Source organism: Marmota flaviventris, chromosome 2, assembly GCF_047511675.1.
Source record: "Marmota flaviventris isolate mMarFla1 chromosome 2, mMarFla1.hap1, whole genome shotgun sequence".
In the NCBI taxonomy this organism is placed as follows: Eukaryota; Metazoa; Chordata; class Mammalia; order Rodentia; family Sciuridae; genus Marmota; species Marmota flaviventris.
In genome coordinates this window covers 122,502,040-122,646,218 of record NC_092499.1, presented here as the reverse complement: position 1 = coordinate 122,646,218, position 144,179 = coordinate 122,502,040, and the positions used below count along the sequence as shown (strand labels likewise).

General features: G+C 38.9%; 3 protein-coding genes, 1 non-coding gene and 2 pseudogenes across 6 annotated transcripts; 5 read left to right on the top strand and 1 right to left on the bottom strand.

Moving 5' to 3' along the window:
• Window positions 1-42,691: 42,691 nt before the first annotated feature.
• On the top strand, window positions 42,692-43,437 carry LOC114081893 (proteasome subunit alpha type-7-like; annotated as a pseudogene).
• Window positions 43,438-46,115: 2,678 nt separating this feature from the next.
• On the top strand, window positions 46,116-97,180 carry Ireb2 (iron responsive element binding protein 2). Its single transcript, XM_027925914.2, has 22 exons — window positions 46,116-46,225; window positions 47,606-47,695; window positions 67,190-67,355; window positions 68,699-68,836; window positions 69,683-69,901; window positions 73,228-73,297; window positions 73,796-73,979; window positions 75,192-75,331; window positions 79,561-79,732; window positions 80,944-81,041; window positions 82,933-83,049; window positions 84,750-84,909; window positions 86,102-86,237; window positions 87,496-87,580; window positions 87,902-88,058; window positions 88,401-88,525; window positions 90,317-90,421; window positions 90,515-90,657; window positions 93,234-93,381; window positions 93,465-93,587; window positions 95,834-96,019; window positions 96,747-97,180. Exons 1-22 carry the CDS (start codon window positions 46,207-46,209, stop codon window positions 96,855-96,857), a joined length of 2,892 nt encoding a protein of 963 aa, XP_027781715.2. The 5' UTR covers window positions 46,116-46,206; the 3' UTR covers window positions 96,858-97,180.
• LOC114084848 (non-histone chromosomal protein HMG-17 pseudogene) lies at window positions 57,132-57,493 on the bottom strand (annotated as a pseudogene).
• Window positions 97,181-104,540: 7,360 nt separating the features above from the next.
• Window positions 104,541-129,678, top strand: Hykk (hydroxylysine kinase). 3 transcript variants are annotated; one of them, XM_027926256.2, is made up of 5 exons: window positions 104,541-104,690; window positions 109,058-109,408; window positions 110,765-110,904; window positions 119,305-119,488; window positions 127,710-129,678. In XM_027926256.2, the coding sequence occupies exons 2-5, from the start codon at window positions 109,063-109,065 to the stop codon at window positions 128,168-128,170; spliced, it is 1,131 nt and encodes a 376-aa protein (XP_027782057.2). In that variant the 5' UTR covers window positions 104,541-104,690; window positions 109,058-109,062; the 3' UTR covers window positions 128,171-129,678. The 3 variants fall into 3 exon arrangements, with proteins under 3 accessions (XP_027782057.2, XP_027782056.2, XP_027782055.2); XM_027926255.2 differs by having other exon boundaries at window positions 104,541-104,700; XM_027926254.2 differs by having other exon boundaries at window positions 104,541-104,715.
• A 2,798-nt stretch (window positions 129,679-132,476) lies between these two features.
• Window positions 132,477-140,860, top strand: Psma4 (proteasome 20S subunit alpha 4). The gene is made up of 9 exons (XM_027925964.2): window positions 132,477-132,578; window positions 134,087-134,112; window positions 134,353-134,395; window positions 135,064-135,226; window positions 136,848-136,925; window positions 137,358-137,446; window positions 137,896-138,026; window positions 138,920-139,043; window positions 140,378-140,860. Exons 2-9 carry the CDS (start codon window positions 134,110-134,112, stop codon window positions 140,530-140,532), a joined length of 786 nt encoding a protein of 261 aa, XP_027781765.1. The 5' UTR covers window positions 132,477-132,578; window positions 134,087-134,109; the 3' UTR covers window positions 140,533-140,860.
• Window positions 140,861-143,768: 2,908 nt separating this feature from the next.
• On the top strand, window positions 143,769-143,841 carry Trnav-cac (transfer RNA valine (anticodon CAC)). The gene has a single exon. It is a non-coding gene; the product is annotated as a tRNA-Val (tRNA).
• Window positions 143,842-144,179: the final 338 nt, after the last annotated feature.

Genomic DNA, 144,179 nt, shown 5'->3' with positions numbered 1-144,179 from the left:
GCAGCATAATTCACAAGAGCTAAACTGTGGAACCAGTTTAGGTGTCCATCAATGGATGAATGGATAAAGAAAATGTGGTATATATACACAATGGAGTTTTACCCAGACGTAACAGAAGAATGAAATTTGCAGGAAAACGGATGGAACTGGAGAACATCATGTGAAGTGAAATAAACCAGATTCAGAAAGTCAAGAGTCATATGTGTCCTCTCATAAGTGAGAGGGGGAAAAAAAGAAAATAGAAAATGGAAGGGATCAGGAGGAAGGAAGGAAGGTACTGGGAGACGAAATTGACCAAATTATGTTACATGCATGAGTGGCTATGTCACAATGAATCCTGCTATTAAGCACAATTATTATTCATCAACAATAAATAAATAAATAAATTCACTCCCAGCTTTGGATCGGCAGAGACAGGGGTAGGGAAGGCCTGCACCATGTTGTAATAGGGTGTCTGGAAAGGGAGGCCCTGTCTTCTCCAACTTCAAAGTGCTGCCTGCTCCCAACTGTCCCAAGGACCAGAAGCCAAGCAGCCTGGGTGGCCTACCCCCTCATGTAGGATACACTACTCTGCCAGCCACACCCCCTCAGGCTCTCCTTATGCGTAAGCAGGGCACGCATTCTAAGAATGGCAATCTTGGGGGCAGATGAACCAAGGTTCTAATCCTGCTTCTAGCATTTTCTTGCCATGTAACTCAGCAGCCTTGGGTCCCCAGTGCCTTGGCTGAAAAAATGAGGGTAATAACAGATCTTCTTCCTTGAGTCCGTGTTGGAGATTATGACAGTTGATGTTTGAAAATACCCACACTGAGCCTGGCCCATAGTCTCCTGAGGGCACACAGCCGGGCCAGAGAACAGAGTAGGTACACAGTGGAATGGAGATGCAGGGTCAGGCTGGGAGTGTGACTCAGTGGTAGAGCACTTGCCTACACGCCTGAAGTCCTGGGTTCAATCCCCAGCATTGTAAGAATTTTAAAAAAGAAAGAAAGAAAGAGAGAGAGATGGTGGAGAACCATACCAACAGTGGGATGGGTCAGGGGAGGCCTCATAGAACCAAGCTCCTACAGGATTGGAGGGGAAAGGACATGGCAAGCAGAAGTGCAGGCATTTCAACAGACACAAGGAAGGGGAGGGCAGCAGGCATGGCAGGATCTGTACAGTGGTAGAAAGAGAGGTGGGCGGAGAACTCTGAATTCCATGTTGTGGAATTTGGACTTTATCTTGAAGACTGTGCGAATCAGAGATATTTAAGTGTCAGGTGGCTGTATTTATACGGACAGTCATTCAGATTGAAGTGTGCAGGATGGTTTGGGATGCAACAGTGGCTGCCCCAGACAAAAAGAGTGTCTGTGGGGATGGGAGGAGGGCTAGAGCAAGGTGGAAGGTCAGGGCTTGGTGAAGTTTTGATGTGGGCTGAGGGAGTATGGAGTAAGAACGAGTGACCGGAGCTGGGCAGTTCATAATCCCAGCAGCTCAGGAGGCTGAGGTAGGAGGATTGCAAGTTCAAAGCAAAAGTGAGGTGCTAAGCTACTCAGTGAGACCCTGTCTCTAAAAAAAAAAAAATACAAAATAGGGCTGGGGATGAGGCTCAGTGGTTGAGTGTCCCTGAGTTCAATCCCAAGTACCAAAAACAAACAACCCCCCCCCAAAAAAAAGGAAAGGATGATTGGAGCACAGGCTGTAATCCCAGCTACTTTGGAGGTGAGACAAGAGGATGGTAATTCAAATAAATTAAAATAAAAAGGGCTGAGATGTAGCTCATCCCCAGTACTGGAGGGGAAAATTGGAGAAATATTGATGACAGTGCCAGTCACCCATTTGCTCAGACAATGGAGCTCCACCCTCATACAAGCATCCAATCTGTCAGACAGAACTGTCAGCTCCTTTTTGGGACATATCCTGAATCCAACCACTTCTTACGCCTTCACTGTTGCCCCCACCCAGCTTCATCATTGTCCACCTATAACATAACAGCTACTCTCTGTCTCCCAGCTCCCACCTGTCCTTCCCCCAACCATTGTCACAGTTATTTCTCCACGAGGCAGTCAGGGTGACCTTTGACAAGACTTCTCTGCTTGAGACACAAGACTTCCAATGGCTTCCCACTTTGCCCCTTCCTGTCATCCTGCATGTTAAGTACCCCTCTCACTCTACAGCCTCCTACTTGAATCCCCCAGAGACTTCAATCATAAGTGCTCTTGGCCCATGCTGGTCCTTAACCTTGGAATGTCCTTCCCCCAGTCCTTTAGGACTCAACTCAAATATGCCATCCTCCACCTGGCACAAGTGGCACACACCTGTAATCCCAGTGACTCCAGAGGGCGAGGCAGGAGGCTTGCAAGTTCTAGGACAGCCTCAGCAACTAAGGGAGGCCCTAAGCAGCTTAGCAAGACTCTGTCTCAGAATAAAAAATAAAAAGTGCTGGGGATATGGCTTCATGGTAAAGCACCCCTGGGTCTAATCCCAGTGCCAAAAAACAAAAAAATCCCTTTCTCTAAGCGCTCTCTGATCACTGGCAGCCTTCTCTATCTATTTTATCTTTTTTTAAATATATATATATATATATATATATATATATATATATATTTTTTTTTTTTTTAGTTGTAGTTGGACACAATACCTTTATTTCACTTATTTATTTTTATGTGGTGCTGAGGATCAAACCCAGAGTCCCGCACGTGCGAGGCGAGCACTCTACAGCTGAGCCACAACCCCAGCCCTCTATTTTATCTTCTTTACAACCCTTCTAGTTCCTGAAATTTACATGTATCTGTGTTCACACCCCGCTGGAACGCAAGCTTCATGAGGATGAGATCCCTACATTTTTACCCCCAGCATCTGAAACAGTGTCTGACACCTAATATGAGCTCAATCAATGTTTGCTGATTGATTCTTGAAATGAAAGAGCAAGCTTAGAAGATGAGGTCTGGGAGGTACCTGCCGTCTCTCTAGAGTTAACTAGACTTCTTAAATGCAGCCTCCCCGTCAAACCCACTGCACTACTCTGAGACTTTGTGGAGCTCGAAATGTGGTCCTGTGGAGTTTCTGCTCTCTGTCCTCAACCCCCCAAACCCAGGAGAATCGCCGTCCATTCAGCTACGTGGTACCACAGGCTAGTAAGTATAAAGCCTCCTCTCCCGGGCTCCATTCCTCACCTCTCTTTCCCCTGTATTTCCCCTGCAGCGTCAGGGGAGAAGAGCTGGCTTCACATCAGACCCAGGAGAAGTGGGAAGGGCTTGCTCACTAACTTATCTCCCTATAGGGAGACGTAAAATTTGCCCATAAATAAAACATTTTATTATTCAGCTTCAATGTTAAATTTCATCGGTATGCAGCATGGGTTTCATTACACCAGACTCTGACATGTATTTAAAAATTAAATTCTGGAATGCTGCCCGGCTTGCAGAATTCCAGCAAAGAGATTCTAGCGTGATCCTGGGAGAGAGAGATGCTCCAATGCTCCCCTATGGAAAAGGCGGTGGTAATCAGCATCTCCACTAGCAGAGCACTTTATGGGGGTGGAACAAGCTGCATTAGATGTGGCAGAGATGGTTCTAATTGTGCCTGTAGTGCTTTTCTCTATTGCTGCAGGCTCAAAAGAAAACATTGCAATCAAAGCTGCTGTTAGCATGGGGTCCAAGGTAAGGGTTCTTATGCCCTAAATGAGAGCTGAGGGTATTCCATGTGAAGGGTACAGAGACCTTGGGATGGCTCTTCCAGTCCACTAGCCTTTTTTTTTTTCCCTCCTTCCCTTTACCTCCAGCTCCTTTGTTCTTGGCTCCTTCTCAAATGTTAATGTGCACGTGAATCATCTGGGGATCTCATTAAAAGGAATCTGATTCAAAAGACCTGGATTGGAGCTTAGTTCTAATAAGCTCTCAGGTGATCCTGGTATTGCTGGTCACTGGACCACATTCCGAGTAGCACTGTTCTAGAACTGTGCTACTGCAATGTCCAATATGATAGCCGCTGACCACACCCACCCACTGAAATTCACTTAGCTAACTAAGTGAAATTTAAAAATGCAGTTCCTCAATTGCACTAGCCACATTTCAGGTGCTCAGTAGCCACAGGTGGCTGGTGACTATTGTCATCGACAGCTCAGAGGTGGAACATTACCACCATCATGGAAATGTCAACTGGAGAATGCTACTCCACAGAGCTGGAGTTCTTGGGAAGATAAACCCAAAGTGTACTGTGTTATGGCTCTCGGTCCCCTTAGTGCTCTCGGGAAAGACAAAAATCCACCCAGGAGCAAATGCATAAACACAACATGACATTAAGAGCACCTGAAAGACTGGGGCTGTGGCTCAGTGGTACAGCACTTGCCTAGCACACGTGAGGCACTGGGTTCAATCCTCAGCACACATAAAAATAAATAAATAAAATAGAATTACTGTCATCTACAAATTTATATATGGCACATGAAGTCCTCAGGTTAAAGTTGTACTTTTCACCAGGTGGAGTGGCACAGGTCTGTGATCTCAGTGACATGTGAGGCTGAGGCAGGAGGATTGCAAGTTTTAGATCAGCCTCAGCAATTTAGCAAGGCCCTCAGCAACTTAACAAAACCCTGTTGTCCCAAAATAAAAAATAAAAAGGCTGAGAATGTAACTCAGTGGTAAAGCACCCCTGGGCTCAATCGCCAGCACCAAACAATAATAATAAATGAAGTTGCATTTTTCCTTTTCCTCATGTCCATCTCTGTGGGAGCATCATGGTCAATAATGGCCATGGCTATTGTTCCTGAACTGATCAGGAGCATGGAACAGTCCCCCCCGCCCTTTTTTTTTTTTTTTGGCTGTCTCTTTGTGTATTTCCCAGTGACTCAATGCAGGGGGAAGCTTACACCCTAACCCGCAGTTCCCCCACCCCCACCCCACTCTGTATATATTAGAGGGTCTGGAATGTGGCAGGGAAGCTATGCAGAGGAAAATCCAGGGAAACTAAGGGCCTTTGTCTGGTGCTTCCACTTCTCTGAGCATCTTCATTCCACAAGGCAATGGGGAGAAGGGAAATTGCTAGAGAATTAAGTTGATTCCACACACATTGGAACAATAAAAAAATGAAACCCAGCTCCCTCCTCTCAAACTGATCTGAGGCCTGCAATTGCTGCAACAATTCACAGCAGAAAGTTCTCCAGCTGGGGAAGGAGGGAGGGTGGAGAGACATTTTCCAAGAATGCCTTTCATGTGGACCCAGAGCTGTCATTTTCCCGGCAATGCTGTGAACCAGGACCTGGGGCGATTTTCCAAAGTGCAGTTGGTGTGCATGTGGCAGGCTCTAGAAATCGCATAACCGAGAAGCATACAACCATAACCAGGAGGCCAGGGAGCCTGTGTCTCCACCCTCAGAGTTCATGGCCCAGCACGCTGGAAGGGCCCCAAGGACTAGAGCAGCTTGCTGTCTGAGTGGGGTCTGTTGTCCCAGTTAAGGCAATGAGGACTGGACTGGGAACCACCTTCAGGCCAGGGCTTTGCTAATTCAGAGTGCAACAACAGCCCTTAGGTCTGTAAACTTACTTGCAAGTCTGATGCCATCCACCCCAAAGAATCAGTTAATCCTGATAGATGTGCCACTGCGCCCAGCAAGAGTATAGCATTTTAAAGATAGCTTTCAAAAACTTTTTTCAATTCTGTTTATTTTTATGTATTGTTCAAAATTTTAATTGTGATTCAAACCACAAAATAAAACTTGCTTTCTCAAAACAAACAACAAAACTATATAACTATGTGCATTCACCTCCCAGGGGCACTGTAACCTCATGGAGGTCAAACAATGTAAAAACTTCTGTAACCTCAAGTAGCTTTTGATCTACTGAAACAGGAATAAAAGTTGAGTTTCCCTCCAGTGTCCTTTGGTGTATAAAGTCTACCATTGCATCTTGGATCATGACCTGTAAGAAATTAAGGTGGTGGTCAAACTTGTCCAAATTAGAATTTCTAAAACCGCTGACCTCTTAAATGCATGCACACAGCACATCTGCAGGGAACCAAGAGTCGAGCATACCCAGATTCCCAAGAAGGTCCAGAGTCAGTTATGGGAGAATGAATCCAATCTGGCCTGGAAGTTCCCTTTTCTATAAAATGTGGCACCCTCTCCACACCAACCACTGGTCTCTTAAAAGAAAAGCTGGAATGTTCATGTGAATCACATCCCGTTTGCCTTCTGACTATGCAAATGGTTTGCATTAGGGGACCATGGTCTTTGCTGTTCTGATTTCATTCTTTCCAGATGAGGGTAGAACTGCAGGCTTGATAGGATGAATGAATGGGGTGATCCGCATCTCCAGCCAATCCAAAGGAGCCTTCCAAGGGAGTCAGTCGAAAGTACCCAACTTCATCCACTTGGAATGGCTCAACCTGGGACCCAGGAGCCTTCTACCATAGAAGAGGAAGTCATAGTCCCAACTATGGGTGTATTTTTGTCGTTAGGCTATGTGTGGTGGCTCAGTATCCCAATGAGGCCCAGCATAGATGGCTTGATGGCAGTGACTGGGGGAGGGGCAGAGAATAATAACCCTGCGTTAGTATTGGGCAGTTATCTTAACAGGAAGAATGTGAGTCCATACACTGTGCATTAATCGAAAACTGAAAGAAATTTCCCTGGTGAGCCCTATTCTAGAGGGTGGTAGAAATTTAATCTCAGCCAATTTGGAATTTTTCCTCACTCTTTTATCTGGGATTGTACCTAAATTCTGGGGAGGTTTATGGAGAGCAAGCGTGGGGAACATTAAGAGTTGAGATTCTGCAAAGAGAACAGATTCTGGAGCCAGACTTCCTGGGTTCAAATCCCAGCCATGCTTCTTTATGGTCCTGGGACCTTGGGTAAATTATTTAATCTTATAACAGCTTCAGTTTCCCCGTCTATGAAATGGGGAGAATAAAAGACCTACCTTACCGGGTTGTGGTGAGAACTAAACAATTTAATTCAAGTGAAGTGCTTTATAATAAACATTTTACTTGGTAAATATTTATTCCTCTCAGCACCCAGTTTGACCTTGACCTCCCCTGTCCCCAGTGCACTGGGTTCACTGGGGACCTAGGATGCAGGGTTCAAGCCATTCTTGAGCTACAGAAACACAAGAGGGCGCCAACATCGAGCTTCACCCAGGAGCTTGGGGAGGCTTTCTGGGAGCACCCAGTTTTCATTTTCCTCTGCCTTCTCTCCTACCTCCCAATCATAATCTCCATTATTCTCTAGGGAGCTGAAAACACCACCGCCTCATCCTCATCCTCAGTCCCATAAATACCTCCAGGCCCCCACCCCACTCCCAGACATCTGCGACTAAAGAACCAAAATGACTCTTTTGTTCCTAGGACTTTGCCTTGTCTTTTCTTCCCTCAAATAGCAAGAGAGGAATCTTTTGACTAGTGTAATGGGGGAAGAAATTGCCTGCCATGCCAGGGACCAAAAGAAATGATGGAGATTGGAGAAAGGAGACCCGGTTAGGGTATCAGATGTTTTCTCCTGCTGGGTGCGGTAGCCCATGCCTGTAATCCCAGAGGCTCAGGAGGCTGAGACAGGAGGAACACAAGTTCAAAGCCAGCCTCATTTGTTAGGTTGATTCCCAAGTATTTTATTTTTTTTGAAGATATTTTGAATGGAGTGGTTGTCCTCATTTCCATTTCAGAGGATTTGTCGCTGATATACAGGAATGCCTTTGATTTATGCGTGTTGATTTTATATCCTGCCACTTTGCTGAATTCATTTATTAGCTCTAATAGTTTCTTTGTAGAGCCCTTTGGGTCTGCTAGGTATAGAATCATATCATCTGCAAATAGTGATAATTTAAGTTCTTCTTTTCCTATTTTTATGCCTTTAATTTCTTTCGTCTGTCTAATTGCTCTGGCCAGTGTTTCGAGAACTATGTTGAACAGAAGTGGAGAGAGAGGGCATCCCTGTCTTGTTCCAGATTTTAGAGGGAATGCCTTCAGTTTTTCTCCATTCAGAATGATGCTAGCCTGAGGCTTAGCATAGATTGCTTTTACAATATTGAGGTATGTTCCTGTTATCCCTAGTTTTTCTAGAATTTTGAACATAAAGGGATGCTGTACTTTGTCGAATGCTTTTTCCGCATCTATCGAGATGATCATATGGTTCTTATTTTTAAGTCTATTGATGTGGTGAATAACATTTATTGATTTCCGTATATTGAACCAGCCTTGCATCCCAGGGATGAATCCTACTTGATCATGGTGTACAATTTTTTTGATATGTTTTTGTATCCGATTCGCCAGAATTTTATTGAGGATTTTTGCATCTAGGTTCATTAGAGATATTGGTCTGTAGTTTTCTTTCTTTGAAGTGTCTTTGTCTGGTTTAGGTATCAGGGTGATGTTGGCCTCATAGAATGAATTTGGAAGTTCTCCCTCCTTTTCTATTTCCTGAAGTAGCTTGAAAAGTATTGGTATTAGTTCTTCTTTAAAGGTTTTGTAAAATTCTGCTGTATACCCATCCGGTCCTGGGCTTTTCTTAGTTGGTAGTCTTTTTATGGTTTCTTCTATTTCCTCAACCTAACAAAAGAGGTGAAAGACTTATACAATGAAAACTACAGAACCCTAAAGAGAGAAATAGAAGAAGATCTTAGAAGATGGAAAAATATACCCTGTTCATGGATAGGCAGAACTAACATCATCAAAATGGCGATATTACCAAAAGTTCTCTATAGGTTTAATGCAATGCCAATCAAAATCCCAACAGCATTTCTTATAGAAATAGAGAAAGCAATCATGAAATTCATATGGAAAAATAAAAGACCCAGAATAGCAAAAACAATGCTAAGCAGGAAGTGTGAATCAGGCGGTATAGCGATACCAGACTTCAAACTATACTACAGAGCAATAGTAACAAAAACAGCATGGTACTGGTACCAAAACAGGCGGGTCGACCAATGGTACAGAATAGAGGACACAGAAACCAATCCACAAAACTACAACTATCTTATATTTGATAAAGGGGCTAAAAGCACGCAATGGAGGAAGGATAGCATCTTCAACAAATGGTGCTGGGAAAACTGGAAATCCATATGCAACAAAATGAAACTGAATCCCTTTCTCTCGCCATGCACAAAAGTGAATTCAAAATGGATCAAGGAGCTTGATATCAAATCAGAGACACGCCGTCTGATAGAAGAAAAAGTTGGCTACAATCTACAGTCAGTGGGGTCGGGCTCCAAATTCCTCAATAGGACACCCATAGCACAAAAGTTAATAACTAGAATCAACAAATGGGACTTACTCAAACTAAAAAGTTTTTTCTCAGCAAAAGAAACAATAAGAGAGGTAAATAGGGAGCCTACACCCTGGGAACAAATCTTTACTCCTCACACTTCAGATAGAGCCCTAATATCCAGAGTATACAAAGAACTCAAAAAATTAGACAATAAGAGAACAAACAACCCAATCAACAAATGGGCCAAGGACCTGAACAGACACTTCTCAGAGGAGGACATACAGTCAATCAACAAGTACATGAAAAAATGCTCAACATCTCTAGCTGTCAGAGAAATGCAAATCAAAACCACCCTAAGATACCATCTCACTCCAGTAAGATTGGCAGCCATTATGAAGTCAAACAACAACAAGTGCTGGCGAGGATGTGGGGAAAAGGGTACACTTGTACATTGCTGGTGGGACTGCAGATTGGTGCAGCCAATTTGGAAAGCAGTATGGAGATTTCTTGGAAAGCTGGGAATGGAGCCACCATTTGACCCAGCTATTCCCCTTCTTGGTCTATTCCCTAAAGACCTAAAAAGAGCATGCTACAGGGACACTGCTACATCGATGTTCATAGCAGCACAGTTCACAATAGCAAGACTGTGGAACCAACCTAGATGCCCTTCAATAGACGAATGGATTAAAAAAAATGTGGCATTTATACACAATGGAGTATTACTCTGCATTAAAAAATGACAAAATCATAGAATTTACAGGGAAATGGATGGCATTAGAGCAGATTATGCTAAGTGAAGCTAGCCAATCCCTAAAAAACAAATGCCAAATGTCTTCTTTGATATAAGGAGAGTAACTGAGATCAGAGTAGGAACGAAGAGCAGGAGAAGATTAACATTTTAACAGGGATGAGAAGTGGGAGGGAAAGGGAGAGAGAAGGGAAATTGCATGGTAATGGAAGGAGACCCTCAGGGTTATACAGTGGAGGGGGGAGAGAGAGAGGAGGGGAGGGGAGGGGAGAGGTGGGGAGGGGGAGGGTGGAGGATGGGAAGGGCAGCGGAGCACAACGGACACTAGTATGGCAATATGTAAATCAATGGATGTGTAACTGATGTGATTCTGCAATCTGTGTATGGGGTGAAGGTGGGAGTTCATAACCCACTTGAATCAAAGTGTGGAATATGATATGTCAAGAAATTTGTAATGTTTTGAACAACCCACAATAAAAAATTAAAAAAAAAAGAAAATACATGCTGTGTGGCCATTAAAAGTTGCAATATAAATAACAATATATTTATGAGAAAAATAACAGTGTGATATTACTAAGTAAAAAATCATTAAATCATTTGAATGATCCTATTCTTTAATAAATCAATAAAATTCATGAATGCTTATATTAATAAAAAAAAATTAAAAAAAAAAAAAGCCAGCCTCAGCAAAAGCCAGGTGCTAAGCAACTCAGTGAGACCCTGTCTCTAAATAAAATACAAAATAGGGCTGGGGATGTGGCTCAGTGGTCGAGTGCCCCTGAGTTCAATCCCCTGTACAAAAAAAAAAAAAAGTTCCCTTCTCATATTGTGTTACCTCCTTACTGGGGACCCAACACAGAGTGAGTCTGGTGGCCGTTAGTGCTGGAGGCCTGAGCTGCAGTGCAGGGCCTGCTCCATGCTGTATCCTAATACACTCAATGAGAACTGCAAAGTCTTCTGAGTTGAGGGCAGGGGCTCCTGTGAGTCCCTCCAGTCAGTGTGTCAGGAAGGATGTTTTCTTCACAGCCAACTGGCCCAGGTGACCACTGCAACCTGGTTTCCCAGGCTCTCTGTCAGCTGCTGCTGCCAGCACTGAAAGTACTTCCCATTAACCAACCCAACCAAGCTATTTGATCATGCAGTGGAACTTAACCTGGTAGAAAGAGGTCCAGTTTTATATACTCCTCCCCAGTCTAGCCACACTGCCCTCCTTACTGGACTTTGGACACAGATAGCTTGCAACCCCCTCAGGTCTTTGCACTTGCCATCCTGCGTTGGGAAGACAGCTCTTCACCTAAATAATCACATTGCTGCCTTCTTCATCTCCTTCACAATTGACGGATGCTGTTTTAGCCATGAGGCCTTTCTTGGTCATCTGTTTTAAATTGTTATCCTACCCCTCCCTGTTTTCTACTTCTTTCCCTAGCTGATTTTTCTCAAAGGCATTTAGCACTATCTGTCCTACTCTTTACTCTCTTTCTCCCTACTCCACAAGGGCAAGGACATTGTCTTGTTCACTGCCAAAGGAAAGGAAGGAAGGAAGAAGGGGATTTCCCAGGAGGTTTCTGTCTTCTCCCCATTGTGTTCACAAAGCAATAAAGCCCAGAGAAGTTAAGTATCTTAAACAAGACCACATAGCTATTCAGTAGAAGGAGGAGACTCTCCTGGTTGATTTCTAATGATTGTTCCCTGAGCACATCCTGCATTTTCCAGTCTTTCCATGGATTTTCTCACACATGCCAGTACCTATGATTCCCTCCTTTCTATTTCCCACTGTAGATCCCCTCATTTTCCCAGGCACAACTCATGACCTCCAGGAAACCTTCAGGGGTGCTCAACTTGGGAGTATCCTTCCTTCTTATGACTCCCACTTTTCTGCCTTCTAAAAGCACTGACTGGAATCTGTTTCACATATATTGGTTGTTGTGGTTATTGTACCAGGCCCTGTGCAACCCCAAGGCAGGGGCCACATCTTTCCATCTCAATATCCCGTTTGCACCAGTCTCGGGAAGGAACCAAATCTCTTTGGTCTCAGTATTTCCTGTTCCCTCAAAAACATCCAGTTGTGCCTGAGAAACAAGGGTGAGGAGGAGCCAGTGACAGGTTGCTTATCCAACACATGAAAGAATGACTGGAAGCCAAGCCAGACATGGTGGCAGGTGGCTATAATCCCAGCTACTTGGGATGCTGAGACAGGTGGATTGCAAGTTGGCAATTCCCAGGCCAGCCTGGGAAAAGGATGGAGAGGTGCTTCTGTCAACAGTTTGCATACCTTAAGAGCAGGACTAATGTGTAATAATTTTTTGAAGCCCCTATAGCACCTTGTCCCTGGGTTTATAGGAGGTGTTCAAACCTTTATGGAAGGAATGGTAGAGGGATGTCTAGACCCATTTCAAGTTCAATTCTGATGTTGTGAACCAGCTGGAAAATAGTTCTTCCATGACGATCCCCACTTTTGGGGCCACAGCTCCTACCCCTAATGGGAGGGTTCAGCCCAAGCCAGATGCTACAACCCTGAGTCCAGGGAGGCTGGTGGGCCTGCAGCAAATGCTCCAGAGAGAGATCCCAGGCTCTCAGATAAGACTCCAGTAGGACCAGCATTAAGCAGGAAAGGAGGGGGTTGCTGAAAACAGACCTTCCTGAGCCCCCACCCTCCCATCTCCCCACAAGACAGTTGTAAACAATCCAAGCACCCGCTGACAGCCAAGATGGGAAAGGCAGACCAGGATGGGGCTTCCAGCTTGGATTTCATATAATGAGGCTTTGGAATCTGGGAAGTGATTACAAGCCCACTGGGGAGGGACCACCTACAGGCCCAGGAACTTTCACTGCTGGACCACATGTGGATCGATGTGTCAGGCTCATCAGGAAACTAACCTGGGATGTGAAAGGAAAAACAAGACTGGCAGCAGCACCGTTCATAAGGGAAGGGTCTAAGACTTCTGAGACCAGGTGGGAACGCTGAAGGGCAACCCTAGGGTACAAGAAATTGGGTCTTGGTTTTTAACATTCACCAAGAGGCAGGGATTAAGGAGGCTCCAGCAACTTCACAGGTTCATTTAAGTGCCACCTTCCATTCCCTGACTTGCGTATGGATCTTCTCTATCTTAAAATCATGGCTCTGGAGAGGATTAGAGTTTCACAATTGGACTGTCCCATTTATAGGCAGAAAGATAGAAGTTGAGTTGCCTGGGGTCACTCAGTCTGGAAAGGACTGAGCTGGACTTAGGCCTCAGGTTTCTTGCCCCTGGTGCTATGAGTTAGTCCACCCTGCCGTTCTCAAGTGGGAGCCAGGAAAGAACCAAGCCAGCTTAGAATCACCCCTGCATTGTTTCTTGTCTAAAGAGTTGAGCTGTTTGATACCCTGCCCCCTAGGAAGTGCTGGGTGGGTTGGATGAACAGCGAGACCCCGATATACTAGTCACTGTGCTGGATAATTTACCACATTCTCTCACTCCCTAAACTGTCCCTAAACATATTCCCCTTTGTGGGGAATATGTTTCTTAATTTACTGACAAGGCAACAGTGGCTGGGAGAGGTAAAGTCACTTGCCTAAGGTCACAACAGCTGGAAAGTGGTAGAGGCAGTCTGATACCAAACCTTTGCCCTCACAGTGTGCTGTGCTCAGGGAATATGGCTTGGAACAGTTGAGACAGGAGCTGCCTAAGATGTGAAGAACTTGGGGACCCATAACAAGGAAGAGAGATAAAATTACATCTTTGAGGCCAAAGATTCTTAGTCAGAGAGATATGGCCCCCCAGCCCCTCAGACCATCACTTAATGATGGCAGGCAAGGCTCAGAAAAGTCTCATCTTTCCTGCTCTATTGCAAACAAAAGATGTCCATGCCAGAGAGGCCAGTTTGTAAGAAAGAAAGTTTTTCAGAGGTGGAGCTGACAGGGAAAAGTCACTAGGTTCTTCAGGGGAAGCAGAGGAGTTTAGGGTAGTTGGAAATAACATACTAGCCCTGGGGACCTAAGGATCACTGGCTGTGGTGAGGCTCAAGGGAGCAGGCAGGGCTAGGGGTATGGAAGGCGGCCAGAGTCCTGCCTAGCCTTGGGCCATGCCCAGAAACCAGTCCAGTTAACAAAGCATTTCACAACCATCTTGTTAATTTCATCAATTCAGAAGATCAAACCAACTCATTCCAGCCCCTGAGAGGCTCTGGATGGAGGATATGGGATAGGGCCAACGCCTGAATTCCGGAGCCTCCTGTCCATGTTGGTTTAATTAGTACCATGATTTCTGCTTCCCTTGGGACAGCCTCATGTGCCAGGCCCCTGCAGCTGCCTCATGACCCTAGAAGATCCAGGAAAAGAGGAAGAGCCCCAGGACAAGGTGCAGACAGAAGTGGACCATTTGCACAGGGCAGCCAGAGGAGACAGTGTGGCGGTGGCAGAGTAGTGAGGCAAGACTAAGGCTGAATATGTCATGTTGGGCTCAGGCTGAAAGAACCAAAAGAGGCCAGAAGTGGGAAATTGAGGCTAGCAAGCCTCCGGAAAGAGAAGCATGGCAAGTGACCAGTTCAAAACAGAGGCCATAAAGAATGCAAGAGGGCTATCGACTAAGTCAGGGTGTTGCCAGCTATAGAAATGACAGACGAGAAGTGCTCAGCAGGACTAAATTGTGGTTACCCATTAAAACCAGAGGTCTCAAGGAATAGTAATAAAGGTGATTGAAAGGTTGGGAAACTGGGACACTGGTTCTCTAAGTGTGGTCCCAGGATCAGCAGCAACATTGGTATCACCAGAAAACTTAGAAATGAAAATTATCAAGCCCCACCCTAGACCTTCCAATCAGATACTCTGGGGAGCGGGGACCCAGTAATCAGTTAACAAAATTAACAAAACCTGCAGGTAATTCAATGTGTGTAGTTTGAGAACTACTTAGCTACTGAAAGTGTGGTCTGTGGACCAGCGCCATCCAATTACCTGAATGTTTGTTAAAAATGCAGAGTCTCAGGGCTATCCCCTACTAAATCTTTAGTTTAACAAGATCTCAGAGGGTTTCCATGTACCTTTCAGTTTGACAAGGGCCACACCTGGGCTTCAGTGCCCTGAGATTCTTTGGTCTGAATGTGGGTGAGTCATTATCTAACACCAGGGACAAATAGACACAGATGACAATGGGCACTGTGTGGGCCACACAGTTCCAGACACAAGCATGAATCCTCAGCTCTGCATGAATCCAGACTGCTCCCAGAAAATGTCACCAAGAAAAATAATGGCTTCATCAAGCCTGCAAACATGCCCAACCTAGACGTCGCGCAGAAGGCAGATTGCAAGGGCAACAAGACAAACAGCCCTACAGGCACTATTCATATTCCACAGGAGACAGCTGGAGCCCCAGAGAGGCAGGCAGGCTCCCAACACCCTGTGATGTGAAGATGATTTAAGGAGAAGCAGCCGAGTGTGGCTGCAAGCAAGTGAAAAACGCACAAAGGACACTCCTGGGAAGACAGAGCTGCCGGGGTGGGGGAGGCTGGACCTGTGGCCTGACTTCACATTTCCCAGCAAGACCTGGGATTCCCATTCTTTCCAGGGAAACCAGAAGGGAGGCATTGATGAATGTTAGGAGGGGAGCTTCCCTCGAACGGCTCTGAGGCCCAAATAAGAATGTCTTTACCTTCATGATATCAGAAGGAACTGGCTTCCTTCCCTACCTCCCTGCCGGCTTCCTGGTGCTTGGGTTTCTACTAGACCAGCCTTTCCATTCCCTTTGACAATAAGAACTAATTAACATTTAGTGAAGGTTTTCTATGTGCCAGACTCTGGACTAAGTACCCTGTATGAATTTTTTTCATTTGATCCTTTTAACAATTCCATTAGGTAGGTACCACTATTTTAGCTGTTTATTAATACTTGGATATTTACTAACTACTAACAAGCATTTACTATTCTGCCGATGGAGAAACTGACGCTAGAAGTTAAGTACCTTCCCCAAAGATGGCATTAAGCCAGGCATGGTGGTGCAGGCCTGTAATCCCAGTGGCTTGGGAGGCTGAGGCAGAAAGGAGGATGGCAAGTTCAAAGCCAGCCTCAGCAACTTAATGAGGCCCTAAGCAATTCAGTGAGACCCTATCTCTAAATAAAATATAAAAAGGGCTGGGGATGTGGCTCAATGGTTAAGCAGCCCTGGGTTCAATCCATGGTGCCCCCCCAGAAAAAAGTGGTATTGAAGGAGTCCAGAAATCCTGCCCATGTACTCCATCAAACCTAAATATCTTTGTTGCTCATAGTGCAGACCTTGAATATTATACAAACCAGCACCTCCAGGATCATTTGGGAACTTGCAATACAAGAATCTCAGGCTCCACTTACCAAATCAGATGCTGCTTTTTAAACAAGAATCCCCCAGGATTGCTATACGTTTGACAGCTGAAGAAACATGCCTGATTATAAGTGCATCTTTCCCTTGAAATGAAGCATATCCCCTGCACATGAGGGGATACTTCAAAGATACTTCAACAGAAATGAGTTTGGGATGATTTTTAGGAAGCAGGATATTAGAAAACCAGTGAGGGAGGAGGCACAAGTTTGTAGAAGGACACAAGAGAGTGACAGAAAGAAAAGTATGTGGCCTTGCAATAGTCATTGAAGAAGTTCATAAAATGCCCCCCAAAATACTGCTTTGGACTTCAAATTCAGGGAGGGCACTGAGAGAACAGAAAATGCTAGAAAGGGTGGTCGCTGAAGCTCCCTTATCTGCCTAAAGACAATCCTCCAAAAGGGACTCAAGTATCAGGAATCCCCTTCCTGGGAATCTGTCAACCAGGGAAGCTTAATTGACAGGAGAGGAGGCTGGAGGTCGACACCACGCCCAGAAGGACTTCATCACAGGTTGCTCCCTAGTCTTCTGAGATCCCATTTGTCTCTCCCCCAAATCACTGACTCTCCCCTAAATTGCCTAATCCCCCCTCTCCTGAGGATTGTAAGGATGGGGAAAAGGTTTGCGAACTTCACAGTGGGACCCAAATCTGGGGCTCAGGCCTTATTCCTAGGTGGGTCAGGGAATGGGTTCCCCCTCTGTCCTGCGCTAGAAGGACAGATCCAGGTCGCTGTGCTTCTGTACCTGTCTGACTGATCCCTTCCACTGCCACTCTCCACCCCTGCTCCTCACCCAACCCTGGAGGCACTGAAGGGCTTCTAATCCCAGTGCCAGAACAGGGTTCTGCCCAATTATGAATCAGCTTTTTCTAACTGGATATAACTTTTTCAAACTGGTCTCTCTCTCTCTCTCTCTCTCTCTCTTCCTCCTTTCCTTCCATCCTTCCTTCCTTCTTTCCTTTCTTTTTCTTTCTCTAATACTGAACCAAGGCCATTTTACCTTTGAGTTACATCCCCAGCCCCTTTTTTATTTTGAAACAGGGTCTCACTAAGTTGCTAAGGCTGGCCTTGAACTTGTGAACCTCCTGCCTCAGCCTCTGCTGGGATTACAGGCATGTGCCACTGCATCTGGTAATATGGTACTTTCTCTCTCTCTCTTTCTCTCTTTCTCTCTCTCTCTCATTATTTCTAGTTATATATGACAGTAGAATGTATTTTGACATAATATACATACATGGAGTCTAACTTCCCATTCTTATGGTTGTACATGATGTGGAGTTACACTGCTTCTGTATTCATATATGAACATAGTAAAGTTATGTTCAATTCATTCTACTGTCTTTCCTATTCTGATCCCCTCTCCCTTTGTCTAATCCAATGCACTTCTCTTCTCCCTGCCCCCTTATTGTGTGTTAGCATCCACATGTCAGAGAAAACATTCATCCTTTGGTTTTTTGTGATTGGCTTATTTAACTTAGCATGACAGTCTCCAGTTTCATCCATTTACATGCAAATGCCATAATTTCATTCTTCTTTAAAGCTGAGTAATATTCCATTGTGTATATGGAATATATATCCATTCATCTGTTTAAGGGCTCCTAAATTGGTTCCATAGCTTGACTATTGTGAATTGAGCTACTATAAACATTGATGTGGCCATGTCACTATAGTATGTTGACTTTAAGTATTTTGGGTATATGCCAAGGAGTGGGATAACTGGGTCAAATGGTGGTTCCATTCCAAGTTTTCTGAGCAATCTCCATACGGCTTTCTAGAGTGGTTGCACCCATTTGCAGTCCCACCAGCAATATTTGAATGTACCTTTTCCCCCTCATCCTTGGCAACATTTATTATTGCTTGTATTCTTGATAATTGCCAGTCATGGTATTTTCAAAAGGCCTTTGACGACCTTGCCTTTTGTCATTTATGGTCACTGTGTCTCGGATTAGATTCCAAAGAGACCTGAGAGGTCAACATAAACTGTTCAAGAATTCAGGTTCAAGCTGGGCCTGGTGACACATGACTGTAATCCCAGAAATTTGGGAACCTGAGGGAAGAGGATTGCAAGTTCAAGGCAAGTCTGGGAAATTTAGGGAGAACCTGTCTCAAAATAAAAAACAAAAAGAGTTCAACTATCAGGGCTTAAGTCCCAGCTTCACCATTTATCAGTGGTATTATCCTGGATGGGTTTCTTAACCTGTGTCTGTTTCCCCATTTACAAAGTAGAAATGATAATAGTCCATAATTTGCAGGATTACTGGCACAATGAATAAAATACTAAATTAGATAAATACGGATTTATTAAATTAAATACTTTGCACCAGCATTTAATTGTCACCCAACATGGTTAGCTACTCTTAAGCCATATTTTAGAGACTCTAAGATACATCAATTACAAGAAACATTCCTGATTTCAGAGATGTATCATTCATGCAACAGGAAAAAGAGTTCCAAGTCCAAAGATGTTTGGGAAACAAACACTAAATTTCTTTCCAGTAAAATGTCTCAGAACATTTATTGCTGCCTTTTGATGTGATATCCGGGTAATACTTTTCACATTCAGTGTTTCCAGACTAAATGCACAACAGGACCCCTTTTTCACAGAATGTCTTGAGACTTCTGTAGTGTACAGTTTTGGACGTGCCAATCTAGTCTAATGCTCTAATGTCAGAGCTGGGGAAACAGAGGCCCAGAGAGAAGCGGAGACTTCCTGAAATGACTCAGCTAGGTAAGTAATGGAGACAAAGCTATGGAACAGTCCAACTGCAGCCTCCTACACTCAGCCACACTACCTCCCACTTAACCTGTTACCGTGGCACTTGTTAGTGTTCAAAGACCTCCCAAGTCCTTGCATAGGCTGTTCCTCATTCTAACCTCCCTTATCTCCAAGGAAAGGGTCAACCCTGTTGTTCAGATGCAATCCCAACTGCCAAGACCCCAAGCAATAGGGTAAGAGTGCCGGCTTTTTCTTAACACCCTAGACTCTGGAGGTGGGGAGATGCATAACTGGGAGGGAATAGGTGATCCAGGATGGTCTGAAAGACCTAGGCCAGGAAGTATTCCCAGGGCAGAAGGGGGCTGAGACAGGCTGACTTCACCTCTAGAGGCAGTGTGGCCAGGCAAACCAAGGCCTTCCCCCCAATAGACTGAGAAGCAGACCCTCACCTGTCTGCCTTACCAGTTCTTGGTCAGGCACTGGGAGGTGGGAAGTACTGGAGCTTTGGCTCTCAGTCCACCCTGCCCACACGCAGAGCCTTATGGAATGGAGGGAAGACCTCCAGGCTTGATGTTAATGCGTCACCAAGGAACATGCACAGCGGCCTGCTTGGCAGACTTGAGACCACATTTATGAGGTCCGTGGGGAAGTCCTTTCATCACAGCAGTGAATTTGATGACTGCTTTGTTTTAAGAGCAGTTTGTTTCACTGGCTAAGGTGAATTACTCGGAGGAGTTGTTGAGCAATCCATCAACTTTTAAACCTCCGGATGATGTCTGTGGTCAAACATGACAGTTCTCACAGACTGGGTGACTTTCAGCCTTTTGCCCTCTGAGACACACATGATGGACGATGTTTATTCACATCCTTGACCCGCCCCAATGGAATAGATTCCCTTGATTGGCAAAAATTTTAAAGAAAGGCAATATTGGAAAGAGAATACAAAAGGCTAACTTTGTATATTACTAGTGAGAGTACACATGGATAAATTGATGTAGACCCAGTAGGGAATAATTTGGCAGTATCTGATGAAATGGAACATTTCATTTCAATTGCATTGCCTACAAGCTTGCAATTCCATCTTTCAGTATAACGTCAAGAGAAGTTCCACGTGTGCATATTCAGGGATCTCACAGCAGGATGTTAGTAATTATGCAAAACTGGAAACAACTCACACATCCACCAATAGGAAAATGGCTAGGTAAAATATGCTATAATGAGGCTGGCTGTGTAGCTCTGGGGTAGAGCATGTGCTCAACATGCATAAAGCCCTGGGTTCAATCCCCAGAACCAAAAAGGATTTTTAAAAATGCTAAAAGGACCAGTGAGCGGGAGAAGGGGAGGGTGGGGGAAGTGCAGGTGAGTGATATTGGCCGAATTATTGTCATATTGTATGCATGTAGAATGTATACCAACAAATTCCACCATTATGTACAATTATAATGCACCAACAAAATATCTGGGAAAAAGAGGTGTATGTATCATTATGAATGAATCTTAAAATGTACTATTAAGTGAACACAGAAAAATATTGTATGCTACAAAAATCAAATCCTAATTTAATTATTTCAATTAGAAAAATCAGTTCTATATATTTATCATAGATATCTACGTGTGAATAAGGGTAAAAGCTAAGAAACAGAATGAAAAGATGCATAATATATTCATGATAGTAATTGTCCCTGAAGAGGGACAAGAGGAGTGAGATGGGTTTGAGGGACAAAGGAAAGTCACTTTCTCTATAAGCCTATCATGTCAGACACATCTGATACATCTTCCAAAGGCTCTTGGCCTCACCTGTTTCCTGAACCCTGGATTACTTGAGCCCCTCAAACACTGATATAGCCACTAACTTCCTGCAGGCCACCTGACCAAAACTTAGGTTCTTCGCATCATTTCTGGATTTGAACTTCACACTCTGGAGCTGGACTTGGGATCTGGTTTCCCCCAGAGAGGACATAATGCAGTGGTTCTCAATTAACATGATTCGCCCACCCCCACCCCCAGAAAACATTCAGCAATGTCTAGAGATATTTTGGTTTTTAACCCAGGATAACAAGTAGAGGTCAGAGATGCTGCTGAACATTGTAAAAGGTATGGGACAACCCCTACAACAAAAATCCATCTGCCTCAAATGTCAGTAACGCCAAAGTTGAGACACCCTGGTGTAGTAGTTAAGAAAAAAGACTCTAGGGCTGGGACTGGGGCTCAGTAGTAGGGCGCTTGCCTATCATGTGTGAGGCACTGGGTTCAATCCTTAGCACCACATATAAATAAATAAATAATAAAGGCCCATCAACAACTAAAAATTATTAAAGAAAAAAGACTCTAGAAACAGACTAGCTGCATGACCTCGGGCAAGTTACTTTACCTCTCTGTACTTCAGCTTCCTCCTCTGTAAAATGAGGGTCATTATTATACCTACCTCATGTGAGTTTAGTGTGTTAATAATTCATGTTCAGGATTTTTGTCTATGAATGGCACCTGGAGAATGTTACACAAGTGTACTAGAAATAATAGTATGTGGCAGTAACTGCCATGAAGAATGAGGATAATGAAGACCCTAATTCTTTAAGTAGATTCTTCACAGACTTTAAAGTTTTAATCATTATTCATCAAAAAGCCTCAAATACACTTACACAGTGCACTTCATGTCTGATTGTAACACCATCATATCATATTTTAGCAATTCTAAAACGTACAATTTTATTTATTTACATTTTGATATCTTGGAACTCAATACATCTTACAATTATGGTTAGTATGTGGTCATCTGTCAAACTTAAGGGTATCAGTGGCTTGGGAGGAAAGCCTGAAGCCTGAAGACTGCAGGGAAGATCCTTTTTGAGAAGTGGGGAATCACTGCCAAGCGTGGTAGTGCATGCCTGTCATCCCAGGGCTCAAGAGGCTGAGGCAGGAGGATTATAAATTTAAAGCCAGTCTCAACAACTTATGGAGGCCCTAAGCAACTTAGTGAGACTCTGTCTCTATAAAAAAAGGCTGGGAGGGGCTAGGATTGTAGTGGAATGCTTGCCTAGCACATGTGAGACACAGGGTTTGATCCTCAGCTCCACATAAAATAAATAAATAAATAAAATAAAAGTATTGTGTCTCCATCTATAACTTAAAAAAAAAAAAAAGCACTGGGGATATGGCTCAGTGGTTAAGTACTACTGGGTTCATTCCCTTGTACCAAAAAAAAAGGTGAATCATGAATTCCATTGACAGTTGGAGAACAATGTTATGTGGAAAATAGGATTATTACTGATGCTAACTCAAAAAGTAATTCATGCACCATTCTGAAATGCATTCATTTTCTTTACATTTCCTTTTTATGTATGTATATTTTATGCACATGACATATTAATAAGCATTGATGTCTAAGTCTGCAAGAGCTCTTTCATGAACTCTCCTTATCCTACATGATAAGAAAGACTTATACCATAGTTTAATTAGTTTAATCACAATGTGTCTCTGTTTTATTAGTACATAAAATGATGGTGCCCTGCAACTGATGATGTCATATTTGATGAACCATCTTTAATAATCATATTCACTACCATTCACTGAATCCCTATAATGAACTAATCACTATGTGTTATCTCATTTAATCTTTCAACAGCCCTATATAATTGTTCATACTTTGTTAATGAACAGAGACTCAGAGAGGTGAATTTACCCAAAGGCAACAGCTAATAGGCAGAGCTGGGACTCAAATCCAATTTATTTGGGCTCCAAAGCCTTTTGCATCCTGGTTTAGCACTACAATCAAAGCCTATATCTTGCCAGGTACAGTGGTACATGTCTGTAATCCCAATGAGACTGAGACAGGAGGATTGGAAGTTCGAGGCCAACCTCAGTAATTTAATGAGACCTTGTCTCAAAATAAAAATCAGAAAGGGCTGGAGATGTAACTCAGTAATAAAGTGCCCCTAGGTTCAATCGCCAGTACAAAAAAAAAAAAAAAGACTATATTCTTTTCTCTGAGTTGGGTTGGAGTAACCCAGGACAGGGATACTAATGACAGAAGGTGGCTGAGATAACCATCTTCAGCAATGTGTAGGCTGGTCTTTCCTTATCACTGCCTTCCCCCATTTCTCAACACCACAGACTATCCCCAGCACAGTGTCAGAGCACAGCCAGAACTGCAATCAGCATGGAGAACCATGTCTGAGCTTTCCTAAGGAAATAAAGTTCATGTGCTGTGATAGCTGAGAAGGGCTTAAAAGAATGAAGATGTTCCATAAGGTTTGGATAAAAAAATGTGTTCCCAGGCTGAAACACACCTTTGGAATTTTCCATGTATTCCCTTTATAGATTTCCATCTCTGCAGATTCCATGAAATTGTGGAGCAAAAACAGAGTCGTTTTAGCCAAATATCCAAAGGTAATATATGCAACAGCATCATCAATGTGCAAATAATAAAAGCCCAATTAAATTAGGAAGCCCAGCAGATGAATCCTATTAGTGTCATCAAGACTTAACTCCAACTGACTGCCTCCTCTTCAGCAGCAGGGGCTTCCCCAATTTTCTGTCATGTGGGTTATGGGTAAGGCAGATTGGCCCACTGCAGAGGGTGCGGGAGATGCTGAGCCTTGTACCAGGAATTCCAGAGATCTGTGTTCACATTTTTTTTTTAACTTTTTAGTTTTTAGTTGTAGTTAGAAACAATACCTTTATTTTGTTTATTTTTATGTGGTGCTAAGGATTGAATCCAGGGCCTTGCTCGTGCTAGGCGAGTGCACTACCGCTGAGCTATAACCCCAGCTCCTGTGTTCAGATCTTAAAGCTTGTAAGACCTTGAGCAAGTCACTTGCCTCTCTATGCTTCATTTTCCCCTCCTGAAAAATGTGCACCCCCATTTCTATAACCAAGTGGGAACTCTAGTTTCCTTTCTCCCATAACCCTGTGAAATCTGGTTTTCATTCTCATCATCTTTCAAGGCCTCTGGGCAAGTTCCTGTGCCCGGTTCCTCCCAACAAGGATAACGACTTCCACCTGCCTTTGTAATTTGTTCCTGGGATAAGGGAAGCCTCTTGATGAGGCAGGCCTGCCCTGCATATGTTGGATAAATGCTTGAAATGGGAACTCTCTCTGCAACGCCCCCACCCCCAGCTCAGGACCGGGGAGTGCCTGGAGAAATACTGCCTGTGTTTCAGGGAGCAGGAATTTGCTTTTCTTCTGCTTCTCTGTTCACTCTGACCAGAAAAGAAGACTGGGGTCCAGAGAGTCTTAGATTACTTCCTGCCTTGTTCTCCACCCAGTTCATAGAAGTTGGCAATTCTGACCATTCATTGCAGAGACCTGGAAAGAGAAAGGGAGTTTCTCATGTCTCACGCAATTGATGGCAGAGCTGGGAGGCAAGTACTGGTGGTCTGACTCCAACAAGTCTGAGTGAGGGAGTCAGAAGATTATGGGGTGTGGACTTGAAACAACCTCAATTTAAACGCAGCATTCTCACTGGCTAGTGTGTCCTCTGCCTCCCTGTCCCTAGGATGGTGATATAGTCATCTCATAGAACTGTGTGGGCATCAGACAGATGGTGTACATGTAAAGCCATGAATAGAAAGTGTCTGAGGCTTAAAATCAGCAAAGATCCAAGTGGGGCTGAGATCTTAGTGGGGATAGAGAGGGCACATGACTGCCTTGCACAAAGAGGGAATTTGTACTAAGGTAAGAAACCAAGCAGGATAGAGTCAAAACTATCTTGGGTATCATATATAAACTATACCTCAACAAAACTGATTGTGTGTGTGTGTGTGTGTGTGTGTGTGTGTGTGTGTTGCTATGAATTGAATGCAGGGCCTCACAGGTGATAGGCTAGTACTTTAGCACTGAGCTCCATTCCTAGCTCCTCAATAAAGCTGATTAAAACAAAACAAACAAACAAACAAAAACTACCCCGAGATTGGTAAAGATCAGAATTCCTAACAATAAATGGTAGAAAAAGATATGGGCAGACACATCAATGTTTATAGCAGCTCATCTCACAATTGCTCAATTATGGAACCAACCTAGATATCCTTCAACAGATGAATGGATAAAAACATGTGATATATATACACAATGGGAAATTACTCAGCCTTCTAGAAGAATGAAATTATGGTATTTTCTGGTAAATGGATGGAGCTAGAGACTATCATGCTAAGCAAAATAAGCCAATCCCCCCAAAATGAAGGCTGAATGTTTTCTCTGATATGCAGATGTAATTCAAAATAAGGCCAGAATGTTGTGAACAGTCTGTGCCACTAGAGTTGGGGGGGGGGGAACTGGGGCACTGGAACACTGGTTTGGAGCCAACAGACCTGCTCATTCATACCAACTTTGCCACCTGTTAGTTGTATGGCCCAAGATGTTATTTTGCCTCTTTGAGCTTCCTTTCTCTGTCTATAAACTGAAGATGATGCCATCTGTCACTGAGTTATGTGAGGATTAAGTGAAATCCACATGTGACCATTGACTCAGTATCTGTTACACAGCCAGAAAGTGACAAAGGTTTTCTCTTCTCTCATTTACTCATTTCTTGCTCTTCCTATCTGCTGTGCCAATGTTTGTGCAGCTCCAGAATCTACACATTGAAACTTAATCACCATTGATGGGTCATGTGGGAGATGGGGCCTTTGGGAGGTGATCAGTTCACGAGGGAAGTGCCCTGAAGAATGAGGCCAGTAGGGCCAGGGATGTGGCTCGGTGGTACAGCATGTGTAAGGCCCTTGGCTCATTCCCCATCACTGAAAGAAAAAAAAAGGCTGAGATTAATGCCCTTACTAAAGAATCACCAGAGGGCTGCCTTGTCCTTTCTGCCATGTGAGCACACAGTTAGAAGGTGCCATCTATGAACTGGAATGCAGGCCCTCCCTGGAATCCACCTTGATCTTGGACTTCCCATCCTTCAGGACTGTGAGAATTGGATTCCTATTGTTTTGAAAGACCCCAGCCCAATAACTTTAGGCCCAGTAATAAATCACCAGGGCTTGCTTCCGCACCTGCACAGACGTCAGATGTATTTTTCAGAAAATCAGTTAAGTGTAACCGATTAAGAAAGGACAGGATGGTTGGGAAAGGAACCGGCACGGTTGGGCAAACGGGATCATACAATGAAAAACCATACAATGAATAACAAATGATTTTTATATGGTTTTTCCAGGAACCTATAGTGAAAAACAAGTTTACCCTTTAAGTGACCTATATGCTGGATTCAAAAGAGCCAATGAGATACCTGTTACTGTGCTAGGAGGGAAACTGACCACTGTACCCTATAAAAGATCTGTACCCCAACGCCCGGTGTGCCAGTTCACCGAAGCTCCGGCTGAGGTTTCGCTGGGCACCCGCAGGCGCCTGTGTATCAATAAATCACCTCTTGCGTTTGCAGCCAGTGCCTCGTGCGTCTTTCTTGGACAGGGAATCGGTGGGTCTTTCAGTTTAAGCCATGCAGTTTACTGTATTTTTGTTATAGCAGCCCAAAGGAACGGAGAGATGATCTTTGTGCCTTCACCTCTCCCCTGGCCCTCTTCAGCTGGGGTCAACACATGCCAGGGGGCCAACACGTGCCAGCCACTTTTAAGCCAAACTTCAGATAGCAGTAGACCCAGGAGGCAGCTTTCAAGCTCCATTCTGCCCTTCTTTCCTTCTTTTCTCCCTCCCTCCCTTCCCTTTTCCCTCCCTCCCTTCCCTTTTCCCTCCCTCCTCCCAGGTTCTGAATGCCTGGTACACTTAGCTAACTTGATCCTTGCCCTAGGCTCCTGGACTTCCCCCACTTCCTGACCTGCCCATTGTCCCCGCCCCCTCAAGCCCTCCAGGGTAGTTTTGGCTCAGCTTATGCCCCCACCCCCCACTTGGCCCTTTTCTTTCCCTGACTGTTGAACCCTCCCCAACCCCACACCTTATAGGAGGTGGGGATTCAGACACCAGTCTGCAGTGGCCAAGTCAAAAGCAGCACATTAAAAAACCAACAACTTTATTTTAAAATAATTATAGGCTCACAGAAAATTGCAAAACAGATACAGAAAATCTTGTGTGTCCTCTGCCCATCGCCCTTGAAAGATAGCATTTTATACAGTAGCAGTACACTTTTAAAATGTGTGTCTGTGCTGGGCACAGCAATGCGCACCTGTATTCCCAGCTACTCAGGAGGCTGAGGCAGAAGCATCACAAGTTCAAGGCCAGCTTCAGCAACTCAGCAAGGCCCTAAGCAATTTAGAGAGGCCCTGTCTCAAAATTAAAAATAAAAAGGGCTGAGGATGTAGCGCAGCGATAGAGCACCCCTGGATTCAATCCCTAGTACTGGGGAGAGGAAAAAAAAAGTATGCTTGCCACTTAAAACAAATTACATTAAGAAAATGCAAAAGCTCAGGCTTTGCTTGCACTGCCAATCTTCTGCTCTACCCAGCCCCCTGAAACACTTGGTCCTCCTTTCCTCCAGGATTCTTCACTCTTTGCTTTTGCCCAGAAAGTCTCTTTAACAACCTTAGACTCATACTAGTGTAAGCCAAAATAATATTTGTGGAAAGGTAGTGGGCTGCACCAGCATCTGCTGGAAGGCTTGGGACAGAGCAGGCACCAGACCCAGCTGGGCATCCAGCACTCCTTGGCCAGGTCCTCAGGATGCCCCATGAGAGGGAGTAGATGCCCAGTGCTTGCTTTATTTTGTTTTTCCTGTCCTTTGCCATTTCTTTGTGAAGCATTTCCATATTACTCAAGCCAGAAATGGTTTATCTTCCTCTGGGCCACACTGATGGTCCTTCCCAGCTAGGCTGTGGGTCTTGGGGTCAAGTTCTCAGTCTTTGTATATTCGGTAATATTTAGTCAAAGTAGGAAACCAGAAGTATTGTGAATAAATAAATCTTGCCTCAGAGGTAATTTTCTTTCTTCCTTTTAAACTAAATTCTTGACCTTCAAACATAACCAAAATGAGGACAAAACTACCCTTTTCCATTTATTTTTTACTCCTTAATGGGAGTGTCAAAACAGTGAATTAGGCTTTTGAAACCACTGACAAAGCTTTTAAGGAGCCCATGAACTTGCAAATAACAGCTACAGAAGGTTTTAATTAGAATGATGTGAAAAAAAGTCACTTGACCTCTAGGTGCCCTTCTTTAAAAAGTGGGATAATGAGACTGGCCACCTGCCTGGCACACTGAGGTCCTGTGTTCGTTAATGAGACAGGTGGTGGCAAGGTGCTGGGAGCCCTTCTGATGAAAGAAGGAGGAAAAATCTCTCCAAATATAAACTGTTCTAATGATGGTCTGGCCAAAGATCCTATTATATCTAGACTCCCTCTGGTGACCAATTTAGCACACTGTATATAATACATTTGGAATTAATTGGTTTCCACAGCTTCTCAGTGGCCTGGGAGTTACGAATTGGCTGTGGTTTTTGCCTTCACTAAGACACTCTGAATATATTCTTCTCTCAGTGGGTGACAGTGACAGCCCCTGCTGTCTCCTTATTCCTGGGCTCTCTCACTTTTATTTGGGTGCTTGGCTTCCTCAATGTCTTTCCTTGGAGCCAGGGCTTCCTACTCAGCACAGTTTTGGAAGCATCAGTTTCTAAAACACCATCCTCAGATCCTAAAGTGCAAATAAATAGAAATGTCAATGGATGAGGAGATCCCCCAGAAGGGAAAAGGGGACCCCAACTCAGCTCTGGCAGATTCCTGACTGACACCACATAAAGGAATTTCAGGATGTGTCAAAAGAGGACAAGCAGAGATTTATTCAGGAAAGCAAACAATATAGCAGGACATCCATTCAGAGAGAGAGGAAGTAGAGATATGTTTTAGGGGATCTCAGGCTTTTTCTTTTTTTAAAAAAAAAAACATTTAATTTTTAGATAGAGGTGGACACAACATCTTTATTTTATTTTTATGAGGTGCTGAGGATTGAACCTAGTGCCTCAAGTATGCTAGCCGGTCACTCTACCTCTGAGCCATAACCCCAGCCCCTTAGACTTTTATTTTAAAGGACACTTTGTAAATGTGATAATGAGAAGTGTAAGTGGGTGGCATAGGCCTAATGAGTTCAATTCTTTTTGTTTTTTTTTTCTTTTGGTACTAGAGATTGAATCCACGGGTGCTTATCCACTGAGCCACATCCCCAGCCCTTTTCATTTTTCATTTTGAGACAGGATTTTGCTAAGTTGCTGAGGCTGGCTTTGAACTCACAGTCTTCCTGCCTCAGCCTCCTGAGCCGCTGGGATTACAGGCGTGCACCACCGTGCCCAGCATCTAGGCTTCTTTTAATTACTTTAAAAATACATTCTGAAGCTAACAAGGTATTTCAGCACTAATTAACCAGATTTACAGTACTCCAAGTTTTATTGGACCTGAGGAGTGAAGGTGAGGGTACTTCTCGAGTTTTAGATTTAAAGCTACAGTCCCTCTTTCCTCCCAATTGTTTCCTTTCCACCTATCTTTATTTTTTCTATCATACCCGAGACACAAGATTCTGTTTGGTCCAAGAAAGTAAGGCTGGGACAGGTGGAAGCCAGATGATCATGGGTTTCAGCTCAGAGTGAAAGGAAACTTTTTTGTAGTAGTCACATGTTGGTAAAGGCATCTTCTAGATGTGGTGAACTCCCAGTGAGACTGAACCTGCACTGGCCAGGGTTCTTGGTTCATAAACATCTGAGTCTCCTCCAATTAATGGTAACAGAAATGAGTATATAATGGTGGATTGGTGCTTAGCATCAGTTTCACCTTCTCTGTTGTGTCCCTTCCTCCACTCAAGAAGCTGGAAAGCTAAAATTCTCCTCCCTTTCTTGGTACTGGGATTTGAACCTGGGGTGGTTAACTGCTTCTTCAGACCTTTTTTTTTTTTCGGAGGCAGGAGCTCACTAAATTGTTGAGGCTGGCTTTGAACTTGTGATGAAATTTGAACTGCTTCAGCCTCCTGAGTTGCTGGGATTATAGGCATGAACCATCATACCTGGCTCTCTCTCTTCCTTATGGCAGGATTCTCAGTGTGATTAGGTTTAGCTGATCAGAGGAGCTTTTATGGAAAGTGAAGGGGAGGAGGAAGCCACACTTCTTCCAGGTCTGCTAATTTTTAGTGGCTGTTGCAGAAATGCCAATGTCCAATTGCTAACTTTCTGACACCAAGAAGCAGAGCTAGAAGCATTAGCTAATAGAGCCTGTAGCAGGTACAGAGTGAGCCTGCAGCTAGAGCCTTGGTTGTGGTGTTGGATTATGGTGGCATCCTATTATGGTTTGAATCATCAATGTTCCCCAAAGGCCATGAGTTGAAGGCTTGGTCCTCAGTGGGTGGTATGGCTGAGGGGTAGTGAAGGTAGGTCCTAGTATAAGGAAGTTAGTCACTGGGGATGTGTCCTTGAAGGGGATATTGGGACCCTGGCCCCTTCCTCATTTTCTTTGCTTCCTGGCTGCTGGGAGGTGAGCTGTTTTCTCCTGCCTTGATGTACTCTCTTGCCATGGGCCCAAAGTCAAAAAAGCTAAGTGATCATAGACTGAAACCTCTGAGACAGTGATCCAAAATAAATCTTTCCTCCTTTTAATTTATCTCAGATATTTTTTCACAGTGTCAGGAAGCTGATTAATACACATTCTGATTATTGACAATTTGCTAATCATGGAGACTTGTGGTACTGTAATGCCAGATTCGTGGGACCCCAATAGACCTCCAGGAGCTGAATCCGATGCAATCACACAAGAGTCTTTATTGCAAGCTTGAGCCTGGACTCACAACCGTTCCGACGCAGCGGTTCCAGGGAATGAGTCCCAGTCCTTTGTTCAGTGAGATTTTATATGTTTTGGGGGATACTCTATGCGTCACAACATCACACAGCAAATCATTCCATACTCCGGGAAAATCAAACAACAACTCTTAACATTGATTAGCACATTCACTGGCGGGAACAAGTTGGGTAGGGATGATTGGTTAGTACAAGAGGGGGATTCCTTTGAACTGATTGGTTTAAGCCATGAGGGGAGTATATGCTGAACTACATGGTTTCCCAACATGTTATCGACCACCATAAACTACTGGGGGGTCATCTGGCATCCCAGGTATTTTCTCTGGCTCATGCTGATTGGTAGTTGCTAGGGGTTGCTATGGGTCCTCACCTAGCCTAACTGAGTCAGGGACACCTGGCACCACAGATCTCTCCTGTTATTTGCAAACAAACAATTCAGCAGGGTGGATATGTGCCTAGAAAGGCTCTGTGGGTTTTTCCAAGGACAAGGGTCATGCCCCCTTCCTTAGGACAGGCCTTGAGGTAGAAGCTGCTGTTATTTATTTATTATTGTCACATCAGTTTCTCAGTACAGAGGGTTGTGGCAGCAATGGTGTGGTTCTGGGGCCAGGGGCTTCCTGATGACCCATGAAGCAGCTCCCTTGGGGATTTGGGGGGTCAGTCATGCAACCTCAACCTCTAGTTGATTTTTTCAGCTCTTCTATCAAGGAAGGTCCCTCGCGCCCCTGTAGTGAAACATTTTCCTGCTTAAATTAACTAAAATGGGTTTTATCTTTTGAAATTGATCCATGGTTGATATGAAGAGCTCAAAGAAGCCTGTCCAGGTTGAGCTTATGAGAACAATTTACAAAATACACTGCAGAACTGGGCTACCAAGGGAACTATTATTTATGTGACAATCAGGAGACTGTCTTCACCTGACTGCTCCAGAATTATGCCACCTCTATCCTATTCTATGCCAGAAAAAGAGATGCCCATGCCCCCATGCAATTCATGTAATCTCACAATCAGATTCCTGCCTCAAAAATCACAGAGAAGCTGAATCTCACCTGCCCTCTTCTCCTTCATGCTGTCTGATGAGTCATTTTCTGTGATTCTCAGACCTGAGGCTCAGAAGACTGTTGCATCCTGGAGCCAGCCCCCAGCTCTGACACAGAGCTCAGATCTACAGCTTGAAGTCTTCAAGATGGACTCCCCCCTGCAGAGGAAGACATCCTGGGACTCAGGAGATCATTTGGGCAAAGGTCTCTACCTATGTAGATCATACTTTGTCCAAATGAAATCTGTACTTATCTCAGAAATAAACTAATGGAATTACACCATATATTGAGGAAGGTTCTAGAGTTAGCACTTAAAGTAGAAATTCTATTTAGTCAAAATGACTCTTGAAAATCCTTTAGGTTGCATACACACTGTATGATAATATCTTTCAGTAAGGATCAAGACATCATTTTTCTTCCAGTTGGGACAAGTAGCAGCTTCTTTAACTAAGCACTAGACACAGTAGTGGGCTTGTGCTTGGGTTTTGTGCTTTTGAAAAATACAAAATGTTCAATGCTACAGATATATCCAGTGTTGGGAGACAGATGTTCATACTGTGAAAGATTGAGCTCCATGAAGAGAAGAGGGGCTGGAAGGGCAATACCAACAACAGAACACAATCCTTGATATAGGGAGCAGGTGGGATATGAAAGGTGGGGCTTAGAAAGGCCAAAGGCCAAAAGGTTGGGGGAGGGGTTCCAGAGATGAGACTGGTGTGAAGCATTGGTGCTGAAGGGTCCTCTGTAGCCCTGCTGAGTCCTTCCAACCTAATCGCCCTCCTGCTCAGCCCTTCCTGAACTGAAGGAGCTCTTCCCTGGGTCTTCAAGAAGAGCTACAGGTAGGCTCAGATAATGATGTCATCTGTGTAGAGAGAGAAGCCATGCCACTGAGGTATGGAAGATTGGGAAGATTTCAGAAAAAACAAAATATGTGGCTTGCATAGCCAGAGAGAGTGGGGGTGGCATTCTATCATAGAGACAGCTGAAACCTAAGTGCCTGGGGAGAAGCTCAGGACCTATTAGATGACTAGGTCAGATGACCCAGAAGATACAGGAAGGTGAGACATTAACAAGAGTGGAAACAGGTGCCCTGGAGTCAGATGCCAGATGGCTCAAATATCAGGCTAGAGAGATTGGACTTTGGCCTTTTGTGCATGGCTGGAGGTGTTGGACAGGAAAGTGACTGTAATTAAAATTGGTGCCTCTGGAAACCCAGCAGGGCAGAGGGGTGCAGGTGGAGTGCCAGTCAGGAAGCCAAGGATAATCCTGACGCAGATAGGCCGTGGGAGGGAGCTCCATCAGAGGAGAAGGATGTGGTAGGCTCTGAGCTAAATGACCTAGGAGCTCAACTTCAATTCCTTCCATGAAACTCTTTGTCGACCTCCAGAGGTCTCTGCATGCCAGGACCAAGCCATCACATTTTCAGAAACAAGGCTTCTTGCTTTAACAATACACAAAGGTATTCCAAGTCCTAAAACTAAGAATGGAAGCACGAGGTTATGTGACAACTGCCCCAGGAATGAGACGTCTTCTCTAGAGCTGTGAGGCTCTTGGCTGCAGGAAGCCCAGTCGTCTGGCTTCTGCTTTTGCTGAACTTAAACAATTTTCCACCCTCACTTCTGCCAACAAAGTAGGCACACACTCAACAAAGAAGAACCTTTCCTCTTTGAACATTTAAGTGTCCTTGCATTTAAGTCAGAAAGGCCAGTGTCACCAAAATCAATAGAGATGTTTCTCCTCTAATATCCTCCACTTGAGCTTCAGAGAGACAAGACTTTCTTTGAACTTGTCTTTGGGCGACTTGATTTATGCATCTATTCAATAAATATTTATGGAGCACCTATAGTGTACCAATTCTAGGCACCGGGATACAATAGTGAACAAAACAACCAAGTTATTGCCCTCAAGGAGTCCAGATTCTAGTAGGAGATGGACGATAACGGAGTTAAATGCTCAGCATGTTAGATCATAGTAAGTGCTGCTGAGAGGAATAAAATAGAATAATGTGTATAAGGAGCATTGGGTTCACCATATATGTTTGGTGTCCGGAGAAAGCATGCTTGAGCAGGGCAAATTAGAGCAGACACCCAGAGAAAGGGAAGGAGCAAGCCCATGTTGGGGGCTGGGAGGAGCATTCCCAACAGAGTGCAAAGGCTTGGAGAATGGACTGCGCTTGGTGCTCAGGGAACTGCAAAGAGCCAAGAATGAGGCTAGTGCAGAGTGAGCAAGGGGTATGTCAGAGATGAGGTCACAGAGAAGGGGCAGCTCAGTTTGGAAGTCCTGGTGAGGGCTTGAGCTTTACATTGAGGGAGACAGGAGCCAGTGTGGAGCTCTGAGCCGAGGATGATGTGAGCTGGCTTCCACTGTAACAGAATTCTTTTGGTGGTTATGTTCAGACTAGTTTGGTTGCTGCAACCCAGGACAGAGGGGATGGTGACTAGGACCAGGCGCACACATATCCCCTCAAGATGAAGTCTTGCTATGTTACCCAGGCTGCTCTTGATCTCCTGGAATCAAGAGATCCTCCCACCTCAGCCTCCCGAGTGCACCACCATGCCTGATTTTAGGATGATATATCTTAGTGGGGGGAGAGTAGAATTTTTTAGGAGACAGGGGAAATTCAGATTTTAATATTATGGGCTTTAAATGAACAGTACTTCGAGCCTGATCCTTTTGGTTCATCCTCAGCTCTGAAGGCCCTTCTGACAAAAAAAAAAAAAAAAAAAAAAAAGAGTGACTGTAATGTTTTGAGTGTGGGCAACCTCTTCAGAATAGATATTTATCTAACCTAATAGGATGATTGCTCTGAAAGGACCATTTGAGTGTCTTAAGTGTAAAAAATAAAATAAAATTTAACAAATCCTGTTTTCATTACCATGTGAGATAGTTCAGTTGGGAACTTCATTTCTTTATCATTCCCTGAGTGCTTCACTACCACTGGAACAGAGGCTAGATATTGTTCTTATAGCCTCCATCTGTAGCTCTCTATGAGACACTGCCTCATGCTGCTGCCCCCAAGAGGCCACTGTGTCTAACAGCAGCCAACGCTGTAACTCCTGTATTTTCTGGGCACAAACTGCTGGTCTGCAGGAGAGGAGGGAATATCTCTCATAGAACTGAGAATGCAGAACTTCTCCCAGGGTTCACCTTGTTCAGAACCTGGGTAGCTGCCTGAAATCCCAGAGGGGGTGTGGGGCTGGGGCCCAGAATCTGGTCTCCCATTTCTGCTCTGCTACTATCTCACTCCATAACTCATAATGGGAGTTATATATAAAACATAACTCATATATAAAACATTAAGCTAGGTGGTTCACATATTCTTTCTTGTTCTGACACTTCAAAGTATTTATAAAATCTGTAAATTAAATGGATTATAGCTTCCACATCATCCCAAATTTCTTCCAGATTCTTGTACACTTTCTTTCCAAATATCTTTCTTGGCCCCCTGGCACAATCCTTTGGCCATTTGGGAATCCACAACACAAGGCCCCTTCTGAGCCTGCCTTCTCTATGGTGCCCCACGTTTTAGACCTATTGTTTTCTTTTGCTCTCATTAAAACTGAGTTCTAATTCCACCGACTAATGAGTGCTAACAAGGGACTATATTTTCCACATCTCTGAACCTCAGTTTTTGTATTTGTACAATAGGGCTAATAATCATATTTGTCTTCAAGATTATTATGAGGATTGCAAATAGGTTATGCAAACTGGACAGTGTCTGAGCTCTTCAACCAATGGCAGGCGTTATTTTAAAATGGACTCTGTTCAGACATTGTTTTCTCCAAGAAACCTTCTTCCATTCTCATCACGTGGGGTGAAGTAGTCTACATCTTATTTCAGAGGCAATGAAAATGATTAATAGAGCATGAAGTACAAGTCCATACTAGGATACACCCCGTGGGAGGCAAAATAACTCCTCCCACTTCTCCAAAGATGTCCCTGTCTTTGTCCCCACAACCTGTGAATATGTTAGGTTAAATGGCAAGGGGATTAAGTCTGCAGATGGAAGAAAAAGATTGTTAATCAGCTAACCCTGAGAGGCAGAGATTATCCTGGGCTATCTGAGTAGGCTCCATTGCGTCACAGGTTTCCTTATTAGTGAAAGAGGGAGACAAGGAGTCAGAGAAAGGGATGTGATGACAGAGGCAGAAATCTGAGTGATATCATTGATGGCTTTGAAGAAGGATGGGAAGTACAAGCCATGGAATGAGAGAAGCTTCCAGAAGCTGGAAAGGCCAGAAAATAGATTCTCCCCTAGAGCCTCAGAGGGGGACTGTGGCCTTGCTGATATCTTAGTTTTAGTCTAGTGAGACCTGTTTCAAATTTCTGATCTTCAGAACTATAAGATAATAAAATCATCCTGTTTTAAGCCACTAAATTTATGATAATTTGTTATACACACAATTGGGCACTACTATAACCCTTCACATGCATTGAATTAGCACAATAATTCAAGTAGGCAGCTGGTCATGGAGGCACACACTTGTAATCTCAGTGGTTTAGGAGGCTGAGATAGGAGGATCACAAACCAAGGCCAGCCTTAGCAATTTAGCAAAACTCTAAGCAACTTAGTGAAATCCTGTCTCAGAATAAAAAACATATATATATGAAGGGCTGGGGATGTAGCTCAGTGGTAAAGCACCTCTGGATTCAATCCCAGTGCCAAAAAAAAATTTTAAATAAAATTATTATTAATAATAATCCAAGTAGGCAGTGTTTATTGACTCCACTTTACAGTTGAAGGAAACTGCAGCTCAGAGAGTTAATTTGCCCCAAATTGCATAGCTAGTAGATAGCAATATCAGTTAGATTCTTTTGATTAAAAAAATTGCAAAAGCATAAGATGACTTAAACTATTGTCAAAACACAAAATTGCAACACATTTAAAGATCTAATTGGCCTTATTTGTGATTCTAAAATTGGGCAATAGCTCATTCTTTAAAATAGATTGAGTGGGGCAGGGGATGTGGCTCAAGAGGTAACGTGCTGGCCTGGCATGTGCGGGGCGCTGGGTTCGATCCTCATCCCCACATAAAAATAAAGATATTGTGTCCACCGAAAACTAAAAAAATAAATATTAAAAAATTCTCTCTCTCTCTCTCTCTCTCTCTCTCAAAAAAAAAAAAAAAATAGACTGAGTGTTTTGATGAGCTGAGCAGATGAACTAGGCTTTATAGGCACAAAAGGGCTGAAGAAAGCAAAAACAGAGAGCAAAGTGTGGATTGGTTGTTTCAGAACTGCTTTCTTTGTAAAATTAAAGCATCAGGGCTTCCTTATCATGATAACCAAAAATGGCAGTTTGGGGATTTGGCTATCATCTCTCTCTCTCTCTCTCCTGATTTCTTGGAAGGTCAGAAAGATTGGTTTTGGCTTGATGGTGTGGAAACATCAGCATGAGTTTCTCCATTTTGATTTGGTCTGTTTGGCCTGGCACAGAGCCCAAGCCAATGGCATCCTATAAATTTTATTTAACACTATAAGGGGGATTTATTGGCTCTCATAACAAGAACAAGTTCTAGTAGAGAACAGCCCGGCTTCATTCGGAAGCGAAAAGAATGACACCAAGAATCCAGCATTTCTCTACCTTGTCTCTGTTGTCGACAGTCTTGGCTTTATTCTCAGTTACCACAAAGTGGACTCCAGACTCACTGCTGTGGTGCAACATGGCTGCAGCAGTTCTAGATGTCAAAACCTCACTCCTATTATATGCAGAGGAGAAAGGAAAGCTTCCCTTTCTTAGAAGCTCCAGAAAGTTTTGTCATGATTTGTTGCTTCTAAGTAAATTATTACTCCAATTCCTGAACCAATTACTGGTCCAATGGTGGTCCAGTGAATGGGAATTAGAGAAGGGTTGAATTGCCCAAAGAAAATTGACAGTATTTGGGCAGAAGACACAGGAAATTTGATATCAAATATTCACAAAGATCCTGACCAGGGAATAATTAAAAGAAAAAGGAAAAAAAAAAGCCTGTTCATGTTGAGTACAGAAGCATTTTTTCCTCAAATATTTTCAATTCAACGAGGGCTGACTGTACCTTGGTTGGTAACATCAGTGGCATGTATTTAAGCCAGTTGGAGTTGCATTCATTTTTTTTTTTAATTTGGAGGTGAAAGCATCCTAACTGGTATAATACAGCTTTGAGGATTTAAGTGTTTTGCATAATATTATCTCATTTAACAAAAGTTCAGCAGGTGTTAGCTATTATTATTTTTATTACCACTTATACTAACATATTTTTATGAGTTCCTGAAGGACAGATCTCATTCTTCTCACTGTTCTGGTATGTAGGTTTGGTGGTTGAACCAAGCAAAGTGTCCAACCCAGCCACTTGACAGGGGTCAAGTTTTCATCAATTGAATTTTTAAATTCAAGACATGTTTTCAAGGATAACTTGCTATTTATAGAATTCCTGTAGAAAGTTATTTTTAACTTATTTTTACTTTTTTGCAGTTCTATAGGTTGAATTTAGTAGCACTCTACCACTGAGCTATATACTTGGCTCTTTTTATTTTAAAATTTGAGACAAGATTTCACTAAGTTACCTTGAACTTGTGATCCTCCTGCTTCAGCCTTCTGAGAAGCTGGGATTATAGACATATGCCACTGTATCCAGCTGTAGAAAATTATTTCTGAAAGATGAATTATTTCATAATTAAAATAGTTTATATCTAATTTGCCTATTATATAGATCTGGAAATTCTTGCATGCGGGATTACGTTTTTTTTGTTTGTTTGTTTTAATTCATTCACTCATCCATTCATTGATTTAACAAGACTTTCTGGAGTATGCCAACTGCCATATGCTAGGACTTGTGCTAGGAGATAGGGAGGTAAGTGAAAACTTAGTGCTTGTGTTCAGGGAGCTCTCAGTTTAGTGAATGAACAGAAAAATCAGGAATTACAGCACAATGCACTAAGTGTTCTAAGAGGAAAGCGGAAGCCTAGGTGGCTTTGAAGGGAAGAAAGAGGGAGCCCAGGGTTGGGTGTGGGGAAAGGAGGAGAGCAGCAAAATTATATCAAGAGGAGCTGCTGTTGACTGGGTGTAGTGGTACATGCCTGTAACCCCAGCCACGCGGAAGCCTGAGGCAGGAGGATCACAAGTTCAAAGCCAGCCTCAGCAATTTAGCAAGACCCTACCTCAAAATAAAAAAGGCAAAGGGTTAGGGATATAAAGTGCTCCTGGGTTCAATCCCCAATACCTAAATAAATAATTTTCTAAAAGGACTGGGGATGTGGCTCAGTGGTTAAGCACCCTTGGGTTCAATCCCTAGTAACAACAACAACAAAAAGAGCTGCTGTTTCCCAGTGACAGCCAGGAGTTAGCTAGTGAACGTGAAGCTTGAGGCAGTGCGAAGCTTATTCTGTTTGGGTCCAGTATTGGGTAGGAATGAGGTTTATTTCAAAAAAGAATGAAGGATAGGCAAAGTTCAGTCCCAAATAGGCCTCAGATGCTGAGCTGAGAAGTCTGATTTCTTTGAAGGCAATGTCGGGAGACTTTGAAGGATTTTAAGCAAACATGATCAGATTTGCCTTTGAGAAAGAATATCCTGGTGAGGTTGTAAAGGGTGATTAGAGCAATGGTGAGAGGTAGGCAAGCAGGAAGAGGGAGATCAATTAGGAAATGAATGTTACATTGAAGAACATACAATCACCATTTTTTAAATCACCAAATTTAATAGGGTTTAATTGAATATGGTGGTTCAGGTGGGAAATGACCAGAACTTAAATTAAGGCATCAGTAAAGGAGATGAAACCAAGAGACATTTGGGAATTCTAATTTGATAGGATGCCATAATCATCTCTGATGAGAGGGATGGACAAAAGGAATATGCTTGAAAAATAGAAATATGCAATCATAGACTATATAAAATCATTCCTGAACTTACAAGATTTACTTCCACTGAGTAATTTCACAGCAGAAGCCTGATCCATTCATGCATTTGGTCATGGCCACACGGCAAATTTGGGGCTGAGCTGTCATTGATCCAGGTATCCTGACTGCTCCCCCTTACTCTCTCTGCTCTACCTTACATGTTCCCAGAAGGTGTTTGTATTGGTAACCTGGAGCTGCCATAACAAAGTACTACAAACTGGGTAACATAAACAAAAATTTACAGTCTCACAGTTCTAGAGGCTGCAAGCCAGAAATTACGGTATTGGCAGGGTTGGTTCCTCCGAGGGCTGTGGGAAGGATTGTTCCAGGCCTCTCTCCTTGGCTTGTAGAGGCATTACCCCAATTTCTGCCTTCAGGATCATGGTGTTCTCTCTGTGTTTTGTTTCTTCACGTGGCTACCTCCCTCTGTGTCTATGTGCCTGTTTTCTCATAAGGAACCAGTCATCAGATTAGGACCAGACTACTCCAGTATGACCTCATCTTAACTAATCACCTTATTTCCAAATAAGGTCATATACACAGATCCTGAGAAGTTAGGACTTTAAAACATGAATGGGGAGGGGGGTACAATTCAATGCACAACAGTATTTGTGAAATTTATGTTCCTATATCATTTTACTGATGGTATTTCCATCCTTTCCCTTAGAAAGAGCAATAACGGCCAAGCGTGATAGCCTATGCCTTTAATCCCAGTGATTTGGGATTAAAGCACTTTAGCAAGACTCTCAGCAATTTAGTGAGACCTTGGCTCAAAATTGAAAATAGAAAGAATGGAGCTATAGCTCAGTGGTAAAGCACCCTGCATTCAATCCCCAGTGCAGTAATAATAATAATAATAATAATAATAATAATAAGAAGAAGAAGAAGAAGAAGAAGAAGAAAGGAATAAGGCTTTTTCTATTTATTTTCTATCTTAACACAGTTCTGAGGACAGTGTTCTGCACTATATGTCTACATAAACTTTTTTTTTTTTTTGAATCAGGGATTAAACCCAAGGACTCTTAACCACTGAGCCACATCCCCAGCCCTTTTTATTTTGAAACAGAGTCTTGCTAAGTTGCTTTTGGCCTCGCTATATTGCTGAGGCTGGCTTTGAACTTGCAATCCTCCTGCCTCAGCCTCCAGAGAGTAACTGGTATTAAAGGCATGTACCACCATGCCGAGATTACATCAACATTTGTAACTACCTCCTGGTAGTAGAGATTTAAGTGACTTTCTAATGTTTTGTCTACTCTTATTGGTGAAAAGACAAAAATTTCTATCTGTATTTCTCTTGACTAGATGTGCAGAACATACAGTTACCTGCTTTGGATGTATAATGGTTCCCTTTGATTTCACATGCTAAGGGCTGGTGGCCAATGCTCTCATGTTACCCCATGATCAGGCGCATCAGTGGCTTCAAAGGTAAGCCATAGAGTGGACAGGCATTCTTGTTTATCGTGGTTTTGATTTTTTAAGATGTGACATTAATTTTTGAACCATCAATAACTAAACAGGCTTTCTCAGTGAGAACTAAAACGTATCTTGGTAGAACATAGCAGGATTTAGGGATTAGCTACTGAGAGATCATACTAGGAGTCCAAAGGTAGTGGGAGCCTCCAACTACACACCTTGTAATACCTGAGACCACATCTAAATGTAGAGCTGTGGATAGGTAAAACATGACTCTAGAGTCCTGAAGACCTGAATTAAAATCCTGCTCTAGATTTAGGTTAAGAAATGACCCAGTTACTAAAAAGAGAAATAAGTAAAATCAGGTGCCTCCTGATATTGTGCAATAAAAAGAACAAAATATCACTTATGTAGCATTCCTGCCAAAAATGTGTAGTGTAAGTTTAAGCATGAAGAAATATTTAGGCATGCCCAAATTGAAGGACATTTTTGCAAAGGAAATGGCCATTATGCTTCAAAAATGTCAATACTGTGTATCAAATTAAAAGCAGGAAATGTTCCAGTTATAGCAGATTCAATAGATATGACATGTAAATGCAATGCTAGATTCTGGATTGGGTTCTAGGGTGGGAAAAAAGTTTCTAGGAAAAAGTGATATTGGGACAACTGGCAAAATTTGAACATAAACTTTTAAATCATATCAGTGTTTGAGTAGAGATTATTCAAATTCATAAGATCTGATGATTTGAATTAATGAAATATGAATATAAATTGTATTGTATCAATGTTAAGTTTCCTGAATTTGATTATTGTACTGTGATTATTTAAGAGACTGTCCCGATGTTAGGAGATATACCATGAAGTAGGGTTGAAAGGTCATAATCGTTAACATTTCCTTCAAAAAAATTTAGAAAAAGAACTAATGAGGACCTTGCTGTGCTATATATAATCTATAGGAAGAGATAAAGCAAATGTGATAAAATGCTAACAGTAAATAAATAAATCTGGGTATAGAAGAGAGATTGTTATAATTATCTTGTGATTTTTCTGTACCTTTGAAATTTTCCAAAATAAAAATGTTAATTAAAAAAGAAAAGATGAACCAGCCTGGGCATTGCCCAGGACACTGATCTAAAAATGGGATTAAAAAAAAATCTCACTGGGAATGTAAATTGAAAAAAATGTGTTATGAAAACATACCATATGATTCTGTTTGTGTATTAAAATGGAGAACAGATTAAGGTGGAGAGTAGGAGATAAGGAAGTGGCAGCCTAGGAGGAAAGTAGATTTTATTGGTTATAAAAAGGCAACATGAATGATCCTTGGAAATGTTCTGAGTCTTGCTGTGGTGGAGGTCAGTCTATGCAGATGAACTAAATGTGAGTGTGTGCTACAAAGGAATGCATATAAAACTGCTGAAGTCGGAATAGGTGGAAGGATTATATCAATGTCAGTTTCCTTATTTGGATGTTGTACTATGTTACACAAAGGAAAACTGGGTGGTGAATATATGGGGCCTTTATTATTTCATAAACTGCATGCAAGTATTACAAAATAAATAGGATTAAATCGGGTGAATTTTATGGTATAAGAATTAAGGTTTCTGGGTGTTAGCATATGGTATTATAAGCCATTCCCAGCCAGCTTCAGCTCCAGTAGAATCTTAGGCTCGCTGGAATATTAGTCCTATGGATGGTATCTCAGTACAACAAGGCAATCACTGTCTTCTCTCCAGATGGACAACTTTTCCAGATGGAATATGCCCAGGAAGCAGTGAAGAAATAATCCACTGTGGTTGGAATTCAAAGCACCAATATAGATGTGCTTGGAGTAGGAAAAAAAAATGTTGCCCAGCTTAAAAGAACTGGGAGGAAAATTTGTGCGCTTGATGATCACATCTGCATGGCTTTTGGAGGACTGACTGCTGATGGTAGAGCTGTAATAAACAGAGCCCGGGTTGAGTGCCAGAGCCATAAGCTTACAATTGAGGACCCTGTCACTGTAGAATAATATATAACTCGCTTCATAGCAACTTTAAAGCAGAAATATACTCAGACCAATAGAAAAAAGCCTTTTAATATCTCTGCCTTAATTGTAGGTTTTGATAATGATGGTATCCTAAGATTATATCAGACAGATCCCTCTGGTACTTACAATGCATAGAAAGTAAATGCAATAGGCCCAAGTGCTAAAACGGTCCCAGAATTTCTAGAAAAGAATCACACAGAAGATGCTATAGGAAATGACAATGAAGTTATCAAATTAGCAATAAGAGTTTTGCTAAAAGTTGTCTAGTCTGGTGGAAAAAACATTGAACTGGCTATAATAAGAAATCAATGTTTAGTGTTAAAGAAATTGAATTACAAGTAACTTAAACAGAAAAGGGAAAGGAAGAAACAGAGAAGAAAAAAAATCAAAGAAGAATGCCTAATTCTTAGGATGAGTACTGGGAACTTTTAATGTTTTGCTATACTGCTTGTATGCACATATACTATATATACATACATTTGCATTTTTAATAACTAATTGTGCATGCTATAATGTATGCATTCTGTAAGTCCACATTCATTCATTATAAGTATACATACTCCTTTATGTCATCTAACACAGACATACCTATGCATCTACATGATATATATTATTTTCTAATGAATTACTTTTCTTTTCTTCTCCTTTATATTGCATTTAAGGCATTGGTTATTTTATTGTTGTGTGTAGACTATATTACTTGTGAATTTCATGCCAGATAGTAAAAGAGACATTACAAAATATTTGTCATAAAGAAGAGGTGTTGGTTTAATAAGGTGGAGATATACCAGTCTAATTTCTGGTCAATGAGAAATCTGTTTAAGATCTTCAGGAAAAAAAAATGTTTTTCTGATAAAAAGAGGGCTTCTTATCACTTTTTTCCTGCTTTTGGAAGGATGACATTCTGCTATAGTCATCTTGCAACTATGAGATGAGGAACACAGCCTGAGGAACAAAAACCAACTGCATAGGGCCAACATAAGGCATGAACCTAGGTGTTTTTTTAAAATATTTTATTTTAGTTGTTGATGTACCTTTATTTTTTTATTTATTTACACGTGATGCTGAAGATTTGGCACATGCCAGGTTTATGGTGCTTCCTTCAAGGCTCAGTAAACTTCTCTATATATAGTTCCCCAAATATCTATCTCAGTACCAATTATGAAACTGCCTATTGTGGACTTCCTTATGTGAGATAATTACAGGTCTGTGTTATTTAAAACACTGTTAGTTGGGTACTCTCTTGTATGCAGCTAAAAGCACTTGAGACATGGGCAATAGAATAAATGGGCAATTACAATCAAGTACAATTAAGTGCTTTAATAAAGAATGCTAGGGAAGCATTTTGTCATGTTCCCAGCTCAGACTGGGTGGTAGTTAGTGAAGATTTCCTATAGGAATAAATGGACTGAGGGTGAACTTCTTAAGAATGAGTAGGGGTTAGTCCAATAGTGCACAGCAGAATGTTCCAAGAGGGAACAGCAAATAAGGTGTTCCAGAGGGATAGAGATCACTCTGCCTTAAGGTGTTCAGGGTTTGAGGTGTAAGGTGTTCAGGGTGTAAGGTATGAACAATAGGCATGACATACCAGATCACAAAAGTCCAAGTTAAGCATGTGACCTTGTATATCCATTTGAATTGAGTTCCCATTTTTATAGTCAGTCACTTGGTAGCTGAGTTGGATACGGTAAGTTAGTTTTCAGGATTACCTTTAGTACCTTCTGAGGTTTAGTCTATCATGAAAATGGAGATTGTGAGTACTAATGTGCTACGGTCTTTTGAGGAGAAGATTGTCACAGCTGTCTAGACCTGAGTGGGTAGCAAGGGAAATCTCTAGAAACGTGAATAAATAGAGGAAATTGGGGCTTGGTTGACAGCATGTGGGTCAATGATTAAAGGAAAAGGGTGAAGGTGTGCAGGTTAATGTGCCAGTTTCTGGCCTGGGCAACTGGGTGGATAGCAATGCTATACAAAAGATACAGCAATACAAAAGAAATAATTAATTTTAGGGGGAAATGAGGAGTTCTGTTTTGGAGATTTTGCATCCAGATGCCTGTGGAATGTTGGAAGTACCCAACAGTTGCAAGTACCTCTGGGTTAGGAGATGGGGTTGTTACAGGTAGGCTACGAAGCATCAACATACTAATAATTGAAGTGAAAGGGGGAATGAGATAGGCCAGGGAAAATGAAGTGACAGAAGGAGCAAGGGAGGACCCTTAGTTATTTAAGGTCCACTATATTTAATGGATGGGCCAAAGATGGGGCCTGCAAAGAGGACTAAGACGAAGCACCTTTATGGGTAAGAAAAAGAAGAGAAAAAAGCCTGGAGTCACAGAAACTGATGAAAACGCATGTTTCAATGAAGGTAGAATAAGGATTAAGAAATGAGATTAACAAGTCAAGTTACTACTGACCTTGAGCAAAAACATTTCTGGCAGTGAAAGCCAGATTGTAGAGGGATAGTGTGGGAGAATGGCAAGTATAGGCAAGGCTTTCTGGGAAGCTGGCTACCACGGGGAGATAAGGAGATAGGTAGGGTAAAATGCAGGGATTATAAGAGCTGGGATCGACGGGTAGACTAGAAGGATCCACCGCTGCTGGAGTCGGCGGAAAGGAAGAGGTTGACGCTACAGGAACGTAAGGAAAAATTCATTTAATATGAGCGCCTCCGATGTGCCGGATCAAGTCTGGCCATCTTCATATTACTGTTTAATGTTAAGTGGTTCTCATTACGCTGTTTCCCCAGGAGTTCCGATTTCCATTAGCCACTGCCAAAAACACCCCTTAGGAAGCCACAAGCCGCTCGACTTCAGAACCCACAAACGAACCCTCGGGGCCACACTAGGTAACCCCGGCGCAGCTAGAGACGCCTACGTTACTGCCTACCAGAGCTCCGCCCCCACTCGCGAGAACAGCGGCGACTGCGCAAGAAGTCTCCTACGGGCAAAGCTCCAGCCTTTCTCTTTGTTTCTAGGCTGAAGATCTCGCGGGAGTAAGGCGGCAAATCCCGCGAGCGCAGACCCGGAGCCAGCTCTGCGGCTCTCGCGGTGTTTGCGCGAGACTGCTTCCTTCCTTCCTCCCTTGCCAGTCCGCCTGTCTTCCTCCCCCTCTTCCCAGCCCGGCCTCCCCCTCCTTCCCCCGCCGGCCCCCTCCCCGCAGGGATAATATGGTCTCCGGCGATGGACGCCCCAAGTGCAGGTCAGTTTCGGGCCGCCGACTTGGGTCTAGCTGCTGGAGACACGCGCTGCCCGGGCGCCGTGTTCCTTGATTCTCTCGCCTAGAGTCGCCCGGCCGGCGCCCGGATCCCTCAGGGCTCTCAGTTCGTGCTCCCCTCGGGGCCTGTCTGCTGGGCCGCGCTCTGCGCGGAGGCCGCGGAAGGCAGGCCTCCCCGCCCCCACTCTCCTAGCGGGTTCTCAGTCGGGCCATAGGCCTGGCCTCCGGCTGTGACCCGCACCTACCTCATCCCGGTGGTCGCCGCTTTGTGCCTGCGGCCTCCTAGCCCTAGTTAGTGACACTAGGTGCAGGGAGAGAGAGGCCCACCATCTTCCCCTACCCGCCCCCCACTTGTGAGAAATGGGGGTGGGGGTCCTTGTCTCCTTGTTTGGGTCCACCTATCTTGTTGTCTAGCCCACTGCCCAGCCTGGAGCTCTTTCCTCTTGTCTCTGGAAGCAGAATTAGGGGCAGTCAAGGCTGAACCGTAGTCAGCCTGTTTTCTGATCATTGATTGCAGCTATGAATTTCTTCCCACGTCCACCTCCCTCTACAAAAAGAGGAAAACACGAGCCATTCTGAAAGTGGGCTGTGCTTATGTCTCTTCATTTTGGACGGTGGCCCTAACTGTGTTGAGGGTCCTACCCACCCACTGCAGTGTCTTCATAAAAAGATCTAAAGGTTCTTTTCAACCTCAAGGCTGCCTCCCTGCCATTTCCCTGGAGAACATTTGGACCTGGGGCATAAACCAGTGAGGTTTATAGGTCTTTGACCATGAGGTTCAGCTTAAATTGCAGCCAAACCAGAAGGACCGTTAGGGAGAATATGCTAGTTTACCTCAGTGTTTTGTTGTTCAGTTTTATCTTAATCCTTAAGACCTAGAATGTCTTATGTTTTTTTTTTGTTGTTGTTTTGGTTTTGTCAGTTGTTGAATGTGCAATAAAAAAATTTTAAGTTTTTAAAAAATAATTCTAGCAGTTGTGTTCTCAAATTGTTCTATCTTGAATTTACACAATTTTTAGGACATGTCTTTCTAAAACGTGCCTATAAACCGGGTAAGTCATTCATATTCTTTCCAGGCATTCTCAAACACATTTTAGGAGTGAATTATCTTACCAGATTTTGCTTGAAAAAGAGTCATAGTTTAAAATTATACTGTCCAGTATTGTGGACATTAGCCATGTGTGACTTAAAAGTTAAAAATTCCATTTTCTCAGCTTCTGTAGCCACATTTCAAGTGAGCGGTAGCCACCTGTGGCTAATAACTGCCTTATTGAACAATGAAGAAGATTCTGTTGGGCAAAACTAATATCCAGGTAATTTTACTTTGTAGCTACGTTTAATGAAAGTTTTTTTTATCTCCCCCAGGATATGCCTTTGAGTACCTTATTGAAACATTAAATGACAATTCAAGTAAGAAGTTCTTCAATGTACCTAAACTTGGAGGCACCAAGTATGGTAATGTTGATTTACATTTTTTGTGGTTTATTTAATTTCTAATAATTAAAGTGCATTTGTCAAGCTGAGCTGAAGAAATTTTAAATTTATTTCCACCATGTTGAAACAGGTATACCTACACATATTTATACCATTTAAAAATTTTAAAAATTCCTCTTGGAACAACTTTTGTTTGACGGTGATATAAGCTCATATCTTATATTCTCGTTTAAAAAAGTGATAAAATTTTTCTCTAAGGAAACTCTAAGGAACTTTTTTTTTTAACTTAGTAAACCTATTAATGTTCTGTAATGATTAAATATATATTTTACTTTCTCAAGTGAACAGCGCCTCCAGTTATTCTTTATGCCATCCTTTCAATAGGAATCATCAACTGAACCCACGAATTTGAGTTGTTCTCCAGTATGGAAATAGTTTTATTTTGACCTGTACATCAACACTTGGTAGACATATACATGCTCTTCATCAGGGATCAAACCTTTCACTGGCATCTCAGAAGAATGAACTTGGCTTCCATCTCTCAGTGGGTAGAAGTCTTGAGTATATTGACTTTCAGCCGAGCCAGTGAAGGGAAAACCCATTGAAAGAGTGATTATTATTTGTGAAAAAAAAAATATATATATATATATTTATTTTTATTTTTTTGGTACCAGGGATTGAACTCAGGGGTGCTTAACCACTGAGCCACATCTCTAGCCCTTTTTAAAATTTTATTTTGAGACAGGGTCTCACAAAGTTGCTTAGTGCCTCACTAAGTTGCTTAGTGCCTCACTAAGTTGCTGAGGCTGGCCTTGAACTTGAAATCCTCTGTCCTGCCCTGGCATCCCAAGTTGCTGGAATTAATAGGCATGTGCTACTGTATCCTTATTTTTGAACTTTTCAGTGAAATATGCATGCGACGATGAATGTCAAACCTATCACAGTCAGTTTTGGAGTGAGATTTTCTTTAATCTTGTTTATTCCCCTCTTGGTTTTTTTTTTTTTTGGGTGGGGGGGCGGTGCTGGTGCTGGGGATTAAACCCAGGGCTTTGTGCATGTGAGGCAAGCATTCTACCAACTGAGCTATATCCCTAGCCCATCCCCTCTTGTTTAATAAGGAGGATTGTTCTTGTGTTTTTCCTGTAGATTTTGGTAAACTTAAATATTCTAGACTTCCATGTGCAGTACTTTTTTGTGCATTATAAGAAGATTTAGATATTTTAGCATATCTTAGAAAATCCGTTTTAGAATTAGATTGCCTTTTAAAAATAAATAGTTCACCCAAATGAAAGCAATTACTTTATATATGTAGTTGTAGTAGCTTATATTGATATGTTAAGAGAGGTTGGTTGTTTTCTTAGTGCTTTGTGTCTTTCATTTACATGTATTTTTTTCCTTCACTGATGAAGAGTTTGCATTAGCTTAGTTTGTTTTTTTGTAGTACCAGGGATTGAACATGAGCACTTTACCACTGACTCCAGTATTTTTTTTTTTTTTTTTTTTTGAGTCAGGGTATCCCTAAGTTACTGAGGTTGGCCTTGAAATTGTGACCCTCCTGCCTCAGCCTTCTGAGTTGCTGGAATTACAGGTGTGCACCAGAGCATCTAGCCTACATCAGTTTTAAAAAACCTTAATTGATTTTACACGGGAAACGTCTTTTATCTTCTTCTCAAAAATATCTAGTGATTCTTATCTGGAAATTTTTTTTAATCCAAATTTTACAGCATAATAGAATATATATAAAAGTGCCTTTAAAATTGAGTAGGAATAGTTTCTGTGGCTGGTTTGTGGAAATGTGCCCACTTGAAGACAGCCTGTATTTCTCAAATGTAGGGAATATAAAACAATAGTAAAATGCACTGAAAGGGATTGATTAATAAGATAAACATTAAATGGTCTCTTGTGGGAAATGTTCTCTCATGGGCACCTGTATATAATTGTACATGAGCCATCTATATATAATGTAATCCCAGAGTTACCAGAGTTTTTATTATAACCATGATAAATATAATATAAATGCTTCTGAAGCAAACTTGGTTTTTATTTCTGTGAAATCAGTATCCATTTTTTTTTGTAGAGTAGTTGTTAACAGAGGTTTATTAATAGTTACTTAAGTGATTTCTTAGTCATTACTTAGAGGAAATAAAATTTGAAAGAAGAATTGACTTTGGAAAGAAAAACAGCTTCTTGGGTGAGAAGTCTTTTGCTTAGCATCAGCACAAAAAATCCTTATTGCTTGTTTAGAGGGACCAGATTGGTTTCACAGACATGTGCTTATAATAGGAAGATATTGCTTTGGTAGTCACCAAGATTCAGGGTCACCGTATTCTCTGCCCTTTTTCAAACTTCTGATGTCTGCCAAGTTGAGAATCAGAGCTATAATGAGTAACTTAGTAAAGGGTATGTTTTCTGTCCTTCATATTTGTTGAGGAAGAAAGATAGTTGAGAACCACTGTTCTAAGTTCCATGTAGGAATGCCCACAGCTTCACAGAAATGAAAACCTGCTGTGCAAGTGACATTAACAAATAGGAGTTTGTGCCAGGTGTGGTGGCGCATGTCTGTAATCCCAGCAACTTGGGAGGCTGAGGTGGGAGGATTCCAAGCCAGTTTGTCTTAAGTGGTAAAGTGCCCCTGGGTTCAATTGCTGGTGGGAAAAAAAAAAAAAAAAGGAAGGAGAAAGCCAAAACAAACCAAATAGGAGTTTTTCTGACATACCAGAAGTCTGGAGATGGGCAGATTGGACTGTGTAGCATGTTCCCTGCAAGGATCTAGGGTTCTACTTTCCATTTTCCTGTCATTTTTTGGTTACAGAATAGCTGTTGCACCTCCAGACATTATGTTCATATTCCAGGCACCTGGAATGGCAAAATAGAAAGGAAATCCCTCCTCAGGGGCTTTTATCTGTTTCACCAAAATGTCAGTGACCACTCTTAGCTTCAAGAAAGCTGAATTGGAGTGGGGGATGTACCTCAGTGGTAGAGAATCCTTGCCTAGCATGTGCAAGGCCCTGGGTTTAATCCCCAGTATTGCCAAATATATATGTGTACACACAGTGAGTGGTAGAGTGTTTTAGCTTATACTTTTATGATTCACAAAGGGAGAAGTGGTCAAGAATGAGTGGTAAGTGAGGTATTATTTGCCTCACTAACATAATACCTTTTCTTATCCCCAACCCCCACCCCCAGAACTGGGGATTGGATCCAGGGATGCTCTGCTACTGAGCTATACTCGCAGCCTCTTTTAGTTTTGAGACAGGGTCTCTTGCTAAGTTGATTAGGCTGGCCTTGAACTTAGCATCATCCTTCCTCAGCCCTCAGCCTCCCAAATTGCTGGAATTATAGGTAAGCACCACCTGACTGCCCTTTTTTTTTCCTTTTCTTTTTTAAATTAATTTCTTTAAAAATATTTTTTTAGTTGTCAGTGGACCTTTATTTCATTTATTTATATGTGGTGCTGAGAATTGAACTCAATGCCTCACACATACTAGGCAAGTGCTCTACCACTTGTGCTATGACTCCAGCCCCCAATTGCCCTTTCTTAATCTGTCTTTAGACAGAATACAACACAAGTCATTTGATTTCTGCTTTTTGTGCTGCCATTTTATTCTTTTGCCTCCAGATTTATATTTAAGGTATGGAAGGGGTCACGTCATAGACATTGATTACATTTTAATCTTGTGTGATTTCCCTCGTGGGGAAGTGCCTTTTTTATGCTCTTGGAGCTGCCTATTTGGCACTCCAGTGCATAACTAGAAGTGTAGAGATTTTTGAATGACTCTTAGGTAGACCCCTGAATTTGACAGTGTTCCTATTTTCAAGGCAGGGAGCAATCCCTGTTGTCTAGAATAGTCTGCTTTTTGAAGGAACTGAGAGTGGAATTGCTATTGAACAAAGGCATGATGAAGGATAGTCAACCATAGAGAATTAGAATGAATGCATTATAGGAAAATGAGTGAATATGTTAGGGGGAAGACATTGGAGAGATTGGCTAGAATAAAATGTTAATTTTAGAGAGTGACTGTTACTGGGCAGTAAGACTTTTAGCTGGTATAAAGCCCCAGGTCCCCTCCTTCATAATCTTAGGTCATCTCATTTACCCTTTCTTTTTTCCTTCCCGACTGCTTGCTTTCTTAATCACAATACCCCTCAGTCCTAAAATAGAGTCAGGACTTGGCATCCATATCATACCCTGTAATCTTTGAAAATCTGCATTTAATATTTTCGAGTTTTTATTGTTTATAAGAGTCGCAAAAAAGAAGTGAACATTACAGACAGAATGGAAAGTGTGTATATACAAACATATTTAAGTGCTACTTTTAATGAAAATACAGTATATATTGTAACTTTTTTTTTAAAGCCTAACATCACAAACATCTTTCCAGGTTATTGAAAACAACTATCCCATGCTATCTCTATTTGGTTTCTGAGTCAGGGAGCATGGTTCAAGTAGAAGAGGATATCTGTACTTCTGTATAGCTTCTAATGGCTGCATAATCTTGCCAGTATGAATACATCATGATTAGGTTAACAGAATTTTGAATGTTGAGATTGTTTCCTACTTTTCTCTATTTATAAATAAGACTAATATATGTCTGTGTTGATGTGTGTGTGTGTGTGCGCGCACACGCGCATATAAATAATAGTGTGATGTACATGCACATATCCTCATCCCCTAATATTTTTATTTTGGGGGGCAAGTTTATTATTATATAGAAGATATAGGATTCTTAGATTAGAAGTGTGCTCTTCCTTACATCCCCCATTACACTTTTATTTTTTTACCTTTACAATACTTTCTATTCCAGTCTTTACCCTGGATGTAAGAAGCAAACACTCAAGTAAAAAAGATGCTGCAGTTTCCAGACATCCAAAGACAACAAAAGAAAACAGGCTTCTTCAGGATCAGAATTTCTGAGTCAGAGGCTATTGTTCTGTTTGTCACTTAAAGACTATCTGGTGTCTTTATCCCTGTGTCTTTTTTACTTCTACCCTAATCTTCTGTCTCCGTAGCTCAGTTTACTTACTTTGATATTAATTCCCAGTATGACCACTCCTGACCATTCATTCTTCGTTATGACTAGTTTATCAACCAGTTAAGAATGTACCTGTAGGTGTCATTTTTGCCTGTTGTTTTAACCTATATTGATTAGATTTGGTTGGTTTCTGTTGTGGTCCAACGCTGGATGGAAGGGACACAAGTCCTGTTTTCTGATCTTTTCTGTTGGGCTCTGGAAAGGGCTGTGGGTTGGTTAAGCAATGAAACAATTTAATTATAATGTGTTTACATAGTATGTAACTTTCTAAGCATTACCTTTTCCTAACAGTATTCTACATATCATGTACAACCATACACTCACCAATAGCATATTTTGCCCAAGAGTCTGTCTGCTTTTTGATTGTGAAGAAGAAATACCCACTAACTCAAGTGAAGAATGATTGTGATGATACAGACCTCCCAGGCCAATGAAAGTGGCTATCTTAAGAAAGGACCAGAATTGAGTTAGCTCTTTATTTTTTCTCTCAGGGACTTTAGATTTCTGCCCTCTGCCAAGGCTCCAAATGAGTTTCTCATTAGACTTTGCTCTTAACATCTTTCTGGTTCAGTCTATCCTCATTACAAATCATGAGAGATGAATCTAGTTGTCTAGTGTATGACGTTTCATATGGGGCTTTTGGTTATTGACTTGCCGTGGTATTGGCTTTTACTTCAGTGGTAGCCAAGGAGACAGACGACAGGACACTGAGGACTGTCCCTTTCACAATAGCAGTTTGAAAAGGCAATAGGATGTATATCTGTTGTGTTATTTAGTGATGCTGGTTTATATGTCATCAGTAATGAATGAGAAGAGAATGTGTTTCTGCACCTTCATCAATAAAGTGAGATTACTTTTCTTGTTTTATAAGCCTTAGTAAGCAAAAACTCTTAAGCATGAAATATGTTTTTCTACTACCTTCTTAAACTATCACTGGTAATATATTAAACACACAGAGACACCAGTTTCAGAGCTTATTGGAAGTTAATCCATCTAGCCCAGATCAACTTAGAAACAGTACCTTGATTCTAGTCAGACAAAGGAGTGAGTTAACATTGCTGCAAGGTCTGGTGGGACTACAAGACTTTCTAACAGTTTTCTCATCTTTTCTTCTGGACCTTGACCTTGAATAAGGTTTTCTAGGTTTATCCTATGCCTATTCCATCTAGTTCTTGTCCTAGCCACCAGCCTTTCTCAGTCTGAACTCTAAAAGATACCACTATTTCTTGAAGGCCTTTGGCAGGTGCAGAGCGTGACTCCAGTCTTTTGAGTGTTTCCAACTTCCTCCAAAAGCCTACTTCTTAGCCCTTGCCGCTTTTATTGTGTGCTATTGGTGAATTGAACCCAGGGCCTCATGCATTCTAGGAGTGCACCCTACTTCTGAACCACATCCCCAGCCCTATTTTGTATTTGATTTAGAGACAGAGTCCTCACTGAGTTGCGTAGCCATTTGCTTTTGCTGAGGCTGGCTTTGAACTCATGATCCTCCTGCCTCAGCCTCCTGAGCTGCTGGGATTACAGGTGTGTGGCACCGCACTTGGCTCAGTTTTTAATAACCTATATTTTCCATGAGTGATTTCTTCTAAGTGAGGAAACCTTTTGATTTCAAGACCAACACTTTTCCCCTCAATACCATTCTGTTTCCCAGCTTAGTAGCAGTAATAAAACTGCTAGAATTTAATGAGTATTTAATGTATCCAATTCTTTCAGTTCTCTTATCCACATGGCCAAGGTCTCAGTTTGAACTCTAAAAGATAACACTATTTCTTGAAGGCTTTTGCCACCATATAGTGGCAGAGAACATGAACAAAAATCTGTGATTTCAAAGCCTATGCTTGTAAAAACCTGTTATACTGGTGATTGCAAACTCATGTTTATAGGAACCAGAGGCAGCATAAACAAGTGAAATGGTCCTGCTGGGAATTGTGGTCAACAGGAGAGCACATACCTTCTAAAAAAGGGATGCTACTGAGTTTCAGTGGAAGTTTGAGATCACCATTGTACAATTTTCCAATTTTTAAATTAAGCCAGAAGTTTGGATTTTTATGTAAAAGCAAAAAAATGTCTTTTAAATATTGGCATTTTAGATTTTAAAATGTTAAAGCTATGCAAACGAAATGTTCAGCCAATATTTTGTCACCTCTGTACTGTGATTTTTAAATTTTTTTTGTAGTTGTAGATGGACAGAATGCCTTTATTTTATTAATGATGTGTTACTAAGGGTCAGACCCAGTGCCTCACATGTGCTGGGCAAGCACTCTGCTTACTGAGCCACAACCCCAGCCCCATGTATTGCTTACTCTCGATAGTAGCCATTTATCCTTAAAGAGTGGGGCCTATGATCTTAGGAGCCCCTCTGTATGTCCTTCATGTCAACTGCCTCCCATATGAAGTAGCAGACCTTGGGGCTGGAGTTGTAGCTCAGAGGTAGAGCATTTGCCTCATACGTGTGAGGCACTGCGTTCAATTCCCAGCACCACATATAAATAAGCAAATAAATAAAGGTCCATTGATAACTAAAAAATTTTTTAAAAAAAATAGCAGATTTCAACATTTTATTTTTCAGAGCCTGAATCACCTGTTGAATCTTCCACTAAATTATTGTTCAAGGGAGCTGAGGTTGTGGCTCAGCAGTAGAGTGCTCGCCTAGCATGTGCAAGGCCCTGGGTTCAATCCTCAGCACCACATTAAAATAAAGATATTGGATCCAACTACAATTAAAAATAAATATTTTAAAAATATATTGTTCACAGGGATAACTGTTATCATCAGCTCATTTCAGAAGAGTGATAACACAAATTATCATACTTTCCCAATTTAAGTTACCAGCATCCTGGTTCCCACATGGCTTGAGATAAAGTCTCATTAAGTTACCTAGGCCACCCTCAAAATTATGATATGCTTACCTCAGTCTCCCAAATCAATGTTGTTTTTTTTTTTGTTGTTGTTGTTGTTGTTAGAGATGGACAGAATGCCTTTATTTTACTTGTGTATGGCAAGCTTGAGGGTGTAAAGGTAACCTAGAGAACTTAGAAGAAAAGATATATTGGGGATTTCAACTATGGTAGTGGTGATAGAAGTAGATAAATTAAAAAGATGGGTGAGAGAGATGTCAAGGATAATGCCTGTCTTGGCGTTAGCTTCTGGATGGATGGTGGTGCTATTTACTGAGTTAAAAAGCACAAGAGGAGGTGCTAATAAGGGGCAGGGAAAGAGGGAAATCACTGAGTTTCACTTAGATACTAGTGAATTTGGTAATATATCAATAGATAATCAGGAGGCAATTAGATAGGTGGTTTTGGAGCTCAGAAGACTGACCTAAACTGCAGAAAAGTATTTTTGAATTATTGGTGAACAGATAGATATATTTGAAGCCATAGAAGTAGTATCCTTAGGGAAGACAGTATAGAGTGAGAATTGAGTCTAGATATGAACTCTAAGGAGCTTCTACATTTAAATATCAGGTGGAACCCAAAACAGAGCTTCCACAAAGTGTGAGAAACTGTAAAGGTTCTAACATTTTATCTTCCTTAGAAGTTAATAGGTTAGCCTGACAGTTTCATTGATTTTGACAGAAGGCATGCAACTACTGCATCAAAAGACATGTATGGTTTATTACTCATACAGAGCAACATTCTTAGTGTCTTCATTCGTGTTGGTTTCTTAAGCTCCGTTTTCTTCAGGGTGATTTTTTTTTTTTTCCCCAAGCCAAACTGTATCCAGCTTTATTAAAGATACTTTTCATAAACAATCATGGTATTTCAGGCAGGACATGGGCAGACAATCCTTAACAGTATACAACAACTTTCAAACTCCCTTCTTGAATGGACTACCAAAATCAGAAAGCCACTATAAGACCCAGTGAAGTTTTCATTTGATGCTCTGAATAGGGAAAGTTTAGAGTGAGGGTTGACATTTCACATTTAGCATGTTGTTTAACAACTTTTTACAAGCCGACCCTGACTTTCAGGAAATGAAAGGAAAATGGCAAAAATTATTAATCTGAAGATCCACAATCTAGAAAAGGAACTGCTGCTCTTCTGAGAGACACTATTCTCAATGACGTCACTGGAAAGTCCAGATTGCCCCCCACACACACCAATTGTTGGGAATCAGGTTCCAATAGGTCTGAGTTTAGGGGAATTAAGTCTATGCTGATGGCAGAGAGGGACAGGAGGACATACAGATGAGTTGATTTTTTCCATACCACAAGGCATTTGTGCCAAGGTGGCTATGTGTGCCAACATCAGGGAATCCCTTCCTCTTGGGAACAAAGAGGAGGTCTCTCAAAACTAGAAGGGAAAGGTGTCTTCCCCCATAGCAATCCAGCTTTGGAGACATTCTTCTAGTGACATATGCTCCTTCCTCCCAAAAAAAACAATGAAGTGTTCTGTGTGCTAACAACAGCTTAAAAAAAAAAAAAGTAAAACAAAATTCTGCATTTTTATAAAACTTGATAAAAAATAGTATTTCAAACTGTACAGTCACCAGAAGTACACAGTTATCAAAAACGCACACACTTCACTTGGCATCTCCAGCACCTTCAGCTTTCTGTGCCTGGTCTGTTTTGGCATCTCCATTTTCTGCAGGGTTATTCCCATCCTTGCCAGTGTCAGCTTTTCCCTTTGGGTACCTTCTCTCCCTTCTTTGCAGGGGCCTTTTTAGGCTTGGGCTCTGGCTTTGGAGGAGCAGGTTTGGCAGACAACCTTGCAGATCTTCTCTGTGGTTCGTCTTTCACCTTACTTTTATCTCCTTTAGCATCCCCTTCAGCCTTTCTCTTGGGCATGGTGGTGACGGCGGCTGGACGCCGGGATGCAGCGGCGCGCGGCTTTGGTCGGTCGGGGGCGGGGGGGGGTCGTTCTCGCCTCTTCTTCTTCACACTGCTCCCAGGGTGATGTTGAAGACAGCCAGGCAACACCTGTACATGCAGTAGTTACAGAAAAGGAACTGTGACTTAGGGAACCCAAATATTTTATAATGGACAGTAATCTTATCTGCCCTTTGCTGCAGAGGGAGACACTATCTTCTGAAGTTAATCACTGCAGAAAGCTTTGAGAATACAGTCTGAAACAAAGGCAGTTATTGTCTCTATTTGCAAGTCATGCAGAAATGTAAGATGAGACATGTAAAAATTGTCTTCAAAGAAGGGTGTTGTAGAAGCCAGTAGAAAAAGTCTACTTTAAGGAGGAAATTGTTAGCCTTGTTGAATATTATGGAAAGGATATTAGGACTCTACTGAGACCCTCCTTTGTTGGTGTTTTAAGGATGTAAATCAGATTGATGTGGGCTGAGGAATGAATGGAAGGTAGAACAGTACACTTGGGAATATGGATAATTCTTTCAAAAAACTTGGTTCAAAATTTGAAGATGGCATTTCTGGAATCTTTTTTGTTAAACTAGGGCTACAGACTATAAATCTTGATGGGAAGAATCCAGTTAAGCGGTAAATGGCAAAAAGAGAAGGTGATGATTGATGACTGTGGTCTTAAAATGGTCAGTGGGAATGGGATGCAGAGCTTCTAGAGAGAAGTTGGCATTTAATAGGAGGATTTCTGTAGCTCCCTTCTTAACTAGGGAAAGGGTAAATCCACAGACAGCAAGATTTGTGGGTATATAGGAGGAAGCCCAAGTAGGAACTATTGGTTTCTGTTAATACGAGATAGGAAGTACTCTAGTTCCTATAGAAGGTAAGTAGAGACTGTTTTAAGGAGAGTGAATGAAGATAGGAAATAATTGTTGTGGAGTGTTGGAAAATAAGTAGATCAGAAAAAGTAGGATTCTGGGTGAATAGTGAGGACTCAACTCAGGTTATAGTTATGCATTTTTTAGAGTTTCCCCATCCCCCTTTCTCCTCCTTTACTACTATATTGAATTGGTACTACTATATTGAATTGCCATTTCATAACTCTAGAATGAGTATTATATAAAAGATAGTAACAAATGTTGGAGAGGATATGGAAAAATGTAAACTCTCATACTACATTGCTGGTGGAAATATAAAATGGTGCTTCCACTTTTGAAAACAATTTAGCAGTTTCTTAAAAATTTAAGGGATGGCTCAGTGGTCAAGCACTTGTCTAGCCTGGGCAAGACCCTGAGTTTGGCTCCCAGCACCATGAAAAAGGAAAACAAATAAATGTTACATATAAATTTGCCATATAACTCAGCAATTTCATTCTAAGGTATTTATTCAAGAGAAGGGAAAACATCAATCTACACAAATTTGCAAGCTAATGGTTTTAGCAGCATTATTCCTAATAACTGAAAATTGGAAACACCTAAATATCTTTTTAGTAGGTGCATGGATATACAGAATTGGTATGTGATGGAATACTTTCATAACGAAGAGAAATTAATTATAGTCATGCAACAGTATGAATGAACCTTAAAAGCACACTCAATGAGAAAAGCCAGATATAGGAGTCCTTATTATATGATTCCATTTATATGAAATGTCCAAAAAGGCAGATGGAGCAGATTAGTGGTTCCTGGGATTGGAGAGGAGAGGATGAGGATTACCAGTAAATGGATGTAAGGGAACTGCTGGCTTGATGAAAATGCTTTAAAACTGATTCATGATGCTGGTTGCACAACTTGGCAAATTTACTAAAAATCATTAAATTGTAAACTTGGAAAGGGTGAATTACAAGATGATAGTATTTCAATACAAGATAATAATTACCTCAATAAAGGTATTGTTTTCCTTTTTCCCCCCATGCTAAAGCATGCTCTATTACTGAGCTCCATCTCCCCCCCCACCTTTTTTTTTTTTTTTAAATAATTTTTAAATTTTGACACAGGGTCTCCTTAAGTTGCCAAGGCTGGCCTCTAACTTGGGATCCTATCTCAGCTTTCTGCGTTGCTGAGATTACAGGCATGCACTATACCACCTGGCTTAGTAAAGTCTTTTTTTTTTTTTTTTAAAGAACAGTTCTTGAATAGGGAAGTGATATGGAGTGGACCAACTGGAAAAAAAAACAAAAAAAACCTGGGTTTGATTCTCCCCCCTCCCCCCTTGGGCAGATAGGTTGAAACAAAGAGGCAAGTTAAATAGGATTTGGGGAACTAAGAAATTGAGCCATATAGAACTATATACGTATGGAAAGTACATACAAGCAGGCGTTGACTGAAAGAGGAAATTTAAGTCCTTGTGGTATTGAAGAACAGATATGAGAATGGGAATTGGGAAGGTTTAGAAGATTAGGGAACTTTAAGATGGTATATTGGAACAGGAGAGTATATGGGGTGGTGTGGGGAGAATGAGGAGGAAGAAAGGGATTAAGGGCCTTCCCTGAACTTTATAGCTGTTCCAGAATCGGGGGTGGGGGATTAATATTGCTAAAAAACAAACCAGAGCATCTGTGTCCATTCTCTCACATCTGCTAGTTTTCTCTTTACTATATAGCTCTTCTACTGAAAAATCCTATGGGTTTACTCTAAGAATTACATGAGATTGCTGCGGATGGTGGCATATGCCTGTAATCCCAGCGACTCAGGAGGCTGAGGCAGGAGGATCACAAATTCAAAACCAGCCTCAGCAATTTAGCAAGGCCCTAAGAAACTCAGCAAGACCCTGTCTCAATAAATAAGTAAATAAATCTAGCTGGGAATGTGGCTCAGTGGTTAAGCACCCCTGGGTCCCCTGAGTTTAATTCCCAGTACCAAAAAAAAAAAAAACCTACGTGAGCTGATATAAAGCACCTGTTTCTTAGTAGGTCCTAAATAAATAACAGCAGAAGAAGAAGATAACAAACCAAAAGCTTTGTAGTTTAATGCAATAATGGGCATTTATTATCTCTCATAGTCTCTATACATTAGGGATTTCAGAATGACTTAGTTGAGGAGTTCTGGCTCAGGGTCTTTAATGAGGTTACAGCCAAATGTTCTGAGGATGCATTCACCTGAAGGCTAGACAAAGGTAGAGAACCTGCTTCTGAGGGTTCAAGCACATGGCTGGCAGGTGTTGGTGTTCACTGATGATGGAGAGGCCTCAATTCTTCCCCATATGGGTGTCTCCTAAGGACTACTTGATTGTTTCAAAACAGGCATCTGCTGGCTTCCCCAGAGTGAGTAAGAGAGGAAGACTGAAGTGGAAAAAATGTCCTGGTCTTGAAAATCATACACTCTCATCTCTGCCATACATTGTTGGTCACACTAGCAGAACTGATTCAGAACAGATTTCATGGCAGCATGAATATCAGAAGGCCAACATTAATGATATCATAATATCAGAGACTGACTTCCACGGGATGAAATATGAAATTTTGTTTGGTTGCATCTTTCCTTGCAATAAGTCTCTGTCATGATTTTGAAATTAGACAAATTTGTGGCAGTGCTGCTTTGTGAAAAAGTGTCTAGTTAACATTTGTGGTTCATTTTTCTCATAGCACTATTTGGTAATTGCTTTTTAATCTTCAAATAATATAATTTAAAACCCTCACAAAGATTATACCCAAAATAGCAGTCCCTTTTCTTATCTCCCACTCCCTGTGTCTGCTCCCCAGAAAAATTTCAGTTCTCGTGGCTGCTTTTTTCTGGTAATTTCCTGCACATAATTAAATAGTCTTTGCTTATGCTGCTGATTCTTTTATTTTTCTATTTCAGATTTTAGTGAATTTCTGCTATGGAAAATGAGGATTTGATACTTCTACATATATTCATGCATCTCATTGTAATTTATTATCACTATAAATAATTCTCAGCCAGTCCATGTAGTCATTGTTGCACATTTCTCATACAATTTTGTATTTTCCCTGTAATTAGTGATTTTTTTTTTTTGTTTGCTTAGTTTTTAGTATTCTTATCAATAATTTATTTCCAAACTGTTCAAGAGAACTGAACTCCTGTTGGTTATAATCAGGAAATCAATCATTTTTTTTTTTCCGTTTTATTGGCAGCATCCCCTCTGGACTTTTTTATCTTTTGCTCCATTTGAAACTGATTACACTGTGACTTGCACAGCAATTGGGTCTTTAAAGAGTCTTTGCTCTTGGTCCTATGTTGGAGACTTTTTCCTAGATTTCATGATTTTTCTAATTTTGTTTACTGTTTTGTTTTATAGAGCATATCCTCCAGAAGTTTCTTTAGAAGGGTTGCCTGGGAAGTAGATTTTTGAGACCTTACCTGATTATTTAGTAGTTTGCCAGTGTGTAAATTTCTGGTCTGGAAATTGTTTTCTATTGGAATTTTAAAGGCATTGCTTCATTGTATTCTAACTTCCCTAAGAAAGCTTAGGCAATCCAGATACCTAGTCTTTGTTTTGGATTGCCTGTCCCCATGTAGACATTTAAGTTACAGCTTTCTCTGTTCTGTTTATTCTGTTACCACTCATCCATGTACTTTGTTTTCCAAAATTGTGTTGGTTTTGCTTTTTCCTCTTTGTTCTTGTGTGTTTACAACATTGCTGTAACTACTTAGTGGGTTTCAGAAGAAAGTAGTGATAATTTGCCATGTTAAACTAGAAATCTGATGACATGCTTTCTGTAAAATACTTTCTTTTTTGTGGTGCTAGGGATTGAACCCTGAGGTGCTCTACAACTGAGCTACATCCCTACCCCACCCCCTATTTAAAAGTTTCAAACAGGATCTCACTAAGTTGCTAAGGCTGGCCAGGAACTTGCCATTCTCTTGCCTCAGCCTCCCAGGTTTGGGATTACAGGTGTATGCCATATAAAGAAAAATATTCCTGAGATTCTCAGTATAATTAACCAAATTAAAAAGTTAATCATGTATTAATTTCTTTGATAATATTTTTCTTATTTTCTCAGAATGTTTTATTAAAAATATTTTCCCCTCTAATTCCCTCTGTTTTGAGGGATATTACTATTTCTGATTTGAGAAAAGGATCAAAATTAATATTTGTTAAGTACTTACTGTTTGTCATAATTTGGGTATTTTAGACATATTAGATCTGTTAGCTGGGTGCAGCTAACCCATACACCTGTAATTCCAGCAACTCAGGAGGCTAAGGCAGGAGGATAGCAAGTTCATGTCCAGCCTTGGCAACTTAGTGAGACTTAAATGTGGCTCAGTAGTAGAGTGCCCTGGGATTATTCCCCAGTACCACAAAAAATGGATGGATGGATGGGTGGGTAGGTAGGTATGTGGCTAAGTAAATAGATGAGGTAAGATAGTTCTTCACATCTCTGTTAAGTAGGTAGCATTCCCAATTTGAGAAAATGCATCAACTTAGTCATTTTCTAAAGATCACTTCTAAGTAAATAGCAAATACAGGCTTTGCATCTAGTGTTTCTGATTCTGTAGTTTTAATTTTCTCTTCAATTACAACTTTAATAGTCTTTCATTTATGTGTAAGAATATTTTCAAACATAAAAGCAGGGAGATATAACACTTAAGTGTGAACCCTAATATAAACCGTGGGTTTTGGTCACTGATATATTCATGCAGGTTCATCACTTGTAACAAATGTAGCATTGTAGTGAGGAATATTGGTATTGGGTAAAATCCCCTCTGCTATCTTCTATTACTGAATCCTACTCACTTCCCTTATAAGACCTGCTACTGTTTGTATTTACTTTGTTTACTTATTTATGGTCTGAATTTTTTAATAGCTCGATAACTTCCTAAGTTCGTTAACCATGTCTGATTTGTGCATGTAATTTTAAAACATAGCAGAAAAGTCAAATATTTTCTGATTTTTTTGGTACTGGAGATTGAACCCAGGAGTGCCTTACCTTGAGCTACATTCCCAGCCCTTTTTTAAATTTTGAGACAGAACATTGCTAAGTTGCTGAGGCTGGCCTCGAACTGTCTCAGCTCCAAGTTGTTGATTACAGGTGTATGCCACTGCACTGGCAATAAATTTTTTCTTAATGGGGGAAAAAAAAGCAAGGAGAGACTCATTAGTAACCCACCATGTATTTATCAGCCAGGTATCAACATTTCACCCAATTTTTTTTTCAAATATTATGCCATTTTCTTAACCTGTAAATATTCGTCAGTATGCATATCTGATATGCATTGAAAAAATAAATTGTGTCATTATCATGCATAACAAGATTAAGTAATTTCTTAATATAATCTACATCTAGTAAGCAAGAACTTTTCTCTGGTTGTCTTGATATATTTTTACATTTGGTTTGTGCAAGCCGGGCATGGTGGCTTGCACAAATCAAATTGTAATTGAGGTAGGAGGATCATGAGTTTAAAGCCAGCCTCAGCAACTTAGAGAAGCTCTAAGCAATTTAAGGAGATTCTGTCTCAAAATAAAATATTAAAAAAAGAAGGGGCTGCTTGGGCTGGGGATGTGGCTCAAGCGGTAGCGCGCTCGCCTGGCATGCGTGCAGCCCGGGTTGGATCCTCAGCACCACATACAAACAAAGATGTTGTATCCACCGAAAACTAAAGAATAAATATTAAAAAAAAAAAAAAAAGAAGGGCAGGGCGACAGCGGGGCAGCGCCCACCCGCTTAAAAAAAAAGTGGGGGGGGGCTGGGAATGTGGCTCAGCAGTTAAGCACCCCTGGGTTCGATTCCTGGTATCAAAAACATTTGGTTTGTGCAGACAGTGTCCAAATAGTGTCCACACATAACACTTAATTGCTATGTCTCTAAAGTCTTTTTTAGTTTGTAATAGTCCTCTTTTCCCCCTTTTCTTTACTACTTTTTGTTGAAGAAGCCACGTTATTTCCCGTAGAATATACCATGTTCTTGATGTGGCAGATTGCCGCTTTGTAGTTTCATTTTACTGTTCTACTCTCTCCCATATTTCTTACTTTTTTTAATAGGTGGACACAGTATTTTTATGTGGTGCTGAGGATTGAACCCAGTGCCTCACACATGCTAGGCGAGCACTCAACCTCTGAGCCACAACAAACCCCCCCCCCCCGCCCATATTTCTTATTAACTGGAAGTTAAAGCTAGAGATTTGATTATATGTGGGCTTATTTATGGACAGTACTTAGTTTTGTAATAATACTTCCTAGTGCCACTTGTATTTTCTGCTTCATCAGGAGGAAATATAATGGGTGATGCTAAGAGAAATAGGTGTTATCAGCTTGATCTGTCCATTATAAGTTCCACTGCCATCTGCATATAACCTAATGATTTTAGCTTTATGATCATTGTCTAGATCTGATATTTCTTTTTTTAAAAAATGTTTATTCTTAAGTTTTAGGTAGACACAATATCTGTATTTTACGTTTATGTGGTGCTGAGGATTGAACCCAGGGCCTCATCCATGCTAGGCGAGCACTCTACTACTGAGCCACAGCCACAGCCCCTAGATCTGATATTTTATTAGGTGTTGTTTGTGGTGTATTTTCTAATTATATTATTCCTTCTACATTTATTAGCTGTAACTCTCTAAATGGAGAACTCTCTTTTTTAACTCTTAGTTACTTGAAATCAGAGGAGACAAGATTAATGATTGATTTTTTTTGTCCCCTTTATCAGTTTTCAGAATAATAAGTTTATGCCTTAGCAATTTCCATTGGTGATTGATGGAAGAGTGTTTTTTGAGAGTCATTATAAACCAAGGCCTATTTATATAGTTGATATGTTTCAGTGAATAGCAGTCATTATTCATTTTGAATCAAATTGATCCATTAGTATCCCTATTAGTCTTTTATTTCCAACACAAGATGTTCCAGGCTCAGTTTGTACATTTTCTTCTCCAGATAGAATCAGCCATTTTTCTAAGGAACTGTTTTAAAAATGAGAAATAGTTTTTAGAAATAACAGGCTAAGGTACTAGGGATTCATTACTATTGTGTTGTCTTTGTCCTAGGCATTTTCTGTGAATAGAGCTAGGAAAACATTTAGAAAGAGAAAAATAAATCACGAATTCATACATTTCTCATTAAAATGTATGGATATTTGTGTGTTTATTTGGTACTGGGGATTGAACCTAGGGGTGCTTTTATCATTGAGCTATATCCCTCTTCCTTTTTATTTTGAGATAGGTCTCATTATAAGTTGCTGAGGGTCTCACTAAATTGCTCAGACTGGCTTCAAACTTCAGTACTCCTGCCTTAGCCTCCTCCTGCATTGCTGGGGTTACAGGTGTGAGCCACCACGCCCTACAAGAATTTTTATTTTTATTTATGTATTTATATATTAGTGCTAGGAATTGAATTTAGGGTTCACACTTGCTAGGCATTTACTTTGCCACTGAGCTATGTTTCAAGCTCAGAGTTTTGTTATGTTTTTTCCTTAACTTCTCTGACTTTAAACTTGTCTATCATTTACTCATACTAAAACAGTTGGGACCAGAAGTGTTTTTCAAGTGTTGGAGTTTTGGAGATTTTGGAATATTTTCATAGACTTTATCAATGGAGGAAAATAAAAAAAATTTCGAAGCATTTTGAATTTCAGATTTTTTAATTAAGGATGCTCAACATGTGTGTGTGTGTGTGTGTGTGTGTGTGTGTATATATATATATATATATATATATATATATGGCACATATATATCAATATACATATGTATATATGTTTTTTAAAAAATTATTTTTCTATAGTAATTTTTTTTTCCCTGTACTGAGGATTGAACCCAGGGGCACTCTACCACTAAGCTACATCCTTGGCCCCTTTGATTTTTTGAGACAGAGTCTCACTATGTTGTGTATGCTGGCCTCAAACTTGAGGTCCTTCTGCATAACTGGGATTACAGGTGTAATCCTGGCAGTAGTAAATATTTTCAAATTGTATATTTAGTATATGTTATAATGTATATACATATATGTGTGTATATGTATATATTACACATATCTATATTTTTTAACCTTTTGTAAGGATAGGTAGAATGTGTTATAAACACAATTTTGCCCCACATTTTCTCTTAATAGTGTATTCTGGAGATCAATCCTTTAAACAGCTGCAGGATAATCTATTGTGTGGACAGCCACACTTCTGGTCCCAACCACTCACATTCATTCACTCTTCCTTTTAAATTCTAATTGTGTGGCCAAATCTGATGTGAGAATTTAATATGATTGAAAATTTAACAATACTGAATTCTCTATTATATCTTTAGACTGGTAATCAAGAGTGAATGAAAGTTTTCATAAAATGATTTTTTTCTCACCCGGCATCCTGATTTACTTTTAAACTTGGACTGCTTTTGATTTGAAGTATTTTAAATTTATTATAAACTTTCAGACTTTTTTTTTTCTGTAATAGGTATTTAATCTATATCTGGTGCTTTTCTTTTTTTTTTTCTTGTCTTTCCTGAAGAGGAAGTATTTATTTGTCATGATTATAGTGTGATATGCCCAAATCAATGTAAGTCTTACATGAAAATTTTTGTCTTTGCTTTTTCATGGCCTTGGACCTTGGGGTTATGCATAGGAAAGTCATAGTTAACATGAATGATATTAGATTCTATGTTTGTTAGACTAAAAAGTGAATTTTTAAATTGAGAAAACATTGCATTAATGTCTTTATCTTTTTGCTGTTGTAATTTTTACATTATATACATATGATTGTTCTCTTATTAATAGTAATATTTTCTCTTGAATCAGATGTTCTGCCTTACTCAATACGGGTTCTGTTGGAAGCTGCTGTACGAAATTGTGATGGCTTTTTAATGAAAAAAGAAGATGTTATGAACATTTTAGACTGGAAAACCAAACAAAACATTGTTGAAGTGCCCTTTTTCCCTGCCCGTGTTCTTCTTCAAGATTTTACGTGAGTCATTGGTTCATTTTATGTGAATGAATTTTTAGAATGTTCCCTTTTAAAATTCAGATTTCCTGATGTATGGATTTATTTTTAATTATGAAGTTTATAAAAGTTTCCCTTTCCAAGCTGAAGCCATGTAATAAAAATCAGGCACATATTTCTCATGCCATTTATTCCAAAACTGCTTTTCCTTAACTACCTGCTTGTCATCTCTATGTAGCTAGTAGGTTTCTCAAACTTAACATATCCAGAACTTGATTTCTTGACTGTCCATATCACCTATCCCTTTCTACATCTTCTCTCTCGTAGTAAATGCTACCATAGACTCCCAGTTTTTTTAGGCTTCTAATCTAGGATTAGCTCTGATTCCTCTCCTTCCTTGCACCCTATTACCAGTCTTGTCAGCAAATTCTGTCATCGCTACCTTAAAATATATCCTGTGTCCAAATATTTTCTACCTCTCCATCACTGTTATCCTGGTTCTAGCCCCATTTTCTTTTACCTGGACTACTAGTACTGTAGTCTCTTACCTGGTATACTTGCCCCCACACTTGCAGCCTGTAGTTGGTTCTTTACATGGTATATGGAGTGACTTCATTAAAAATGTTAATCAGATTATGTCATTCCTCCAGGTACCACTTGATTTCCATCACACTTAGAATAAAATCTGATGTCTTTAGCCTGAAAGACCTTGCATGGTCTGAGGTGTCCCAAGAATTATTTATTGGAATAATGTACCTGGAGCTAAATTTCAAAGGGCACCTAGGATTTTGCTAGAGCATCCCCTTTGTCCACCCACCTAAGTCTGATCTGTGTTACCTCACATATGCTTCTATTCTGTAATCATTGCTTTTTCTTCCCTATTAATTCTTTAAGAGCCAAAACTATTATTTGACCTCATTCTTATGATATCTATTACAGTGAAGGCATTTAGTACATGCTTGTTACATAGTTGCCTGGATATTATGGATGGATGAATATAAGCAAAAGTTATTGGGGGGGGCAGTTATTGTGGATAGCTTTGAGATTATAAGAGGGAACCACAGGACAAAGGGGCTAGAGCTAGGGAAAAGGGAGGGGCTGTCAAAAAATTGGAGGAAGAATTCCACAGGCACCTCCAAAAATCATCTCTTCTCTTATTTTTCAAATTCTCAGATAATAATGTTAATTCTCATTAAACCAGGGGACAGCTAAATTGGATAATGAGTATATTTTCAAAAATAAATACTAATAAAGGATACTTTTTAAAAATAAAAATGAATAAGTACATGTTAATTATTATTAAACTTTTTATTTAAAAAAATTAGAATTGTAATTTGATATTCTTCTTCTTTTTTTTTTTTTTTAAGTGGAATACCAGCAATGGTGGATTTTGCTGCTATGAGGGAGGCAGTGAAAACTCTTGGAGGTGATCCTAAAAAAGTCCATCCTGCCTGTCCGACAGATCTCACAGTTGACCATTCTTTACAAATTGACTTCAGTAAATGGTACTTTAATACAGATATTTATAATGACAGTCATGCAAGTTTTGTGGAAGTATAAAATATCTGGGAAGGCAATTTATGCCAGAGTAAAGCATGCTTCATTTAGTATTGACTAGTATATTAAAGGAAAACTTGTGGAAAGTTTATGAATTGGTGAAATTTTCTGTACTCATAGTTTAGAACTATTTTCATGTTTGTGTATTTTTGCTGCCATATTTGATAAAAATATACAAGCTTATAACCATCTTTTTTTTTTTTTTGAGTGAACATCTGAATTAAGTTTTCACTTTTTGTTTTTTAACCTATTTACCTTTCAGAGAGAATCTAAAGATTTGTCTTTAATTGGTGATTAAAAGCATTGAGCTTACTAAAGCTCTTTCTTTCCACTGAAATAAGTGGAATATTTACATAATATTTATAAGGCTCCTTTGACCAAGGGCAAACAAGAAACCATATTTCTGTTCTCATGCATTAGTCTTTTACATTCCTTGCAGTAGCAGTATAATATTGCAATTTATTATAACCCGTGAGAGTTTTTACACTCTATTATTAAAACTATTGGCTCTGTGCTTCTCAGTTGTTAAAAAGAACTATATTGGCACTTGCTAGCAAGTTATTTAAATTGGTATATATAAAAATGACTATATGGGGCACTTAGAATTAGTTTTTATCTCCATAAATATAAATTATAAATGAAAACAATTTATCTGAAATTTGCTTTTAAAACTTGAGTTAAACAATAAGTGTTAGCCTTCAAACATCATTCATTTACTTCAGATAGCATGCACTTTTTGAAGAGCTAAATTTCTGTTACTTCTAAATGGTTTTGTTTCCTTTTGGGGATAATAGTGCAATACAGAATGCGCCAAATCCTGGAGGTGGTGACCTACAGAAAATAGGAAAGCTTTCTCCACTTAAAGTGCAGCCTAAGAAGCTTCCCTGCAGAGGCCAGACTACCTGCCGAGGATCCTGCGATTCTGGAGAACTAGGCCGAAACTCAGGAACATTTTCTTCACAGATTGAGAATACACCCATCCTATGTCCTTTTCATTTGCAACCAGTGCCTGAGTATGAGAATGTTTTTGTTAATATTTATTACTGCCAGTTAATTTTTATTAATAATAATAAATATTGTTAACATTTTTTAGTGCTAGTTATTTTTCAGTTAAGGAAATCACTTTTATTTTCCCACCCAATTGCTGTTATATTGTGTCTGCATTTATGTGCTGTATTTCATTTCTATTGTACTGAAAGAAGCAAAGTTTAAATTAAATTGTTAGTCTCTAGCTGGGTGTGGTAGTGCATTCCTGTAATCCCAGTGACTAGGGAGGCTGAGGCAGGAGGATCGCAAGTTCAAGGAGTTTAAATAATTTTGTAAGATCCTTGATAACTTAGCAAGACACTGTCTCAAAATAAAAAATAAAAGCCAGGTGTGGTGGCCCATGCCTGTCATCCCACTGGCTCAGGAGGTTGAGACAGGAGGTCACAAGTTTGAAGCCCGACTTAACAATTTAGTGAGGGCCTAAAGCAACATAGACCCTGTCTCTAAATAAAATATTAAAAAGGGCTGGGGATATGGCTTAGTGATTAAGTGCCCCTGGGTCCAATCCTGAGTAACCCTCATCCCTCACCCCCCACCCCATCAAAAAATTTTTTTTTCCTGTCCTGGGGATTGAACCTAGGATCCTACAGTATACAAGCATTCTACTACTGAGCTATATCCTCAACACAGGAAGTGACTCCTCAGGAGGTTGAGACAGGAGGTCACAAATTTGAAGCCAGATTGAGCAATTTAGTCAGGGCCAAAAGCAACTTAGACCCTGTCTCTAAATAAAATATAAAAAAGGGCTGGGAATGTGGCTCAGTGGTTAAGCGTCCCTGGGTTCAATCACCAGTACCAAAAAAATAATAATAATAAGATTCAGCCATTTAGCCATGAATTTGTGTGTCTGTGTGCACATGCGAGTGCTAGAAATTAGATAGGGAAATGCTCTACCACTGAGCTATATCCCCAGCCCTATGTATCACTTTTCTGACTAATGTAGATAGAAAATGGGATCTCATTTTAAACTGAATTTCTTATATTAATGAATTTGTACCATTGATATGTTCATTCATCATTCGTATCTTTTTTATGAATCCTCTATATTTAGCCCCCCCACACACAGAGGATTTCAGGGTTTTTTTTTCATGCTGCATCCAGAGTTTTATATTAGAATATGACTATTATCACATATGTTATAAACCTAATGAGCCCTTTTAGGGAAATATTTTCCTGTATGGTATCATTGAAAGTAGTAAACATGCCTAGAAAAGAATCCTGTTCTTAGGATTTAGTTAGTTTCCTAATAATTTTTCAAAATAAGAAGTTCTTTGAGTTGAATTTTTATGTACTAAAAAGTTTCCAAATTTTTATTCTTAGTTTTAAGAGAGAGTTCTACTGTTTATCCCATTATTAATAGGCTATCAGAATTTTTTTAATTTAGTAAAAAATTATACTTCCTGTTTTTAAAAAAAATAACATTTGGAATAACTAAGAAAAATGTCCACTCACACATATTTTAAGTGCCAAATAATATATTAGTTTGTTTGCCCCTGAATTGGATTCTTCAAGTTCTATCCAGTTCAAAAATTTTGGGTTCAACATTTTTATAAAGCCTCAGGTTATAGTGATTTCATGTGCTCTTCCTAAGAAGTCACTATAATCTATGAGTCCTTCCCTATGAAATTATGGTAGTTTTATGTAATCACTCTTTATTCCTGCTACTTACTTGCCCTGATTGTTAAGATCATGTTGACTTTTAAGATTAATGCCAGGGCTGGCGTGTGGCTCAGGGGTATAGCACTTGCCTAGCCCATGTGAGGCCCTGGGTTTGATCTTCAGCACTTCATAAAAATAAATAAAAAGGTATTGTGTCCATCTACAACTTAAAAAAAAAAGATTAATGCTACATATATAGAAGTTAACTTTCTGAAAAGGAAGATTTATTGATTGAAAATCATTGGTTTTTTGTTTGTTTTGTTGGTGCCAGGGATTGAACCCAGGCTCTGATGCATATTAGGCAAGCATTCTGCTACTGAGCTATATCCCCAGACCTTACTAAAAATCTAACCAGGTGTATCATTTTCCCTCAATTTTGACTCTAAATTGCAAAGTATTATATAGTAGTGGCTGGGTGTGTGGAAATAGTAACTCTTTTGTGTTTTTTTATGCATCAGTGAAGTATTAATTATAGGTTCAACTAAGAAATTGAAGGGTAAAAGGTGAGAATTTAACATTTAGCACTTGAAACCACTTCTCAGTTTGAATTGAGGTTACGAGCTAATAAATGTTTTTATGGCACTTTGTTCCATAGTGCTGTGGAAAGGTGAAATACTTGGAGTAGCCCTAGAAAGCTGTGTTCCCCGAGGTCCTAAGAAAAATCTTAAGATGTAGTGTAGCTTCAGTGATCACTCAGCCACGAATTATTAAAATAATCTTTGCAAAAAAAAAAAGTTGACAACTATGGGGCTGGGGTTTTGGCTTAGCGGTAGAGAGTTCAACTAGCATGTGCGAGGTGCTGGGTTTGATCCTCAGCACCACATAAAAATAAACAAATGGAGTAAGGGTATTGTGCCCAACTGTAACTTAAAAAAATACATGTTTTTTTTAAAAAGTTGACAATTAAACAACTCTTTATCATCTGGATCCTGGAGGACATGTATAATTTAAATTATATTGGTATTCTAGTTAACAATTAGCAGCTGATGATCAAAATAAACAAAGCAGCTTGAAATCTTTTAAAATCTATTAGATAAAAACACTTTGCTAAACATTACTACAATTACTCAGAGGTAAATTTTTTTTTGTCTTTTAGTTTAAATAACTTGTGTAAACTGTATTTATAATACATGTACATTAAATTGCTACTGAAGAATAGAGCCTTTCATTTTGGATGAGATGAATAAAAGGTTTTTTCTGAAAGCTCTATTTTAAACTATGAAATGATGTTCAGGTGTTGTCATTGTCAACATTTATCTCCCGATTTAACTGGCACAAGAGCCAGGTAGGTGAGAATGTTTGTGTTTATTGTTGAGTAAGCTACTACCCTTCTGTTTGATTGCATTGGAAAACCCAGCAGTGCTTTCTGTTTTATTTTTATTATGATCTAGACAAGTCTCTCATAATAATGTATTTTAAGTATAGTTTTAAACACTTGACTCCTTTCTATAGCTGTCTAGTGTGTTAGGTAAAGCAGAACTTTGTTGAGAAGAAATTTTGAGAAGTCTAGTAAGTGGTTCTTCCATGGGTAATTTTTAATGTTTGCATAAGTATGCATAAGAATAAAGACTTAGAAACAAAGTAAGTCTTTCTTATAATATATGCACCTAATACCAGCTTTTCTTGCTTTTAGACCTGAAACAGTATTTAAAAATCAAGAAGTAGAATTTGGCAGAAATCGAGAGAGGCTTCAGTTTTTCAAGGTATAAATGATTTGAAGAAGTTTTTGTGTTGACATTTATAAAATATTGATAAGTACAATTTTTATATGTGGGCTAGTGGTTTTAAAAGATTTTATGGTACTAGAATTGTTTTGTTCCTACCAAAACAATAAAATTGTAAAATCCTATTGGATACCCCAGTATATTAAAATGAAGATGGAGCACTGGCTTGGGATTCCTTGTATATACCTTGGGCCTTCCCAAACCTTTTCCCTAAAATCTTTGGAACACAATTAAATACTACTATATATCTGGAATATTTGAACATTTTCTTTGACTTAATTTGGTTTTAATAATTTACAAAATGAATGTGTTTAGGTTCAGATTTTGCATATTTTTTTTTAATATGTACTGTAAACTTTGAATTGGCCTTGTTGAATATTGGTGAGCATATTTTAGTATCTATTTATATCTTGATTATGAATATAAGCTCATATGATATACTAATATTTGTATTTCTTGAATCTAAACAAAACATAGTGGAGTTCAAGAGTTTTTAAGAATGTGGCTGTCATCCCTCCTGGAACTGGAATGGCTCATCAAGTAAACTTAGAATATTTGTCGAGAGTGGTATTTGAAGAAAAGGATCTCCTTTTCCCAGACAGTGTAGTTGGCACAGATTCTCATATAACCATGGTGAATGGTTTGGGGATTCTTGGGTGGGGTAAGTAAATTACCAAATACATTTAATTTCCTTTTGGGAAGGGCTGTTAGTAACATTATCAAAGAACAAATAGCTGGTCTTCATAGCTTGAGGATCTGTTGTTTTTTTTTTTTTTTTTAATATCAATTATAGCAGCAGCAACAACAAAAACATCTAAATTCAGGGAGTTTATCAATTGTGTGGTAAAAAGAGGATTTGTGAAAAATTTGCACAGGGCCAGCACAGTACTACCATTTGGGAAGTAATTGCAGTGATGATGCTGAGGAGGTGAAGGGGCAGTGTGGCAATGTTGATGTAGCTAGACTTGTTAATCCTTATTTAAAGTTCTTCAGCAGCTTCTCCTGGTTGCCTTTATAAATCTAGATTCCTTAATGGCATTTTATTCAAGCCCTTCACAACCTGTTGCCCTTTTGACCATTCACCTGCACCCATCTTAGAGACTATTTATTTTATTTTTATTTTGGGGATACCAGGGTCACTCGACCACTGAACCACATCCCCAGCCCTATTTTGTTATTTTATTTAGAGACGGAGTTTCACTGAGCTGCTTAGCACCTTGCTTTTTTGCTGAGGCTAACTTTGAACTCATGATCCTCCTGCCCCAGCCTCCCAAACTGCTGGGATTACAGATGTGTGCCACCATACCCAGCTGTTTATTTTATGTTTTGAGACTAGTTATTTATTACCCTGAATGGGTTGTGCTGTTTCATACCTAATGACTTTGGTGACCACCCCTTTTATTGCTGAAATATGGCTACTATTAAATCTTACTTTAAGATTGAGCTCTGTTGTTTCCTGAAAGCCTTAACTCCTCTCACTGAATTAAGAATGTCCTACTCTGTACTTATTCTTTTATAGGGTGTTACAATGGTTGATTTTTTTTTTTTCTTTTTCATTAGATTGCTTTTCTTAACATTGACGGGATGGTATGAGTTGTATTCATATCTGTGCCTTGAGCATAGTACAGTGTGCATAGCATAAATACTAAATATTAAATTTAATATAAAGGCAAAAACATCACTTCTTTAAACCACATGCATGGAGTCATTTTTTTGAGACGGTCAAAGGTTCAAGTCCACAGTAACAGCAGTGTAGCAGTGTTCTGTAAAGTACTGTGTAAGTCAAGCTTGTGAAACACGTGGAGATTTAAATGTTACAGAGCAAACTTCATCTTTAAATATACTCTACTAATAAACCTATTCTTATCACTAGGAGTTGGAGGCATTGAAACAGAAGCCGTTATGCTTGGTTTGCCTGTTTCTCTTACTTTACCCGAGGTGGTTGGATGTGAGTTAACTGGATCATCCAACCCTTTTGTTACATCCATAGATGTTGTTCTTGGCATTACAAAGGTAAGTTAGAGTTGTAGCACGTTTATGACTTAGGGGACTTTATTTTTTCATAGGTGGAGGAGTCCCACAAGAGCAGAGATTTTGGTTAATCCCTCTAACCTTAGATTTTACATTATTAGCCACATCATGGTAGTTATCATTATAGTAATAAAAGCAGACATGTAACATTTAATCTGTAGTAGTAAGTACAAAAAATAGTCATTATTTATTTGACATACTATCTCATTTTGTCCTCATTATAAGACCAGGAAATAAATATGTTTTTATTTTAAATAAATACTATTTTATTATAAAGATTAACTCATTAATGATACAGATTAATGGGTTTCACTGTGACATTTCATACCTGCATATTATCATATTCACCTTCCCTTTTCCTCCCCTTTCTTCCTTTCTTCATCTACTAGTTGTTGAGATAGGTACTGTTATATCATCTTAATTCGAGAAAACTAAGACACATGAAGCTCACTTAACAAAGGTTCCTAAGGACAAAAGGGTTAAGTAGTAGAACAAGAATTCTGATCCAGGCAATCGAGTTCTCCAGTCCATGCTCTCAACCATTATTAATTATTGCCTCAATTAAATACTTCTTGACTACATGAATTTTTAAAATATCATATTTAGGAAAAGTCTGTCTGTATCCCCTTAATATTTAATTGAATTATTTGCCCTTCAGAAACCATTACTTTACTAGGTCATGTTTTCAAAAATAAGTCCTGTTACTGGGCTGGTGATATAGTCCTGTAATCCCACCATCTCAGGAGCCTGAGGCAAAAGAATACTAAGTTTGAGGCCAGCCTCAGCAATTTAACAATAATATGTCTCAAAATAAAATTCAAAAAGACTGGAGATGTAGCTCATGGGTAAAGTGCCCCTGGGTTCAATTCTTTTTTTTTTTTTTAATGTATTTATTCAAATTTCTGTTCGGTTTTTTTTTGTTGTTTTTTAATTGACTTTTTTTTAAATTTTTTTTATTTTTAAATTTTTATTGTTGGTTGTTCAAAACATTACATAGTTCTTGACATATCATATTTCACACTTTGATTCAAGTGGGTTTTGAACTCCCATTTTTACCCCGTATACAGATTGCAGAATCACATCGGTTACACATCCACTGATTTACATATTGCCAAACTAGTTTCTGTTGTATTCTGCTGCCTTTCCTATCCTCTACTATCCCCCCTCCCCTCCCCTCCCCTCTTCTCTCTACCCCATCTACTGTAATTCATTTCTCCCCCTTGTTTTTTTTTTCCCTTTCCTCTCACTTCCTCTTGTATGTAATTTTGTATAACAATGAGGGTCTCCTTCCATTTCCATGCAATTACCCTTCTCTCTCCCTTTCCTCCCACCTCTCGTCCCTGTTTAATGTTAATTTTCTTCTCATGCTCTCCCTCCCTACTCTGTTCTCAGTCGCTCTCCTTATATCAAAGAAGACATTTGGCATTTGTTTTTTAGGGATTGGCTAGCTTCACTTAGCATAATCTGCTCTAATGCCATCCATTTCCCTGCAAATTCCATGGTTCAATTCTTAGTAATCAAAGAAACTGGTTACTAAGAAACTGTTTCTTTGAACTTTTAAAATATTAGATGCATGATGCTTAAGAGTTTTAGTAAATAAGAAGTTGTAATTCTTCGACCTAAATTTCTAGATTTTACTAACTTATTAAGTCCCATTTTTTAAAAGTGATTACACCTGGAAAATGTTCCACATAAAATTCTAATATGGATCCCAGCTTCTTAGCATTTCTGGTTAAATTATTGAAGACTTTCAGGAAGCTCCACAGGGTGAGGAGATGATAATGCCTTCCTCTCAACATTTGGTATTGATCCTTCTTCTCTAATTAGGAAAAAAAAAATTGGCATCTTAAGGAAATGATTGATTCAGTGTAGGGTACCAAAGATCAAGATGTTAAATTGAGAATTGCAGGATTATTCCTAAAAGAAAAAAGGAATATCTTACTTTTAGAGAAATTAATTCTTCAGATATCTTGAAAATTAATGTTGTTTTTAGACCATCCTCTGGCTGTTTATTATCTGTGTGTCTGACATTTTAGCTTATTGTTAGAGAAATTTAATCTACTTTAATTTTTTGATTTACATTTTTTGATGTATTATATAGAATTTGTTAAGCTGGGATCCATATTAGAATTTGATGTGGAACATTTTCCAGGTGTAATCACTTTTAAAAAATAGGACTTAATAAGTTAGTGAAATCTAGAAATTTAGGTTGAAGAATTACAACTTCTTATTTACTAAAACTCTTAAGCATCATGCATCCAATATTTTAAAAAGCTCAGAGAAACAGTTTCTATACAATACATCAAAAAATGTAAATTTAATGTAAAATTTAAATTTAATCTATTTAATCTGTGTATGTTTACATTTATTGAATGTTATTTCTCTTTTTAGGTTCTGTTTTATTCATGATCTTTATAGAATTAATCATATCTATTTTTCTAAAATACATATTGTGATACCTAATTAATTTGACAAAGATAGCATTTGCCTTAGTATCTCTCTCTTATCAGTATTTCACTTAGATGTATAACAATAAATACAGAGGAACATCTTTCTTTGAGGGAGGTTTTTGTTTTGTTTTGTTTTTAAAGGCTCCCACCATACAGGAAGAGCTCCAAGGGAGGGAACTCTGGCTGTTCTTTGTTTTTTGTTGTTGTTGTTGTCATCGTTGTTTATGGACACACAATACCGTTATTTTTATTTATTTATTTTTATGCAGTGCTGAGGATTGAACCCAGTGCCTTCCACATGCTAGGCAAGTGCTCTACCACTGAACCACAACCCTGGCTCCCCCAGCCATTTTTATTTTTTATTTTGAGAAAGGGTCTTGCTAAGTTGTTGAGCCTGGCCTTGAATCTGCAATTCTGCTGCCTCAGCCTCCCAAGTCACTGGGATTACTGGTTTGTGCTACTGTGCCCAGCAAGTTTCTACATCTATTAAAAAAGCATCTGGATTAAGTGATCTTGAGTGCCTGTTAAATGTTAGGATTTAACATTCATAGGTTGAAGATTATTTCAGTCTTAGTCACCTCCCTAGACCCTGTTTCCCTGCCAGCCTGAGATCACTTTACAATTTTGAAAAGAATAGTTGTTTTGGTTACTTGGTACTAATGAAGAATGATTTTAGAAGGAATTAAGTTTGAAACCACATGTTAAATCCTATCAAAATGGAATATTTGGATCGGTAGTTGTAATTCAAAGAATTTTTGTAGCTAGTGTATAATTTTAACCTAAATATACAATCATTATTTTATTAAATCTAAGGTGCCTTCAGTGGCAAGAAGCACCTTTATTTTTTGTGCTTCTATAAAAGAAAAAAACACTTATGCCTGTAATTTCAGCTGTTTGGGAGGCTGAGGCAGAAAGATCTGAAGTTCAAGATCAGTCTGGGCAGGGCTGGGGATGTGGCTCAAGCGGTAGCTCACTCGCCTGGCATGTGTGCGGCCCGGATTCGATCCTCAGCACCATATACAAACAAAGATGTGTCCGCCAAAAACTAAAAAATAAATATTAAAATTCTCTCTCTCTCTCTCTAAAAAAAAGATCAGCCTGGGCAACTTTGCAAGACCCTGACTCAAAATAAAAAATGTCTGGAGAAGTAGCTAAGTGTAGAAGGTTTGCCTAGTATGTGTGACACCCTGGATTCAATACCAAGTACCACATAAAAAGGAAAGAATAAAGGCTCAACAGGCATACATTAGAGTCCATGTTATATCCAGATTTCAAAGGCATTTAATGTGAATTGTAGCCATCTTGAGTTTTAAGCCCTTTTGGCTGTGACTAACAATGGCATTGGTTTTTTGGGGTACTGAGGAGTGAATCCAGGCCTGCTTAACCACTGAGCCACATCCCCAGCCCTTTTTTGTATTTTTTTATTTGGAGACAGGATCTTGCCGAGTTGCTCGGGGTCTCACTAAGTTGTTGAGACTGGCTTTGGACTCAAGATCCTCCTGCCTCAGCCTCCTGAGCCGCTGGGATTACAAGTTTGTGCCTCCATGCCTGGCTGACATTGGACCATTTTTTAATCAATGGTCCAATTAAATCTTAAAATACCTAAAAACCAGAATGAGTTTGTTTCATATGAACATCAAGGGATCTGGTTCTTTCAATATCAATAGTATTGGTTAAATATTAGATTTTATAGTTTTCAGGAAATCCTTGCTAATCTTGCCATTTCTGATTTTTTTTGTGTGTTTGTATTCCTTTTTATAGCACCTCAGGCAAGTAGGAGTAGCTGGAAAGTTTGTTGAGTTTTTTGGAAGTGGAGTTTCACAATTATCGATCGTAGATCGAACTACAATAGCCAACATGTGTCCAGAATATGGTGCTATCCTCAGCTTTTTCCCTGTTGACAATGTGACATTAAAACATTTAGAACATACAGGTAAGAGTATATAAGAATGAACATGTTAGATTTCCACTGTATCTTTCTGATAATATTTATATTATTTAATATTTTATATTTAATATTTCTAAAATCGTCTTGAAACAGTGTCTTTTTAACTGTATCATATGTCTATAAGAGTGTTCCGTCCTTAAAAACTAGCCCCCATGATCCATTGACAGCAACTTAAAGGAATTATTCAAACCACTAATTCTCATGTTTCCCCCATGATAATGGATTCCACAGGGATCAGATATTTCACTTTAATGGAAGCCAGGCTTGAGCATATTCACAGCTATTTCATTCTGTAGGCAGAGTAGAAGAGCCACCAGACAAGCGTTTGGGACAGAGTTCTTTCCAGAGAATAGGAAGCACCAGTTTTGCCAAAAGCAACACATAGGGTTACAGGTTCCAAATCTCTTGACTATTCACAACCAGAATATATTGATATTTCATAAGGCTTCTATTCTTTAAAAAGTAGATCTCTTCTTATTTTTCCTTTTATGAGGAAATTATTGCTGAGCTACTTATCTTTAATCGAAGATATGTTTGATTAGAGGGGGATATATACTATATTCTTGAGTTTGAGGGCACATTATTATACATGAGTGAATCAAATGGCAAAGTGAATGACAAACTATATGATATCTTAGCAGGAATGTTCCCTGTAAAATGCAAAACTTTCTCATATCTGGAATTTGGTTGGTAGAAGAACTTCAAGAGAGAAGTGATTAGAGGTGCCTCATTACTTTATATTAATCTGAATTAAGATGTTAGTCATATTTTGTTGTGTATAGCAAATTGCCCTAAAATTCAGTTGCTTAAACTAATAATAATAATTTATTGCCTTACACTTTCAGTAGATCAGTAATTCAGACAGGGCATAGTGAAAGAGCTTTTCTCTGCTTCATATCTGGGGCTTGAACTATGAGATTTGAAAGCTAGGGCCTAGAGTCCTGAAGGCCTGTTTTCTCACACATCTAACAATGAATGGTTGTGTGTTGGGGACTAAGCCAGAGCTTTCAGATGTGCCTACATGTGCCTCTGTGGTATCTTCATATAATCTGGGCTTTCTCAAATGTGGCTTCTCAGAGGTAAAAACAAGAGAAGTGTTACACTGTGTTTGTTTCTTGCTTGCCATTGGAATTTCACATCCTTACTCTTTAAGATTGATTTCCTTACTAGATTTTGTTCTTGTTTCTTCCATTTAGGTTTTGACAAAGCCAAACTCAAGTCAATGGAGACGTACCTTAAAGCTGTGAAATTGTTTCAAAATGACCAGAATTCTTCAGAACCTGAATATTCCCAGGTATATGCAGATAACTCACCCAGTCATTATTAGAAGCATAAATTGTGGTACCTGGCCACTCTGGTTCAGGTCCTAGCTCTAAAACTTATTAGCTGAACAACCATGGACAATTTATTTAGCCTTTTTGTCTCTGTTACCTAATCTCTAAAATATGATGTCTAGCTCATAGAATTTTAATAATTTTCCGTAGATTTTCTATTGCTGGTTTATGACTGACTATTCCTTTGTTATAGAGGAACATTGTTATATGGTCCTAAATGTTAGTTTTAAAGCTATCTTAAAATCTAAGCAAGTATTATCTGTTTAAATACATAGAGTTCATATTCAGAAATAAAACTTATTAAAATTTATTTCTAAAGAGTGAATTAAGGAGACTGGGATTGTAACTCAGTTGTAGCTCACTTATGCCTAGCGTAAGTGAGGTCCTAGGCTCAATCTAGTAATTCAAAATAAAAATAGAGTGTATTGAGGATCTCTAAAGAGTTGGTGTTATCAAGCATTTTGTTGACTGTTAAGCTTTTTAAACAGGAAAATCCATTTTCTTAGCTTTATTTATCTTAGCATGTCCCCACCCAATATGAACTCTTAATATGTATACTTCTTTGTAGGGCTTTCCATTAGAATACAAATAAATAAGCTCCACAAGGACAGGAACTTTGGTATTGTTTTCTCAGCTTCTAGAATAGTGCTTGGCATAGTAAATATTCTTTTGTGGGGTAAAGGGGCGGGGTGCTGGGATTGAACTCAGAGGAACTCAACCACTAAGCCATATCCCTGGCTCTTTTTAAAAATTTTTATTTAGAGACAGGGTCTTACTGAGTTACTAAGCAACTAACCATTGCTGAGGCTGACTTTGAACTCACGATCCTCCTTCCTCAGCCTTCCAAGCCGCTGAGACTACAGGCGTGTGCCACCACACTGGGCTAGTATACATTGGAATTGAATTTGTGTTAACTTCTCTGATTATTTTCTGATTTTCTTGACCTATGTTGAATCTAGTGTTTTGTCCACATTTAAAAAAAAAAATGGAAAGAATAAGAAAAATTAAATGGAAAACCTGGGACGGTAGAATAAAATGGGAAAAATATGGCAATTAAAAAAACTGACCAGGGGCTGTTGCTGTGGCTCAGTGGTAGAGTACTTGTCTTATACACTGATACTAGGTATTTAACCCAGGGAATTTTACCACTGACCTATAGTTCTAGCTCTTTTATTTTGAGATAGGGCCTCATTAAGTTGCTGAGGCTGGCCTCAAACTTGTAAACCTCCTGCCACAGCCTCCTGAGTTGCTGAGTTTATAGGTGTGCACCACCACACCTAACCCCAATAATGATTTTTTAACCAAAGAATAAAAGAAAGACCCTTTGAAACCAGGTGGCGAAAACCCTCTTCTCTGCTGTGTATTCCTACAGCACCCTTTATTGACAAATTTTACCTCATGGAAGCTGATAGAGGAGAAATGTGTTAATAAGCATTACCTACCTCCATGATCTCAGAACAAACCAAGTGTGAATTTAGAGTTCTGAGGCAGTATGGGATAGCTGGCATGGGCTTCTACTTTATCATCAGGCATATGTTACAACAGTGTTTATGTATGAGGAGAGAAAACATTTGGAGTCCCACAGATTTCATGTAGATTACATAATTTGGTGTTGTGGGAGTTTGATTTGCACTGATCTGCTTAATCTTATCAAGTTATGTTTCACAAATTTAAAAAAGTTTGTCTTAAAGTCTTTATTTCTAGGGGAATGTTTCACCACTAAAGTAAATTATGTTAAATGATAAATGAATGTGAATGTACTCATTCTGCTTCAGAAAGTAATGCTTGAATTGGAATCTGTACTTAGGATTTCTTCTCCTAATTCCTTCTCTTCCTCTTTTGTTTTCCAAGGTGATCCAGATTAATCTGAATTCAATAGTTCCATCTGTCAGTGGTCCAAAAAGACCTCAGGATAGAGTTGCTGTGACAGACATGAAAAGTGATTTTCAAGCTTGCTTAAATGAAAAGGTAAATTACTTAATTGTTGTTATATCCATCAACATTCTTTGTGCTAAGCAGTAAAGAACCAACAAGTTTATGGGATTGATCCATAAAATCACTCTTCTGCTATATTTGTTATATATATATTATGGCCCATATCAGCAGCACTCTATTTTTCTTTCTGTCCATTGTGCAGGTCTTATTTCATGAGCTTATTCCTGGTTCCACTGTGAGGATCAGAGGCTATTTAAATTAAATTTTAAGTTAGTTAAAATTTAATGAACTTTAAAGTTGATTTTCCTAGTCACAATAGTCTCATTTCAAGTGCTAAATAGCTGCATGTGGCTGCGGCTCTTGGCTTGAACTGTACAGATACTGAATATGTACATCATCAGAGAAAGTTTATTAAACTGTACTGTTCAAGAATTTTGTGACTTCCCAGACTAGGATAACATCACTATACTGTGACATTACTCACATAAAATCTGATAAAATATAACTGAATAACAATTGACTCCTTTGGCTTTGCGGGGGGGGGGGGGGGGCGGGTTGTATTTTCTGAGAATCATGGTGTTAGTCTGGTTTTCTCTGTTCTATTACAAGAACTATGAGTTGGTTTTCTTTTCAGAGACTCTTTTTTTTTTCTTCTTTCCTTTTTATGGTACTGGGGATCAAACCTAGGGATGGTCTGCCACTGAGCTACATCCCTCAGTCTTTTTATATTTTATATTGAGACAGGGTCTCAGTTGCTAAAACTGGCCTCAAACTTGGGATCCTCCTGCCCCATCCTACCAAATAGCTGGGATTACAGGTATGGAGCACTGTGGCCAGCTTCAGAGCCTTTCTCTTTATGATTTCTTCACTTTTTATTTGGAAAATGTTAAACTTGTACAGAAATAAAATAGTGTAATGAGTTACTGTGTGTGTGTCACCCACCTTTAACAATTACTGGCTCATAGCCAATCTTGTTTCATCTCTTGCACTCATACACAGGGTCATTTTAGAGCAGATCTTCAGAATAGAAAGAATTTGTACCATTTCTTGAGAATTACTATAAGAAAGAATGAATAGACAAAAACAAAGCCAATTAAGATCTGGATTTTGGCTGGTGTGGTGGTGGATGCCTGTAATCCCATCGGCTGGGGAGGCTGAGGTAGGAGGATCACAAGTTCAAAGTCAGCCTCAGCAATTTAGCAAGCCCTAAGCAACTTACTGAGACCCAGTCTCTAAATAAAATACAAAAAAAAGGACTGGGGATGTGGCCCAGTGGTTAAATGCCCCTGGGCTCAATCCCCAGTTTAAAAAAAAAAAAAAATCTGGGTTCTGGGTAGTTGGATGGATTCGTTTAGTAGATAAGTTTTTTTATTTTATTTAATTTTTTAAAATTTCTTTAGTTGTCCTTGGACCTTTTTAATTAATTTGTTTATTTATATGCAGTGCTAAGAGTCACATCCAGTGCCTCACACATGCTACACAAGTGCTCTACCACTGAGCTACAATCCAAGCTCAGTTTTTGCTTATAAAAACCACCAAATTTGTATCATGATTATTCAAATCACACTTCAGCTGAATTATAACTACTGAATGTTATGGACTCTCAGTGTCAGTTATAAATAGAACTTTGAATGTTAAATCATCAGATGTCAAGTGTCTGTACTTTCTGCCAATCTTTTTTTTCTATACAAATCCATTATATTTAGCTTATATTTATGTGCAAATCCATATAGGTTGGATTTAAAGGCTTCCAAATTGCAGCTGAAAAACAAAATGATACCGTCTCTATTCATTATGAAGGAAGTGAATATAAGCTGTCTCATGGATCAGTGGTTATTGCTGCAGTAATCAGTTGTACCAATAATTGCAATCCATCTGTCATGCTTGCTGCAGGTAGGTTGTGGTTTATAACCATGTTTTCTTGTCCTAAAATTGTTTTTTGTTTTTCTGTTGTAGTCATGGATATCAGTCTCTGTTTGATATTGAGAGTTTCTCAGATCTTAATTAGGTCCTAAGGAGCCTGAGTTTGATTTATACTGTTAATTTTGTTTTATTATAGAAAGGTAATTTTAACTTACTGATCTATTAGTTGTAGTCACAGGTCTGTTTCTTCAGTTAATTTAGAAGTATAATTGGTGTTTCTTGGTTTTCTACAAGAATTTTATTATCCCAGTAAGGAGGATTCCATTGAGAGTTATAAAGGAAGTAAAAGATTATTGACAAGGATTGTAAATGAAATCAATTTGTATATACATTGGAACAGTTCTTTAGTTGTATAAAACCATGTAGAGTAAATATTAAATTACCCTGACTTTATTATGACAGTATTTAAACATGTCTCATTTAGCTGGGTATGGTGGCACAAAACTAATGCCTGCAATTTGGAAGGCTGAGGCAGAAGAATCCAAGTTCAAGGCCATTCTCAGCAATGTAATGAGACCCTCAGCAACTTAGTAAGACCTGTCTCACAATAAAAAATAAAAAGGGTTGGGGATGTAGCTTAGTGTAAAGCATTCCTGGGTTCGGTCTCCAATACTAAAAACAAAAAGCAATAACAAAAAAAGGTTCATTTTAGGTGGAGGCAGTAGCACATGCCTGTAATCCCAGCAATTCAGGAGGTGGCAAGAGGATTGCATGATTGAAGCCAGCCTCAACAACTTAGCAAGACCCTATCTCGAAATTAATAACTTTTTAAAAAGCTGGGGACATAGCTTAGTAGTAAAGTGTCCCCAGATTTAATCCCCACTTGTTAAAACAACAAAAGATTTTATTTACTCATACCTCTTATATGTATATATCCTTTTATTTTTGTTTGTGTGCATGATACTGTGGTGTTAACCCATAGCTTAATAATTTACAATATAACAGCTAGTATATCTATTATAACTTATCATTTGTTTTAAATGAGCAAGTCAGTAGAATAAAATGAACAAAGTAGTGACAATAAATATGAATTTGTTTGGGTTTTTACTCCAAATAGAATTTGAGTCTAATCGGCTAATTAAATTCTTTCTTGCTTCCTACTCTAATACAAAAGAGAAAACACTCCCATTAATAAATACATCATTGTTTGTTGACTTTGCAGGTCTTTTGGCTAAAAAGGCTGTTGAAGCTGGTCTCTATGTTAAACCTTATATTAGAACAAGTTTATCTCCAGGCAGTGGGATGGTTACACATTACCTCAGTTCAAGTGGAGTATTACCATATCTTAGTAAGCTTGGGTAAGTGACAGTTTTATATTGACATTGGTGTTTAGTAGGTATTGAAGCTGCTTATTAGGGCTTTTCATATACAAAGAGAAGATAGAATATGCTATAGTTCTACTTGTTACTTTGCCATAACTACACAATCTCTGATGCCTTGAAACTCAGCAAACAGGGCATTTCTGATGAGCAGTGAACTGTGCTGGCTATTTAGAAGTAGAACATGTAATCACTCAGCTTCAGGATACTTAGTTGGAAAGAAAAGACAAATAAAAACCAGGTTAATAGTGACAGTATAAGTAGTACCTAGTACTATGTAATTTCCATGATTTGTATACAGTTGAATAAAATCTTAAGAGATTGTGTTTATTAACTCAATAAATAATTGAGGTTTTGTAAGGTTATTTGGTCTACAGAACATAGATTGAATTGTCCCTGAAATTTGGTGAAAATAAACATTTACATTTTTTATCAAAAAACTAATTGATGCTAGTTGTGTTTTCTGTATATTTTAAAACATACTATCTTATATAAATTATTAGTTCCTTTGAAAGCCTGATAAATTTTAGATGTTTTTGCTCTTAGAATAACCAAGTAATTTACAAGTATTATGCTCATAATCTTTTAGCTATATCATCTTGGAATTATTGACAGGTACCCTTCTCTAGCTTACTTGGTTAAGAATTAAAAGATTTATTCATAACAGAGTGCCTTATTTTATTTCTCTGGGGGGGTCTTTGGTGAAATTGCTGTAGCCAGATTGTCTTGATACAGTTTAAGCAAACATGTTGGATGTAAGTACAAAACAAATATTTTAAAAGGTTATATTATAACAAGTGGTATTTGAGAAATTTTTTCATGTAGCGTGATAGATGCTGTTGACCTGATAGGGAATGCCGGAAGTATCAGGGTCCTTCAAAGGTTTGCATTCACTACAGATAAGCATGAGAATTAAACTTGATTGCTCAAAATGTTGTGAAATTAATATATTGATGAAGTTTAATCTGTGTGTCATGAATATCATTTTGAATAGTCTTATTGCAATAATGGAAATAAGGGGCTGGGACTATAGCTCAGTGGTGGAGCACCTGCCTACCATGTGTAAGGTGTACTGGGTTTGCTTCTCAGCACCACATTTAAATAAATTAATTAAATAAAGGTCCATCGACAACTTAAAAAGATTTAAAAAATAATAATGGAAATGAAAGATAAGACTTGTCCTTTCTTTGCAAATGTGATATGCTATCTACTCATGTTTCATTTTTTTAAAATGCAGATTTGAAATAGTTGGCTATGGTTGTTCGACATGTGTGGGAAATACAGCACCATTATCAGAAGTGGTTTTAAATGCAGTAAAACAGGTAATATATGCGTATTGGCAAGATATCTTAGTGGGTTTTTAAAAAAAATTGTTTTGTTATTAAATTATAGAAAATATATATTGTTATATTTCTGTAACCTTTTGGGAAGAGTAACTTGTGAATTTAAAACAATTCAAAGAACTGTTTCTAGGTTTTTAAAATAGTTCCTATAAAGAATTAGTTTATTTGCAGGATTTATAAAATTTGTGATGTTTTTTATTTTCTTGCTCAGTCTGTAATATTAGAGATTGCTTATATGATTATCCAAGTTTGTATTAGCTCTTGAATGTATTCATTTGTGCAATCCCCCCCCCCCCCCAGGGAGATTTGGTTACCTGTGGAGTTTTATCTGGAAACAAAAATTTTGAAGGTCGACTTTGTGATTGTGTTCGTGCCAATTATCTTGCCTCTCCACCCTTGGTGGTGGCTTATGCCATAGCTGGCACAGTGAATATAGATTTCCAAACAGAGCCTTTAGGTATGTTTTCCTTTTTCTCTGTGTGTGTGTGTGTGTGTGTGTGTTTTTTTTTTTTTTTTCCCCCTAGAAGTTATTTTTGAAATGTTTTGTGTACCTCCATTCTTTGATTTCATAAAGACTTAAAACATATAGTTAATAATTTCTGTGTTCATGTGAAGAAATGTAAAATATACAAGTCATTAATCCTTTCAGCTGCTTAAGACTGAAGCACCCTGTTGCTGAGTTATTTCCTTAGTTTCTGTGATAATGTCTTTGAAAAGACATGAACATTTAAGGTAGTTGTTGTTTGTTTGTTTGTTTGTTTGTTTTTAAAGAAGAAACATGTTAAAATTTTTTAACCAGGTACTGACCCTACTGGCAAGAACATTTATCTACATGACATCTGGCCTAGTCGAGAAGAAGTTCATCAGGTGGAGGAAGAACATGTTATATTATCCATGTTTAAAGCACTAAAAGAGAAGATAGAGGTAAGAGTCTTGTTTGTTTCTGAAATAGTTTGATAAAGTCACAGTGTTCTTTTATTTCATGCATCTTACTTTCTGGCTAGAATAAAAATTTAAATTAGCCAGATATGGTGGCAAAAGTGTCTGTAATCCCAGCAGCTTGGGAGGCTGAGGCAGGAGGATCGCAAGTTCAAAGCCAGCTTTAGAAATTTAGTGAGGCCCTAAGCAACTTAGTGAGATGACTCTGTTTCTAAATAAAACATAAAAATGCTGGGGATGTGGCTCATTGGTTTTTGCCTCTGGGTTCAATTCCTGGCACACACACACACAAAAATAATAATAATAATTATGTTATTTTGAGTGCACAGTTTTTAATGAATTATATGGCCATTTTCTATCTGGAATTATTAATTACAAAGACAGTGCCTGGGATAGAATCGATTTTATTTAGTTATTAGAAATATGTGGTGACCACTTAACATTTGGTATCCTGAATGTGGGCACACTTCATAGAAAACTGCCCTTGTTTGTCACTCCCATTCAGATGGCTCAGAAATCAAAAGAAGTAAGAGCAAATCTTGCTTTCACCAATTCCCTAGCCATTTACTTTACCTTTCTAGAACACCAGTGATGTCTTTTTAAAGTGCCTTTTCAAGATGTTTTTATCACCTGTAAGCAAATTCAGATACACAAAAATTTATAAACAATATGAAATAAGGCAGAAACAAACAGCAAATATTTGTTGGGGCCTTACTATGTGTCAGGTACTCTTCTAGGTGGTTGGAATACATAGTGAATAAAGCAAAATTCTCATGAGGCAGACAGTGAAAATAATTAGGTAAATTGTACATTGTGTTAAAAATAAGATCTATTAGAAAAACATCAAAGAGAATCAGTTCTTCAAATTTGGGAAATAGAATGCAGTGTCATATAGGATGACTGTAAAGCTAACATTTAAGCAAAGCTTTGAAGAAAGAAAATGAATCTGCCACATAACTGAACAAAGATAAAGACTTTTCAGGTAGAGGAAAAGTGTAAAAGCCTTACAGAGGGAACTGTGGTGAGTACGGTGTGACTAGGGCATAAAGAATAGGAAGGATGGTATAGGATATGATGTCAGTGGGAAGATGAAGCTCCAGATCACCTAAGAAATTTTAGGTCATTAGAAGAAGAGCCTTTGACCCTAAGAAGGAGAGCAATGGGGGAGGTTTTGAACAGAGGATCACTTTGATAGCAGAGTGAAAATATTTTGTGGGGAGAGTTGGGTAAGGAGGATAGAATCAAAAAGACCAGATGAAGGTAGTACAAGGTATAAAAAGTGTTGATGGAATGGATCTTTGAGGTAGCAGTGGAAGTGGTAAGAAATGGTGAAATTTTGGATATAGTTTAAAGGCAAGACCAGTAGGCGGTGATAGGGCACAAATATATTCTAAAAATGTGGAAGTTTTTCTTTGTGATAACATTCCTAGAGATTAATAGCATATTTAATCTCTCTTTTGCAACATGTGTAGATCTTTATTAATTCTTAAGCTTTGGGGGACTCTATAAAGTCTTTTTGTTCAGTTTAAGTTGAAACTTAATTATTAATGTATTCCGGAGAACCTGGTGGGTTGGAATTTGACAGTCTTTATTCATTCTGTCAAAAATGTCATGATTTTATAAAATGTACTATGTTAGCTTTCTAAATAGATAAGGCTTTTTTCCCCCCCTCTTTTTCAACTGACCTAAGTATTACATTAATCCCTTGAACATTTTCCTAAGTCACTTTCTGACTTTTATCTTTGTTTTGTTAATCAACCCAAACTATATTCACAGATAGGAAATAAGCGGTGGAATTCTTTAGAAGCACCAGACTCAGTTTTGTTTCCATGGGACTTAAAGTCTACCTATATCAGATGTCCTTCATTTTTTGATAAACTTGTAAGTACTGTTTTTGTTTGATCTTTTAAAGATTGTTATAGACTAAAAAAACCTTGTGAAATATTAAATGCTTTGAACTTTTATACCTTGTAGACCAAAGAACCAGTTGCACTGCAGCCTATTGAAAATGCCCATGTCTTATTATATTTGGGAGATGCTGTTACAACAGATCATATATCACCTGCTGGGAGTATTGCTAGGAGTAGTGCTGCCGCTAAGTATTTGACAAATAGAGGGTATGTATACATGGTTTTGGGTGTTTTTGTTTACCTTCTTTTTACTGATAAAGAGGCTTATGCTGTGTTCTTTTATCCAGTAAGTAAATATTTTCTTAGGTAATTGTTAGTATCTGTGACTTAAGAACTGGGGGAAACCTTTACACCAGTCTTTGCTTATAATTTTAGAAATTGAAATTGCTATTTTAAATTAGGTCCATACAGTCTAAATAAACAACTGATAAACAAGATATTTCTTTTTCAGAGCTACTTTGTTGAAGTGTCACCTTCATTTAACCTACCAGATGAGGCCTAATCATTTGGTTCTAACCAGCTTCCCATTATTGCAGTACAATAAATGTGTGTTTTATGAGCTATAAAATGTACATTCATGAGGCTAGGGTTGATGGTTATTAAATCAAAAGATAACTTCTTTATCTATTTATTTATTTATTTTTAGTTGTAGTTGGACACAATACCTTTATTTTATTTATTTTTATGTGGTGCTGAGGATTGAACCCAGGGCATTGCACCTGCTAGGGGAGTGCTCTACTGCTGAGCCATAACCCCAGCCCCAAAAGATAACTTCTTGATCCTAAAATTTTATAGAAACAATACATTTGAATGTAAAGGCCATTTATACAGGAAATACAGATCTAAAACTGGAAGATTTTATTTCATTTCTATATGATAATGATGTAAGTTACTCTATTATACAACTGTTTTGCCATCAGGGACAGTTTTGCTAAAAGTAAACTTTGTAATACTGGTTTCTGATTAGCTTTTGGATGCTTGTATGATGCTTGAACAATTCAAATTGTTCAAGTGTTTTTTTTTAATTGAAATATCTGATAAAAATCAGGGCTATATAACTTGGTTTGACCTGTAATAATAATACATTGCTTTTATTACAGAGTGGTTACAAATTAGTTTTCTTGGCTGGGAAGTAGCTCAGTGGTAGAGTGCTTGCCTACCTAGCATGTGTAAGGCTCTGGGTTTAATCTTCCAGCACTGCAAAAGAAAAGAAAAAAAAAATAACTCAGTTTTACACTTTTAAAACGTATTATGAATTCTTGAGTACATTTAATTCAGTAGTTCTCATCAGAATTTTCTAAAAAGACACCCAAATCCCTACCACTCCCATCCTGAACTTAGAAGTTTAAATGTATAATTTTATGTACATAAAAGACCAAATGAGAGGCAGATAAAAGTTGTTGTTGAAGTACTTTTGTCCAGTTATTTATCTTTTAAGAAAAGTCATTTATATAGTTAAAAGTAAACATTCCTAACACCCACATTGTGGGGGTGTTTTTGGTGGTTGATTTTTTAAAATTTTATTTTTTTTTTTGGTACTGGAGATTGAGCTCAAGAGTGCTTTATTCTTTCTTCCCCCCCCCCCCCCCCCCGTTTTGGTTTTTTTTTTTTTTTTTTGAGACAGGGTCTTGCTAAGTTGCTGAGGCTGTTTCAAACTTGTGATTCTCCTGCCTCAACCTCCCTAGTTGCTGAGATTACAGGCATGCACAAGTGTTCTCTGCTAACAGGGAGTTTGACTTTATAAATGTTTTCAGCTAAAAAATGAAGAAGGAATGATTGAATTTAGTATCATTGCGTTTTCTAGTCAATCTATACAATGATGATCAGTCACTGATAACATTCCAGGAAAAGACAATTGGATATAATGTGCCTCCCAACCAAAGTACATATAACCTATGAAGCATTGTTTCCAAAAATTAAAAAACCTAAATCTTATTGAGTCACTGGATCTGACGTCTGGTTTACAAGAAATAAGAGGACAGAAAAACATGTTATATGATACCATTGGGTTACAGTCAACATAGTCTAGACACAGAAAACTATATAGCAAATGATCTAGTTTCTTTAGATAAAATACAAGGAAGGAGTTGGCAGGGAGGGAACATATAAATTATAACAGATTTGAAATCAACTGAATACATTTGTAAACTGTACTTACATGCTGATTTGAACAAACCAACTTAAAATAGTATGGAGGGATGGGTTGTGGCTCAGTGGTAAAGCACTTGCCTCACGTGCATAAGAGCCTGGGTTGATTCCCAGTGCTGTTTTTTAAAAAAAAGTTGGGGAAAAATCAAGGACATTTGACTATTGACTGATATTTTAAAAAATTATTTTGAGTTTTTTTTTTTAATGAGGCTTAAGGATGACATTTTTTTAAGTGTAGATGGACGCAACTTCTTTCTCTTTTTTTCTCTCTCTCTTTCTTTCTCTCTCTCTCTCTCTCTTCCTTTTTTTCTCAACCCCAGCCCCAAGGATGGCATTTTTTAAAAGAAGCCATATGTTTTTTAGAGAAACATTGGAACATACAGTTAGAATATAATAGAGTTTTGCTGAAAATGAATTTACTAGGTGTGATTATAGAGGAAAAAGGAATCTATGAATTGTTTATTATAGGTTGGTGTTAGGCTCATAGATATTTCACTGTTCTGTTTTCTCTATTTTTGTAGTTGCTTGAGTTTTTCCACAATTAAAAAAATTTTTTTTGAATTAAGTTTTACATTTCAGTAATGTGTGGTTATTTTCCATTGGAGTAAAAACTGACTTTTATAATCTTTTCGTAGCCTTACCCCTCGTGAATTCAATTCTTATGGAGCCCGAAGAGGTAATGATGCTGTGATGACAAGAGGCACTTTTGCAAATATCAAGCTTTTTAATAAGTTTATTGGAAAACCAGCTCCCAAAACAGTTCATTTTCCATCGGGACAAACGGTAAGGATATATACAAAGTATTGAGGCAGTTGCTCACAAAATCAAAATTTGTATTAAAGAGTTTGTGTCTATTTAATCTACAGCTAGATGTATTTGAAGCTGCAGAGCTGTACCAGAAAGAAGGTATCCCACTGATTATTTTAGCAGGAAAGAAGTATGGTTCAGGAAATTCGAGAGACTGGGCTGCCAAAGGACCATATTTACTGGTACTGATTTTTAAAATTTATTTTCATAAGCTTAAAATAAATTTTAATATTCCCCTTTGTCAGTAACATCCGCCAGAGTTTATTTAGCTTATTTGGGTGACCTCATGTTGATGGGTTTCTTTTCAGTGATTTCAGATCATATTTTGTACTCATCTAGTTGTATTAAATACTTTGATTATTTATACCTATTGATATTTGTACTTTGCTACTTTTCATTTAATTTTCACTGATTTGCTCTATCAAAGGTTAAGAGACTCAGAGGTAGTAGATCAAATTTCTCTCTCTCTCATCCATGCATGAGAATACATGTGTAAACTATATTCTCTCTGTCTCACACACACACCCCTCCCCCTCAAATATGAGATGATGGTGCCTGGCTATCTGCTTGGAAGACATTTTTCTTTAGATGGCTTCTTTGTTGCAGGGCAAGTAAGCACTTTGCTGGAGATAATCATTATGTGACGTGTGCTTGCTGCCATTTCATATTTGAAAGTGCTTCTTTTTATAGCTGTAATTGTAAAACAGCTGGCCAAAGTGCAGTCTTCATAGCCTATTATTCATACTTCATTCTTTTTGAATCTTTAATCTCTTCCTTAAAATGTAAACACTCTAAGGAATTGTAGGAATAAACCAGATTATCTTTATTACAGGTGTAGGTTCCTTGTATTCTAAAAAAAATTTGTCATATTTTTTATATTGAAGGCTTGGCTTCCCTGATGTAGTAGGTGATTCTGGCTCTCCATTCAGATAGACATTTAAAAACTGGGTATGATCTGGATTTTGTCTATTAGTAGGTCTTACATTGGATGATAAACTAACTTTGTCATTCAGAAGCCTATATGTCATTATCTGTTTGAGGCCATTCAGTTTCTTCAAGGAAAGAGACTTAATTCAGAATGCAGACATCAGCTTAATCTCCATCTGGCTTTCTCAGGCCAGCCTTCCCCTATGCTCACGTGTTCTTAGCAGGGGTGAGTCCTCCCAAGGGGTGAAAATTGCTTTGTAGGTGGTTAAAAACATTAAAAAAAAAAAATGCTGTTTTCATGTAAAGTACAGATAAACATAGTACATAAACAAATACACAGAATGTTTGCGGTATTAAGATTTTGAAAGGAATGGGGGAAAGATGGAGGAAGTTGTCATTAAGTGGGAAAATCTTAAGAGGCTCCTTAGACAATAATGGAAAAAAATTATAGAGCCTCCCTAATTCATTTTCTCCAAAGATTAAACATTTTACTTTTATCAGACTGGGGATTGAGCTAGGGATCGTACTGCTTTTTGTACACTTTTTAACCAGTACCTCAATGTTCTGAAAGTTCCATATATCTCTAGTCTCAAGACTTCCTTGAGCCCTGTTTACAGACTGACTTTATTGAGATCACTCTCTAATTTTATCATGCTTCAGTATCAACACTATCTGATAAATCAGTTGCCTATTTCTGTTTTCTAAATATTTATAGAATTTTCTCATTCCCTTTGTTGCTATATGAGTTTAGATCGTTATTTAAATGGCATTTCCAGAGAGAATGTTAGTGAACATGTTAGATCCATCATGTTTAAACCGAAATCCTCCTTAGGAGTCTACATGATGTCAGAGTAGCCACCTATCTTCTGTAAATAAAGGCAAAATATGAACTTTTATTAAAAATTCTTATGTGAGTAACTCCCTGAGCTCTTCCTATATGGTACGCTGTCAGTGCTTAACCCTGAAGTGGCAGGGGTAGGCAGAACAACAGGGACCTTTTAAAAAAGGGAAGTAAGGAAGTAGGGGGCAAGTAACAGCCATTGAACTCAGAGGCACTCAACCACTTATCCACATCCCCAGCCCTATTTCATACTTTTTTAGAGACAAGAGTTGCTTAGTGGCTCGCTGAGGCTGAAGCTGGCTTTGAACTTGTGATCCTCTTGTCTCATCCTTCCATGCTGCTGGATCACAGGCATGTGCCACTGTGCCTGGCTAACAGGGTACTGCTACAATTAACTTTGACCTTTTCCTTCTTTTTTTTTTTTTTTTTGGTGCTGGGGATTAGAACCCAGGGCCTTACGCATGCAAGGCAAGCACACTACCAACTGAGCTATATCCCCAGCCCAACAATTAACTTTGATACAACAACACTGACCTCAGTATAGGGTATTAGGTCAAAAGTATTTACAAAAAGTTCCAAGAAGATATTTTTATTTTAAAATGCTCAATAAATCACCTTTTAGAAATGATTGGAGGAAATAACAATGTACATTTGTTACAGGGTGTGAAAGCTGTTTTGGCTGAAAGTTATGAAAAAATACACAAAGATCATTTGATTGGAATTGGCATAGCTCCACTTCAGTTCCTTCCAGGAGAAAATGCAGATTCCTTGGGTCTCTCTGGCAGAGAAACATTTTCTTTAACATTTCCTGAAGAACTGTCTCCTGGAATTACATTAAACATAAAGGTATTTCTAAAATTTTCAAATATATTATTGCACCGTATACTCAAGTAAATGGTTGTAAATTGAATATGGAAAGAGTTATAAATAAGGTTCTGTCAGTTAGTGTATATAAGTCCTAGTTTAAGATGACTGTTTCCTACATTCTTAAACTGGGTAAATACAGTTTATGTTCTCTGAAGAAAAGTAGAAAGGAACTGAGTGCTTAGTCTAGATAAAAGACATGGAGGGAAATCTTGACTTCCAGTTACATGTGCCAACTTCTTCCTATTTTTTCAGCTTTCTCTCTTGATCTAACTTTAACCCAAAATGAAGGCAGAAGTTCGGGGTTAGAATAGAATTTTACCTCTAAAGGGAAAAAGGCAGAGTAGTAGACATTACATGCAATGAATAACTTGGTGTAAAATGAATATTGATAATGAGTAGGAATTTTCACAAGTTAAAATCTAAATCATTTGATTTAGTGTTCTCGGTAGTGTGATACTTGTCATTTAGAATTAGTAATGAAAATACCTGTTTTTCTACTTAACTGTGAAGCCTGTAGTCAGATAGTCAGGTGTTTTTCAAGCAACAAAAGGGTTTTAGGCAGTCTGAATTTATGAAATTAGAACCAGGACAGTCAGACAAAATGTGCCAAGTAGTCATTGAACCTGAAGACAAATGATCTTAACTACTACTAAGTAACACTTTGAAGATTTTACCACTCACATTAGATGTTTTTCTTTGTTTAAAGACAAGTACTGGAAAAGTATTCAGCGTGATTGCTTCCTTTGAAAATGACGTGGAAATAACATTGTACAAACATGGAGGATTATTAAACTTTGTGGCACGAAAATTCTCATAGTATCTACTCACCGTGGATGTCTTTGATAACTGGTAACTGCAAACCTTTTGTGCTGGACCCAGGAATCCTTGCCATGGAGCTGCAGATAGTCCCAGTATACTCACTTATTTCATCCATGGATGTAAATGATTATGAATCAACGTAGTGACTGAAATGAAATCTTCTTGATTTTAAATAATATACGAATGGTGCTATTAACATTGCTAAAATCAATGTGTGGAGTGTGTTGTGGAAGAGACCTGTAAGTATGGGTTGGGGGGGGTGCGAATATTTTATCTCAGACCATTTTGTAAATAAAGGCAGAATTTGAACTTGTGTTAAAAGATTCTTATATGAGTAATTTCCTGAAGTTGTTTGTTTAGTTTTGCACCTATAAAACTGTACTACTGTTTGTTGGTTTAAGAGTAGCAGATTGAAATGAGAGAAACCAAAGTAGACTCTAAAATAGTGGATATTGGAAATCTGATTTATTAATGGACTTTTTAAGTATAATAATTCCTTTTCAGAATTGAGCTGGACACAATTGGCATTCCTACTTTGTAATATAAGCCAGGTTTATCCTTTGTCTCAGTCTAACAACAAGGAATAGAACCTACCCCACATGAAATCATTCTGTCCAGCCAAAGTTTCCTCCACATCTGAAGATGGACCATTGCAGAATATAAATGATTATGTGGCACACTGTATTTACAGTGAAAATATGAATTGTCTTGATGCAGCCCTTAATTTTTCAGTAATTTGCCACTGTGCCCCTCCGGCAAGCCTCAGATGACATTACATTAATTGGATGAGATCATTTTGCTCATCTTATGTGATACTCTTACTTCTGTTACCTACTGTAGATATCACCAACTGACATTCCACATTCATTTTATGGATGCTAAAGAGAACTTGAATCATTAAACTCTAGCTTGATTTCCTCTAGACTTTTAAATTATCCACCCTAAATTATATGGGTGCTCACCCCTAAGCATTTTTTAAATGTTAATACTTCTTAATTTTTTAAGTTGACTTTCTGTCATTTCAAATCATTATTTACTTGGGATGTATGATTCTATTAATTTTGTTATGGTTTGTTTGGTTTTAACCAAAGTGGACCTTGAGGATAAAACACTTAAGTTGTTGCTGTCTGAGTATTAAATATTCTCAGTATGCACGTTTACCATATCACATCAAATATTCTGTCAACAAGGTTATTTGGTAACTTTTAAAAAAAGGTTGGATAATTATTTTCAGAAAATCCTGCACCATTTTTTAAATTAAGAAATTAAGCTTAGCAAAAAGTTAATTGTAATGTTTTTTTTTCACATGAAGATCTTTATATGACCTAGTTAAGTTGCATTTCAGAATTAGCTTATGTTGCACAGAATAAAACGTTACTGATTTTAAGCTATAATGCTCAAACGAGTAGGTGAAGACCACTGAGAACTTTGCACAGAATCAATCATAGTCTTTTGAAAATATTTTGCAAATATATATTTAGTCAATAAGTTGAGCTAGATTTTGACAAAACAACTTCCCTTGTTTATTTAATTTTTTATAAACATTTTTCTTGGTATTTTCAAATCTCATTGTGTTCTTGATATATGCTATATATGTCAGTGCATGTGTTTTCGATTTACCTAAAAACATGAGTTAAGAATGGAGAATTTACAAGTTGAATGTTAAAATATCTGTTACATGCTTTGAACTAGTAATTCCAGATTGTGTGAGAGGGAAAATATAAATTTTTAAGGCATACTCTATGGTCAATGGGCAGAGTTATGTACATCATCAACAGCTGATCCAAGAGTTGATGATAAAGCTAGCTGGCTATTAATTAAAACATTGGCATATCCAGTCTACCTAGTCCAGTAATGATACAAGCATATCTTGTATTTCAGGAACAAAATCAAGCTTAACTCTTGCTTATATTCAATAAACCATAGGGCTTGATAAGCATGGTTTTAAGTTGGGGAGGAGTCAGAAATACTAGCGTGGATATCTTATAATTCTGCCATTAGCCAAATGCTGCAAAAATGTGGCATCTATTGGTTTTTATTATTTTATGTACCTCTTTTGTTGACTATATAAGTAATTTCATGTTACCAAAAAAATATTGTGTAAAAGAAGTGTAATAGGTGTACAAGAAAGCAAATCAGTATTACGTAAACTTAAGTACAATTTCAAAAGTTATTAACCAACAGCAGCATTTTTTTTTTAATCTTTAAAAACTTTATGCTACATACTATCGCCATTTTCATACCTTTGGGTTTTGCTAGTCCTATTAAATGAGTGAAAGTGTCATCCAGCCACTGAATTGCCATTGTTATTTATACTTAAAAGGTTCCCAGGGTGACAGTTGTTATTATATCCTGTTTTATCTTTATGCTGACACTTGAATGAGAGGTAGCAGAAACCCTTTCACCAAGTTACTTGGATTTTCACTGGTAATTGTACTAAACTCTACAAAGCTAAGAGCTAAATTGGAGTCATGGGTAACAATGTGTGCATTTTGTCTTCACAGTGATGAGTGACAGGATGAGGAGAAATTATTTGACTGCCATTTTTCTATGGTTGAATTAAAGGACACCCCTTATTTTTTTTTTTTTTTTTTTTTTGCCTTTAGGTTTAGGAAAAGATACTAGGATACTGTATGTTGTTGGCCTTATCTTAGTTTGATTTGGAGTATAAAAAGTGGGGGGGGAAGGGGATGGACTTTGGCTTTCTTAGTGTTTTTTTGTTTTGATTTTTTTCCCCCTAAAGGGTAACAGTGCTGATGTTTCTATCAATTTTACACACAATATGTGGCTATGGAACCATATATCTCATGTATCTATAAATCATTGTCTATTATTTAAAAGCCAACAAAACAGTATAACAGTTTTAAGTTCAATAATGTTAAGTATTGTATAGAAATATATTGGAGGCAAAGTTCAGTTGATGACAATTGTGTATATGTTACTGATGCTGTAAATTATTTTTAATAAAGAAAATGTATTATCACATTTGACTCATAAAGTAATTTTGTAGTAATTGAAAATAAAACACTATGCAAAAAAAAAAAAAAGACATGCTAGGCATGATCGTGCATATGTATATCTCAGTTACTCCAGAGGCTGAGGCAGAGGATCACAAATTTGAGGTCAGCCTCAACAACTTGAGACCCTGCCTCAGAATTTTTAAACAGTTTTTTAAAAGGCATGGGGATGTAGATCAGTAGTAGAACACCCCTGGGTTCAATCTCCGGTATCCAAAAAAGAAAAGAAAAAGAAATTGGTTGCAATCTAAAAATTTCTCTTCAAATATGTTATCTAAATGTTGAAACAGCTATTCCCAACACAACTGCCAGATGTAAAGCACAGTCATTTTCATCCTTATCTCTAGTTGTCCCTTCCACTCTAGGGCAAATATGAATGAAAATCAAGGTAAACATTTGAAAATAGGGGTAGGCTAGTCTTAAGTTGAATTTGATTCCAGGAGTGTTCTAACAGATACATGGATATTTTTGAATTAGTGTAGAGCTGAAAAGACTAATCTCGGTATCCTTTATACAAATAACATCTCTTAATTGGGAACAGTCAAGAAGTGGAGACTGCCTACTGTGCTAGGCAATCCATGCTATTCTCTGAAGTTTTGATGGTTAAAAAACCTTTGTTTAGAGTTGAAGTCTCCTTGTAGTTCATACCCACTGACTCTACTTCTCCCTGATGTGCCTGTGCATCTTTTGTACAACTAAAAATGAAATCTATATTTAGGTAGACTGAACACTTAATAAATTGCACTATATAATCTCCATACCATGGATCTTTTATTATGGAGTTAATTTAAGTTAACATTCAGGACAAATTTGGAGGTCTCATGCTATGAATTATGTATTCTAGGAGAAACTAGGTTGGTTTTGTTTTGCCAAAACAGGATTTTTGACCCAGGGCCTCAGTCATGCTAGGCATGACTATTGAACAATATACCCAGTTCAGAGAGAACCTTTTCTGGATGCAGGATAGAGGAATGGTATTTTGGGGCCCTGTTACTTTAGGACCAGCTAATGGTGCCACTTACTCCCTCTGCCACAAGTCAGCAGCTCAGAGCCAGAACTACGTCTCTACCCTAAAATAATATTTTGTAAATATGGCCAGCTCCCCGCTGATCTAAAAGAATAGGTCCTTTCTCACACTCTTAACAGCAACCTAAATGAGTGATTAAAGCTTATTTATCAAAATTTGGCATTCATAAACCAAAATGGTCAAATTCAAGTTTTCTAAGGATTCTAACAAATTTTCTAAGATGTTTGCAATACAAAGGCTACGGCCAGCCTGGGTGTACGCTGATAGTTTGAATATCCAGTCTTGGAAGGAGACTTACAGTATCATTAGTGTTGTATGTATTTGACTTAGTTTTCACTTGATATTAATTTTGCTTTTAAATTAATTTAGTTTTCATGCAGATTTATTGTTTTGATATGAGCTGTTTGGCTTAAGTTCTCCAAAATATTAGACCATAAAGCTTGTGTTTAGTCGAGTGTTGTGGCATATACCTGTAATCCCAGCAATTTGGGAGTCTGAGGAGATCACAAGTTTGAGGCCAGCCTCAGCAACTTAGCAAGGCCCTGTCTCAAAGTAAAAAGAGCCGGGAATGTAGCTTAGTGGTACAGCACCCTTGGGTTCAGTCCCCAGCCTGCATTCAGATATAGATATATGCCACAAAAGGAGATTTCCATCAACAGTAAGCTATGTAAATGACAGTGGTCCTGTGAGATTGTATCACCTAGTGACTTAGCTATTTTAATTTGTGTAAGTACATTGGTGTTCACACAATGAACCTGCCTAAGGATGCATTTTTTTTAGACGTCCCCATCAAATAAGCACCTCATGACCATATTTGAAAAACGAACCATCTATTGCAAAAGCAGGTGTAGATGTAATAGAAAAGTGGCTCTATAAATGTGAAATGTGTTGTTACTGAATTTTGTGTTTGCATGGTGAACATCTTGCAATATATAATGGAAATGGAAAGCTACACAACTATTGTATAGAAATTGTTTTGTTTTGGTGCTGGGAATTGAACCAGAGAGACTCACATATGCTAAACATTCACTCTACCACTGAGCTATAGCCCCCATTATTTTATAATATAAAATTGTTTTGTAATATAAAATCATTTCTATAATCTTGCTACAAATTGTTTACTTCTTTTCATCCCCCCCGCCCCACCTTTTTTTCCTTCAATACTGAGAATTGAATCCAGGGGTGCTCTACCACTGAGCTATATCCTCAGCCCTTTTTATTTATTATTTTGGGTCTCACTAAGTTGCTTAGGCTGGCATCAATGTTGTGGTTCTCCTACCTCAGCCTCCTCAGTTATGAATGTGCACCACAGTGCCTGGCTTCACTCCAAGTATTGATTACTGAACTCACTGAGAACCTCTACTTGAAGTGACCCTGTGGTTAGAGTAGAGGAAAAATGTTAATACAATGTCTTAGATTGGTGGAACTTTTTAATCATGATACCCAATGTTGATATTATTGAGGCAAAACATGATTTTGCTGCATAAAAGCCTTGAGGGCTGTGGTTTGGCTTAGTGATGGAGTGCTTCCCTAGCATGTGTGAGGCACTTGGTTCCATCCTCAGCACCACATAAAATTAAATAAATAAAGGTATTGTGCCCATCTATAACTAAAATAATATTTTTTTAAAAAAAAGGGTTGAAAGTGTTCTCTTAGAATTCTCTTAGAATCCCATTGAAGCCTAACAGCTTTAAGACAATTAAAAATGCACAAAAGATTTATGTATAAGGATATTCTTTAAAATGAGAATGTTAACAAAGTGAAAAGGGCAAGTTACAAAGAACATATTTCTAAAGAAGGTCCAGAGAATGGAAATGGGCTCATACCAAAGAAGGCAACTGTAGATCTAGAAGTCCTGTCTCTCAGATTCTCAATTTCCCAATTAAATCCTCATTGCCATTCTTCCATCCCAAAAGGAGTACAGAAAGAAAACAGACCAATAGAAATAGCAAGAGAAGGTGGACAGAGTTCAGGTGCTCCAAGTGTTGAGCATGCAGAGTGGTTTAAGAGGGCCAATAGGATTTTTTTTTTAAGTTGTCAAATTTTTTTTTATGTATATGTGGTGCTGAGGATCAAACCCAGTGCCTCAGACATGCTAGGCGGGTGCTCTACCACTTAGCTACAACCCCAGCTGGCCAATAGGATTTTTTTTAATATTTATTTTTTTTAGTTTTAGGTGGACACTATATTTTATTTTTATGTGGTGCCGAGGATCGAACCCAGTGCCTCATCCATGCTAGGCGAGCACTCTACCACTGAGCCACAACCCCAGCCCCTAGGATTTTAATTCTGATAATCCGAAAAATTACTTTTTGACAATTGGAAGGAGTGGGACTTAAAAAGTATGTCTCCCCCTGAGGCTGCAAAAAGCCTTGCTACTTGAAGATTAGAAGTGAAGCAGATAAGGAACTATCTAAAGGGAAAAGAGTCATCATTCAACAGTTGATAGAAGTCTGGGAAACATCCAAATCAATCAGGGTGGCTATAGGTAACCTGAGCACGCTAAATCCTGACCCAAAGTGTGTGGGAGTGGGGGAGATAGGGTGAGGAGGGCGGGTACAAAACAAAATAGAGACCCACGTGCAGGCAAGGGTGGACAGACATCCAGAGCGCTTCCACTAGAAAGTTCTGACCTATCAGAGAAGTCCTGCTTGGCTGGAGAAAGACATCAAGCTATCAGAGCCTTATGCGCTTCGCAGTTAGGATCATCCCACTAACCTGTTATCCCATGAGTCTCTGGCAGCCTCCTGAAAATCTTGTAGTCTCTGCAGACTTTCACTGATTGCACTACATAAATAAGGATTCTGACCCAATTACCAGTTCTATTTCTCAATGTAAACGAGTCGTTCATCACATCCTGAGTTATTGTGATGTTGATCCCCTAGGAAGCTTATTAAGGAGGCTTTCCTTCTCCCTCACCATCTACTATACTGAGTTAAATGGCTTGGGAGGAGAGCAGAAAATTCTTGCTGTGGCAAGAGCCGAAACTGGAAGTTGGATGACCAAAATCCTTTGAGGCTCTGTGCCCCTAGAGGCTTAGTGTGTAGGCTTATTCAATAAATAAGACCATTTGGTTCGAAAATTTCAGTATCCGGAGAAAGTCAAGAGACCTAGTGGAATGCAGTCAGGCTCAACTCTCTGGACCTCCTATAGGGACCCCTGCAGTTCCTGAGGCCAGGATGGACTCGAGTCTACCTCGGGCCTTGTTTTCCGAAGGTGGCCTCCAAGATACTTGCTTCCAGTGAGAACGGGAAGGGGTGTGAGGAAAATAAACGAGTACAGAGCTCTATCCAAACATTTGGAATGCTGATGGTTGAAGTTCACGCAAATACTCCACCGACAGGGCGGAACTGAAAAGTGCATTCAAGGACCAAAAGCCTGGTAAATGGCTGACACACTGGCGGGTGGAACCTCAGGGGGCCAATCAGAAACAAGGTTCCAATTACGTAATAAGATAGCCAGATTCTGATTGGGGTACTCACCAAGAGAAGGCGAGGCAGATTTCAATGAGCCAATCAGAAGCCAGATATCTGAATTTCTGGCTCGCCTCCTCAGGGGCGGGGCCAAGCCAAGTCCTGGCGCGCCCATCCAACCGTTGCCTTCTAGTAGTCTGCACTGACTGCGCGGCTAGGGTTGGAGGGAGGAGCCAATCAAAAGTCAGGGCTTACTGGGCTTAGAAGAGGGGTGGGCCGAAACGCTGCAACTCGGACCTCACCTGGTCTTGCTGCAGCAGCTGGAGCACTGGGCTGCGGAGAGTGGGTCCACCTCTGGACGTCGAATCGTGGTGGTGAGCAGAGGTGGGGAAAGCAAAGGTGAACCCCGGGTACTCCTGGGGAGGGTATCTCCGAGAACAGGCCGGCTCGCTGAGAGTCTGGGGCGGGGAGTCCTGTTCCTGGGACTCCTCCAGCCCCCTGCTCCACCTCATACTCGCTACATGACTGGTGGCAAGTCACGGTGCTCTATGGCTGGACCTCTTGGGAACGCAGAGGCAGAGCTGATATCCCAGAACCAAAGCGTGGCACCTGAGAAGCCCCCGCGGGGCCATCCCTCTTGAGACCCGTGTGGTGATTCCAGCACAGGGAAGGTGCACGCTGGAAACCATTTCTAATGCTCCCGTGGACCTTGCTTATATATTAACGCTGTGAACCTAACTTTTATTACCTCCTCCTCACCTAGTTTCCTGCCTCTTGGGTCAGCAGCCCCTCTGTATCCCGGTGAGCCACTGCTCTTTGTCTTACTTAGCAGCGAGACCCCCCAGAGCACCCAGTAGCGCATTATTATTATCTTTGAAAAAATTAAGTCTATAGAATCCCTGCTTTACTGTTTCTTGATTCCCTTGAAGGTATACAGCCTGTGAGCCTGTGGAGTAAAGGCAACCCCTGGTTCATTATTTAATATTAAATAAGGCACCCAGCTAGATGTTTGGGATACAATCCATGCTCTCCAATGATAGCAGGACACAGCAGAAGGGGTTGCAGAAGAAAGGTATTCGTAAGACGTGTTAAAGTAGAGTTCATTGGACTTTGTATCACTTTGGAAGGGAGGGAGAGAAAAGAATCGAAGATTGACTTTTGTTTTTTGTGTGGTATACCTTGCACAAAGTAGAGAGATTAAGGTCCAGATCCTCTGGTTGTGGGTCAAAGATTGTGAGATTCTGGCACAAACCTTGGGACTGGAAAACACTTGCTTCCTAAGATTTTTCAGGAGCTAAGCAAAAGTATTGTTGGTAGGAAATAAAGACCAACAACTTATAGGATTGGAAACCCCTTCCTTCTTCTCCACACACAGGGCACATTTGGTTAAGACAGACAGTCCTGGTGTTACATGCCTGTAATTCCAGCTACTTGGGCAGCTGAGGCAGGAGAACCAGAAGTTTAAGGCCAGCATCAGCAACTTAGCAAGACCCTGTCTCAAATAAAAAGAACTGGAGAAGCAGACTTGATCTGTGCCATTGGTTCCATGATTTTGAAGTCTTTTGCATACAAGAAAAAGGGGAAATTTAATCTCAGGAAGAATTTTAGCAGCATAAGAATGTTAAAGCTAGAAAGGACCTTGAGAAAATTTGTGGCTAGTCCAAAGTTTCAAAGGTTAGGTAGCAGAGCTAGACATAAAATATGACTTTTTAAAAATATTTTTTGGTTGTAGATGGACACACTATCTTTATTTTATTATGTGGTGCTGAGAATCCAACCTAGTGTTTCACACATGCTAGGCAAGTGCTCTGTCACTGACCTAAAATATGACTTATTTTTTCAACTCAACAACTTTTTAGTACACAGACGTGCGCGGCGCTGAGTTTGATCCTCAGCACCACATACAAACAAAGATGTTGTGTCCGCCGAAAACTAAAAAATAAATATTTAAAAAAAATTATCTCTCTCTCTCTCTCTCTCTAAAAAAAAAAAAAAGAAAGAAAGAAAAGTAAGCACAGAAGTGATTGTCAAGAATGCAATAACAGGAAAAGAAAATCAACCAGTGCTACAGGGGGAATGCAGGTTTAGAGGAGGGAGAAATTTCTTTGCTGAAGGCCATTGCTGGGTGGTTAGCATTTGAGGTTTATACCCATCTTATCACTTCAATGTCAGGCTATAGTCTTGGTCCTGAGGTTAGGAGAGAGTTATGTACAAGAACCCTAGGACACATCCCTGAGTTTTATCTCCTTCCCCTCAGTAGAGTAAGCTGTGATAGAGCTGAAGTGATTAGACATTAATGGACATATGGTTTGTGTTGGGAAAACATATAACGGCAGCAGCACCCCAGAGAAAAACCCCAACATGGCGCCTAACGACCCTCTTTCTCCTCTTTTTTCTTTCACTGGCGCAAAACGTTCCCGCCGCGCCAATGTTCAAGTCCTGCGGGTGGGAAACCTTAGCCCCAATAAGAATTAACTTCTTGGGCTCCGGGACTGACATATGGAAGAGCTTGCCAATAAACTGGTGACCCATTATCTACCTCATCCCTGCCACCTCTCCTTAGGTCTATATAAACCCACAGCCTTTTGTAATAAAACCGAACATCTCTGGTGATTTGCATCGTGTGGTATCTTCCATTCCTAGTGCGGTGTGGCGTCTTACAGTTTGATTTTGGAAGTTCTCAGGAAGTCCTAAGATACACCCTTCCTTGTCCTAACCTATCTCTCACAAGGGCTAACCTTTTTTTTTTTTTTTTTTTAAGGTAAAGCTTTCATTGACAGTTTACATTTACTTAAGCTTACATTAACTTAACAGAGCTTACATTTATTTAAGCTTTAAGTGGAGGTTTGACAAATATATTCACTCATGTAATGAAAGTCTAGTCAAGATATAGGTGGGGCTGGGGATGTGGCTCAAGCGGTAGCGCGCTCGACTGGCATGCGTGCGGCCCGGGTTCGATCCTCAGCACCACATACAAACAAAGATGTTGTGTCAGCCGAGAACTAAAAAATAAATATTAAAAAAAATTCTCTCTCTCTCTCTCTCCCCCACTCTTTCTTTAAAAAAAAAAAAAAAAAAAGATATAGGGCTGGGGGTGTAGTTCAGTGGTAGAACACTTGCCTACCATTGTGGATTTGGTCCCCAGTGATGTTAAAAATTTAAAAAATTTAAAAAGTAAGATATAGAGGGGCTGGGATTGTAGCTCAGAAGTAGAGCGCCTGCCTGGCACGTGCAAGGCACTGGGTGGGTTCTATCCTCAGCACCACATAAAAATAAATGAATAAAATAAAGGTATTGTGTCCAACTACAACTAAAAAAAATTTTTTTAAGTAAGATATAGAACATTTTCTTCACAAAAAATTCCCTATAGCCAGGCACGATAACACATGCCTGTATTCCTAGCTACTTAGGAGGCTGAAGCAGATGGATAGCAAGTTGGAGACCCAGCCTCAACAACTTAGTGAGACCCTGTCTCAAATAATAAAAAAGGCTGGGCATGTAGCTCAGTGGTACCCCTGGGTTCAATCCCCAGTACCACATATACATGCACACACAAACTATATCCTAAAATGCAACTCACCCCAAGATGTTATCAATCATTGGCAACTTAGTAGGAAGGAAAGATTGGAATTGAACTATTTTGGGAAAAAAGGAAGGTAAAATTGTAAGAACCTTAAATATTTTGTTCCTAAGGATTTTCAGAAGTCCTACACTGCCCTTCACATATATCTGATTGCTCAGGAAAGATGCCAGGTATGTGTAGCTGAGGATGGAATTGCCAACACTGAGAAAATAGTCTTCCCCACCCTATCTCAAATCATATTAAAAAACTCAATTGAAATCCATCTTCACAACAATATCTTCCTTAGATCATAGTAATTTCTCTTCCCTCTCAGTTTTTCCACCATACTTTTGACAGATACTCACTTCATAGATCATAAATTCAGACATAAATTTATTTTCTGTAATTGGCCTTAATTTTTATCTTAAGTCCTTATTCCTCTTGGCCATAGAAAACGTTTTCTTTACAATTTAAGGTAACCTCAACCACTCAGTCATCTGGGTTTGTACTTGGTTAATTCAAGTTTTTTCCTTTGACATTCTATTCTTTTGTTACTTAACTGCCATCTAACTTATTCAGAGTTGTGTTTACACTTTTTGTTTAGTAAATCTGTGACTCCATAAATAGATGTTACAAAGCCCCTTACTCTCATCTTTCAGAAGGCCTTACATAATGCACATTGGTCCGTATTTTTTTTTTATATTTGAAGTATGTGAAATAAGTCAGATGGTGACTCTTATAACAAACTGTGACTAGAAAAGATTGCTGTGCTTCAATTTAACTTTTAGCCCAAGACTGGTGGTAATGTAGTAAAGATTTCATGATCATGGGTCAACAATCTGGAGAGTTGACTTCTTACTGAAATTGACTGTGTAACTTGGGCAAGTCATTTAATCTCTTAGGACCTAAATTTCTCCTGTAAAGTTGGTGAGAGGAGAGAGATTGAACTGGATGATATCAAGGGGCTTTCCTGTCTTGTGTTCTGTCCTTATTCAGTTTAGAAGGTAAGTTTGAAAATAATTTATGGTACCATGGTTTTAATCAACTGCCAAAACATCTACTTTTTGATGTCATGCACTGATATGATTTTTAAACTTTAATTAATAATCAAAAGAAGTAATCATTTAAATAAATATCCTTATGTTTATATCCCCTTTCTGGTTCTTGTTTTTACCCCAGACATAATGTCAAGTGGAGATGATGAGCAATCACAGGCTCTTGCCAAACCAACTTTCACTGAGGTACAAGCTTCTGCGGTAGTTGAATCGGTATTTGGGTTAAAAGTTTCTAAGATCCAACCACTTCCCAGTTATGATGACCAAAACTTTCACGTTCACATTTCAAAAATTAAAGATACTACAGATGGCCCAATTGAATATGTTCTCAAAATAAGCAACACAGAAGCCAGCAAAAATCCAGACCTGATTGAAGTGCAGAATCACATCATCATGTTTCTGAAAGCAGCTGGATTTCCAACGGCCTCCGTGTGTCGCACTAAAGGAGACAACACAACCTCTCTTATGTCTGTAGGTAAGAGATGACTAACTTGTCAGCATGTCCCCTGTCCAGGCCCATTACATCATTTTGGCTACAGGTAGAAATACAGTATCAAAATCAGGATCATAATTCTAAGCATAGATGTGGTTATTTTTTCTAGTGGTTGGGGGAAGCTGCACAGTGGAAATTGGGTCTCCCAGTGGTAAGAGCTGGGATCTGGTATAGCATTTCTGCTTAGAAAGGCCCTGATGAATGATAACTACAGGGAAATCAGTAGAACATTTTAAAAATTGTATTCCACAAGATTTGTTTGTTTGTTTGTTTCAGTGCTGGGGATCAAATTCAGGGCCTCAGGCATGCTAGGCAAGCCTTCTACCACTGAGTTACTCCCCTCATCCCAATTAAATATTTTTATTCATTAGACTAGCTGCATATTTTGGTGCTATGGTATAGTAGAAAAAAACAGAAGATTAGAAATCAGCATGTTGCCAGTTATGTCTTTACTGTATATGTGACATGGGCAGATGACTTACATTCCCAGGGCTTCAAGTCCTCATCTGTGAGACATAGTCCCTTTCATCTCTCAATGCTGAATGCGAAGAAGTATCTAATTCAACAAGCAGTACCTTGAAATCAATTTCTTGGAACTTTTTAAGGTTGGAAATCTTGACTATCTTTTTCTCTCTTGATTGTTCATTTATTCTTTCTTAATTTGCATTGCTCCAAACAACTGAGGACCAGTAGGGCCCCTGAGGATTAGAAGTTGTCCTGTATTACAAACAGGCTATACTGCAGTTTGCCCCTGAAAAAGCCTGTGATTCTGGAATAGTCTTTTTTTTTTTCTTTTTTGGGGGTGGGGGAGTACCAGGGATTGAACTCAGGGGCACCCTACCACTGAGCCACATCCCCAGCCCTATTTTGTATTTTATTTAGAGACAGGGTCTCACTGAGTTGCTAAGCACCTTGCTTATGCTGAGGCTGGCTTTGAACTCGCAATCCTCCTACTTCAGCCTCCCAAGCAGCTGGGATTATAGACATGCGCCACTGTGCCCAGGAGGAATAGTCATTTGTTTATATTTCAGTTGTAAATTTATGAATGAGTGTGGTTTGGGGGCATGTGTTTACCAAACTAGGTAATTTCTGTTTAGAGCTAAGACTAGCAGAGTTAGAGCTATGCTTGTTGGTATGTGAATGGCCAATTCCAGTGTTAAGATTTGTCTTTCTACCTGCTTACTTTAATCCACTCAGCTCTGCCTCAGAATGCTGTGTTCAGTTAGCACATTTTTTTTTTATTACGCAGTTTTATTTCAGTAATAATTGCCAATGCAAACAACTTCTAATTAACTTTTTCAAAAAGAGTTGATAGGTTATATCATTCTATCCATCTAGATAGTGGCACTGAAATCAAAAGCTACTTGGTGAGGCTACTGACTTACCTCCCGGGAAAACCTATTGCTAAGATTCCTGTCAGCTCCCAGCTGTTATATGAAATTGGAAGGCTAGCTGCCAAATTGGACAAGGCTTTGGAGGTAAGATTTGGGGTTTTATTTTGTTTGTAAAGGATTTCTGTTTATTTATCTCACTTTCAAAATGAACTCAGGATCAGATTCTCTTTATATATGGGGCTCCTGAGGTGTCTTATGTAGGATCAGGGTCTTAGATGAATTAATCTTATATGAGCAAGGATACCTCCTTCCACCCAGATTCTCACTTTAATGACATATTGGCATCTAAATTTTTAGGAAGTCATGATATTCTTTATACTGCTCACTGAAAATAGTCTATACTAACAAAATGAAGCCTGAACTTTTCATCTAACTAAGCTATAATCTGCTGGAGCTCTGTGTGAAGCAGTAGCTAAGTTGTAAATGGATTAGAATGATAGTTTTGTCCTATAGAAACAATATGTTCGACAAATATTTTTCAGACCCAACCACAGAATGTCTTCATTTATTCAACAAACATTCACTAAGTTCTGGTTATACTGTAAAAAACCATCCCCAATCTTATTGACTTAAAACAATAATTATTTATTTCTCATGATTCTGTGGGTTGACCAGGCAGCTCTTCTCTGCTTAGTGTGATTGGGGGGTTACTCGTGTAGCTAGATTCCACTGGGAGTACAATTGGGGAGCTTTAGTTCTTCTCCATGTGTCCTCTTCTTGTCATATGATGTCTCATCCTTCAGGATGGCTGGAACATCCTTATGGCATGGCTACTGGCTTCTAAAAGAGAAAGTTCCAAGAGGGCATGCACCAGTTTACACATGCTTATCAAGTCTCTGCTTCTGTCATGCTAGCTTATGTCCCATTGCCCAAGCAGGTGACATGGCTAATACTAACGTCAACTGGAGAAGCTATATAAGGGCATGAACCAGGAGACATAGTTCATAGGGGACCACTCGGATAATAGTCTTCCACATATGGTATTATAATTACTTGTTTCATTTCTGTGCTTCCTGTACATATGATTCATAAGAAGCAGTGAACTTCGGTGAACTTCTTAAGAAAAGTGTGTGTGTTTTATTTATGTATCTTTTATCCATTGTGTCTAGCAGTGTCAAATACATACATAGCAGGAATTCAAGAAAAAATAAAAAGAAAAGTAACATCTGAACTGGTGATGTGAATCAGTCAGGTAGAGAAAAGGAAGATGGACATGCTGGCAGAAGGAAAGAGTCCATGACAAATCATGGCATACAATGACACCACATCTCTTTTAACATTTCTTTTTCTTTCCTTTTTTTTTTTTTTTTTTTTTTTTTGGTATCAGGGATTGAACTGAGCCTCATCCCAGCCATTTTTTGTATTTTATTTATTTATTTAGAGGCAAGGTCTCATTAAGTTGCTTAGCGCCTCACTAAATTTCTGAGGCTGACTTTGAACTTGCGATCCTCCTGCCTCAGACTCCAGAGCTGCTGGGATTACAGGCCTGTACCACTAAATCCAGCCTAACATTTCTTATAGTGTAGGTCTGAGGTAATGAACTTCTTTAGTTAAATTATTTTTTATATGCGGTGCTAGGGATCAAACTTAGGTCTTGAGCATGCGCGGCAAGTACTCTACCACTGAGCTAAACTCAGCCCCACTTATAATTTTGAAAGATATTTTTATTAGGTATACACTTTAAGGTTGAGAATCTTTTTGTATTCTGGTTTTGCTTTTTGTTTTTTTGGGTTTTTTTTGAGATGGGGAGCAATTACCAGGGATTGAACCCAGAGGCACTTAACCACTGAGCTGCATCCCCAGCACCTTTTATTTTTTTATTTTGAAACAGGGTTTTGCCAGGTTGCTTAGGACCTCATTAAGTTGCTGAGACTGGCTTTGAGCTTGTGATTCTCCTGCCTCCTTGTGATCTTCTCAAGCTGCTGACATTATAGGTGTGCACCACCATGCCCATCTTTCTTTCAGTATTTTAAAGACATTGCTCTACTTTTTTCTTACTTGCATTATTTTCAACAAGAAATTTGCTGTCAGATTTTTCCTCTGAACATAATGTGTCTCGTGTGTTTGTGTGTGCGTGTGTGTGACTGCTTTTAAAACTTTTTTAAATATTTATTTTTTAGTTTTGGGTGGACACAATATCTTTATTTTTTATTTTCATGTGGTGTTGAGGATCAAACCCAGTGCCTCACACATGCCAGATGGGCGTGCTACCACTTGAGCCACATCCCCAGCCCTGCTTTTAAAATTTTATCTTTAGTTTTGAGCATTTGGTTAGGATTAGATTTTGTGTAGCTTTCTTTGTGTTTCTTATGCTTGATGTTCACTGAACAACCTTGAGTAGATTCAGTAAGTTGTTTGAAAGCAGTTTGATCTTCTTGAGTCTTGCTTACATACCATAGGTGGGACCAGGGTTGGGTTTATTCTAGGAATGGTTATCCCCACTGTAATACAAGACCTTTCTCAGTCCTCTACCATTGTCCTTTGGACTGTGATGTTTTCTTTTCCAGTTGGGAGGTTTCCAGCCCTGCGTGTATGTCAAGCCTTATCCCTTATATTTCTTTCAGGTGGTTCTTTCCCTGATCTTGAGCAGTTTCCTCATACTCATATGTGGATCATACACCAATTGCCAGATTCTCCAAGGAGACCTGCTACAGATCTCTGGAGTTCTCTCTCTGCGCTTTCTGATCTCTGGTAAACTGTCCTGCATTCTCTAGCCATCTTGTTCTTCCTGGACTCTGAGTTCTACCTCCTCAAACCAGTGAGCTCTCGGAACTCCACCTGGCTCTCACTTCTCTGCACCATGTCCTCTGCAGGAAAGGAGCAGGGTCAGACTCAGCTCATTTGTCTTTCATCTCTCAAGTATCCGAGTACGTCATTGCCTAATGTCAAATGACTTAAAAACTAGTATTTCAGATATTTTGTTCAGGGTTTAGACTCAGTCCCTGTTACTCCTCTTGATGAGACATCGAAGTCCATGTTATGTAGTCTAAATAGTATTATTTTATTCAATTACCTCAAAATAGAAATAACCTTTATTTCCTCTGGTTAAAAAAAACCCTTTAGTGATTCATTGCTTAAAAGAAAACAAATAAAAATACAAAGAAAACTCAAGTTACCAGCTGGGCACGGTGGCACACTCTTAAAATCCCAGCGGCTTGGGAGGTTGAGGTAGGAGGATTACAAGTTCAAAGCCAGCCTGAGCAAAAGTGAAGCACTAAGCAAGTCAGTGAGACCTAAATAAAATACAAAATATGGCTGGGGATGTGCCGCAGTCTGGCTGGGCACAATTCAGGAGCCACTTGTCAAAAGAAACTAACTTTATTTTTAGAACCACACATGCCAAACAAAACAGCTCCTCAGGAAAAACCCTCAGAGCCCAACTGCCACCACCGGCTTCCCACAAGCCTCTCAACCTCCCCCACTCCTCCTGCTCTTGAGGACGATTGGCTGGGTTGCGTGGGCGGAGCCAAAAAAGTCCCCCAGTGAGCAGCTCCGTGGTCTGAAAGGGCAGGGAAACAGCCCAATGAGCATCACCGCAGAGGAGCCAATCAGCTAGATGTTGCTGGGGCGCTGTGAGCCAATCATCAGCTGGCAGTCTGAAAGGGTGGGGAAACAGCTCAATGAGCATCACCGCAGAGGAGCCAATCAGCTAGAAGTTGCTGGGGCTTCTGTGAGCCAATCATCAGCTGGCAGTCTGAAAGTTTGCTGGGGCCCCTTCGGCTGTGGCTCTCAACAGGGAAGTGGCTCAGTGGTCAAGTGCCCCCAAGTTCAATATCCAGTATCCCCAGCCCCACAAAAATCAAGTTACCAGTAATCTCATCATACAGAGATATACTCAGTGGACCATTTATTCCATAATCTAGGAACACTTAGCCCACAATTTAGTAAATGTTTGTAAGCCAACAGACCTTTTTTTGTTGCCCTCTGTTCATTTATTCAATGAAGCTTTACTGAGCCATGCATAGCTTTGGGTGGTAAACACATTAAGCATTTTAACTGAAGTAGTTTCGGTTAAGTTTGAGTAAATCCATTTGTAAATATTCATTAAAATGTCCATTTGAGGGGCTGGGAATGTGGCTCTGTGGTAGAGTACTTGCCTAGCATGCCTAAGTTCCTGGGTTCAATCCTCAGCACCATCAAAAAAAAAAAAAAAAAGTCCATTTGGGAATATTAGTATAATTTAGATATTAATATCCAGTTCTATTTGAATGTATTTTAGGAGATTTTCTGCATTTATTAATGGTATTTAGAAAAACCTTTGAAATGCTTATAATGCTCAGTAAATTCTATTATCTTCAGATATTTGAGCTACTAAATGAACTATTTAAAATGAATATCTAAACAGATTTTTTTTCTTTTGTACCAGGGATTGAACCCAGGGGTGCTTAACCACTGGGCCCCATCCTCAGCCCTTTTTGTTTTTTATTTAGAGACAGGGTCTTGTTGAGTTGCTTAGGGCCTTGTTAAGTTGCTGAGGCTGGCTTTGAACTTGCAATCCTCCTGCCTCGGGCTCCTGAGCTGATAGGACTATAGGCATGTGCCACACAGCCTGCCGGGTTTCTTATCATTTAAAATAAATAAATTTTATTGTGTATATTTATGTATACAACAAGTTGTAAGATACATATATGATAAAATGGTTACTGTAATAAAACAAATTAATGTATATGACTCCTCACATAATTATTCCTCCTGCCATGACAAGAGCAGCTACAATCTACTCAGCAAAAATCCTAAATACAGTACAATGAACATGGAAGCATAGGTGTCCTCACAAGGTGGTGGTCTTATTTCCTTTGAGCATATACCCAGGAGAGGGATTGCTGGCTCATAGGGAAGTTCTGTTTTTAATTTCTTTAGGAACCTGTTTTCACAGCTGCATCAATCTACATTCCTACCAGCAGTATGCAAGGGCTCCCTTTTCTCCACAGCTTCCCAATACTTGTTTTCTCTTCTTTTTTTTTTCTTCCCGCAGTGTCAGAATCTATTAAGTAAGAGTGAAATCCATTGTTTTTGATAATAGCTATCCTAACAGGTGGAGGAAATGTTTCACAGTGGTTTGATTTGCATTTCCCTGAGGATTAGTGATGGTGAGCACCTTTTCATGTACCTGTTGACCATTTTTATGTCATGTTTGAATAAATATCTATTTGAGTCCTTTGCCCATTTAAAAAAAATGGTTATATGTTTTCTTGCTATGAGTTGTAGGAGTATTTTATAAATCTTGAATATTAACCCCTTATCTGACACATGGTTTGCAAATATTTTTTTCCCAATCTGTAAATTGCCTTTTCAGCTTGTTATCTTTTTCTTTCCTGTGTAGAAACTTTTAAATTTGATATAATCCCATATATTTATTTCTACTTTTGTAGTTTGAGTTTTGGGTATAATATCTAAGAAGTCATTGTCAAGGCTGTTGACAAGGAATTTTTCTCCTGTTTTCTTCCAGGAACTTTATGGGTTCAGGTCTAACATTTACATATATATTTTCATTTTAATTGATTTCTGTATATGATATATGGGCCCAATTCCGTTATTTTGCATGTAGATGTCTAATTTTCCCAGCACCATTTTTTGAAGAGACTATCCTTTCCCTATTATATCTTTTTTGGTGTTGAAAATTAGTTAGCCATATATCCTTGGATTTATTTTTAGGTTTTTATTCTCTTCCACTGGTCTTTCTGCTTGTATGCCAGTGTCATACTATTTTGATTATTGTAACTTTGTAATATAACTTTAAATGAGGAAGTGGGAGGCCTTCAACTTTGATTTTTTTTCTCCCAAAATTCCTTTGGCTACTTGAATTTTTTTTGTGTGTGTGTGGTTCGATACAAGTTTTAGGATTGATTTTTCTACTTCTGTAAAGAATGTCATTGGTAGTTCAAGAAGGATTACACAGACTCCTTTAGCATCGATCTTTTTACCCTGTTGGTGGGCTTCATTTATATGCCTTTGCTACTGAAGTTTCAACTTTCTCTGCTGAATCCTAAAATGACTAATACAGTTTTCAGAGGCAGACAGCACCATATCTCATTGCTGACATGAGTTCTGCTGTGCAGTCAGCCACCTACTACACTGTTTGTGCAACTTAAAAATTTTAAGTTGTCTTATATGGAACAGGGAAACTTTAGAGGGAATGAAGGAAAGCATTCTTTGCTTGGTATTGCTGTTCATTTTATGATACTTTATTCCCATTGCTCATCCCCTCACCAGCCTCTCCCCATGCATTTGCAGGTGGTAAATTCTCAGTTTTCCTATAAGTACTAGGAACTACAGTGTCAGTGAAAAATAATACTGCACAGGTGCAGTGGTTCAGTCCAGTAGGTGTGGCAGAGGCTGTGACTACTCTGCTAGGGATATGGGTGAGCCATTGAAGCTTCTAGCAGCTGGGCAGACCCACAGGATCCAGAGTAGAAAGGAGCTCTGCAGATTACAGGAATCAGAACTGAAGCATTTATAAGTCAAGGGACCAAATGGGAGCTGAGGTAAGGGGAGAGAGTAAGGAAACTAATGAAGGGGAGGAGATAGACTAATAGAATTCTGATTAAACTGTCAGGAATTCAGGTTGCTGTACAAGGAACAGAGGAAAGACAGGCCAGCTCAGATGCAAAATTCATATTCAACAAACATTTATTGAGCACCTATATGTATTAGGTCTTTATTTCTTATCTTAGTTCATAAATGACAGATATCTTGATTTTATTGTTAAGAAAACTGAGATTCAGGGCTGGGATTGTGGCTCAGCGGTAGAGTGCTCACCTAGCTCGAGCGGGATCCTGGTTCGATCCTTATCACCACATAAAAATAAAGGCATTGGGGCTGGGGATGTGGCTCAAGCAGTAGCGCGCTTGCCTGTCATGCGTGCGGCCCGGGTTCGATCCTCAGCACCACATACAAACAAAGATGTTGTGTCCGCCGAGAACTAAAAAATAAATAAATAAATATTAAAAATTAAAAAAAAATAAAATAAAATAAAGGCATTATATTGAGTCCATCTACACCTAAAAAAAATATTAAAAAAAAGAAAGAAAACTGATATTCAATATCTAAGTGGTAGAGCCTGTTGAAACCTGTATCTGTCTGACTCAAGCCCGGTGTTCTTTGCACTACTTCATTTAATTTATTTTTTCATATGGTGTTGAAAATCGAACGTAGTGCCTCACACGTGCTACACAAGCAATGTACCATTGAGCCACAACCCCAGCCCCTGCACTACTTTATAATATCAGAACTGAGAGGCTCTCCTGTGGATGCCTGGGACAATAGTGCCACCACTGTAGAAGCTGACTCCAAGCCTTCTCTGAGTAAAGTGGTGCTCCACTGGAAACTCAAAAGTGTTATATTTTATTTTATTTAAAAATAAAAGTAACAGCTAGGTGCGGTGGCACACAGGAGTGAGACCCTGTCTCTAAATAAAATACAAAATAGGGCTGGGAATGTGGCTCAGTGGTTGAGTGCCCCAGAGTTCAATCCCTGATAACCAAAAAATAAAATAAATAAAAGTAATGTAGGTGCATGGCAAAATATCAAATAGTACTGAATAACATAACATGAATATTTATCCTCTCTCCCATCATCTCCATTCCTAATTATAATCCCACTCCTCAGATGAAACAACTCACAATGGTGTTTTCAGTGCTTACTCTGTAGAGTACTTTTTTGTGATGCAAAGTAGCATTTAACACACCAGATGGTAAAACCGTATCCTATGAGAAATAGTTGAAGGATCCAGATAGGTTTGATCTGTAAAAGAGAAGACTCCAAAGGGGCAGGGATGCTATCTTCAAAGATCTGGAGGACAGTTTTGTGGAAGAAGAACTAATCCTGTTGCAAATGGCCCCAGAGATTGCAGTTGGAACCAGTAGCATGGACAGTATTGGAGAATCAGATTTTAATTCAGCAAAAGGAAGAACACAGTCAGAGCCATCTGAATAAGGGCCAAAAGTGTCTCCCGTAGGAGATGTTCCATAGAAGAAGGCTACAGAATATTGGAGAGATGGTTGAAATTTTAAATGGAGGGGTCAAAAAGAGAAGGTGTTTTCTGAGTAAACATCCCGTAGGAATGATAATACTAATGATGTGGATATGTGAAGAAGGCATCCCAGGAAGAGGAAACAGCAAATGCAAAGGCTGTGAGGTTCCCTGAGCAGCAATTAGGCCAGTGTGGTTGGAGTCCAGTGAATAAAAGTAGTGAAAGATGAAATCAAGAGTGGTAACAAGGGACCAGGGTCAACTCATGTGGGTGAAAATAGAGTTGAGAGCTGTCTCCAATGTGAATATCTATCTTCACACAGTGGTGAGGATCAAGTGAGATAGAAATGTGCTCCCAAAACTTTGAGATTTTGTATGAATATGAGTTTTGTGGATTAATGTCAATAAGCAGGTCAAAGACCATGAGAGAATACAATGGTGTAGTCCTCTTGCATAGTGGAGCTCTCAGTAGTGGTTGCTCTATCAAGAGGCTGTTTCTTACTTTTGATTTAGAAATTCCATCACCCAAAGTTAAGTAATCTTCATCGGGAGAACTTCATCTGGAATCTGAAAAACATTCCTCTTCTGGAGAAATATGTGGATGCCTTGGGCCAGAATCGAAACCGGGAGATTGTTGAGCAGGTCATTCAGCTGTTCAAGAAAGAAGTAATGACCAAATTAAGTCATTTTCGAGAATGTGAGTATTTCCCCCAATCAAGTACATATTTTTCTCAGTATTTATATTGTCAGATTTATTTTTTGAGGTGACAGGGATCAAATACAGGGCCTCGTGCATGTTAGGCACATGCTCTACCACTGAACTACATACCCATCCCTTTTAAATTTTGAGACAGGGTCTTGCTGTGTTGCCTAAGCAGGCTTTGACCTCTTCTTGAACTTGTGAATCTCTCAACTCAGTCTCCTGAGTAGCTAGTTACAGGCATGTGCCATTGTGCCTAAAGATCAAACTATCTTAATTTTTTAAAAAATATTTTTTAGATGTTGACGGACCTTTATTTTGTTCATTTATTTATATGAAGTGCTGAGAATTGAACCCAGCACCTCACACATGCAAGGTAAGTGCTCTACCACTGAGCCACAACCCCAGCCCCCAACCTATCTTAATTTGTTTAACTTTTTTTTTCCATGAACTAGAACCCTGCCTCATATTTTGAATGAATGTAATTTTTCTAGGTATGTGTATGGCACTGATCATTTTCTGCATGATGCCAGTAATTTGAAATTCCTATATCTTCCTGGCTTTTTAAATTTTTTGCTTTATGTAGTAATTCATATAGTGATAATACTTTTACCTTATTTCTTTTTTATATTAATAATTATATTTAAGTATTAATTTAATGAATATTTATGCATATTATTATAATATTATTTACACTTTATTTAAACATGCACACAATGTAACAATATAATTTGGCCAATATCACTCCCCAGCACTTTCTCCCTCCCTCCCTCCTTCCCCATTCCTTGATCACGTTCATCTAACTTTTTAGGTTTTCATATCTGGTTAGAGTATGTATATCTTCCCACATTTTTTTTTTGAATGGGCATTTTTTTATAGTTGTAGATGGACATAATACCTTTATTTTATTTATTTACTTTTATGTGGTGCTGAGGATTGAACGCAGTGCCTCACACATGCTAGGCAAGCACTCTATCACTGAGCTACAACCTTAGCCCTCTCCCCACATTCTTGTTCTCCTATAAGAGTCTTAACTATTTTTGGTCCTTTACATTTCATATCAATTAGAATTAGCATGTCATGTTTTTTTAAAAAATCTGTTGAGATTTTGGATTTAGTCTCTAGATAAATTTGGAGAAAATGGACATTATAGTGTATATTATTTTTTATAAGACTGGTATTATAATCTGTGAACATAGTCTATCTGTCTCTCTACTTAAATAAAGATAGACTATGGGCTGGGGTTGTGGCTCAGTGGTGGAGCGCTTGCCTTGCATGTGTGAGGTACTGGGTTTGATCCAGAGTACCTTAAATAAACAAAATAAAGGTGTTGTGCCCGTCTACAACTGAATTTTTTTTTTTTTTAAAAAAAGATAGACTGTGTTCATGGATTAGAATTTAAGATATAGACGGATAAATAGATAGATATTAAAGTTTATAAATTTCTCCAGAGAGGTCTTATACTTCTTTTCTTGATTTATTACTAGGTACTTGATTTTTTAAAATACTAATTTAAATGTTATCCCAAATTTCACTTTCTGTTTGTTGCTAGTATATAGAAACAGCACTTTGTAATATTCATTTTTTTTTTATTCTTTTAAATTTACACCTGTAATCTGAGCAACCTAGGAGGCTAAGGCAGGAGGATTGCAAGTTCAAGACTAATCTCAGCAACTTAAGTTCAAATGTTTATTTCAAAATGCTTCTCAAGTTTCTTTGTATGTATCATCTATAAATAATTATACTTTTATTAAAAAAAAACAACCAATTCTTTTATTTCTTTGCTTTGCTTTACCTTACTGGGCACCTTTGTGTTTTTCTCTGTTACCTGTGGGGATTATTATAAGTTATTTTGTTGATAGCCTTCACAAGATTAAAGAAGTCCCCTCTATTCCTGGTTTACTAAGAATTTGTATCATGCATATGAGCCAGTTATGGTGGCATATGCCTGTAGTCCTAGCTACTCAGGAGGCTGAGGTGGAAAGATTAGTTGAGTTCAAGATCAATTGACAATATAGTGAGACTCTGTCTCAAATTAAAAAATAAAATAAAAAGAATTTATATCATGAATACATGTTGAATTTTATTAAAAATTTTTATACATCCATTGAGATGGTCATTATTTTTCTCTGATATGGTAAAATTGTACTGGTTATTTCTAATGTTAAATCAACATTGCATTCCTGGTGTAAACCTAACTTGGACATGATATACATTTTTTTTTATCATCTTATTCGGTTTGAAAACATTTTATTTATGATTTTCACATCCAGGTACACAAGTAAAATTTACCTATAGTTTTCCTCTCAAAATGTCCCTTTTTGGTTTTATGTTAGCCTCATAACATGAGTTAGTTTTTCTGTCCTCTCAGAGATTGGAAGATGGGATTTTGTTTTTCTTTTTTAACATTTGAAAGTAATTTTATGATGAAGCCATTTGATATTAGATTTCCTATAGGGGAAATTTTTAAATAAATGATTTAATTTCTTTAATATTTATAGTACTATTTTTATTTATATTTTACTTATTTTGTCAGATTTAGGGAGTTATATTTTCCTAGTAATTTGTTCATCCAAATTAATATACTTATTGCCATAATTTATTTTTATATCATTTTATTGTTTTATTATTTATTTTTAAAGTCTGCCAAATCTTTTGTGATATCTTTTTATTCTCAGTAATGATTATTAGATTCCTGTCTCGTGTTTTCCTGATCAATCTTAATAAAGATTTATCTATTTTTAGTTTTTCTGAAGACCCTCTTTATTATATTTTAAAATTAGTATTTTCTTCTTTCTCTTGGCCTATTTTGCTTTTTTTTTTAACTCCTTAAGATGAAAATTTAGCTCATTAGGGGTGTGACAATATAGTGAGATGTGTGTGTGTGTGTGTGTGTGTGTGACTGATTGTGGTATCAGGGATTGAACCCAGGACCTCATGCATGCTAAGCAAGGCTTCTATCACTGAGGTATGTCCTAGCCCTTTTTTCTTTTAAAACAAGGTCTCACTAAATTGTCCAGGTTGGCCTGGAATTTGAGATCCTCTTGCTCTAGCCTTCCAGGTAGCTGGGATTACAAGCACACCTTGCCCAGCTAATCCTATTGTTTTAAAGAACAAAATGTGGAAGTGTATTTTTGTTAGGCTATTTTTCTGGTCTAGTAGAGGGAAAATATCCTCCTCATTTTGTTTCTTATAATTGCTTTAGTTTGTTTCATATTGTAAAGATCAATTGTTCTGATATTATTGCTAAAGCCCCTACTTTTTCAACAGCTTATTTGGGTATATGCCATTCTTAATCTTTTTTTTTTTTTTTTTTGGGGGGGGGGGTTAGTTTGAATTTTATTTTCAAATTTTTACCATATACAATAAATACTGCATAAGCTTTGTCTTTGGTATATTAAACATTTGATTTGGGCAATATTTCATCTGAGTTCATTTGGAGAAATACAACTTAGCTATTCTGCTTATAAACATCAAAAAAGATGCCAAAAGGCTGGGGTTATTGCTCAGTGGTAGAGCACTTGTCTAGCATGTGTGAGGCACTGGGCTCAATCCTAAGTACTACATAAAAATAAATAAACAACAAAAAAAGGTATTGTGTCCATCTACAACTAAAAATATATGTATATTTTTAAAAGGTGCCAAATTAGAAAATAGGGCATTAACAATCAGAGTTTTTTTAATTGGCCCACACACTTTTTTCTAACTTGCTATTAACTGTTATATTTAGCATTTTCTCTTAAGGTTGGTAAAGGTAAGAGATATTATGCAAGAGATTATGCCTTTTGCGTTAGTGGTCCCTGGGGTTGTACTTACTCATGACCAAAAAAACCCAAGACCACTGGCACCAAACACTTTTTGTATTTTATGGGTTATAAGAATTGGTGAGGGCTGAGGTTGTAGCTCAGCAGTAGAACGCTCACCTCGCATGTGCGAGACCCTGGGTTCGATCCTCAGCACCACGTACAAAAATAAACAAGTGAAATTGAGGTGTTGTGTCCAACTACAACTAAAAAATAAATATTTAAAAAAAAAAAAGAATTGGTGAAAGCCAAAGTGAATCTTTGGTTTTATAGGCTGGAGAGTAGAGAATCCTGTATTGCATTTTACATAAAAACAGGAAATATTTTAGCAGCTTAAACCTTTTTAGTTACAGAACAAAATTTATTACATTGGGTAATATAGTTTATGACCAAATCAGTTATGACATGTATACATGGCACTTTAGCATAAAGGCAAACTTTAAAAACAATTCTGGATTTTAAAATTAGGCCAGAGTATAAAAAACAGTGCATGATCTTACATTCAGCAAAATCATACTAACATCCTCCATTTTGTAGGAAAAAGGCCAAAATAAACTTTACATATGACAAAAGTATGTGTATTTATTACATGGCTCTTCTTCCCTATATACTTAGAATTTCCACATAACACAACTCCCAATTTTAAGCTTTGCAAAGAATATGAGGCCAAATACTGTTCAAATAGATTATGCAGTATTGTAATACAAAAATGTATTTTGAAAGCTTCAACACTATTTCTATAAGAAATAGTTTTGATGCATCTGTTAGCAGACACCTATCTACTGTGTTTAAGAAACAGGGCTATTGGTGTATACTGTGCCTCATTTGAATAAGCTCCAAGTATTCTTTACACATTCACCACTGTGCTGTTTAAAAAATACAGCTATTGGGTTGGGCTTGTGGCTCAGTAGTAGAGCACTTCCTAGCAAGTGTGAGGCACTGGGTTCAATTCTCAGCACCACATATAAATGAATAAAATAAAAATAAAGCTCCATCAACATTGAAAAAATATTTTTAAAAAATACAGCTATTAAGAAAAATTCATGTTTTCTTTTGGCAGTGCATTAAGTTGTTGGCCCTTTAGTAGTTTGGCTTTCTAGGTCATTAAACCTTCAAATATCCACCTAGTTTTCAATCCTTGGTTCAGCTAGATGCTTACTCTGTCTGGTTCACTAAGCAAATCTACTGATCCATGAATCTTAAATTATTATATTTTCCCAAGTAAACAATAGAAAAAGTTAACTTCTTTACCATCCCCCAAACTTTAACTTGAATGGTTTTCACTTAAAAGTTATTCAATTGAGAATACTTACTATCAGGTACAATTATTTAGTTATTTTAAGTTTTACTGATAACTACTATTATATTAGAGTACACACAATACATAAAACAAATGAGATGCAGTCTGATTAATAGTCTTATATTAATAGCAGTTTCATACAAATAGATTAATTCCCTAGTAAATTTGTAATTTGTTACAGACCAACTGACAACTATTTGTAAACAAAACTAAGTTTTAACATGTATGTTATCTTATGCCTGGCCTTTAAGTACAGTTTTAAGTTGAGATGTCATTATTTCCCTGTTTGAAGGATTAAAGTTAACAGGAACCCAGTGTCTTGGTGGTTTGGGAAAAACATTGGGTGATGGTAGCTCACTAAATTTGGCTCCAGCATCATTTTGGTTATCTTGAAACTTAAAAAGCAAGCTGGGACTTAATAATGTAGCATTCCAATTTGGATTCTTTGGAAAATTTTTGTTCTTTCCACCATTTTGCATGGCCTACTATGCAGCTGCTGATGAGTTATAATGGTCTCATTTTTTTTTTTCTTATGAACAGTCTTCTTCTGGGAATTCTGATCCTTGGTCTTCTATTAAGTTGTTTTGGGTTCTTATTACTATTTCTAGATTTAGGAGCTGGAATGTTACACCTCCTTCCATATTGTCACCTTTCAATTTGCTTTTCAGATTGCAGAATTTCCCCTACTATCCTCTTCTTGCTGCCAAGCCCAGGATAATAGAGGTTTAGTTTTTGATGGATCCTTTCCTCTGTTTCAGTATAGAAATTTTCATGGGCCAGTCTGCTGAGTTCAGCCTAGGAACTGAGGCCTACATCAGCACAGGAATTTGAGAAAAGTCCTAGCAACTTCGAGTTTGAACTCTCATTCCTAATTAGGTGTTTTTCGAAGCACTTTATGTTAGAGAATGTAGCTATCAATCTCTTACAGGCTGCATACCCCCAGTACTGATACATAGTTTTTCATTTTCATTTACTTTAAAATATTTTGTAATTCACCTTATAATTTCTTCTTTTCACCTGAATCTATAAATTCTTTTTCCAGAATATGAGAAACTTTTTTTTAATACTGGGGGTTGAATCCAGGGGCTGTCACCCCAGTTTAGTCCTTTTTGTTTTTTATTTTGAGAGATGGTCTTGCTAAGTTGCTAAGGGTCTCACTAAGTTGTTGAGGCTGACCTTGAATTGTGATTCTCCTGCCTCAGCCTCCCGAGTTGCTGGAATTACAGACATACACCACTGTGTCCAGCTAAACTTTTTTTTCCGAAACCTTTATCTTTTTACTATTGATTTCTGCTGTCCCTTCATTGTAGTTAGAGAACATACTCTATAAATGTTGTCCAGTAGGATTCTAGTCAGTGAAAGAATTGTTCTATATCTGTTGTCCAATACAATAAGCATTATGTGTGGCAAGTGAGTACTTGAAATGTGGCTACTACAACTAAGGAAATGAGTTTTCAGTTTCATCTTTTGTTGTTTGTTTGCTTGTTTGTTTGTTTGTTTTTGTCCTGGGGATCAAATCCATGACCTTGTACATGGCAGGCAGACACTACTACTGAGCCACATCCCCAGCTCAATTTTATTTAATTTTAATAAATTTAAATGACTACATATTAGTGGCTACCATATTGAACAGAGCCCTGCTATCTGATTTCAGTCCTTTGAAATTTACTTTATGATGCAGATTTAAATCTTTATAATATGGTATTTGGTAAATTTTTATCAATAGATCACATGTACTTGAAAAGAAAGTATATTCTGTAGTAGTTGAATATGGAGCTATATCTATGCCCAGAAGGTCAAATATGTTAATCATGTTTAAATTTTCTATACCTCTTACTATTTTTTTAATCTACTTGTTTTATCAATTACTAAGTAACGTATATTTAAAATATCCCACTATGACTGTGGATTGTCTATTCTTTGCTTGTATTTCTGTCAAATTTTGCTTTATATATTTTGAGACAATTATATGATACAAATTTCAGAAATGTGTGGTTTAACATCTGTGATTTATAGTAATGTTCATTGGTTCTGTGTACCAGTCACTGTGCCTCATAATTTAAGCATGATTTAGACAATCCTGAATCATATAGAAGAAATTAGCATTTTCTTTATAAAGTTTGTTTCTCAGTGGTTCACTGCTCATGGACACCCTAATCTTATCTTAATCCTTAGTCAGTGGCTTAAATCAGTACTTCTCAAATTATACATGGTAAACAACAAGTTTGAGGGTTCTTTCCCCCAACCCATTGTGTATTACATGGTCCTACTGTGAATGATTAGTTGACAGCTCAGGCAATATCCAACTATCCCTGTTAGATAAAACTTAAATTGATCTACACTCTGTTCAATGAGATAAGGCCACTGATCATACTCTTAAATGTCAAATACTATAAAATTTTTTAAAATATATTTTTTAGTTGTTGATGTACCTTTATTTTATTCGTTTATATACGGTGCTGAGAATCAAACCCAGTACCTCACACAGTCTAGGCAAGTACTCTACTACTGAGCCACAACCCCAGTCCAAATTACTATAAAACTTTCTAAATACTCTGTTTCTGTTCTTATCTCATGTTATAGTAACATTTTGTAGGCTAGCACTGGCCACAGACTCCATGTTAAGAGGTACTGACTTAAAAATACCAGCATCTATTCCAGTAATCAAAAAATGGGAAATCAGGAATGCCTTGTCCTCATAAAAAACAAAAAATGTTTTGAAACCCCAGATGTAAATAAAGGTTTCTTTGGTCCATTCTAGAACTCCTTGCCTTCTACAGTAATTTGAAAATGTTTATATTCTTTTTAAACCTTTCTGGCTTTGAGTAGTACTCTTTTTCGATTTACTCTTCTAGCAGTCAAAATCAAATATTTGCAATGACTGCATTCTCCATCTTCTGGTTTTGTATAGATGAGAAGCAAATGCAGACAGCACAAAATTACATGCATTTGTCCTTTTCAGAGAAAATTATTTTATTTCAATAAAATTGGGTTTGACCCTTTATCCCTGACTGCTCTTCAAATTGTTTGAATAGCCTTGCCTAAGAAAAAGAAATGGAAAGAGAATGAATTGGGATATTAAATAACTGTTTTTACATGATTTTTCTACTTTCAGGTATCAATCATGGCGATCTTAACGACCATAACATTTTAGTAGAGTCCAGCAAGTCAGCCTTTGGAGATGCTGTATATCAAGTATCTGGGATTTTAGACTTTGGAGACATGAGCTATGGCTACTATGTGTTTGAAGTGGCAATCACCATCATGTACATGATGATTGAAAGCAAGAATCCTATACAAGTAGGAGGTCACGTTCTTGCAGGGTTTGAAAGTATAATCCCACTGACAGCTGTGGAGAGGAATGCTTTGTTTTTACTTGTATGTAGTCGCTTTTGTCAGTCACTTGTCATGGCTACATACTCTTGCCAACTACACCCAGAGAATAAAGAGTATCTCATGATTACTGCAAAAACTGGGTGGAAACATTTACAGCAAATGTTTGACATGGGCCAGAAAGCAGTAGAAGAAATCTGGTTTGAAACTGCCAAGTCCTATGAATCTGGGATCTCTTTGTGACTACATAATTAAAAATGAATTGATCTGTTAATTAATTGATGGAACGGATCAGTTCACTTTTAACTATGTGCATTTGTAGTGTGTGTGTGTGTGTGTGTGAGAGAGAGAGAGAGAGAGAGACAGAGAGACAGAGACAGAGACAAAGAAAAGATACCAGAAATTAAACCCAGGGGCACTCTACCACTGAGCTGTATCTCCAGCCCTTTATATTTTTTAAGAGAGAGTCTTGTTAAGTTTCTGAAGCTGGCCTCAAACTTGTGATCCTCCTGCCTCAGCCTCTCAAGTAGCTCAGATTACAGGTGTGTACCACTGCACTCGGCCCTACCTTATTAATTTTTTAACAAGATATAATATAAGCCAATATTTAATGAGCACTAAGTATTTTACATGCACTTTATCATTTAATCTTCATAACTAATCCATGAAGGAAATATTGTTATGATGAATTCCTGTTTCCAGATAAGGAAATAAGGGCTTAAAAAGTTGAATTAATTTAGTCAAAGAGACCCACAGCTTACATCAGGTCTTTCTGATATAGCCTATGCTCCTAATCACTACAGGATTCAATATAGCATACTCTACTTTTTCCCTTCTCTCTGGTCTCTCCACCTCAGCCCCTACCTCTACCTTCCCCCACATGTGTTAAGAGGAACAAATAAGATCATTCACATGAAAGCACGTACGCTTCTCAAACTTAAGGGATTGTGGTTTTTATCTAATCTGACCACTGAAGAAGTTGGGGACCAGAAAAATAGACTGAAACTTTGATTTTGCTCCTAGACCTGTGTTCATTCTATTATATAACAAAATCCTGCAGATTTTCCTCTTGATTGCTCTTACTAACATTCTTTCACTGAATTCCTAATGAAAATATTGCTGACCACTATTTCAGTATTTAAATAATGCTGCATTATGTTGATAATTTACTATTTGGGGTTTGTCCTAGCTTATCTCTAATCAATCAATTCCATGTAGTTTATACATTCTTCATTGGCTGTGATGGTTAATTTTAAGTATCAGTTTGACTGGGTTAAGGGATACCCAGACAGCATTAATTTGGGGTATGTCTGAGAGGGTATTTCTGGAAGAGATTGACAGTTGAATCAGTGGACTGAAAAGGGAAGATCTCTTCTCACCAATGTGGGTAAGCATCATCTAATCATTTGGGGGCCCATATAGAACAAAAAGGCAGAGGCAAGATGAATTCAGTCTCTCATCTGGAGCTGGAATATCCATCTTTTCTTGCCCATGGACATATACACTCCAAGTTCTTCGCCTTCAGACTCCAGGACTTATACTGCCCCCCCACGCCCCCCCCCCCCATTTTCAAACTGAAAGTTATATCATCAACTCCCCTGGTTCTCAGGCCATTGGACTCACACTGAATTATACCACTGGCTTTCCTGATTCTCCAGCTTGCACAAGGCGTATGGTGGGATTTCTTGGCCTCTGTCTTAAAATAATAAGTTCCCATGTAACTTTCCATAATAAATTCCCTCAGATCTGTCTGTCCTGTTGGTTCTGTTTCTCTAGAGAATCTTAATACAGTGGCATAAATTGAATAAAATTTAGTTCATATCATCTTTAGAACCTAGCACCATGCCATTCCCTAGCAGACCCCCAGTAAATATGTATTGAATGAACTGCAAGAATGTACACATTTCTACAAGTCCTAGGCCCTCATCTTTTCAACCAAAGAGAAAATCCAGTTTGGGATTTAGAAATCAATGCCAAATGTCTGGAACATTCTTTGCTTTTGCATGTCTTTTTCTATTCAGACTTTTATCCTAGAAAGGATGACTGCAACAGCTTTATAGTCTGGTTTTTTTATCATTAGTTTCCCAGCTTACATCCTTTACTTTAATGCCAGATAAGAATTCTGGTTACACATATTGCTGTGTAACAATTCAACTAAAAACTTAGTGACTTCAAACAATGATAATTTTATTATCTTATTGTTTCTGTGGGGGCATGAATTCAGATGAACCTTGGGATAGCTTGCTTCTGCTCCCTGATGTCTGGGGCTTAGGCTGGGAGAGCTTTAATGCTTGTGAGAAACTCAATCACTAGGGACTGTGATTCTGGAGGAATGATTACCTATGTGGCTAGTGATGCTGGCACCTCATGTGCAGTTGGCCAAATGCCTCTCCAGATGGTCTTTGCTTCTTCATGGCATAGAGTCTGGGTTCTAATAAGAACCCTCCCCAAAGAAAAAAATAAATTATGTTACTTTTTAACTACTCTTATGTCAAATGATATCACTTCCATTATTGTCACAGGCTCATCCTGCTTCCCAGATGGGTGACATGGACCCTCTCAATGGGAACTATCAATGGCATTGTGAAAGAAATGTGTGGGATGGGATATCTTAAGCACTCATCATCCTGAAACATTTATCCTTTCCTCCTGTTTCTGAGAAGGGGGAAAATTTTTTTTTTTTTTTTTAAGACTCTGACATTGGGCTGGGGATGTGGCTCAAGTGGTAGCGCGCTCACCTGGCATGCGCGGGGCCCTGGGTTCGATCCTCAGCACCACATAAAAATAAAATAAAGATGTTGTGTCCACTGAAAACTAAAAAATAAATATTAAAAAATTCTCTTTCTCTCAAAAAAAAAAAAAAAAGACTCTGACATTGGAGGGACTCTATAAGCTGGCCTCAAACTTGTGATCCTCAAACGTCTTCCCTCAAATGTCTTTCGTCCTTTATTTCCTATATTGTCTCCTCCATTCAGGCCATACTGAACTACTCTGTCACTGAAACTTGTCAAATTCATTCTTATGCACTTTAATTTCAACTGACCCCTTCTTCTGACCTAAGAAATCCTCCCTCTCACTCAGTATTTGCTGAATTCTGCAGCCTGAACTAAGATGGCATGCAGGCACTGTCAGAGGTGCCATAAATTGTGACACTTGAGGGTGCTTTTGGAGCACCTGTCTGGATGTTCCCTTTACCACTTTGCCTTGGCTCACCCCCCCAACCATGTTAGAAAAATAGAGATGACAGAAGAGACCTCCAAATGTAACTCATTTCTAAGCTACCTCCTCCTTTTCAAAGCCCAGACCAATAATTTTACACAGCCTACCTATAAAGGACAAAGTCCCTGTCCAATGGACTGAAATAACTACATAGTCAACCTACTATCCCCCAAAAGCCTAAACATGTATAGTAGGGATGAAGCTGGATAAGAAAAAGGGTGGAAAGGATATGAACATACTGTAACAGTGTAAGATAATGAACGTACGGTAATAGTGGTCCACTTTATGCTTTGAATATAAACCTTGCTGCTCTGCCCCTGCAACTTATTTTTTAAGTAGATATGTTTCATTCTCTTCCTCTCCCCCTGTTAATCTTGGGGGAAGGGGAGAACTGGATTACCTTTCTTCCGCATCCTAGTCAGAGTTAATCTGTCCTTGTGTACACACCCACCATAGGAATGGAGTAACTCAGACCTTGGGGATACTACCAGAAGATCTCAGAAATGACCATCTCCCAAATTAACAAGTGAATCACAACTCCAATAGAGAACACCTGGAATGTAGCCTTTGAAGTGCCTCTTTTAAAAAGTCCCTGTTCCTGTTGATGGGCAAAATCACGCCTTTTAGAGTCCCCGGTTTCTCCTTTGTTAGCAAAACAATAAACCACCTTTTTCCTTTTTCTCAAGACCATGTCCTCCTCATTGGATTGGCATCAGGGATAAGGACTGAGATTTTGGCAACAATATAAACAACAAAACATGACAAATTCAGCAAAGAAGATAATACGCTGTGTGCATCTGGTGATGGTAGGGCGCTCCTTTAAACTAGGTTGGTGGGGGGAGATACTTTCTGAGACACAGAAAATGAAAGTGAAAGTTGTCCCACAGGTGTGATTCCCAATACAATTTGCTTTATATGTCAAAAAGTTCATATATTAATAATAAAAGTGGAAACCAGATTTTAGAAGGGAGACCATAACAGAACGAAGGGTAAAGTCTGATGTGGTTGAGACAATTGTGGGGAAAGGGGCTGGAATGGTGGGTAGCAAGTCCACATTAATGCTTATCCTAGGTCCACCAACAGTGGTAAAGAGGAGAAAGTAAAAATGAAAACAAAGCGTAAAGGGAAATCCGCTATAATTCCACTTGATCCTTAGGCGGGGGTCGCCAGCCCGCCTTCCATGCCGCACAATTCGCCCCAGCGGCGCTGAAGACACCAGCCTGAGCCGACCCGCAGAAACTCTCCAGTTTCTCCTGGGCACCAGTTCTCGCCCCGCCTCCAGGAGGACTTCCGCGTCCTTACCGCCCCGCCCCCCCGCTGCTCTGCGCACGCGCGGGGGCCATATTCGCAGCGGACGCTGTGAGGCGGTGGTAGTTCTCCCCGAGACTATTTCCGTCTCTGTAGATCTCCCCTCTTCAGTGTCTTCTCTCTGGTGAGCCTTGGTCCCCGGTGGTCGGCGGAAGCCTGGTCGCTGTCCTTTGGGTGGGGGTTGTGAGCGTAAAGATAGCGGGCCTCCGCCGGCAGCCGCTGCTGAGGAACTGTGGGCACGATGACTCTGCACCCGCCTCCTCGGCCTGGGTGACGGTCTGGTCCCGGACTGGCCCCCGCCGCCCGCGGTCAGGTTACCCGGCCCGCGGGACAGTGCAGGGCACCGGGCGCAGGTGGGCAGGTCGTAGTGGTCTGTGCGGCTTTGGTCCCCTGAGTACAGTACGTGAAAGCGCTACTGGATGTGCCGGTGACCTCAAACTCGTGCTTTGCCCGGCGTCAGGCTCGGGGAATCTTGATCCCGCCCCCCCGGCAGGTCTTCTTTGCGACCTCCTGCCTGCTCTTGTCTGGACCACTCTTCCCATGCACCTGCCTATTGGAACCGCACTCGTGACTAGTTACCTTGCCTTCAGCCTCTCACCAGCCTCAGGTCTTTCTAAACTGCCTGTCAGTTCCTGTGGCTTTGCGACTCTTAATCATTCGGTGGAGCCTACTTAATTAAGAGACAAAATTCAGTTTTTACGTGGGCCCTTGAGATACCTGCTTACTTTTCCAGTCTTAATTCCTAATATTCCGGGAATACGGGCTTTGGATTCTGAGTTTGGTTTTTCTACTAAATCACGCACCCCAGTTTTGTCTTTGGCGGGGATTGAAATGATGCCCAAGATTACCATACCCACCCCCAAGTTCAGAACCCGGTGTCCAACTTGAGCAATTTACCTCTTGCCCATTGAGCTTTCTTCCTTTGGTATCATTTGCTCATGCTTTCTCCTCTTCCAGGAACGCCTTTCCCTTCTTCTTTTCCCTGTTCTTAGACCTGAGGGTTTTCAACTTGTTTCTGCCTCCTCTATCTCTAATTTATTCTTACTTTCTGTATCAGTGTCTCCAAAAAAATGTTTTCCCTCCATTCTGATTCCTACTCACTCTGCTTTTTTCTATCCCAGGGATTGAGCCCAAGGGCACCTAACCACTGAATCACATCCCCAGCCTTTATTTATTTATTTATTTATTTATGGTAGTTGGACACAGTATCTTTATTTATTTTTATGTGGTGCTGAGGATTGAACCCAGTGCTTCTACCAATGACCTACAGCCCCAGCCCCTAGATAGGGCCTAAGTTGCTAAGGCTGGCTTTGAACTTTCGATCCTCCTGCCTCAGTCTCCTGAACTAGTGGGTTTACAGGGGTGCACCACCAGCCAGGTTTCTCACTGCCTTTTCCACGTTATAATCATTGTCTGTTCCTCTTGCCTGACTGCCAGATTTTAAACTCTTCGGGACAGGGATTGGTATTGCATATCTTGGTGTTCCAGCATTTGGCATGGTATCTGGCTCTTTGCAAGTACACAATAAATGTTAGCTGAATGAAGAGAGTGAATAAGACAGATTTTGAAAGTGAGAAAATGCATCTTAAAATTATGAATGTTTTTAATGATGATTCTATTTTATTTTTACAGGAATTATATAAAGTTCAGAAACCATGGTGAGTTAATAAAACATGCCAGTAAACTATTGCGTGATGAAGCTTGTACTCAGTTTACAGAATTACATGAGAAAATTGAAATGGAAGAAGAGATGGGATAGTAACTTCTTCCTTATAACAGCTTCTTCCCACACACTGAACTTTGTGCACCAGGATACATTTTATAAAATGATTTGTGGGCTTGGAGGAATTGGGTTACCTGCAGCAGATAGGAATCACTTATATGTTTTTCCTTTGCAGTCTCGAAGATATGACTCCAGGACCACTATATTTTCTCCAGAAGGTAAATAGAAATTTCTTAATCTGCCTCAAGTAAAGACTTAAGTGTTAAACTTTTAAGGGAAAAAAAAAAAAAACTACAAAAAAAATTTTTTTTTTTTTTTTTTTGATACTGGAGAATGAACCCAGGGGCACTCAACCACTGAGCCACATCCCTAGCCTTATTTTGTATTTTATTTAGAAACAGAGTCTCACTGAGTTGCTTAGGCCTTGGCTTTGAACTCACGATCCTTCTGCCTCAGTCTCCTGAGATACTGGGATTATAGGCGTGCACCACCATCCCCAGCTACAAACATTTTTGGAGTTACTAAGTTCATGCTTTTTGTACTTGTGAATTAATTGTGGTCACTAGCCTGATTGCATATGCATTATGGAAGAGTAAAAATAGGACCATTGCTTGTAGCCTACTAGTGTCATTTCTGATTTCTCTTGGAACAGTATACAGGAGCACAGAGGAGAGTCTTGGCTTCTCTCTACTTGTGTTTTGTGGGTTTTTTGTTTTTTTGTTTGGTTTTGGTTTTGTTTTTTTAATATTTTTTAGATGTTGATGGGCCTTTATTTTATTCATTTATTTATATGCGGTGCTGAAAATTGAACCCGGTGCCTCACATGTGCTAGGCAAGTGCTCTACTACTGAGCCACAACCTCAGCCCCTCTGCTTGTGTTTTGTAGGTCGCTTATATCAAGTTGAATATGCCATGGAAGCTATTGGACATGCAGGAACCTGTTTGGGAATTTTAGCAAATGATGGTGTTTTGCTTGCAGCAGAGAGACGCAACATCCACAAGCTTCTTGATGAAGTCTTTTTTTCTGAAAAAATTTATAAACTCAATGAGTAAGTGAGATCTTAGAGAAGAATTTTAACCATCACTTTCTCACATAAATGGGATCTGCTTATTTTGGAAGGTTCTTCATGTGACATTAGTAGAATTTAACAGTTTATTTTTACTTGTAAAAATGTGTGCTTTTACTTCATTTTGCTTGAAACTACTTTGAGGTCCAGTTCCATGTGTTATTTGTTTAAAGTACAGAGCTAAACATTTAGTGGGAAAACAGCATAGTATAGTTATAAAAGTATAGGTTTAGTAGTAACAAAGATTTGGGAGCAAATCCAGGCTCCAACCCCATACAAGCAATGTGACCTTGCATCAATTATTTAATTTCTTAGGGCTTCATAGCCTTTTAGAATGGATGTGGAAGTCTGATAAAACAAATTAAAATGAATGAAATGAACTAGCACAGTATCTGGCATATAGCAGATTCTCAAAGTATTATTTGGAATATCTACTGAGGGATTTTGTTAAATTATAGTAAATCTTTACCAAAGAATAGGTCTCCTGGAAGTCTGAGAATATTTGAGTATTTTAACTACATTTTTTTTTTTTTCAGTACTAGGGATTAAACCCAGGGGTGCTTTGCCATTGAGCTACATTTCCAGCACCTTCCCACCGTTTTTAAATTAAAAAAAAAAAAAAAAAAAAAATTTGTGACAGGGTTTTGCTAAGTTGCTGAGACTAGTCTTAAACTTGTGATCCTCCTGCCTCAGCTTCCTGAATTGCAGAGATTATAGGCATGTGCCCAGTTTAGTTATACTGTTTGCACACCCTATGAGGTCTCTATTCAATTTGGTTTTGCAGAACTTTGCAATTAGAGGAGAACTGACTGTTAAAAAGATTGTCTTCAGCAGTGGGCCTATTAAATGCTGGTTAGGCCTTTTTTTTTTTTGTAGTTGTACATGGACAACATGCCTTTGTTGTTTGTTTTATTTTTATGTGGTACTAAGGATTGAACCCAGTGCCCCACACATGCTAGGCAAGTGCTCTGCCATTGAGCTACAACCCCAGCCACCTGGTCAGGCCTTTTGCTACACTTATCTGAGGTAGTGTCATTTCTCCATAGAGCCACTTTTTAGGCCCACTCAGCAGCTTGCAGGATGGTGAGATATAATGACAGTGGGTAACAGGGTAGCCCTCAGGGAATAGACAAAGTAAAGGAAATGTACCTCCAGGAAGAGCCTAGCCTTGAACTTCAGTTTGTGAACTTCTCTGCCCTTTTGCTCTTTCATCCTCACTCCCGACAAGCCAGGCCTTGGGAGGTAAGAGAACTTTCAATTTGAATGATTGTTGAATGATGTCAAGTAAATGTCTCCTATAAAGATAAAATCTCTGTGGTTTTTTTCAGAAGGGCATAGAGACTGTGAAGCAAACATGGAAGATTTCTTTTTTTTTTTTTTTTAAAGAGAGACAGAATTTTAATATTTATTTTTTAGTTTTTGGCGGACACAACATCTTTGTTTGTATGTGGTGCTGAGGATCGAACCCGGGCCGCACGCATGCCAGGCAAGCGCGCTATCGCTTGAGCCACGTTCCCAGCCCCATGGAAGATTTCTAATAGGACTTGGTGCTTCTTAATATCCCTGCTTATAGATCAATATCTTTTTTTTTTTTTCCTTCAAGGGACATGGCTTGCAGTGTGGCAGGCATAACTTCTGATGCTAATGTTCTGACTAATGAACTGAGGCTCATTGCTCAAAGGTATGGAATAATAGCGTAACTAATGATATAGAAGTTAGTTTAATGTTTCTAAGGAAAACTCACTTTTGCAAAGATTAGTCACTAAAAGTCTATTAATTGGAAATGACAGGTTTTTTTTCCACAATACCTTTATTTATTTATTTTTATGTTGTGCTGAGGATCAAACCCTGTGCCTCACATGTGCTAGGCAGGTACTCTACTACTGAGCTACAGTCACAGCCTGAAATTATAGTTTTTTTAAATCAAATTTATAAAATGTCATTTATTATAAAGATAATAGGATGTTAACAAGTTTCCCTCCTCCTCCTCTTCAAATTATAAGTGACTATTATGTTGTCTCTATGGCATATATTTTTTTTCCACAGGGTATTTTCCTTAGATTTTATGTGTTTTAGAAAAAAAACTATTAATATGCCAATCTTTTTATCCTAGGTATTTATTACAGTATCAGGAGCCAATTCCTTGTGAGCAGTTGGTTACTGCACTGTGTGATATCAAACAAGCTTATACACAGTTTGGAGGTACTGAACTTTTTAGAATTGTTATTCTGAAAATTTAAAACATTATAAGTAATAACCTTTTCAAGGTAGTAAAAGGAAATTGAAAATCGTCAGTCCATAATTCCTGCATCTTGAGCAAGCCTGCTTCTGCCATGTAGATTATATATTTTATTTATTAATAATATATTGAAAGGCCAAAATAACATTTTCCAATTTGGAAACAAATTCTTTTTACATAATAATGAAATTCAGCACTGGTGTATGTCCTTACTTCCTCTCCTGGCTATGTCCAAATCCTAGAAACAAAAGTGGAATTTGTGATTGAGCTTATCTCTGATAGCCAGAACATGGAGCAGTTAATGAATGCTTAACTTCACAGAAAAGCATTCAGCCACATTCTCTGAGCTCTAGTAACTATAGTGATACCAAATTTAGATTGTTGATGTTTGGCTTTTTCTTCTTTGTTAAAGGAAAACGTCCCTTTGGTGTTTCGTTGCTGTACATTGGCTGGGATAAGCACTATGGTTTCCAACTCTATCAAAGTGATCCTAGTGGAAATTATGGGGGATGGAAAGCCACCTGCATTGGAAATAATAGCGCTGTGAGTATTTTTGTGGTGTGTAAAAGCTAGAAAAAGATCTAATAACTACCATAATTTTTGAAGTAAAGATGAGCAGTATTTTAAGATAGTTCCATACCACATCAAGGTTGTTATAGCTATCTATGATTTCTGTTGGTGACAAAGTTGCAGATACTGCTAATATATTGGAGTTTGTTGCCTTCATTTATAATTAAATGCTAGTTTTAAATTAAAATTTGTGAAAACAAAGATACATTATTTTTCATACCTTCATTCACTACCCTCTAAGTTCTAGGATGGACTCCTTTGTTAACAGAGGACCTAGATTAAAAACTCCCTTAAGGGAGCAAGGGATATAACTCAGTAGAGCACTTACCTACCATGTGTGAGGCCCTGAATTTGATCCCCGCATTAAAAAAAAAAAAAAAAAAACTCCCTTGACAGAGCATCAGTATCCTCTCTTGTTACCCCATCTCAGGTCTACCCTTCCTGCCATCCAAATTGTTTATACTGGTTGTAGTACCATTTAAAAGGCAGGCATTAAGCCGGGTGTGGTGGTATACACCTGTAGTCCCAGCACTTCAGAGGCTGAGCATATGGGATCACTTTAGGAGTTCGAGATCAGCCTAGGCAACACCTCAAAAAAATTTTTGAGACCCTCATCTCAAAAAAACAGTCAAAAGGGCTGGGGATGTGGCTCAAGCGGTAGCGCGCTTGCCTGGCATGCGTGCGGCCCGGGTTCGATCCTCAGCACCACATACAAAGATGTTGTGTCCGCCGAAAACTAAAAAATAAAAATATTAAAAATTCTCAAAAAAAAAAACCAGTCAAACATTCTTCTAGACCAATCCATATTCCTAAAAAAACCCCCCAAAACGTAAAAACTTAAAATTCTATACATTCTTTTTTTATAGGCAGCTGTGTCAATGTTGAAACAAGACTACAAAGAAGGAGAAATGACCTTGAAGTCAGCACTTGCTTTAGCTATCAAAGTGCTAAATAAGACCATGGATGTTAGTAAACTGTCTGCTGAAAAAGGTAACACATGTCCTCTTTCATTTGTCTGCTTGAGTGAGGGGAACTGATTGAGTAGCTGTTGGTATTAGGCATTTTACCTGTTGCTTAATTCATAGAAGCAGCACCATTACAAGTTAGGTAGCTTTATACCTGTTTCCTAAATGAGGACACTGGGGTGCCATGACTAGGGTTAAGTGACTTGACAAAGATCAGAATGAGCATTGATAACTTTTGAAGCCATAATGCCACACTGCATGCTGGGCTTAATGACCTGAGCTAGAATGTTCCCAGTACTCATAATTCAGAGACCCTGCTCCATGCTAATTTAGTTAACAGTAATCATATCAAGACCTCTTGGTAGTGATATCTATGCTTCTGTGTGTGTGTGTGATAAACTACATGTATTTCTACAGGGTTATGATATACTTTACGAGAGATAGAGCACTTGCATCAGTCATGGTACCCTGTTGTATTTTTCTGGGTCTTTTAAACTCTTGTTAAACTCATGTTAATAATTTCACTTTATTCAACTTAAGTTGTATGACATAAAAATTTTTCCCAGAATTGTGGTTAATTAACATTGATTTACTGTAGTACACTTAGCTCCCGGTGTTTCTTAGAAAATGCCATTATCTATAGACTGACGTCTGTTGTCATCTAATTTCAGAGAGGCCCTAGTCAATTTCCCCTACACAAATACTCTTTCCACTATACGTATCAGTGTGTTTCCCTTGCCCAGAGCCATAGAAGTCGTTTTTCATACCATTATTTTGAAAAGAGGTTTGAAAATTCCATAAAAAGTGTTATCATTGGTTGAAGATTCCAGCTTAGCATTCAGGGGTTCTAACAAGGAGATTGTGGTTCTTTCTGGTCAGCAAACTAATAGCAGGCCAGCTAGAATAGCTATTTTTTTGTTGTTGGTATTTGTTTTGTTTTTGTTAGTTTGGCACCAGGGATGCTTAACCACTGAGACACATCCTTAGCCTTTTTTTTATATTTTATCTTGAGACAGGATCTTCGTAATTTGCTTAGGGGCTCGCTAAATGGTTGAGGCTGTCTTTGAACTCTCAATCCTCCTGCCTCAGCCTCTCAAGCCACTGGATGACTGTACTTTACTAAGGGAACAACATAATGGTTGCTAAAAAGTTGGGATGGGTTAAAAGAGGGAAGATGTTTAAGTAAAAATCGTGATTAAAACATTATAAGACCAAAGGTATTTTCTTCCTGTAAAAGTATCCAGGAATCATTAACCATAAAACATGGTAAAGTAGTGAACTGAGGCTTACATATGTGAAGTTATTTGCTGAGTGTACCTGCCTCTGATACAAATGTTTGTGTTTGTGTTTGTTTTTTAGTGGAAATTGCCACACTTACAAGAGAGAATGGAAAGACGGTGATCAGAGTTCTCAAACAAAAGGAAGTGGAGCAGTTGATCAAAAAACATGAGGAAGAAGAAGCTAAAGCTGAGCGTGAGAAGAAAGAAAAAGAACAGAAAGAAAAGGACAAATAGAACCAGGGATTTTATAACCCATTTGGGGCACCATTTCAGTGTAAAGGCTGTTCTACTCTTCCACCTGAGAAGGCTTTTTCAAAAACTTGTGCAAGTGGGGAAATAGGACATTCAACACTGAATTGGGTCTTTGTCATTTCTGCTCAATTGAATACTTTGTTGTAATGATGATGATTACTCTTTATGGACATCTTAAATTTCACACTTTTTTTTTTTTTTTTTGGAATAAAACTTGAGAAGAACGGAGATGGTGAAGGAAAAAGTTATCTGTAGCAGTAATTGTTAAAAACAACAGGATTGATAAAGCTCTTACCTTCCTCAGGCACTATGTACGCTGTGGTTTACATTCCTTTCACAAAGGTGGGGCATATCCCTTTATGCTGTCCATCATCTCTGTCTCCAGAGATGGGTTAGAGAATGAACGAGAGCGCTGAGCAAAGCCAGCACTGATGTATACACATGAGGAAAGAATGTATAGGATCCTGCAGTTAGGACTGCACAGAGTCATAGCCCAAGCCATATGAAAGATGGAATGGGAGAAATTAAAGCCACACAGGAAAAGTGGAACCAAGAGATAAGAACAGTTTTGTTTTGGCTGAAGGGAGTTCCATTGCTGGGCTTTGATCAGCCCATTCACTTAAGTTTCTATGACTTGATAGAAGTGATATAGAGTGGTCTTATTTCAAGTGTGATTCCTGGACAGACAGCTTCAGTGTCACCTAGAAATGCAAATTCTGACATCCAGACCTACTGAATTAAAGTGTCTGGGGGTGCATGGTAATCCATTTTAACAAACACTTCATGTGATTCTTACACATACCTAAATTTAAAGTCCCCAGGGGTAATTCCATTGGCATCCTGGGTGAGAACCAGTTCAATGAGCATCCCTTTGCTCCATAGTGGTTACACTACCATGTATGGGCTTCCAGCCTAAAGGCTCCTAAGTGTATTTAGGGAATAATAGTTGCAATTTTGGGGACTGGGGTTGTGGCTCAGTGGTAGAGCACTTGCCTAATGGGTATAAGGCACTGCATTCGATTCTCAGCACCACATAGAATTAAATGAATAAAATAAAGGTCTATCAATGTCAAAAAAAAAAAGTAATTGCAGTTTTCTGCGCAGTCTAAAAGGCATTTCTGAGCTCTTGGATGTTCCACTTTTGAACTGTCTAAATTAATTCACTGTAATTTATATAGCTGATTCTCATTGTTCTTGAGAGTTATGTGTTCTATAAAATCACCACAAATGCTGAGTTAACAAATACTGAACCGTTGTGCCTAAGGGAAATATTGGGATAGGTTCTATAGCCACTGGTGACAGCATTTTCATCAGTTGATCAATTCATTCCTCTTTAATGTGTTTCTACTTAAGACACCTTATTTGATACATAGTGTTGATTCTTTAGCATAACTCCCTGCCAACAGCTATATCTGAACGTATTAATAAGGCATAGCACATCCTTCATGTTCTTGGGAACACTCGATAATAGCACTATATGTGAGGACCATTTTAAACTGTGAAATCACCAATAAAAGGCACAATAATGCAAAAATATGGTACAAGAGAGACCGTCGGAACACTTCATAACAGTATATGCTGAAATTAGAAGTGTTTCCTTATTAGACTCGTCAAGGAATATATTCTTCAGGCTTCCCAGACTTTTTCACTAATCTGCGTATGTCCACAAATGACTGCAAAAGCACTGCAAGTATTTCCAAGAGTAGGCAAATTCACAAATATATAATATATATATAATCTACAAATAAGGGTCGGTTCTACATCTTTAAATGACCCTCAATCTTGTTGCACCTGGAATTAAAGGCAGATGGAAAAGTGAATCAATAAACCCTGTTGACCCCATTCTGGATAGCCAGAATCCGGCCATTTACCACTGCGGGGACCAGGGATGATCTGGTCCAAGACACTATTGTCTCTCATTTGAACAATAGCAACAGCCTTCTAACTGGTCTCTCTACTTCCACTTCCTCTCCTATAATCAATTCTCAACAACAGCCAGAGGAATCCTTTCTAAATGTTAAAAATTGTGCTACTTCTGGGCTGGGGCTGTAGCTTAGTAGTAGAGTGCTCACCTCGCATGTGTGAGGCACTGGGTTTGATCCTCAGCACCAAACATAAAAATAAAATAAAGGCATTACATCCATCTACAACTAAAAAAATAAAAAAAAGATTGTGCTACTTCTCTGCCCAAAGCTCTCCAATGACTTCTTCCCATCTTGTTCAGTAAATGTTAAATTCTTCAACTGGCTTATGAGGCATCCTATCTTCTGGCTCCACTGTCACCTTTCCTATCAAGTGCTCCCTTCCTCAGTCTTCTGGTGGTCCTCGAACCCATCAAGCCCTTTTCATCATGTGACCTATGTACTTGCCAGTCCCTCTGCCTTAGGAAAGCCCTTCCCCTGGGTATATGTATTTTCCACACCCTCATCCCCTCTGGTCTCCACTTGAATGTAACCTTATCTGACTATTTCTCTAAAGAAACAATCTACTCCCCCATTCTCTGCCCCTTACCCTGATGAACTCTTCTCCACAACACTGCAGAAGGACTTTGTTTTCATTCAGCAACTGTGTCCCAGTGGGAACAAAAACAGGAACATATTAGGCAACAAATAAACTGATGGATGATTAAATAGAGCCCCTTGATATGCTGGAGTGAAATCCTAAACACCACTTTTCCATCCAGGTCAGAACTTGTGGGTTTCTATATTCTGACCACACCTTCTGCATTCCTAAAGTTAGAACAATGTCTTGAGTGCTACAGTAGATAAGAGCCCAGAGTAGAAATAAGCCACACTAGAAATAAGTCTTCAAGGGCTAAGTTTGTAGCTCAGTGGTATAGTGCTTGCCTAGCACGAGTGAGGCGCACTGGGTGTGATCCTCAGCACCACATAAAAATAAATAAATGAAAATAAGGTATTGTGTCCATCTGCAGCTAAAAACAAAAATAAAATCTTCAATTTCCTAACAATGGACAATTTTCAATGTAGTCCCCCTTTTGTTTAGATAAATTCATACTAGAAAAATAGCAAAAGGTAGCCTGGAGCAAAGGCTACTGAGTAACTTGTGGGATTTTTTCCTATTCTGGGGCTATCAGCTTAGCATAGAATCTCACCAGATCCCATTTTCCTCTGCTCTGGGCATGCTTTTGGCCCAGATGGCAGGACCCTTTGTTTTCCAGGGTATTTTCTGACATATCCCAAATGTAGCCTTAGTGGGCTGGGGATATAGCTCAGTTGGTAGAGTGCCTGCCTCACATGCATAAGACCCTGGGTTCAATCCCCAGCACCACCAAAAAACAAAACAAACAAACAAAAAAACAATGTATCCTTAGCAATCTTCATCCAAATGGGCCCTCAACCAACAGCAAGCATTTCATTCTCTGATCTGGGCAAAACTCAGTAGGTTTTCACAGAGACGCTACCAGCTTGGAAGCACCTTGATATGAATAAGTAGGAAACCAAAGACAGCTAGGTTTTAAATCTTGAGCTAAGTTTTAAAATCATGCTTTTAAAAATAAGCCATGTGGGGGAAAAAAAATCACATTCCTGTGTATAATTTTACTTGTGGTAATTAGAAAATAAGTGAGGCTCTGGAATTTCTAGTCTAGCACTTTGAAAGTTCCTTGAAAG

Excerpts from the sequence above, each read along its gene's own strand:
- Ireb2 (XM_027925914.2), top strand. Across the intron at positions 73,980-75,191 it reads TTTGGGGATTCTTGGGTGGG|GAGTTGGAGGCATTGAAACA; the intron begins GTAAGTAAATTA and ends TCTTATCACTAG. Across the intron at positions 88,526-90,316 it reads CACTAAAAGAGAAGATAGAG|ATAGGAAATAAGCGGTGGAA; the intron begins GTAAGAGTCTTG and ends CTATATTCACAG.
- Hykk (XM_027926256.2), top strand. The coding sequence starts at position 109,063 with ATGTCAAGTGGAGATGATGAGCAATCACAGGCTCTTGCCAAACCAACT. Across the intron at positions 109,409-110,764 it reads AACCTCTCTTATGTCTGTAG|ATAGTGGCACTGAAATCAAA; the intron begins GTAAGAGATGAC and ends CTATCCATCTAG. Across the intron at positions 110,905-119,304 it reads AATTGGACAAGGCTTTGGAG|AAATTCCATCACCCAAAGTT; the intron begins GTAAGATTTGGG and ends CTTTTGATTTAG.
- Psma4 (XM_027925964.2), top strand. Across the intron at positions 135,227-136,847 it reads AAAATTTATAAACTCAATGA|GGACATGGCTTGCAGTGTGG; the intron begins GTAAGTGAGATC and ends TTTTCCTTCAAG. Across the intron at positions 138,027-138,919 it reads GCATTGGAAATAATAGCGCT|GCAGCTGTGTCAATGTTGAA; the intron begins GTGAGTATTTTT and ends CTTTTTTTATAG.